This window comes from Echiichthys vipera, assembly GCF_963691815.1.
Source record: "Echiichthys vipera genome assembly, chromosome: 12".
NCBI classification, from domain to species: Eukaryota; Metazoa; Chordata; class Actinopteri; order Perciformes; family Trachinidae; genus Echiichthys; species Echiichthys vipera.
The window spans coordinates 19,840,391-19,984,569 of record NC_139837.1 but is presented as its reverse complement, the minus strand read 5'-3'; the positions used below and the strand labels follow the sequence as shown (position 1 = coordinate 19,984,569).

Sequence of the window (144,179 nt, the reverse complement as noted above, 5' to 3'; positions counted from 1 at the left end):
AGGCTAATTAAGTGGCATTTGCATTTTGGTCATTTAGCTCATCGCTGTTGACAGAGATGTTTTCTGTGGTGGGAAACAAACTTGTGACCCCGTATCAGTACAGTATTAGCCCTGCCGCAGCTATATGAATGAACTTGAGCGTTGTTATTGGTGGTCTGTCTCTATATTATGAGGGGAGAACATGACAAGGACGGGGAGGAAACTGAAGGGAGGCTCACATTCCTTTTCTGCACATCCAGCTCGGCTCATAGGACTCTCTATTTGACACAAGATACACCATCAAAAGCTGATTTGCCACAGTAACCATCACCACACTTTTTCCTTCCCTTTCATTTCTCTGGTGTCAAACTTCTAACACATTTTCCACTTCCTGGAAAGCTGCTCAATTGTCACATGTCATACAGACGTCTCGGAAATCTCTGTACATTATAACACATGTTCAGTAAAGTCAGTTTAAATCTGAGTGTTAGCTATAAGGACCAAAACTGTTTTTCTACCAGGGTTGTGAACATACTTATTATTTTAATTTGAAATGACCAAGGGGTGCGGGGAAAAAAGGGGTTGGGGGATGATGGGGGTCGAAGGGGAAGGATGAGGGATGGTGGGTTCTGTCGTCGTGGGATGGATACGGGTTGAGGTGTGGATGTGCATTAACGGACCCGGGGAGCTCGGCTCAGGGTGGGGTTACGCTGTCATGGTGTGCTGGTCCATTAACCCCTGGGTTCATGTCCAGGAGCTTCTTGCGGTAGTGTGCAGCGTTGAGCCACCATGGCATCTTTATATAAGTTGCACAGGTAGTTATGTTGATGAGATTCAGGTGGTTTGCTTTCTGAGGCGTGGGTGGTGGAATTAGTGGTGGAAGAGGGGTGTGGTCCTGTTCCTGAACCCTTGTTATAAAGCTACATTCAACATGGAGGTCTACGGGGATTGACTCCATTCCAGGCTCTTGGACATTCGAGGAACTGCAGTTTTTGGCACTTCCGCATTGGCTTCATTTTTCAGCCCCAGAGGTTGCTGCTTGAACTCAACAAACATCAGAAACTCCATTGCTTGTGTATGTGATTGATGCATAGCCGCAAAGTGAGTGAGTATGCATAATAAGTACCATCTACACTGCATGAGTCACAAGGTTTGGCCTTTACTGAGAACTAATTATTCATCTTCTACTGTACCATGACAAAGCTAAAGTTTTTTTTTTTTTACTGTAACTCAAATGGAATTCTGAACCACAAGCACAAATGAACAGCTTCATGTTGAGTCTAATAGATAGTCTGTGGGTTTGGAGGCTGAGGTTTGACCTGTGGAAAGTGCTGCGTATGTAGCTAACATCAGCATGTGACTATGCTGCTCTCCAACCCACTGGTTGTGTAACAGCAGGCATCGGAGCTGCGGCTCTAAAGTCTCAGTTTGGAGGGGAATGGAAGCGGTTTCCTCCCAAAGAACGAGGGTGGGTCCAGTCAAGTCTGTACAAACTGGATGCTCGCTTCATTTCAAAACTTTATCCTGGGAACAGAAGAAAAAAATACAGCACAGAAGAAGAAAAAAAACGATTCCACCCAAGAGGAAAGTATTTGCATCATCTAATAACGCAAGCCTGAAACCATAATGCTTGTCAGATGAATAAATGATGCAGCGGAATGTGAAAATCTGTTGTTTTCAGTGAAAATATACATGGGCCATGGAGACTAATCCCACAAAGTTGTTGCCTCTCCAAACTTCCCCAACCCAAGTTTTGAGTTACAACAAAAGCATGTTTCCCCCTGCCAAGACAGCCATCAAGGTTTTCATCTCAAAATTTATGGACCGTCATTAGTGCATCAGGTTCACAGACTAACCGAATATCAAGGGTCATGTTGTCTCTATCCGAAATCTGAATTTCAAATGCCCTGGAATTACATTTACATACGACGAGGAAACTTTTACTGCCTGGATTATACTGGAAAGTTTAACCAGGCCGATATAAGTATATACTTATTCTTTGGCTTTTCAGTGTTCATTTCTAGAAGTTGTTATTAGTAAGTTAGTTTACTAGGAAAGCAGAATTATATCGGTGCAAAACCCAGATAGGAAAGGTCTATCTTAATACCAGATTAAAAATTCACGATATCGGCCGCTTTATCAGCAAACAGGGACTTTTCCGTCTCTCAAATCAGTGTCGGTGCCTTAATGAAGGGCTTTTAGTTGACTATACGACATAAATAATGCTTCAGATGAAAATCAATTAAATATGTTGACAGTGAGCGTTCACCTGACACTTTCAATATAAATAATAATGGATAACTTTGCAGATATGTTCATTGAAAATATCGCTTTGTCCAGGAAGCATTGCATTTCTTTTAGTATTAGTATTATATTATTTATCCTCTCTCTTCTGTCAGTTGTGAAGGCTGTGTTTCCTTGCATTGGTCTTTATTTTTACTACACAAACATACTTTTAAATTAAAACGTTGCAGTTTATTTTGTGAGGGACATTTTGAAGCGTAAGATGATGAAGTTTAGCCATGTTAGCAGTGTAGCTCTACAAAGTCAGTTTGGTTGGGCCACCACTTCGGTCCAGACTCAAAAATCTATTTGATGGAGTAGAATTTGGATGAATTTTAAAAACCTTTGTGATCCCTTAACATTTCTTCTAGCGCCATATGCAGGTTAAATGTTTTATTCATTATATTTGTATTATATTATATTACTATAAAATACATACAACATTAATGACGTTCACATCAGTCTCAGCTGTACTCAGCAAATGTTAGCATGCTAACACACTAAACTATGATGGTAACTATTGTAAACGTTATACCTGCTAAACATTAGCTTGTTAGCATTATGAGCATGTCAGTATTGCTGCGTTCCAGTTGATTGAGTTCAAAGTCTTACCTTTTAAATTGAGCCCCTACTGAAGGCAGAACTTCCAAGTACAAGCAGATATTTATATGCGATCTATTGGAGCCCCAACCTTAAAATGCAACATGGCAGCGCCAAGCATCAACAGTAATTAAAGTTGTAGGAATACGCTGTTTATTCTCACTTCTGTCTGGTTTGTGTCTCATTAAATCACCTCACACACAGTAATGTCCTTCTTTTATCTCTGGACATGTTGGTACAGTGTTTTCAAGCAAAGAATACATCAGCCGGTATACTAACAGTGACTAAACTGGCAAACCCGTTAAATATAATGGTTTTCTGACTGTAACTTGAAAGTGGTCAACATGGGTGTGACGTCATTCCCAGTTTTGAGTTCATCTCATAAATATGCCGGCACCAGTCAAGAAAATATTTTAGACCACAGCTCAGGCCACTTAAAGGCTAAAGCAAGCCCATTACGCACTTCTGCTTAAGTAACAGACCTCGTAGTCACCATGTCACTTCAAAGACACCACTTCATTCGCTCACAGCATTAATGTTCTCTAATGAAATGCATACACTGTAGAATAAAGGGCCTCAGGAGAGGAATAGTTGCTCCTGTGAGGCACAGGAAGAGACCTGTTTTGCTAAGGCCTAAAGCTGGAGCTGGTTTGCCTCCGTGACGCTGAGGATCGGCCCAACCCAGAGCAGGATCACAGCGCTCTCCGGTTCATAGCTGGAAGAACATCTGGTTCTGTTTAGGCACAGTGTTTATTCCACGCGTCGTTCCAGGGGCTGTTTGTAATGCGTTCCTGTGTCTGTAGAGTCAGCAGGTTTAAAGACAGGAGTTCAGCCATGATGAGATAGCAGAGTTAAAGCAGAATTGTCCCTGAGCCTGGGTTGAAATCGATTTAATCTTCCCCTTGACCATCGTATAACATCCTGTGCCTTCCGTACTCAGTCTGCACTTTCTTCTTATTGTCTTGTGGCTGTGTTTAGCAGCATAAAGACAGGTGGTTTAGTTCTGCATTTAGACAGGAAATTTCCTCATCCAGCAAAGCAATTTAAAAGCAGGCTTTTGTTTTAGGAGGAGAAAATTGCACCGTTAAATGCCTGGAATAGAAAGTGGAGGGCATGATACATCCGTTGCTCAAAGCCTATTTGCTGTTGCTCATAACAGTAAAGTTACAGAGCTGTATATTTTATTTTTAAGTGGACAGAGAAACCAGCATCATGGCCACTGCTATTTCCACCAGCTCCACCTCCAGGGTGAAACCATATTCCCAGTTTGACTCCAGCTTCACTCAGCGTTCCCAGTCTACCAGTTTCCTGGCCCAGTTTATCATGACTACCACACCGATCTTCCTGACAATTAGCAGGAAGCGGGTGACCTCAGTCGGCTTCAGATGAGGCATTGCAACCTGCAGGCGGATTATCAGGAGCAACACCGATACAATGAAGTGTGTTTTTCAAAGTAAAAGCTGTAAACATATCTGCAGATGAGGATTGTTTACAGAAACTTGTGGCCTCCACGTTTGGTGCCAGACTGGCTGAAGAAAAAAAACAGGCAGACCTTGACGTGTCACCTGAAGCAAACAAACAATATTCCTTACCATAATGAGTTAAAAGGAACTATTGCAGGCAACAATAGCTAAACTGATTCATTATGTATGATCTGTAATTTTCTAGTAATATTCTGGGAAATTTCCTGAACAGGGTGATAAAATCTGGTAGCCACTTATTTTGGGGGAAAGAGATTGAGTGTTTGAATTAGTGTTTAATTCCAGTTAACTGCTCAGTCTTTTCAGAGCCAATCAGCTCGGGTAGTATTCACAAAACATTTGATCTTAGCACTAAGAGTTCTCCTGAGGAGCACTGAAAGCTCTTAGTTCAGAGTAATTTCTTCAAACCCATTCCCAAAGCCTCTGAGACCAGCTTTTCCTAAGGAGTGTGAGGGACTCCTAAACTAAGACTAGAGGACAGGGTTGACCCTGTTGCTATGGATGATATCATGTTCATCCCTTTTATGCCCACAGTGATTGGCTGAGAGGGAATGAGTCCCTTAGAGTGAATTTATGATAGAAACACTTCACTGGGGAAGTGAATGACCCGCAGCACTATGTGGGGTCGACTTTTTTTAAAAGCTCACCATCATTTAATCTCTCCAAAATGTTGATTGCAGCAGCTACGTTAGGTCACTCCTCATTTAATCTGAGTGACTTTGGAGTCCTCCTACGTTTTTATAGATTTATCAGCTACTTTTAGTGCTAAAATACTTTGGGAATTACACTTTAGGAGTCCTAAAATTAGGCCTGAAACTTGTTTTTATTTTGAACACTTATTTTTAAGAGTTACTCCTAAATCAGCAAGTAAGGACCTACTCTTACCCTTAACATGTTTTGTGAATTCGGCCCCTGATCACACAGAAATGTTTAGAATACATTTCAACATGTATAAAAGAGAAAGTGTCCAGTAATACAGCCTGGTCTCAAGAGACAGAGTATAAAGAATTGCTTTTAATTAACTTGCTTTTTGTGCATCACTTTATGCCATGTAGTTAGTACACCATGCTTTTAAAAACCCATTCGTTCCTCTTTAAACAGACAAAAGACTCAAAAAGAGACTGAAACCTATGAAGGATGCCAAGACCTTGGACAGGAGAGTGAACCAAGACTTTATTTTATATTAAGATAATTTAACTCAAAGATCAAAACAAACAAAAACTGGTTGGAGCTCACAAAACTCGCATTTGATCCCATATCTCACCGACAAAAAGAACTCATTAAATCAAAACAAAAAACAATAAATGTACGACTGGTGAGCTCCAAACTAAAATAACAACAACCCCAACAATCTAAAGTCATGTTGGGGGAAAAAAGGGGAGGAAAAAGTCTCCTCAAAAACCAGAGCTGTTGGGCAGGATGAGGCTCCACAGGCTCCACAGGTCTCTGATGCCACCCTGATTGTTTGCAGGTGCACCTTTAAAGGGGACAGGTGGAGGAGGAGGGAGAGAGCGAGAGACCAAGAACACGCCCACAAGAGGTGTGTGAAAATAAAGCTTTTTTTTAAGCAGACATTTTGTCTTGTCAAGGCAGGAAAAGCGCAGGTGGCATTAATAACAGTAATGATGGCTGCATTCCCTTTAGGAAGACAGTAACAGAGCTGTAGTATTGTTCATGCAAAACACAGGACTTTCATCCAGGGGACCGTTGTTAGTGTCCCGGAAGTAATCGGCCAAACCACAGCCATTTGTTTAATCCTATCCAAGTTGTTCGGATGTCTAATCTTAACCGTCACCTTTTGTTGCCGAAACTTAACCGGTGCAGTCTATTTCAATGTCCTAATTCACAAGATATCACACTCATTTTTGTGCATATCTTTTCATAAGGTATCATGCGAACCTGCTGATGAGAATACACTGACAAGATGACAATTGACAATGTACGGCCACACTAGACACCCTCGATATTACACTTTTAGAGCAACCGCTCCAGAAGTCAGCTTTGTGAAGGCAGAAAGTTCAGTTTAGGTTCCTTTGGTCCAACAAACACTTTGACCCTGACAGCTGTTGGGACCCGTTATTTGTGTTGATTTGTTATTTGTGTTGATAACTTGATTTAAGTAAGTAAGTTAGTTTACCTAACAAACAACGATCCTTATTTTAAACCAAACCACATGTTTCTCCTAAGCTTAACCATCTAGTTTGGTTGAATTCATAAAAATGAGACCGTAGTGAAGCGTCACAGTTTAGCAGCTAAAAGTGAAGTCAAGGCGTCCTGAAAAGGCTCGTAATATGACATGCAAAAAGATTAAAATGCAGTGTAAATGCATGAGAAGTGCCGTGCTATTTATATGCTTTCCCACGTCGAATAATAAATGAAAAACAAAAAACTATTCTGATTAAACGGATCAGTTCTTCTGGAGATCAACTATTAATTCAACAGAACTATTTTCCATATGATTAGTGGAATATTAACCAAAATTTTGGAAATACTTGTCATTTTTATTTCCATCTTTTCTTCCTTCTTTAACTGATCTGAAATCATAAACAAAAAGCTAAATGTCCTATATTTACTTTGATACATTTTACTGCTTAAATGTGTTTGTTTTCTCATTTTAAATGCACGTCTTTTAACTGGAATGGAGTTTACCGCTTGAGTTAAAGGTTAATTAGAAAAGAAATGGAGGTGGATTTAAGGAAACTATTAGCTGCTGTTGAGCAATAATTAAATAGGTAGGTAGCTTGTTTTTGCAGACATCAAAGGCTTTCACTAGTTCACAAAAAAAGTCTGGCAGCCCCTGAGAATCAGTTTTCAGTCGGGACAGACAGACTGGTGGTTGTGTGAAGGGAGGAGCTGGTCTACAGGTGCTTTGAAGCCCACTGGCTGTCTGTTGGGGGGGTTCAGGGTTTGATCACTGAAGTATTATATTGAAGGTGGGAGCACGGGCTAAACTCACAGCACGAGATCACACAGCAAGAGCCGGAGGTGAAGTGGAGGAAACAAGGGCACCAGTCAATCATTACCTAATGATTTTAAGAGGAGAAACTACAGCAGGCCCTTAGAGTTTTTGTGTGTCAGGGACGAGAGGGACCATCACAAGTACATATCGTGGTGACCTCCCATCTAATTACAACGTGTTGTGTAAGTTACTGCAGGTGTTTAGATTCACTTCTGGTTAAATTCAACATGGAAAACTAAAAAAAAACAATAACCACAAATGCCACTGAGGTAATTTACTGTTGGACAAGAAGAATGAATAGTAAAATATAACCAAATTTACAGGGTCAAAAGCATATGACGAATACACAGTGCTAGTTCTTGTGAAATTTGATAATAAAGTTAAACATTATGGCACACAATAACTGCAGAAATAAAGAACATTTTACCAAATTCCTTCCAGGATCAGTAAAGTGACAAAAATGCTACAACTGCTGCTACTTACTTTACTTTATAACGTGAATCAATTAATTTACACATATTATAATGAAGTGCTTTAACTAACATTGCTTATTAGGAAACTTCCTCAAACATGATTAACATTTCATTTTAAAATAAGAAAAAACAAAAAAACATCCATATGAAATAGATATATATTTTTACTCTTAAATATGTGTTATTTGAGTGCCCACTGAAAAAGAAATTAAACACAATAGATACACTTCAAAGGATAAACGTTTCTATATAAAAGTTTCTATTGTATGAACCAAGACTGCAGTGGCAATCTTGCTGCAGCTGCTTCTTATTAAAACTAAGGAACATGTTTACACCCAGATCATCCTTTTCCTACTGGCTGAAAATGTTTTAACTAACTTAACTTACTAACGTCCTCAGTCATGATTTCATGCCATTTCATTTTAAAATTCAAAAACAATTAAAAAAATAAACATCTATATGAAATATATATTTTAGCTCATCACTCATTTTAACCTGTATTTTTAAATTAGTGCTCGCTGAAAAATAAATTAAAAATGACAGCAGACACACTTAAGAAATGTGAAACATTTCTATCTAAAAGTTTCCATCTAAAGTATGGAACAAGACTGCATTGACAATCTTGCTGCAGCTGCTGCTAATTTAAACTAATTTACTTTAAACTAAACCTATTTACTTTTAACTCTTAAATATATCACTTGTAGTGTAATTTGGCTAATTACATTTTTAAATTAGTGCTCACGGAAAATAAGAAATTAAACAGACAGCAGATAGTTGAAAAGTTGAGGAGTAAGTATGAAAGTATGAAACAAGACTGCAGTGACAATCTTGCTGCAGCAGCTGCTAATTAAAACTAATTAACCCATTTACACTCAGAGCATCCTTTTCCTACTGACTGATAATGAAACATGATTCTTCTGGCCGAGCAGTTTGTTCCACGTCATTAACGTGAAAAAAAGAAAAAGAAAATGCCTTTGAACCAGACATCTGAATATAACAACAGGTACGGTTCACAGCTCGGAGCACACATGGTGGGTGGCGCTCCCACGGGTTACTGTTCTCCTTAATTAGCCCATTACTGGATGACAGAGAAACAGCTCGACCTGCAGGGGATTTATAGCCCACAAAATTCCCTTTGTTGATTTTTGTATCCCACCAATAGCCATCCTGCCAGATACCGTAAAGCACATTTACGACGGAGGACAAAGCTGTAAATAACAAAGAAGCCTTTAAAATGAAATAAACAGTTACCAGGACTGTAATTACAGCCTGCCACACATTCATCCTGGAGTCTGTAGTGTTTGCATATGGAGCATGATTGATCAGCTGGCAAGCACAAACAAGAATAAGACAGGTTAACATCCTTATCACTTTGTACTGATTAATCATAAACTTCAGAAGAATAATACACAGGAGTAAGTAATTCACATCAAGTAGAAACAAGAATGTGTTGTCTTCTCCCGTCTTGTCACGTTGACGTAAGCCAAAGGAAGGACACGCAAAGCTGCGTCACTGGGACAAAAAATCGTGGGGGGCCAATCAGAAGCTAGGCTCTCGAGTTCAGTGATGCACACCTGACGAGCCTGCAGCGCTGAGTCAACACCAGGATGCTGTTTATTCACGTACAGGGAATGTACCCTCAGGTATGTTTTTCTATTTTGAAACAGGAACTTTTCTTCAGTCATAACTTCATCATAACTCAGTGGAGTCCCAGGGTTGTCCAAAAGTTTCTTTTAAAGGGGTGGTTTGGCTTTTTTTGAAGTGCGGTTGTCTGAGGTATTGCTGTGGACAGGGGCAGCAGCTGCAGGAAAATGTACTTTGGTCACCTTAACAAGAACCCCACCTATAAACTCAGTTTGAGTGTATGCTTTATTAAGAATATGTCCACTGTTATACCTGGACATCAAACAGGCCTTTCCTTCATTAGCAAGCAAAATTAGCAGCTAGCTGGTGAACACAGTGCAGGGTTTAGTGGCAAAATAGACGGATACTTCTCTCAGGGGTTGGTAGAGACAAAACAGAGCTAAAAGACAGTGAATATTAGATTTACATCTGTCAGCTGGGCATAAACATGTCTTGCTAACGTTACTAATGTGTCTGTGTAGATAGACAACTGTTTCCTAACAACTTTAGAACTTTAAAAAGGTAATAACAGAAACTATAGATAAGAAGACAGACAGTTCAACTCAGTTATTTTCCTGTTTGTGTTTCTTCACGGCCCCGCCTCTTGAGGAGACTAGCGGCAGGTCCAAGCCCAAACCACAGCGACTTCCTGGTTGATCCAACAAGAAAATGGCAAAAATTGCAGTTCTCCGAGTGTCCAATAGGGGCAGGTTTCATAATAGAGCAGTTTCTCATTGACCCCAATGTTAAATAGGCCATTTTCACAGCATATTTAAACCTATTTAAGGTCTGGTACAAAAAAAAAACATTCTAGTCTGTATGTTTAGGTCATATCTCCATGACAACACTGAGTGGGGTGAATTTTGTTGTACCAGGCTAGTTTTTATTTTATTGGAGGTTAAAGTTTATGAATAATGAGGGGCGTGGCCTCTCGAGTGACAGCTAGCCTCTGGCCCTCACTTCTCCTCGGAGGTATACATAGGCCAGATGGACGTATCTCCCTCCCCCCAACGTCATATACATGCCAATTTTTGGTAAGAGGAAATGAGGCGGAGTCAAAGTCTGATAAGATGGCGACTCCCGTAGGAGAATATGATTGCACCAAGTTGAGAGAACGGACCTCAGCCATCTATGTGTTTGGATTTATCTCTACCAGTTTTGTGAACCTAAAGTGGGAAATATTTCCCTGTTCTTCCTGAAGAACTGTTGGAGTTCAGTCAGATTCTATGGTGAGCGCTGATGGACTGCACTCTTCAGGTCCATCCACAGATGTTCTGTAGGATTCAGTTCCGGGCTCTGACTGGGCCACTCTAGGACATTCACCTTCCTGTCCTTTAGCCACTGTGTTGTTTTTATGGAGGTGTGTTTGGGTCGTTGTCATGCTGAAGGTGAACCACCTGCCCATTTTCAAGTGTCTAACAGAGGGACAAGGGTTTTATCTTTTTATATCCTTCTCCTAACTTGTTCCAATCCACAACTTTATCCCGGAGCTCTTTTGAAAGCATCTTTCCAACCATGGTGAGTTATTTGTGTTACCGTGCACTACTAGGAGATGAACCCTCAAGAACAGCTGATTTTATTCTGAAGTAAAATCAAAAACACCACAGTTGATGTCAGGTGGAGGCCAATTAACTGGGTGTGTGATCGGGAAGGTGATCGGTTATACCTGACAATGTTTATAATGGTTTTTCTGAAGGGACTACTCACTTTTCCAATCCTGCTATTCTTGTTTTTCTTTTTTTTTTAATTCATTTTCAGAAATTATGAAAATAAAGTTTCACTTGAATGTTGTAAGTCAAAATGTGTTATCATTTCAGGCTGTAAAATTAAAAGGTGACTATTTCAAAAGGGGATCATGACTTTCTATATATATATATATAAATATATAATACACTGTATTTGTCAAAGAATATGCAATTTATCCTATGAAGGGACTGAGAAACACTTTTACTCTTCAGGAGTTAATAGAAAGTTGGAGCTAATCTGCAGGGCCACAATATGTCTTCCTGATAGATTTTTAAAAGCATAAGCAGTTTGCGGTTGTTGTACAGCGTGTTATAGATGTTGTTTAGACAAAGAGACAAGCAGCTGCTGTGCTGGGAGAGCCTCCTGTTGGATCCACGGAGGGAAGCAGAGTCACAGCATGAGTCATGCAACGCTCATTTCATTCTCTTGGAGAATCATAACTCTTCACTTTGCTCATTACGTCTGACGAGCAGCCAGGAAAGTTCCGCTCATGAGTTTCTTAATTGCGCTCTGTTGTCATGAGCGGCTCCTCTCCGGTCTTCTGAAGCCTGTTGCTCATTTGTATGAAGCACAAACATCTTAGATCAAGTGGATCAATGCAGAGTTCTTCAGATGTGACGCGACATTGCCTTTCTTTCAAATAGGCCTTTTGGGAAAAGTCAGTTCAAATGAGGATAAAATCTCATGCAATGGTAAGGAAAATGAAGTCTGGATTTATTTCTGAGGCACTTTAAACAAACATCAAAAAGTGTTTTTACAAAGAACAAAGGCTGCAAATAAAGATCAAAACCAGCAATAAAACCACAAGACAGGACAGACACAAACTCTCTAGTAGTAGTACTAGTTGTGTGTGTGTGAGACTAACTGAATGAAAAGGCAATCTTTTCCAATCATTAGGTGCAGTTTGTTATACCAACAGAAGCATCCAGTGATGGAAATGCAGATTAAACAGGGATTTCTATTTGTGAGGGTAATGGCAGGTGAAATTACTGACGATAACATCATCCCACGGAGAAACGCAGTCCATCTGGAATGAAGAGATGTGCGCTGTTCCCCTTCCTGTGTCCCCTCAGTGCCTTCTCCATTCCTTTTTTTTCCAAAACTCAAGAGTCTTCTGAAGGCTGACTATGAATAATTTAAAAAGTGATTTCTTGATATCCTAGTAATTTGACATTTACAGCATATGAACACAATTATCTGCCCACACTGAACCGTATAAAACAGATGGATGTAAAAACAGGATGATGAATGGTTTTATTTGCCCAACAAATATCAAGCCAACAAAAACAGTGAATCATTGAGGAAGAAAGTGAAAAAAGGTTATGCCGAATATCAAACGGATGCAGCTCTAAAATATAACGTTGAAAACCCACAAAGCAGTTGACCTGCTCATAGCAGAAAGCAGAACTTTACTCTGCAATCTCACCATTAGCAAGGTTTTTGTTTTGAGCTCCAGTCTGACTCTTTGCATACAAAGTGCTGTTTTTTGTTACGTTCTTTTCCCACAAAAATCCCCATTTTATTGCTCGGTTTGATTAGCTGCATTAGCTGTTTTGACTAAGCAGGAAAAGCCATTAGTTTCTCTAATTAAAGTGAAAAATAATTATAGCTGGAGTGCTACAAACACGTACAGACTCGTCCCTCTTGTTTCACATCCAAGAAATTTATTTTTAGACCACAGGTGAGACAATAAACCTTACAGTATGTCGTGTTAGGCCTGTGAATGTTCTCATTTGTCCAGGTCGTCGTTATCCTCAAAGCAATTTCAGTCGAAAGCAACTGGACTTAATTATTTGTCTAAGAAGACGTTTCACCTCTCATCCAAGAGGCTTCATCAGTTCATGTACGCATCTGACCAGGCTGGGACTGGACCAGGACCAGGACCAGACTGGGACTGGTCCAACTAACTGGTGTGGAGATCCAGGTATTTAACCTCTCACAAGGCCGATGATGTCACAGAAACCCTTTGTGCTCCATGCTGATGAAGCCTCTTGGATGAGAAGTGAAACATCTTCCTAGACAAATAACCAAGTCCAGTTGCTTTTGACTGAAATTGCTTTGAGGATTAGTATGTCATGTTCCCAAACAAACGGAGTCCACCTCTCAATACCTTAATTTAAAAAAAGGCTAAATAGTGTCCTTAAACAGACACTGTGGGATTTAGAAAAGGTGACTCAAACATTAATAAACAGAGGTTTTGTTTAGGACTATTTTCAACTGTGGATTAATACACATTTCGGCCCCTTTCACACACTGCAAACTTGAAAGTATCTAGACATAGTAGGACTGTATGCAAGGACGCAAATGTCCGAATGAGTTGGATTAAATAACAGACAAACTTATTTTCGGGGCACTCAGTAACTCATATACCCATATACTCTCTCCCATTTCCTTCTCTAAAAAAATCTTTAAAACAGGCGTACTTATTTTAACCCAAACCACAATCTTTTCCTAAACCTAACCAAGTAGTTTTGATGCCTAAAGTAACATCAATAGTGTGTTTAAAACTGTGACTGCTGAGCATCAAAAAGTGACGGTATGTAAGCAGAAGGGAATGAGAACAGACAGCAGCGGTTCAGAAACGTTGATATTCAACGTATCTGTGGTTTGCAGAAACGTACAATGCCAACATGTTATTCTGGCGACTGGGTTTGGTTTAATGTATCTGCTAAATATCAGAACAACATTTCCTAAAACAAGTCATCAAAGCAACTTTCAAAACTAACCAGCATGAATAAAAAGCGGCAACATTGATAATGATGTTAGTCACGCTCAGGTGACCGTGCATCGTCGCTTTGGGGAATGATTTGAGCTTATGTAACATCCCACTTTAGGGAGTGAAACCTTACCTGAAGGGTAAAAACCAGGCTGAGACACATTATGAAAGCTGAGCTACTTTGGCCACACTCCTTTTTCATCGCTTCAGTCAATCTTGAGATTACTGTCTGCATTTCAGGCAGCCACCGAGCGACTGAAGCTGTTAACTTTGATTGAACTCTCTTTGCCGTTACGTTGAATTATAACGTGGAGAGTGGGAGATACAAGGACAAGAGAGACAATGACAGAGGGTGAGGTCGCTGCCTTCACAATAGCTCCACAGTTTATCTAACAGCATCTTGGGCTGTGGCATGGACAGGACGCCACCGTAGAGGGCCAATCACAAGGAGACGCTGATATCTCAGCACTCCCAGTGGGAGATGATGTAATCAGATGGTGATGTAATTGACGGGCAGCGGGGTGCAGGGGGGCCAACAGTGTAAACATTAACCCCTACCACCACTCCCTGATGTCAGATACAAATGACCCTGCACTCTGTCAACGTCACGTCTGCCTACAATTACTGACTGTAACAAGCCATCAAGTCTTCACTGAGTGTTTAGTCAGTGAGCACGGAGACAACGACGACCGGGTGCCTGAAACAAGTCGTGGTTGTCCATCCCAGTCGTGTGTGTGTGTGTGTGTGTGTGTGTGTGTGTGTGTGTGTGTGTGTGTGTGTGTCCTTGGGAAAGACAATGAATCCTACTTTATTTCGCTCAGTGTCAGTTATTCCAAATAACCTTCCCAGTGAAATGTGAAATCCACTAAATGACCATGGAAGAGAATTTTTTTTTAATAGTCCTAATTTTGACCTTGAAAAAGCACAGGTGTAATTAATTCGATTATAAGTTGCCCCGTTACATTTAAGTGTAAAGCACCTTAGCAGGTTCACCAGAAACCTGGGACTGGTGAACCTGAACCTCTTCAGGCTCTTCTCATTCACTTATGATATTGTACGAAAGGTAATGCACAAAAGTTTGTGTGTATTTCATGTATTTATAACTAAAAGTTGTAGGGAGGCATGTCTGGATGGTGGATGGTTCCCAAAACACAGAACTTTCACCCAGGGGAACAGTGTTCATGTCCCGGTAGCACTAAGCCAAAACCACAATCTTTTTTCTAATGCTAACCAAGTCGTTTTCTTGCCTAAATCCAACTATTACCTTTTATTTTCTTAAATGTAATGAAATGTAACGGCCGGGATCCACTTCCAGACGTTGCTCTAAATAGAATTTCATATTTCGTAAGATATCATACGAAATAACAGAATAATGTTTACTTTCATGAAGTTTCAGATTTTATTTCATGCAAACTAATGCCTGCCTTAAAGGAAGGAAATCAATTTGTAAATAAATGTATTGGTAGTTAAAGTATGAAAAACCAGCAGGATGATTTGCTTGTTGGCTATACTCATTGTTTTTTATGTCCTACACAGTGTTCCTAACATTATTGCTGTTACATAGAAAAAAACGTTAAACCTTTAAACCTTTAACAGTGAGCACACAGCAGGTCCAGTGTACTTCTCTCGCACGACCCCGAGGGCCTTGAAACATTTCATCCAGGCTGCTATTTTTAGCTTCTCTCTTGACAGTGTGGGACACATTTAGAGGGATGCATAAGATGCAAACATTGAGCCTTTGTGTGAGCACATGATTCAGAAAGGACAGGACGGACCTTTCACTAAATACGTCCCTCTCAGCTCCTGTTCTATTTTTTGTTGTTTTTGTTCCACCAGGGAAACAGAGGTTTACAAATTTCCCCCTCCAATGCTTGAAACAGAGAACAAGAGAGAAGACATGGACATTGGTAATTACATAATCATGTTCATGTTTGCTTTCTTTTATTTATGTCCTGATGTATACAATGATGTGTCAGTTAAGGTCAGTTATGATTTTTATTATCCCACAATATGAAATAATTTTTTATGCATAAAACACAAACAATAAAGCTCCTTTCACACATGTACTGAAAACCTGAAATTATCTAAAGATCCAAAAACACAGGACTCGCCCGGGGGGAACAGTGTTTGTGTGCCAGTGGTGTTTGTGTCACAGAAGCACTACGCCAAACCACAACATTTTTTCTAATCCTTGCCAAGTTGTTTGACGCCTTACCCTAACTGTCACCTTTTGTTGCCGGAACCTAACCATCAAGGACAATGGCACATATCATGGTGTTAAATAAAAGTCGTATTTTAGATAGAATTCAAATTGTTGTTTTGAACGTGTTGATGATTATACGTTGAAATCAAGCTCCCACCGCAGCGACTTCCTGGTTGATCCAATACAGAAGTGGTAAAAACTGCAGTTCACAGAGTGTCCCCTAGGAGTAGTTTGCACAATAGAGCAGTTTCTCATTGACCCCCATGTTTAAAAGGCCGTTTTTCACAGCATAACTAAACCTGTTTAAGTCCAGGTACAATAAAAACATTCTAGTCTGTATATTTAGGTCATATCTCCATGACAACACTTAGGGGGGTACATTTTTTTGTACCAGGCAAGTTTTTATTTTATTGGAGGTTAAAGTTTATGAATAATTAGGGGCGCGGCCTCTTGAGTGACAGCTAGACGCTGGCCCTCACTTCTCCTCAGAGGTATACCTCAACGGAGAGGCTACATCCAATTTTTTATACAGTCTATGATTGGAACTGACTTTACCCATCCAGCTCCCTACTACAAAGTCTGCATGATGTCCTGTTGAGCCCATGTGTGAATAAAGCAGGTCATTGTGCAAAGAATGCCTAGCAAGCGAGCTTGGTGTTTCTGTCATGCTATTTGCTTGCAAGCCGGGAGAAAACAAACATCTGAGGGTGAAGAAGAAGGGTGATGTACAAATAAATGAAAAATTTCTAAATGGGGAGACGACGAGATTCAAGAACTTCTGAATTATCAGATGAATTCAAGAACCGTCAAAAGACTCAGTTTTATGAACCAGATACGTAACCACAGCATGTTGTGACTCCTGCATGCTCTAAACAGAGTTTTTACAGTAAGCAAGAACGCGTGACATGAACAATCTTCTATTGTGTGCTACATATGTGAAAGGGGACTTCCATTCATTGGACATTGTCTGGAGTTCAGATGAGAAAACAGCTGAAAACAATTGACCATTTGCTTAAAGCTTAGCAAAGGGCTCAAGTAAGAGTGATACATGGTGTATTTAAGTGTTAAGAGTGTGTCTTGCTCAGGCAATTCATTAGAATAAAAGGTTTGAGTTGTGAATCCAGTATCTCTAAGAATAGCACAAAGTTAAAAGCACAGATATTTCCACTTAGGTGTCATATAAACATGACAAGTAGAGCTGTTATATAAATATAGCATGGTAGTATTAACATTAAGACTTAAGAGTTGTCTCTTATCAGTAATTGTGCTGATTCACTGTCTAATCCTTGAAAACTTCACACATCCACCCACCAACCCCATCACAGTAAATTTAATCCATCTGGCACTGCCGCTATCTCTGCCTGTGGAGACACAACACACAGGGAGTCAAACATGTGGGAGGACAGTGAGTCTGCCTATATCAGTGTGTGTAGTATTTCTGACAGGGAACGGTGGAGCAGCTTTCCCAGCCTTGACGACAAGCGTCAACAGGATTTATAATCCTGCGTTCAGACACTACGGGCATCATATCTTTCTTCATTCTAGCAACAAAAATGACACGCTTGTAGGAATCCAAGGTCAAACAACACCTGTGGGGTCAGACTTCTCACTTGGGATTTATGTTTGCACTCTCTGCTGTTGCCTGTTTCGGTTTCGAAAAGAGTTTGGAGAAGTGAAGTTTTAAGTTTCTGGACTTTGGACGAGGTGCCTGAAACCCAAACACCTCTCCAGTGAGGGTAAATATTTGCCTTTGCCTCTTTCCTTTTTCCTCTACACAGCACAATATTCTCCTTAGCCTGCTTTACCAAAGCAACATGTCCTCTGTTTTATCCTGTTTTGTCCTATAGATTGTGATATACTAAAGGATACAGTCAAGGACTCTGATTGAGACTCAGCAAAGATGATAAAAACTGGGCTGCTCAAGGATATTGTGCCATATTGCGCCCTTAGGGCGCGCTCACACTATCCTCCCGGACCGAGACCCGGACTTTAGGGTACTTGTCCCCCCTTCCTCTCCCCCCCGCGCCCCAGCCCCGTTTGTACTCACACTACCAGGGCCTCGGCCAATACTTCTTGCTGTCCACACGCCTTCAAGCCGTAACACGTCACGCATTGATCGCGTGTGTGGCTTTGTTTACAAATCTTTCCATAGACCTCTGAGTTTTTGTGCGTCTTGTCGACTGTTTTTGAATATTTTCATCCGACCAAATCTGCAGTAAACACAACGTGAACCTTTCACCACCATTGTTGTTGTTGTTAAATGTCCGCGCATGGTCCGTCCTTCTATTCACATGTCCGAACAGGCGGACATAACGCTACTGCCGTAGGGCTCGTGCGCGTGCGCGTGCATGCGCGCACGCTCGTGCTCGTGCATGTGCAAACGGCTCCGCTAAAGCCCACCTCTTTCAAGCGGGCCGTGGCGGCCCAGCTGGCCCCAGTTGAGCGCGGAGCGGGTGCGCTCACACTACTTAAAGGTACTAGACTTTAGCTGAAAAACCGGTTTTGGCCGCGGCCAAAAGGATAGTGTGAGCACGCTCTAAGTTGCCCGTATCATGTCAGCTTCTCTAGATGGTCTCAACAGGACAGATGGAAGCAAAAGGAAACAGAAAGAGATTCACACCAGAGCTAGAGGTGTCAGATCTGATCTGATGGTTGTTTTCATAACCTGAAATACCTGCATATTACACATATTTTACACTACTACACTACAAACTACTACACGTATAGCAGTTATAGAGAGGCAAAGCCAAGGGACCTTATTTCGGAACATACATACATAACAGAGCGGGGAAAGACACATCATTTTTTGATCCTGTATAAATTTTGCCTTTAATTACACATATGATGTTTATCATTTTAAAAGATACATTTTGGATTAACCAGTCACCTTTAAAATAGTCTTGTCTTGATCATCTGATAACCCAAACAAATGCCCACTGAAACCCGCCAGACGGTTATGAGCTATGTACAATTTCTGCACAGCGTGTGCAAATTTTTTACCCAAAATGCTAGAGATAATCGGTTTATTTCAGTCAGTGTGTTTGCATGCAGTTTAAAAACCTGATTATATTCGGATTAAGGGCATACTCTGGTTTCTCAAACGCCATGTAAACACCATACCCCGGGTAAATTCAGGGTTCTCCTACCCCTGTTAACTCCTTCAGTACCCCGATTATTCGTACATGTAAACAGCCTTCCCGGATTAATATCGGGTTACGCGTCTGCACATGCCACTGGCCGTGGCTTTTGACCCAGAAATAGAATAAACCAGGAAGCAACAGCGCTGTAAACAACATGAAAAAAACAACAACAATAGAGTGTTACCTTTAAACGGTGGGAGGACTTCACCACGGCAAGCAACATCACTACCAATAAGACCCATTTCTGTCGTAATTCTGTCCAATAGTCGGCCATTTTCCCCCTGCTTGTGATTTTGACAAAGGCTAACCGGAAATAAAGCTGTATTCAGACCAGCTGTATATTGGCGGAGCGTCACCTACTTTAACTGAGGTCGAGTTACTCCGACATTTTTCCATTCAACCCCCTCTCATGTAAACGAGGGGAACTTCAATAATCTGATTATTCCCTTAACCGGTGTAAGACCATTTTCTGGTTACTGATGTGCATGTTAACGCACTGACTGAGGTCTTTCTCTCAGGACTCTTACTTTGCAGTCAACCCCCAACTCACATATTCAGAGAATGTTTTTATTGCAGTCGTATACGGAGGGGAGGGGGGGTCACGCTTCAATGTCCTCCAGATACCACAAAGCCAAACTGACCTGCCCATGTTCAGCATGCAGGCTGTGTGTCCAAACATGCGTTGACATTTGGGACGATACATTAGTTAGTACAACATTTGTGCTGCAGATACTGAGAGTTAACAACGGGAGACCGGAGCAAACATACAATCACATTCCATGCAGTGGGGGTGGGGAGGAGATGAAGGAGGAGGGTTGGTTGGTTTTTGTTGTCTTTCCACAGCCTCAGGCTTTGTGACCTCTATGGCCGGGAAGGATCAGCGATTACAATCAACACTAATCCCTGTAAGTCACAAACAACAGATATTCTAATCCATGCTGTGACAATCCGCCGTAAAACCTGATGCGAGATGTTGGACAAGGTGATTTATGACTCAGGAACAACCGGTGACCTGTGTTGGGAATGACAATAACCCGCTGAGTGAGAGCTGCTGATTTCACCAGAAGGTAAACATCTTAATTCATGCTAATGGACTCCGGATGCACTGCTCAGTTGAGGGAGTAACAATAAACTCTAGTCTTTCAGAGTGCAGCTAATCGCCCGTATCTTGGCGAAACAGTAGCCGATGGACTCGGGCAGGAAATAGGATTTTCAAGGTGTCCCTGGGTTTGTGCACTCAGCATCAGTCACAAGGCAACTGCTTGCTCAGAAGCTTTTTACTGACACACTTTAACCTTGACTGCCAGACAACACATTATATTAATATATGGTAGTTATTAATAGCACAAGTCATGACCTGTACGCCATCCCCAGGTGTGGTGAGTGATCTCATAGCTCAGTTGTTTGCTATTTTTATTCCTCTATTCAATACATATAGCAATAACTACATGCTGCAGGGACTCATATTGGCATGGAAGAGATTTATTGTCAACCCAAGCAGAAGAGGAAATCTGGTTGTGACAATAAAGGACAAAGCCTCAGTTAAACTCAGCTTGAATATAGCCGGAGGACAGCCAACCATCCATCCGTTCCTTTTCACTGACCTTGCTCAAAGGCACAAAGACCAGCTGTAACTTACCAGCATCAAGTCACACTGAGTCCCTGATCTCTGGAGGTGGCCGATCACAGCAAAGTTGAACCAGCACTGACAGACGGAGAAAATCAATAACTGTTTACGATTGTTATAAAAAGGTCCATTAGCCATCCATCACTACTTCAATACTCTCCAGGCCTGATCTTTTAGTGGTCTGAGAGGCCTCACATGGGCAAAGCACATATAAATTTTACATCACACAATACTCAGAATTGCATTCAGTACCGGCAATTAATAATTTAGCACATATACCCGTCAGTGATCTTTATATCGGTGCATGCAGTTCCAATCAGTGTTTGATTGTTTGAAAGTAATGACACCAGTAGTGACACCTACTGAGTACAAAATAAGGCGGTTGGATGACTAATCTACGCAAATTGTAAATGTATCCGTGAATACAGTTGTGATTTAAAGGTACTTTTTTGAATGCGATGTACTGGAGGCCACGCCCACGTCCCACGCCCTTGTCCTGAACTTCACCCCTTCTCATTCAGTCACACTAAGAACGTGTATACAAACTTTAAATAATTGTTAAGTAGGTGTTTATTAAAATTCATTTAGTTTTCAAAATGTAATATAATTTACAAACATCATTTTATTGTTTTGTCACCGCCTGTTCTCAAACTGACGTCCGTTCTGGTCCAAACACATCACAAAACAATTCCCTTGGTATTTGTGTGCATTCACGTTCAATAGCTGCTCTCAATTCAGCCACTGTTGCAGGTCTCAAAACGTAAACTTTGTCTTTTAGGTATCGCCATTAAAAAAAAAAAATTGTAAAAAATAAAATATATATACAGTATATATAGATATAAATTGAGTTATCAGCTGCTATAGTGGTTATACATTTTTTGGGACACCCTGTAGATGGAAAGAAATGTATTTGTAAATGTATCATAAGAATAGAAATGCATTGAAAGTTGTTATTCTCCGAGGATACACACAATTGTTTCTGGGAAATGTAGTGCAAGAACAACGACATGTGCTTTGGGGCGGCGTAGCTGTCTGTGGAGACTTAGCTTGGGAACTGGAGGGTTGCCAGTTGAAATACGGACCACGTATGGAGTGTGGACTGACAGTAAATCTTGTCAGTAATGAAATGAAGAGCAGGCGCTGATAGTGATCTTTTTCTAAATGACTATATGAGAAATTCAGTGTCCACAGCAGAGCGGAGAGTGCCAGGTGGGTCAAGGCCAGGTATGACAGCTGGTGCTTGGATCTGCCCTATATTGACTCACAGCTCCTAGCACGACCCCGTGTTGCTACATTAGCCCTGTGGATGCTATTTGATAACAAAACAACAGGCATATGCACCCCAGACATACTATATATCCTGGCTCATAATGAGATGAAACATAATAAGATGAAACATTCAGATGATTCTCAGAAATGATAGTTTACAAGAGAGTAAAACGTGATGCTAAATTAATACGAGGTAGGAACGAGTAGGCCACATGAAAACCCCGCTCATCTGTGTGTCTCTCCTGTATCAATGGGTTGTAACAAGATAATGGTTGTTTTATCTTAATGTATTAAGATTTATTTTTCATGATTAGTCATCATTTCTTTCAATTACAGTACGACATAGTTCTCACTTAGTTAAGATATGTTGAGATATGGCATCATGGCGGCATAAATTCTACAATCACAAGTGGTCAGATTATTTTACAGTTTGTCAATAAAGATCCAAGTTGGCCAAATGTTATTGGATGTGACAATGAAGATGCATGCTAAATTTATAACCCAGTTTCTGTTGCAAACGTCCATCAAAGTTTACAGATCGACCTCCTGGGTCAACTCTACACACCGTACGTATTGTAGTTGGGCTCACGCATGTTTTTTTTCCCCTGTGCAATAACAGATTATAACTGACTGCTCACTCTCACTTTTACCTCTAAATAAATTGATTGTTGGATTGTTAACATCTTATCTGGTCATGTGACTGCTCCAGTTTCTTGCCCCATCAGACTTAATTTGCAATTCAAACTGTAGCATTTACTTTGATGAGTGCAATTTCATTATGACCAATAGAATTAATGGAAAAGGCAACAATTATTTTCTGCAGTATATTGGATTAATAAAAATATTCCCTAAATGTTTTCGCCTTGGGATTTGAAAGTATGCCACAATACTTTCTCTGTGTACCTTTCAATAAAATACTGTCTTTTAAACATCAATGGGGTGTTTTTTTCAGACGATGTCCCAAGTCAGTGATGCCAGCGTAATGCTACATTCTGCATGTGAGCTGCGCATACTATTGCGGTATAGGCTTACATAAGCGCAGTGAATGAAGCCAGTGTAGTGTTACCATTGTGTATTCTTTTCACTGTACCATCTGGTGACTTGCACTCCTCAACCCCCTTTCCATTACTCTCTCACTTTCTTCCTTTGTTTATATTTTCCTCCCTCTCTCTCTCTCTCTCTCTCTCTCTCTCTCTCTCTCTCTCTCTCTCTCTCTCTGTTGCTGCCTGTGCATTGAGAGACTAGCTGGTGACTGTGCAGATGTGGCGTGAACATTCTAGCGGCAAATGCGTGGCCCTTTTGTATCAGCAGATACAGCAGCAATTGTTTCTGCTAAACAATGAAGAATGAAAAACAACAGGAAATCTAGGAAATTCTGAGGGAGTTGCTGATATTTGCCCTCAAAACCTGCACTACAAGTTTTGTGTGTATAATAATTAGACAATACAACAAGCTGTCTAATCTGTGCTCCGTTATTTCTGCTTACTGTGCCATTACTGGTGCCACAGAGAAATTAATGGATTCTCAGACAGTATCTGAAGAGGGCTTTGGCACAATAACTCGGATCAATGCCCTCATCTATCTGCCTGTCTGCAGGGATCTCAGTCGGCTTCTAGTACTGTTTTTCATTCAGCTAACTTTATAGCGCATCATGAAATACGTCTTCGCTTTCCTTACGATATTGCAAGATGAGGAAGTTCCTTCTCAAAACTTTCAAGTGATCTGGTATAATATTGATCTCCAATATTATTACTGTACTCTGGAGTGCACCTCATAGCCTTCCTTTCACGATAACATGTTGTAATTTATCTTCCGAGGAGTTACCCCTCCCCTACACCCCTGATATTTCCCTGAGGGGTGAAAATATTGAATCAAGGGTCCCATGCTACAAGCCATCAGTCTCATGCCTCATAATGGATATGCATTTAAACTCATTAAAAAAAGTACATAAAATGAAGACGATTGCCAATATCATAAAGATATGTATTTGATCCGGCACTCAAAAATGGGACGCTTCCACTTCTTTTGACCCAACATTGCTCGGTAAGACTGGTATGTATTCTTACATAACAGAGCACCAAATGCCCACGAGTAGACAACATCTGCTGCGCTTTGACTGGATGCACGGCATCTTAGATTTCATGTCCAAGCTCCAAGAAGTACACTTCAGCAATTTACAAGCATTCTTTTGAAGGCAAAGAGAAGATACAATTAATAAATAAAGGGGCCATCAAGTTCAGTTCAAATGTGCTGAATTGTTGCTGAAATGTGCAGGCAAAATAAAGTTTCCAGTAAATCTTAAGGAAGGCATTACTTCTAACAATACCACAACACAACTCAAATGCAATTATTGTAACCATACCACAATTAAGTCTGAACTAGATGACGGCGTAAAGCAAGGTCACAGTCACCTATGTAACATTTGGATGTATTTGTATATTATGACCACGGCCTTGTTTCAGATCTTAAATAGCAATGTTGGTAAATATGGAGAGGTTTCTTCTAGGGGGCCACATTCTTTCAGCCTGTATTTTCTGCAATTTTTTTTCTTTTTGGTTTCACTTTGCTTTGGGGGTTTGTGTAGCTGCATGTGTCAAATTAAGCTAAGAGACAGGCTGATGGCAAGGACTCTCCATGATGAGTGATGTCTGGTGAGGGAGGGGGCTACTCATCTTCCCCAGGGGAGACAGAAACACAGAGGGAGTTATTTCAATTAGTCAGATACTAGCACAAAAGCCCAACCTGCTCCCCGCTGCACCTCCACTCCGTTCCAGAGACAGCTAATCAAGTCAAGACTGGGGCGAAGAAGACAAAGACTGTAAGCACTCTGTGGTTTTAAAGAGAGGAAGAAGGGGGGATACGAGCCGTACATGTCAGATGGGTCATATTTGGATTGGCATGCAGTGGTTTTGGATTGTGTTTAGAAAAGGTTTTTGTGCGTTTTAGAGGACAAAGAGCCTTTATATGAGAAGTCCACAAGGAACTGATGGGCAGAGTGAGAGAGAAAACAGAAATCTGCTCGAGTAACCAAAATTATGAATGAAATAGTTTGAAATGTGTTGCATCACTGAAGAGGTACTGCCAGCGTTAACAGGTGTCACACATGATACTGTATGCCACCAACGATCAACCCCCAAATTTACATTTACATTTTGACTCTTTGTATATAGCTTCAAACATGACAGTAACCTGATCAGTTTGGTGTCCGGTGCAGGGATTGGGGATTTGTGGTCTGCAGTTTTTTCCTGAAGATAATGGTCTCTTGGTAGCTTTGTTGTTCACAAGTCCCTCTGATGTCACTTCAAAGCTGCGTGCAATCTGGACTAGAGGGGGTTTAGCTTGGCTTGACCAGGCACACTTCCGCGCCCCTTTTTATGTTTGACACTCCATTTTTTCTCTCTCTCACAAGCAGTTTTGAGCTGAGTCTGGGCCCCCAAGCACTAATTACAGGTCACCATGTCAACTAAAGGGGCGCTCTCCACTTTAAACCAGAGGCTGACATCATGAGGGGGAGGACAGGGCTTTAGGGGAAACATAAGGGCCCAGTATAAAGGGAATTCATCACAATAAACATGGAGATGAAGCATGTGTACATTTGTTATCATGGCACAGCTGGTGTCCACTCAGAGCCTTTCATTGCCCTGCTTATGTAAGGTTGGTTTAATATCATAGCATCCTCTTGACTTCCCACATTTCCGTACTTGCTGGCTCAGGTTTTAATTAGAAGTTTGAACAGACAAAATATGGCAGGCTACAAAGGAGTTCTTGTTTATTACTTGTTTATTCTTGGCCATCAATGATTCATAAAACCTTGATGTTGTAACATGCAACAAAACGGCTAACTTGTTTTGTGTTTCTCATATTTTTCTATTTTATTTTTAGGATTCTAACTTTTGTAGCACTGGCTTATTATTATTTAATTTTTTTTACGTGTTTATTGTTATGCATCATGATACCAGGGCAAATTCCATGTAGGCTATATGTGACAACTTGGCCAAAACCAAAAGTTCCTGAACCTGAATCCGACATAAGCCAAGTATCATCTCATTATAGGGAATTTGACTCTTCCAGTAAAACTCATTAACCCTGATTATAATATTTATTTATAGGCAGTTAAAATCTGACTTCTGGCTCAAAGGCATCTTATGGTAGGCCGCATTATGATAATTTTGTGTCCTTCATAAAATTGGGTATCTTTATAATGGGGTCTAGGTATCCTTGCTTTATCCTTGTGACAGGGGTTACAGCATTTTTCATCATGGCCCTGGTCAAAAAGGTTATAAAGGAAGCCCAGCTGCAGAGTGTTGGTGATGCAGACGTAAAAATAAACTGCCCTACATCACAAAACTTTTTTTTTTTTATATCTGGGCATGCTTTTAATACATACGGGCGACGCTGTTACTATTTTTCCACACCGACCGACATGAATGCGGCAGAGCTCCAGTCCATCACAGTCAGGAGGAATGGAATGAGAGGCAGCCGTGGGCGAAACCAAATGTGGATTCCATTAGGGGGGAGGTAGGGGCCAACTCTCGTGATGAGAGAGTCATAAATGCACACAAACTAATAAACACACAGTATCTGACTGAATACATTTTGATTCAGATTAAATTATCTGTTTTGCTTGCGACTATTTGTGTTTGCGTCTATGCTCCAACCTAATTGTGTTCATCCCGCCCCCTCTTCCCCGCTCCCACCCACCGCACATGTTTTCCTAACTGGTTGCCTCTGCTCCGGCGGGGACAGAATGTGGCTCCACTCGAAGGCGGCGAGGATACGACTCTTCCCCGAAACTTACTCAAGTCTTTTCCAGCGTGTGGATGTCTGTTCCTTCTGTGTTTTTTGTTTGTAAGAACGGCAAATTAACCGGGTCGGATTAACACTTTTGTTTTTCAAAGGAATAACTTGTTTTCTCATTAAAAAAGGTGAGTTTTGCAAATACTGGCAGTCCTTTAAAGTCGCTACAAAGTTGCTTTACCAGCGGGGATGCTGCTGCTGCTACAGGGAATGTTGCCGTGAATTATGAGTAACACAGTAACCAAGCTTTTTCCTTTTTAGTTTTTATTTCGTCTTAACTTTATATCACACGAAACAAGCTCCACGGGAGGATATAGAATAGGTAAATTATGGGAATTTATAACTTTAAATGTTTGCCCACGTTTCTTTCTTCTTTCTTTTTTACCCACACTAACTTCCTCACGTAGTCTTTTCGAGCTAGCTTTGCCCGAAAACATTCCTGGTGAGCTCATGTATATATGTGAAGATGTCCCCTAAAGTAAAGTTAAAATTATGAAACGTGCCTTCTTTAAATTCCTGCCGTGTTGTTGTGCAATTTCGGTAATTGCCATGCCCAACAAAGCCCCACACACGTCCACGACGTCACCTCCAACTGTACGTTACTGCACAGTAATGTACAGGATCTCTTTTTGACTGGCACTACATATATATATATATATATATATATATTGTTGGCATTGCATGTATACAAGAAAACACTGTTGGAGCAAGCCAATTTGCAACATTAAATAATAAAAAAAAGGATATTAAATACACACACACACACACGCACGCACTAGACCAAGCACATCTCACCTATACTCCACCACATGCACATTCATGCACAATCATACACAAACATGACAGTTAAAACGATGTGTAACCCATGCTAATTAATCCCGGTTCTAGCCCCCCCCCCCCCCCCCTTTTTTCCCTGCTAAACAAACTGCAAAGTTGTTTTCTTAGCACTCAGGAATGTCAACAATTTCCTCCTGTGTTTAATATTAGACTGGAGAGCAATCAGGGGGGAAAGTGAATGGGAAGTCTCATGTTTTCTTACAAAGTTTGAACGTATTTTTCCAGGCTGTGACCCTTGTTTGTGTCTACCGCATTTTTATAGATTGGGTGATCCATACTGTGCATTATCGGACTGTTCCCAGATATGTCAGAGGTCAGATTTTGAGAACTCCCTGGAACTACCCAAGGGCACTTCAGCAGAGGTTGCTTTGCTGCCCTAACTTCTGTCCCTTGGTTGCTTGTTGGAGCTACCTTTGTCACGCGTATGTCCTTTGCCAAGGCATACAGATGTTATTAATGTAATATAATTAACATTGCACACTACATAGATAATGCACAATGATGTTTGTTACAATTTACAAATAAAGAGTAATGACCAGCGCAGTCAGTCGGGGATCCCCCTGTAATTATTGCTCACGCTTGAAACATATCCAGTACACATGGTAGGCTAATCAGCTACCTTGTGTGCCTCATTCCCCAGCAGCAGGCAGAGTGTGACATGCTAACCAGGTCTCTGCTCCAGCTGTGTGGGGAAAACAGGAGAAAAACAACTTGTGTTTTGTGACACTGGCTTTGCTCGGTGTTGAAACAAAGTGAATGGGAGAGAGAGGGAGAGATGGTGCAGGTGTTGTCTGGACAGGAAGAGCACTGCCAGAGTAGGAAACAAAAAGGAAACGTGTGAACAAAGGTGGTTGCTGTGTTTGTGTCGGTGACTCATTCAGATGAATCTGTGTTGGAATGTGTGATAGGATAACCCGAGATTTCACAAAGCGGTCCCCCCTCCTACTCCCAACAGCTATGGTCATTTCATATTTAATTCTGGAGCTTTTAACCTTCATTTAACGGTACTCATGAAACCACATATGACATTACATGTTACTTACATGTTTCAGTGCATGCTGGACCTTTTGTTTTTCTGAATTCATCAGTGATTTCCTCAGTATTCAACTCAGCATTGAACACTCAACTGAATCCTTAGCCTTGGGGCTGGCTTTTTACTAATCTTAAACCTATGCTATGAATACAAGGACACAGTACCTGAGCTGAAGAAGAAAGCATCTGGGGTGCTATACATAGGTAACTGGAGAGTGGAGATAACCTGTTAGATGCTTTTTACATAATCGTCTCCAAGCAAATTCTCCCAGGGAAGCCTGATACACGCCAGGAGGTGATGTTTCAGAAGCTTGATTATAAGATGCTCTCCCCTGAATTTATCACTCAATCTGCCTTTGGCCTTGTTGCTAGAAGATAAGGTGTTATAGGAACAATATCTTCGGTATCAGGGAGATGTAACCGTGGAATGGGGGTGGATGAGAATACTGTTATTGCCATAAAGAAGGAAGAAATTCTATCTTTTACCGTCCTATTTGCTTGTTATCTCCACTGTGTCTACTGTGTGCACGCAGTCAAATGTGTAAGTTATACAGGTGACTGAAATCTCTCTACACTATCTAGTCTGTGTAGATGCTTTTGGATGCAAATTTCTCTGGAAAGTCAGCATTTCAATAGTTGAGAAAAACAGGCAGATTTCCAGAGATATTGTATTTCTATGAGTGGATCAGCGGTACATGCTTTTGCTTCAACCACAGGGGTGTTGCATGACTCCTCACATCCATGTCTCAAGTGCACCAAAGGGGACAGAAGAAAGAAAATGGGTCAGTCCTTCCTGCATTTGTCTCCCTTACTCCCCTTTCCTTGGATTGTGCCCCCCCTCTGCTTACTTGGCCTTCTTAGGGAAGCTTGAGTCCTTTCAAGGAAGTGGACCAGAGAGATTTAACCTGCCAGCATCCCCCCTGAGTATATTATCAGCTTATCGCACACGCTTCTTACTACAGCTCTCAGCGCTTCCTGTAGGATATTTTGTTGTTTTTGGTAGGATTCTTCACAGGTAGACGTGTTACTGAGGCCTGAGTACTGCGTTTAGGAATTCTAGTGAGATTCTAAGTCCTGTTTGGGTTTTAGTGTATGGTGCAGGCCAAATTATGAATTTACATTATGTTGACATTGCCTTTCCATTGAGGTCATTTTAGGTAGTGGTGAAAAGAAAAGGTGGCACAATACCAAATAACTGGGAGAGGCCAATTCATGCAGCTGTATATTGTTACACAAATGTATTATATTTACAGGTTGTTTTTTTGTATGGAAGGCTGCAGTTAACTTTCTGCACAGTGAAAACCTTTTTCCACATTTCCGTCTTGTTACTGTTCCCAGGTGTGTAAATAGCAGACAACCCTGTTACAAAAGCAGCACAGAGGCAAAGCGATCGAATCGCCTGCAACAACCTTTTCATTCTGTCAAAACGGAAGACGCAGAACAACAGGGTTTGGTTGGGGTTTCTGTAATTGCATCTCATTGTTTAACCCTCTCCCTTAAGGCTGCTCGCTCTATTTCGAGTATACGTAATGGTTGGGTTGACGTCCCCGCGGTGTGTTGCACTGTGATTGCTAGTTCTGTGGGTTACTCATGCTGGGTCCAAGCCTGAATGCTGGGCGGGGAGGGAAGGGAGCGACTGCTGAGTCTGTTCTAACATGTCTGGCTGTGCCGGCAGTTTGAGGTGTGTGTGTGCGTGTGTGTGTGTTGTGTGTTCACTCCACATGGAAGGCAGATGTAATGAATGTTGAAATAATTTCTCCATAAAGGTATCCGAGCTTGAGTTCTACTACTACTACGTTCTACTGATCATTCCGTACATATTAAAGAATGTGATTACTGGAAAAAGTAGATTCACATAAAAATCGCATGACATATTGATTCACAGACTTCAATGATGGGTTTTCGTTAATAATGTATGTTGACAGAGTCGAAAGAAACACAATTGTGCACCCACTTACGTCTCATTAAGTGGTTCTTCTTCAAACAAGCCAAGTGTTTGTGAACAATTTGGAAATAACCTAATAATCTAGAATTCATGAAGTATTTTGAGAATACGTCATATGCCATCATCCATGAATGTCCATGAGTGCTGCTGAACTACAGCCAATGCACACATCACAAACTTTACAAAACTCCAGTTAACTGTGATCGGATCGAACATAACTCGGTCCAAACTCTGTTGTATTTCAGAAGAACACCTGGAGCTGGACAGCGCTGTGGATAACATTTAGCCAGTGTTTATTATCAGTATTGCCATACAGACTGGAGACTAACTTGCTTCCAAGTAATTGCGGCTAACTTTTTTTTTAGTAAAAAAACAGAAAACAAACCTCAGCTTTTTTCTGTTTGCAGGCAGTGATCACATCAAGACTGGTTATCTCAACTGCCTGTTGTGGTTTATATACAATTCATCAGACTAAAGACACAGTAAATGTTTTTGAGCATGAAAATAGTGCCCCCTTTCTTAACTACTGAGCCGAAAAATGATATTTGAATCTAGAACTGATTCAACTGAACTAATCGTGGGATTCCCAAAGATTCCCACCCCGAAGTTTCACCTTTATTTGTCCATAAAGCCTTTGCCCAGAATGAGCAGATATTTTTTTCCGCATCATACCTCTTTTACACGGATAGCTGGTGCCACAAGTATTAAACAAACGTCTCAACTAGGGCAGTTGGCAGAGAAGCTGATGTGTTGCCTTGTTACTGGAGGCAGCCGTTGAGAAAGACTTCCACTGTCACTTTTTATAATTTCATCAGCATCAAGAAGGAGAATGATTCATTAAACAGGAAGGCGTTCCAGCGTCTTAATCCGGAGTAATTCCTGGTCAAAAGCATGATTGAATGTCAAAATTGAAATGATGTGAAAAGTCTTTAAAATTCCTTTCCAGTGAGATAGCCTATCCAGTGATAATATATGGTAAATATGCAGCCACATTTAGTGTGTGAGTTGTGGTTCAGCCTCAGGCCACCCACCATCCAATTCCTCGACTTCTCTTTGTGAATTATATAACAGCGTTACAGTGCCATGCTGTGTACAGGCTTGACCTTCAGCGGTTAATGAGCGTGACATTTGATGAAGGAGGATATGCAGGCATTTACTTTTCATTGGATGAGCGAACATATATATTCTACTGAACATGAGAGAATATTGTATTTACTGTGTCTGTGTTGTAGATAATTAACACAATTCGGATCCTACATTTTATCATCTTTAGATTAAGAAATTAAAATCTGGTTTAGCTTCTCAGAAATTTACTTTGACTCTGAGCCAGAAACATATTGTTTATCCTTCCTGCCAGCTCAGTGGATATAGATGGAAATCTCTTACATGATCTTATGGGCATGGGATCCTGGAAATTAAGGGATTAGACCAGGCATCTCCAATCCTGCTCCTGGAGGACCGCTGCCCTGCATATTTAGGTTTCTCCCTGCGCCAACACACCTGAATCTAATGCTCTGCTCATCTTCAAGCAGCTGAAGCTTGTCAGAGATTTGATAATCATTAGATTAGACTTCCAGGAGCAGGATTGGAGATGCCTGGCATGAACAGTGTGTTTTCCCTATTCCCCTCAGATTATTCTAAAACCACACACAGCATCCAGGTATTTATGAGAGAGCTGCTAAACATGCCTCATGGCTCTCTAGCTATCAGCAAGTGTCTCGGTTATTTGTTTACCGTCTGTAGTCTGTTGACGGCAGAGAAAGTCACATACGAGACGACATTATCAGAGTCAGAACAGCTTTATTTATATTTATAATACACACAAGCATGTTTCCGTTACATAACAACAGCCACTTCCCAACATCATGACAAGCCAGAATCCAAAGTAGATGTTTAGACAATCCAGTATTTATTGGTCTGGGTGGTCAAGCATGTCACCCATTAGCATGCTTTTTCCTGGTTATTTTTGATCTCTCGACTCCTCCTTTTAGTGTATCAGTAGGTTGAATAGAGAAGAGGAGGGAAGTCTAACTGAAGGCTATGCTGTGGTGTGACTGTTGTGATTTAGAGCCACTCATCAGCTCAGCAACATTTCTCATCAGCTGAATAAACACATCTCTTGGCAGCGAACGGAGGGGAAAAAACTTCCCGCTCGGATCCAGTCGTGGGCACTATTTATAAAAGTCGTGCCCTTTGAAAGGGAGCCCTTTAAATATTTCAGCAGGCCAGAGTGTGTCAGCATCTGCAGCCCATGAAACAGGCTTCCTCTCATGTGATTGGTTGCATACAATTAGGATTTGCTTTATCTTAGTGCTGAATACACCCAGCTGCTGATTGTAATGTTTCTTTTTAGCTCCTACATGATGATTCATTATCAGTGTATAACATCTTAGCTTGATTTTAATGTGTGGTATTCTATCTTAAGGTCAGATGGAAGTTTTAGATGCTTACAGGTGTTGTTTTAGAGCATGGGTGTCAAAGTGATCCAGTAAAGGGCCGTGTGGCTGCAGGTTTTCATTCCAACCAAGCAAGAACACACCTGACTCAACTTACTCCATCACCTGAACTGTCTTCACACAGTTGATTTGTTGGACCAGGTGTGTTTTAGATTGGTTGGAATGAAAACATGCAGCCACACGGCCCTTTACTGGATCACTTTGACACCCATGTTTTAGAGGTTTGTGGGATATTTTAGTTGCCAACGGTTTTTCATTACTTGGCCAAACGGTTTTTGCAATAGCCTTTTCTTTAAAAGATCTACATGTATTGTTAGGTTAGCTTTTAGTTCAGTCTATCACCAGGTTATTTTCATTTTTCACTTAATCTGCTACTTAGTTTCTTGGTTAATGACTTGATTTACACTTTGCAACTATTATATTGTCTCAATCAGTCCTTTGGTGTATAGAATGTAAAAAGTGCCCATCACAATTTCTTTTAAGGGGCAGTGCTCGAAATGGTGACAAAAAGTTGCCTCCTCACGGTTCTCAACAACCGTTCTTCAACACGTCAGATACCAGCGTTTTGGGACGCCTTGCGGTGTCTGGTATTGCGACCCCGCCCTGGCCGGACTGGCTATCAAACAAACAGAGAAACTCTCACACGAAGGAGAGGAACATTACCTGCACAGTACGCCATTATACCACTATATCTTTACAGAGCAGATATTTGTTTGCTGCTATATTAATGCTCTGAATATAGAGTACAGCCCCTTAAGTTCCACATTGATATCTTCAGGGGGCATTTTCACAAAGATAGACTTTGATTTTGGATTAGATCCAACTGCTAATCATACTTTAGATAGACGTCTAAATTCATCCATAGACATGGCTCTTAGTCCACATTAGACAGGGGCATGGTGGCTAACTTTTTAGACACCTTTTGTCCAACAGTCAGAAACCCAAAGACATTCGGTTTATTGTCACAAAAGATGAAGATTCACAATAGAGAAGCTTGAACTAAGTAGGGTTCGGCATTTTTGCTAGCTAAATTGGCTTAAACAATTATCAAAATAGTTGCAGTCGTATAGGAACTTTATTGTAATAGTCCTCTGTGTCAATATTCGTACACCGTATTCAGACACATCCGGTCTGAAGCAGGTACCAGGTTTTTGCAAGTAAGTAAGTGGTTAAAATGATATTTGGTTAGAAAAAGTAACACGTTAGACTTTGGTTTCCCACCATTAAATTACCTCAAAATATTACACCATCATTTATATTTGTAGGTTAAATGTTGACTTTACTGTACTGTCCAACTGGTGACACAATAACTTTAGTTCTCAAATCAGCTGAAACCAAACAAAGTCAGTTACTGAATGAGACCTGTGTCCAACTCCAGATCAGGGATTACAGTGCATGCATGCAGCCCCAGGTTTTAAGGTGCTGTCAGAGGATGCATGTTTGTGGGAACATGGAGACGATGGCGGTGCTGCTCGTTGTGTGCATCAGGAATCAAAGGCCGCCATTGTGTGAATGAGAAGCAGATGTTAGTAAGGAATTCTCCTGACTGCAGCAGTTTTTTCTTTTTTCATGCCTAAGCTTCGAGCGTTGCCTCTCTCTCCATCTCCCTCCCTCCTGCTCTCTCTCTCTCTCTCTCTCTCTCTCTCTCTGCTGTACATACCCAGCCTGTACTCTCTCCCTTATTCTTCCTTAGCTTTGACACATGCTGCATCTGAAGCTATTCTTAAATCAGCACGGTGACCGCCTCCTTCATTTCCTTCACCTCTTAGCAGAGGAACTTTTTCTTTGACTCCACCATCCAACAGTTTGACATAGAGACTCTCTCCGTCCCTCTTTTGTCAATGGAGAAGGGAAAGAGAGAGGTGTAGTTGTGACAGAGGCCCTTTCTCTGTATCCCAGCGTGGTATTTGGTGACTGAGGTTTGCCACGTTGACAGAATCACTGTTTGAAAGGCAGGAGGAAGCTCAGTTGGCTGCGCTTTGTGTGTGTGCTGCTTTAGATGGACTTTAGTATTGCGTCACACTTTGCACGGCAGCAAAAGGGGGGGATGGAAAGCAGCAGTAATTTCATTATCCAGCACTCTCTTCCCTCACAGTGAGTCCACCCTTTAATTTCACAGTGGACATTCCCTCTGTGGTGATGTCTCGTGTTTAGACCAGACATGACACGATACACCTTTAAACCCATCAATAATGACTGTACTCAGTCATGCCTGAGTTACCCCCGTCTCCAAAGACCAACATAGTCATTTGCTTTCACCATTCAACAGCATAATAAATGAGTTGTAAGTTGGATCTGTCTGTGGAAGTCAGGAATCATATTTCTGGCTGAAAACGCAATATGATATGACTTCAACTGAGCCCACTTCAAGGGCCATTAACTTTTCTACAGTGAGATTAAAACTGGAAGTGTGAATGTTTCTACCTTGTACGCAGATTTCAAACCCTGGCAAAGAAACACCCATGACAAATGGTTCTTAAACAGCTTTTTCAATTATTATTTTTTTTAAACATTTGGGTAGATGAGTGGTAGATACAGTAGCATGGTAGCATCAGCTGAATATTTCCAGCAAAGAAAACTAAAATCATTTCTATGATAAATTCCATGTTGAAGACAACATTTAGCAAGTTCAAATGAAATACACCTGTGTGCTTTCTTGTCAAGAGATACCAGTTTCATGTCAGTATCATTGATACAAAGCTAAAACCAGCATCAGGTTAGCTTAGATTTGTGCAAAGACTGAAAATAGGATCTGTTCAAAGGTAAGGTAGGGTAAATAGTAAATTGCTCATTTGTTTAATGTGTACAAAAAACAAAGTTTTATAAAATGACAGGTTGTGGTTTTATGGGGGAGTTTTGTGCAGAACTAATTCTTAGTAGAAAGAGTAGACTATTTAAAGACTCGTGCAATAAGGAATTTTCACATATGCACTACAAACCTGAATTAATGAGACATCCCCACGCAGGTAAAACGTACTTCTGGATTTGGACATGGTCTAAATTTTCCAGTACTCCTTATTATTTTTCTTGTGTCTGACAACTTACTGGCAAACAAAGCCATTCATTTTCTGCAACTACTATATCCATCCTAGCTTACTGGCATCACTCTCGACCTCTGGAGGGGAAGTGAGTGATCCAATTAGATGGATCTCACTTCTAATTAACCCTGCTGCCATCACGCAGCTGTTCTGTAGTAGCTCCTGACATATGGTCATAGAAAAAGAGCAGGAACACACCCATTGTGTGTGTGTGTGTGTGTGTGTGTGTGTGTATGGATGGGGCTATATATGCATCTGATGTAAATGTACGTCTATTTTTGTCATATATGTGCATGTTTATATGTGTGTGCAGTGCAGTGCAGAAGTGCTGTGTTTAGTCGAGGTCAGCAGCAGTGCGGGCAGCCGTCCCAGTCATGGCAGACTTTGCTGAGTGGCTGGTTGCCCGCCACACTGCACATCCAATGACCGGCGTTAATGAGAACTGATGCTGTATGTCAACAGTATGTGTATTTATGGCTGCTCTGCCCACAATGCTCCCCGTCTCATCTGCAACAGAGCAGTGTTATTTGTCGACATCAGGCTTATTGAATGGGTACTTAGCCTGAAAAGCACTTTCTGACTTTGCAGCAGAGGTCCAAACCAACAGTTAAAGCTGTTGTTTATTGGTATCAGTTCAGTCCGTCATTGTGGTGATGTTTCCTGTGCTGCTTGCTCAGTTAAAGTAAAAATTTAAAGGGTTTGAAGGCAGATTTTTCACTTTTATGTTCATTGTCCCAATTTATAAAGACAGAACAAACTGTGTGACTCACAAACTGGGTGCACTCACACTGTCCTTCCGCACCGCGCCAAAACCGTTTTTTCGGGTCAAGCCTAGTGCGTTTGACCAGTGTGAGTGCACCCGCTCCGCGCATAACTGCGGCCTGCGGGCCGTCCACGGCCTGCCTGAGAGAGGTGGCGTGTAAACATCAAGCAACGGCACCTAATACAATGTGACAAAAACAATAAATAATAAACAACAACAATAGAGCCCTTTAAACTGAGGGAGGCCTTTGCAACGGCACATAACTTTACTACAAAGAAGACCCGTTTCGGTCGTAATTCTGTCTAAAAGTCGGCCGTTTGGGATTTTGACAAAGGTGAACTGGAAAAAAGCTGTATTCAGACCAGCTGTATGTTGGGAGTGCCACCTACTGTACTGGAGGTCGAGTTACTCTGTCATTTTCCCATCAAACCCCCTTTCATGTATACGAGGGGAACTTCAATAATCCGGTCATTCCCTTAACCGGGCCATTCTCTGGTTACTGCTGATGTGCATACACTGTATGATGGTTTGCAAAACTTGAACTCCTCAACTTTTCTGGGCTGTAAATAAACCTTCAGTTCTCTGATTGCATCTTTTTAAATGCTAATTGTTTGTCACTTTGTAATGTGATCCGTCCTATCTGTTTTTAATGACAACATGGCTTAAAGGTGAGTGACATTCAACAGGAAGGAGTGATAATCTGGAATGATAGTTCTTTTGCATTCTTTTGTCTGGTCTGAGACTTTTCACACCCTCTGAAGGCCTCACACTTCCTCAGGCTCAATTCATGCTGTGAGCTACTTGCTGCTCACAGGACAACTGTTACAGCGTGCTCACACTGTCCTTTTGGCCGCGGCCAAAACCGGTTTTTCAGCTAAAGTCTAGTACCTTTAAGTAGTGTGAGCGCACCCGCTCCGCGCTCACCTGGGGCCAGCGGACCGTCCACGGCCCGCTTGAAAGAGGTGGGCTTTAGCGGAGCCGTTTGCACATGTACGAGCACAAGCGTGCGCACGTGCACGCGCACGCGCACGAGCCCTACGGCAGTAGCGTTATGTCCGCCTGTTCGGACATGTAAATAGAAGGACGGACCATGCTCGGACATTTAACAACAACAACAATGGCGGTGAAAGGTTCACGTTGGTGTGGTGCGGAGGTGGAGTGTTTACTGCAGATTTGGTCGGATGAAAATATTCAAAAACAGTCGACAAGACGCACAAAAACTCAGAGGTCTATGGAAAGATTTGTAAACAAAGCCACACACACGCGATCAATGCGTGTGACGTGTTACGGCTTGAAGGCGTATGGACAGCAAGAAGTATTGGCCGAGGCCCTGGTAGTGTGAGTACAAACGGGGCTGGGGCGCGGGGGGGAGAGGGAGGGGGGACAAGTACCCTAAAGTCCGGGTCGTGGTCCGGGAGGACAGTGTGATCACGCCCTTAATGTCAGAGGTGAGGTACTCTCTCTCTCTCATATGTGTGTGTGAAAGAGATATAAAGTTGGTAAAGAACAAGGGAACACAATGCTGTCATTATATAGAAGCAGACGTGTGAATATTCACCTGGTTTCAGGTGCAGGATAAAGTCAAAATTCACAAACACGTCGAAATACTGCAACTTTAAATTCAGTGTGCAGATATTCTTTCACATTCTTTAAGCACTTTGCCCTTTGATAACAAGTAAGCATTTCCTTCAAAACAATACCACTGCAAAAGAGAAAATACAATTTGTATATGGACATTTTAAATACTTGTATTTCTTAAGGACAAAGCTACAGTCTGCCTCTTGCCAGCAGACGGTGAAAAATTCAAGTTAAACAGCCGAGGGCATGTCAACAGAACTGAATGAGTTGACAAAAACGATGCCAGGAGGAAAATGTGGAGCTGTTTGGCTTACAGAGCCAACAAAGTCATACCCGAGTCTACATCAAAAACCCTGTGCATAAGTTTCTCAACAGCTGTTAAAGTAAAGCACGGTAATTCATTGCTATTTTTGCCGCAGTGTTGCATTTCTGATTTGTTAAAGTGCCCTGAAGTTTATGTTCCACACTTGTTTTGTTGTATTTTAAGTAAGAAATCAATTGATTGAGGTATGAGTCACCCAGTCTCCGTTTCCTTTATGCCATTTTTACATCTCATCAGTTCCTCTCCAGACAGATGTGCAGATGTTCCTCGGGAGTCGCTGACATTCCCCTAAAATGATGTCACATATTAACAGACACAAACAGGAATGCTGCCATCTTTTTTGGTCCGTCTGTCTTTTATTTCTCCGATCATGTCGGACTCTTGTAGTGGGAACATTTTCTTCTGCATATTTGCTATTTTTAAATGCTAATTTTGATCTTAAACCAATTCAATTTTATTTTCTAGTCAACCAGGCATTGTTTGCCTCTGCCTCATACTGCAGAACACCTCTCCACCTTTATCTTCTCTTATGTGTCTCCACAGTGACTGACTCAGGTCCCCATGCTCTGCCTCGTGAGTGCTGCTTGGCCTGCTGAGCCCATAGGTGCTGCTGTGTCTGTTCTGGGCTGCAGCTGAAGCAGGGATACATTGACTGGTGGTGGTGGTGGTGTCGGTGCCTGCGGTGTGGTGGAGGCGGGTCGTCAGAGGGCCCGCGGCTCTGGTAGCAGGCGGAAGGGCCTGTCCTATCTCAGCCACACGAAGATGAACAAACTGCACTTCCACAACAACAAAACCATGCAGGACCGCCGCTGCGTCTGTGTTTTTTTGCCCAATGATGACACACTAAATGTCATAGTCAATGTGAGTACAAATGTAAACAATATTTTTGTCATCTATAGCAATGCTGCTCTCAAACTATAAAAGAAGAACAGCATAACTTAGCATTGAAGGTGCAGAATTTTCTACTTAAACTTTATTTTCAGCTATGAAAAAACCCATTATTTTTTTGTACAGATAAATCAAACTCCTTGGAGTTGGTTGTAGGCAACTGTGTCTTTATGCTAAGCCAAACAAGGGAGTGTGCCTATGTTCCTCCGCTTTTCACAGAAAGGGTCCTATGTTCCTGGTCTGTTATTTTTTCCACAATCAGTGCCGAATTCCACGGCAAATAGGCCGATGTAGACCCTAACACTACCCCCTAACCCCTAACCCTAACAAAATGCTTAATTAAATCAGCAGAGGCCTAGGCTTATGCGAACAGGGAACATAGCGATGACCCTGCTAAACTATCATACAGACATAGTATCGATCTCCTCTTCAACTCGGATGAAGAAAAGGAATAAGCTTGTTATAATATTCCTTTAAGTGCATACACTAAGAGGTTTTTAATTTCATAACAAATTGTGGTCAGTATTTCTTGGCAGCTGTTTTTTGTGGTGCAGAAATCTCAGAAATGTATTATATCTCTGTAACAACGGCTCTATGTACACGTTTTCATTTTTGGTTGCCAAAAACAAGGGTTAATTGAAATACTTTTTGTATATATATGATGCATACCAGACATAAGCGTTGGGATAGCTTATGTGTGAGTATTTATTTTAAGGCTAACAGAGGAGCTTACAAAGCCAAAAGTGACCCTCCTCCTCCACCTCTCTCCTCCTCCTCAGGTGAAGACCTTGTGCCAGGAGCTGTTGGTCCAGGTGTGTGACCTCCTGAGGCTGAAGGATTGTCACCTCTTTGGACTCAGCGTTATTCAGAGTAAGACTTCACATTTCAGGGATTCATTTGGAGGAAATAAACAAATCATACCTCTGTTTGTGTATATGTTGTGGTAGTCTTAATTTCTGTCCACTTTCATATCTCCTTATCTAAACTAGTGGACTGACTGACTGTCAAGAAAAGGCCTTTAAGTTTATTTTAAAATACTCACATGGTTACGTCATGTAAATTGTGGAGTAAATGCAGGCACAAAGAGTAAGAGAGCCTCATAAAAACAGTGTAACCAGGCAGTTTCTTTCCTTAGACCAATAACCGCTGAGAAACAGGAATCTACCCTAAACGTAGCATGTCTCACCTACATGTCATGGCAGTCTCCCAGGAACCGGGGCCTCCTCGTCCTGACTGGCTCCCATTGTGCAGCAATGCTAAAAAAATTTTTTATGGTGACAGCACAGTGAGAGCCGTACGTATAGATTGAGTCACTGCGTCTGCATTATGGCGAGGCAGACAGCAGGTGACAGTTGTGGGCAACTGCAAAGGGAGAGTAAATTGCAAAGGCAGTGTTTTCAGACAGCTGGCCTCTAGATGAGCCAATGGCAGCCCAGCAGGTCAGTTGAGCAGGAGCCAACGGGTCTGTTTGTGGGACATTCCTAAAGTGCTTGTCTGAACAGCGTGAAATCCCCAAGGCAAACAGAGGCCACCCACTCCCTGTTTGTCACCCGCTGTCCCCCTGTCCACTCTAGACAGGTTCAAATATGTCTTTGTTTGCTTGTTTTATTGAGGATTTACTTCACAATATAAAGTATATCCAGCATTGATGATTGATAATTATTAGTGTGTAAAGTGTACATTTCTGGGACAGTTTAAATGGCGAGTGGAAGCAGTTAAAAGTGAAATGATCAGTTGATAAGTTTGTCAACAGAAGTAATTTTTAAACTCAAATCAGCAACTTTTCACTGGTTTCAAGGAAGTTGAAGATGAAGTTCAAGGTTTGGTTCCCTCAAATCTTAAAAAGCACATATCTCCACCCACCCTCGATGTACAACCCCAAATAGTTCTCAATGAAACCTTTTCACGGTCTGTGGATTTACCCGAGCAGCAGGGATATTGTTTCTGGAAACAGACATTGCTGTGTAGTTTTTAAATGTAGCCAAATATTTGGATTTTTTAAGCACCACAAACCAAATGTCATTGACCGCAATTGTATGAGGACGGCCGCAGAAGTCTCTGTGGTAGAGATCTCAAATCATTCCCAAATAACAAACCCAAACTATTTTCATGAGAAAAAATTAACACGAAGAAAACAAGCCGCTAACCTGGATCTGAATATTCATAGTTGTGTGTTGTTACTCAGAATTTAAGATTGAGTCATAATTATTCTCATCTAGTCTCCATTACAGTTTATCAATTTGATAAGAAATCATCATTGATGTTCTGCCAGAAAGCCTCTGATTTTCTATACAATGAAAAGGAGCAGAGTTATCACATCAGCAGGCCTGAAGCTTATGAAAGGTGTCACTTCAGGAGCAGATAATGCACGGCAGAGCGAGGTGAAGAAATTAAAAGAAACACCAGAGTACAAAGGGAAGTGCATAGGCTGTCTGATGTGAAGGCTCTGAGGCTTGAGTCTTTGAAAAGGGCGCATTCAGGGGGGATTTCTCTGTGCGTATGCATACATGAAGGCACCTATACATCCATGTTCACTGACAAAAGTGTGGGTTTGAGTGCTAAACCTGTGCCTCTGCTCCCCTGACAGATAATGAACACATCTATATGGAGCTGGATCAGAAACTCTCCAAATACTGCCCCAAAGAATGGAAGAGAGAAGCCAGCAAGGTGAGAAATGATTGTTGACTTTCAGGAGTTTAACTGACAGGGTTTCTGTGCTGCAGGGCTGAAGATTTTATTCAATTCTTTCAAAGTCTTCCCTACATATATTATGCCCGTTTGTCAGACATAATGTATATTTTTGGATGTAAACGGCAACTTAACTGGTTAACAGATGCATACAACCGCAAGGCAGTAATTCTAGTTTGTGTATGCATAAACAAACAAATAACTAAACACTAAACAAATAATGTTTAGTCAGCTTAAAGGTGCTGGAAGGAATATTTCTGAACTGTAGTGGCTTTGAGCTATTATTTTGAGCAAGCAAGGCAAGCTGTTTCCATCTGCTTCCAGTCTTTATGCTAAGCTAGGCTAATTGCCTCAGGGCTCCAGTTCCATACGTAAAGAGTTGTATTAAGCTTCTCATCCTGATTGGCTTGTTTATTTTGTTTATGAGCATTACTGATATAAATAAACCTTGGACAGCATCAGGAAACACAAATAACTTCATATAGTTGTTGCTTTAGCTGTTGTCTTGTATTATTCTGAATAACGAAAGAGCATTCATTTGTATTTATGTGGTGATACTACCTTTTTGTCAATGTTGGGATCACAGATTGTACCTTTTTTATAACAGCATATGATAATCAAAGAAACTAAACTCACCAACATGACATATTTTTGCTCCTTCTGACTTCTATAGTTTTGGCTGTAAACGGATGCCGAGTTTCCTAGCAGCTGATATAAACGTTAGAAAATAAACAAAGATTTCCATGTGTTTCTTTTCCAGGGCATTGACCAGTTTGGGCCCCCGATGATCATTCACTTCAGAGCTCAGTATTACGTCGAGAACGGGAGATTGATCAGGCAAGTAGAGCTCCACCACACCACCTGCTTTAGTATCACTCGGTTTAACACCAGTTAACCTATAATTAACCTTGTAATTTGGCTTTTTGTCTTCCCTGCAGTGACCGGGCAGCCAGGTACTACTACTACTGGCACCTGAGGAAACAGGTGCTGCTATCACAGTGTATCCAAAGGGAGGAGGCCTACTTCCTCCTGGCTGCCTTCGCCCTGCAGGCTGACCTCGGCAACTTCAAGCGTAACAAGCACTTTGGGAAGTACTTTGAACCTGAAGCTTACTTCCCCCCATGGGTGAGTATGTCCAACAAGTACCGTATGTGGGCTGAACCCTCGCATATCGAACTTAGCAGAGAACAAGAGATGATTTATGATGACTGACCATCATCGTGCAAACCTAACTTTTATGTTCACACCAAACCACATTTTGCTTTTCCTTGTCCCTCTGCACCTGCGCCTGATTACATCTTATATTACTCACAAACAAAACTGGACATATTTTCTCTCTGGCTTTTATTTAAATTACTGGCACTTGTTTATTATATGTAATGAAGGGGACCATTTACTTTGGCTTTTGAGTGCTGTGTCGTGTACTCTCCTTGCTTTCGGTTTTTACTTTTATATGCAGGATTTTTTTTTTTTTCAATTAATCTGCTGATTATTTTCCCCATTAATGAATTCCTTTTTGTTAATATAATGTAAGATAATGGGGAAAATTCCCATCACAGTTCCTTAAAGTCCAAGTCTTTAAATGTCTTGTTTTGTCAGGCCAACATTCAAGTTAATTCATTTATAACGATATATAAACGCAGCAGGAACAAACTATTGGCAATTTTTTGCAGGAAACGTGGGGGTTTAGAGGGGGCTATGACATGCAATAAAGCTCCCTGGTCATGTGGCTGTTGTACTACATTTTAATTGCTCTCTTTTGCAGCATATACAAGGGGCTTAAAAGTAATATTAAGTGTGCATGATAAAGTAAACATCACTGTACTAGACTGGTAAATCCTTCTGTGGTGAGTCTGTCTGAGTATCCAGTGAGTCACAGCAAATGTCCTTGTAAAACATCAGTGTCTTAAATAGGTCTCAGCTGAAAAAGAGCAACAAAAAAAAAACTGCTGTATCACTGAGGAGCTGAAAACTACAGTAAGGTGTGTTTCAGGCTGTCATCCTGCAGTGTGTACAGTATGTGGGTCTGCAGCTATCTTCCATTAATCACGCTGACCAAACACTTAGCGACAGCTCCACATCTGAGCACGAGGGATAATGAGAACTGGGACACTAAGTTTATTTTTGTCTTTGGAAGTGGCACACACACTGTTCTTTTTTTTTTTTTTTAATCTTGAGAAATGCACCAGCATGGCTATTCTAGGCCACACTGGCACCACCTCCACCACCATCCTCCACCTCTCTGGCTTTAACTGCCACACCCGTCTGATTGCCCTTCACTTCCTGTAATTAGCCTCCTGCCTTCGTATCGCTACTTGAAACCAGCAGTGACAGGAAATTGTTTGATGATGAGCTTTAGCCTACAGTAAATCTCTCCACAGATTTAGGTGCTTAGGGAGCTTTCTCACAAAATCTTCAAAAGCCACACGCAAAGCTTAGCAAGTGTGTTTCCGGTCCGTGCCTCTGGCTCTTGTTCAGTCTCTCCAGGTTGACATCTGTTTGCCCTGTGGCAGGAAGCTTCATTACCCTCATTGGCAACCTGCGCGGCCAATATGAGCCTGTACAACTTCAGGGCAGCCAAAGCCTGACGCTTCACTCTTTTTATCCCCACTCAGGTGATAGCCAAGCGAGGCCGCGAGTACATCCTGAGGCATATCCCGAACATGCACAAAGACCAGTTTGCCCTCACGGCTTCAGAGGCGCACCTCAAATACATTAAGGAGTGCGCCCAGCTTGATGATGTCACTGTCCACTACTACAGACTCTACAAGGTGAGAGGACAGGATCAGATGTACAGTCGCTACAGTTACAATACACATTATTATTTCCATCCAAGGCATTGACTCTCTACTGTAGATATCAATGCTTGCATACAAATGGTGTTGCTTTGATCGTTTTGTATTTAGCTAAGGGGAGTATTTGCATCTCTTTAGATTTCAGGATATTCTACTGTATCACATTTGACTTTATTTTTGCCTGATATATTGTATATTTGATCTTCTCTCTTTCAACAGGACAAGAAGGAAGTAGAGGCATCTCTTACATTGGGACTGACTTTACGTGGTATCCAAATATTTCAGGTACTCCACGTTTCTTAACAATTAAGATTGTCTAATGTGGTTTTTAAGATTATTTTTAAAGATATTTATTCCTGCTTTCTCATCCAGTTTCCTGCTTTATGTATTCATAATTTCTTAAAAATAAGTGCTGAAAACATCTCTTATCTCATCAAGTATTTAATGTTGAATGTATTAAGTCCTTAAAATTGTATTCTCTTAAAATGTGAAACAATTGGGGTCAGCATTGTTATAAAACATTACATTGTAAATTGAATATCGTCATATATCTAAGAATATATATATATATATACAAAAGAGCATTTTTAAGATGTCAACATTGTCTTGGGGCTATTTTATATTATGCCCCAAAGTCGTTAATTGATTAAGCGAGAAATAATTGACACATGAATCAACAATGAAGATAATCCAAAGAATACTAAGCCATGTTACTGCACTCTTGTGTCTTGGTTTGAGAAAATGACTGAAACAAGTTGATAGATGAAATAAAGTATAAAATATTTCTGCATTGACAGATTTATTACTTCTTTTAAACAGAGAAACACTACTTTCACAGCTGAATAAAAGACACGTTACTCATAAAGTGGAGATTTTTCAGTGTGTTGCAGCGGTGTCATCATTTTTTATTTGTTGAATTTTAAATCAGTTGAAAAGTATTTCTGTATCTGATTTTTGCCTTTTATTGAAACTCAGTGCTTTTGTGTTGCAGAATGTCGGGTCTGTGAGGCAACTGTTGTATGACTTCCCCTGGACCAACGTGGGAAAACTGGTATTTGTGGTGAGTCAGATGCACCATTTTCAACACATTTTTCATAGGTACTTTTTTTTTCTTTACTCATTCCAGCAATGACGAAACCCAAGCATCCCCTGGCTTATGGCGATGTTTTGAAAGCCCAGCTCTTGCTCAGGGTCGTGGAAATTCTTACGCAAGGCTTCTTTTCTCAACACCGCTGTTTTATCTTAGCCCCGCAAGTCCTCTGGAACTAATCAGGGATTTAGGAAGACTTTCCTTACATGCACACACACACACACACACACACACACACACACACACACACACACACACACACACACACACACACACACACACACACACACATAGTATGCTGTATACATATTTCCATGTAATCAGCAGCAGTATTTTCTCGTTTCTATACGTGCCTCTGGATTTATTCATTTTATCAATTATCACCGGTGTCCCTGTATCTTTTTAAAGGAAAGCCTGTTAAATATTCTTGAATCTGTGCTCTGAGTCAGCCTGTTGTTAAGCTGAGCACAGCAGTCGGTTAATTTGCTTCCATAGGGTTTCTGTTATCGCAATAAGGCAGAGAAGCTCACTATATATCTGTTTCACTCCGACAGCTTCATTTTTACTGCCAGTCGGCTATTAATCACAATCCAGAGAGGTCATTATTGCTTATCACTGCACAAAAACAAGCCCTTGAGACTCAGAATTTTTGCTACATCTTTAGTTGTATATAATTGAAGGGGCTTTATAAGCAGGTTGCATGACTGTAAGGCCCCTGACTGACAAACTTGCTTTGTCCCGGAAGGTTTTGTGGTGAGTTTGGCTTCAGTCTAATTTTGGTACAAATGACCATCGCATCTGCCACACAGTTCACAGTAAAGACATCCTGTTTTCCTCATTCTTGTTTTTTCCGTGGTTTCCTCGCGTCTGCTGTCTGCAGCGTCGTGAGAGTGAACCGCTGTGGTTTCACTGTGGATGTTAAGGGCATCTCGTGGCCCCGTCCCACCCTTCTTCTGAATAACAGGCTTTCTCCTCCACCCCACCCACGAGTCACGTCATCCAACACCGCTGGCACCACGGCTGCAGCTACGGCCGAACGAGTGCGGAGCAGGGCGGAGGGACGTGTGGGTCAATAAACACCAGATGTTGCAATGGTTTCAGGGGGATTTTAAATTCAGGATATTTGTCTGGGGTTGACTTTTGTAAGGGGAACTCTTTCTGTTCAATGTTAGAAAAGGTGTGTCAGTGTTTCTGACGCAATAAGAGAAGTTACTGTGAGAGTTTCATCTACTCCCCATGGAAGCTGAAAAGAAGTAATCACCCTCATATGATGTTGGATCTAAACTCTGCCTCCACCGTGCCAGTGGCCTCTAGTTGATGCTGATCTTCTGTTGAGGGATTGTTGGATAAAAACAGCACTGTGGGTGATGTGGGGAGTTTTCGATGTGTGTGGCCTGTTGGGGAGGTCTGGTTGGAAAGGAGGAGAACTTTGTCCAGCTGTCCTAAGCAGAGAGCTTAGATGGACTGACCATGTGTACTGCATGAAACAAGAAACTTTTCTAAGTGGCGCCTGAGCACCTTTTAATAACTCACCACTTGACGCCAGTCTGCTGCTTAGTGAACTTGGTCTGGAATAGAGTTACACCAGCAGGGGAGCCATTCATTTAGTTTGTGTGGATTTTAAATGATCTTTATCTATTTTAACCCCAAAAGCCTGAAATGTGGTGTTCTCAGCATCTTAAATCAGTCAATCCAGAAAACACAAACTTCAAACAGGTTCATTGTTACAGTGCGGACAGGGGCTTCAAGTAGCTAGCACATCATGATTTTCCACGGTGAGAATTGGCAAAATGAAGCAAGCGAAACAGGAAGCAAAAATAAAGATTCCAGTGTATGTCCAATTCATGTCATGTGGGATGTAAAGGAAAGATTCCCATGTTTGGGGCTCGTGATTGTTTATGTCATCAGACAAATTAAGGAGGTTATGTGACTGACATTGGCACGGCAGAAAGACACAGTTAACTGACAAAAGGTTGGTGGCAAGACCATGGAAATAAACTTTTTTTCAAAATCTTGCACCATCTGTCAGGGAGGGACATTAGCGTACATATTGACAGTGGATGGAAAAAATTCAGGTAACCTGCTCCCAGGGCAGATAGGTTTTCCTTACGTTAAGAATTTTATTTATAGCGACAAATCATTACCAAATACAATGGAGTAGGACTAGGCCGCACTATATGAATCATTTATGATTTACAGAGATGCAACAATTCCTCCATGAGCAAACAGTAACTGCAACAGTGGCAGTAGTTAATTTTGACATATGACATTGTTCTTTTCTATTCCAGGAACACAGACGCTCTCCTCTATCCTTTTATAAACAAACGTTTGTGTGTCAAAAACACGCAAAAACTATTTAAAAATGCATAAAACCTACATAGAAATGTCCTGAAGCTTATAAAGTACCCCCCAAATTATCGCATTTGCTAGTAATTCATCCTGAAAGAACCAGGGAGAAAACCGATTTAATGCAGGAGTAACCTGCTTTTCCTCACTCACTTTGCTTCATTCACACTTAGTCGCTGCCCAGTATGATTTCAGTGTTTTACTGGCGGCCACTAGGAGCTGCAGAGGGGAAGCTTGAGGTTAAAGACAAATACTCAACTTCTTTTTCCCACCCAGAGTTTTTCCAGCAGGTCTTACAGGAAGTCTTTCAGCCTCAAGGACACCTCAGCACCCAAAGAAAATCATGTTTTATAGGAAAGCTGCTGTCAATGAGCCAATGTCAGTTGGTTTTTATGACTTTATTTCCTGATAGTAAAAAGCTAAATACCTATAATGTGCTTTCCTCACCTATGCACCTTTGATTAAGCTGCAAACAAACGTCTGGTTAAATAAAGGCTCAGTCTTGTGGTCAGAAATGTGCAGCTCTTTGCATTTTCCAGGGTTTTAAACCCACCCCGTCGCCTTTGAAAGTCCAAACCCTCGCAGAAATGTTTATTGGTCTGTATTGAAAACAACCCGCTGACACTAAAGACAGCTGTTATTGTGTCGAGCCTTTGCCAAAAAGCGCGGGAGAAAGCACAAAACCACCATTTTAGTTTTTCCCGAGCATTCAGCCAACATGTCCTCTCCCTGGAAAATCATCATTCTCAGTGTCTGTACAAAGAAATGAAGAACAGATACAAGGAATGATTGTTGCATTGTGTTTGGCTACAGAATAGTTGGCCCTCCTCCTGAGGTTTTGCCTTCGGGACTTTCTGGCACTCAATCATAATTTGAAATCCACATTCCTACTTCATAATCTTATTTCATTCACTGCTTTAAAACAAAGAGTCCTGTAATCAACATTCTCCAATTCTCTCTCTCTCCTCTCACTCTCTCAGGGGAAGAAGTTTGAAATCCTTCCTGATGGTCTGCCCTCGGCACGTAAACTCATCTACTACACAGGCTGTCCCCTGCGCTCTCGACACCTCCTGCAGCTGCTCAGCAACAGTCACCGTCTCTACATGAACCTGCAGCCTGTTCTCAAACAAGTCCGCCGGTTGGAGGAAAACGAAGGTATTTTACAGCAATTTGATATTGTTCTTTCATTTCTTGTCTTACAGTGTGTGGCTGTCATCACTCTTAAAGTTGTAAACCTCAGGAACCTCAGAAAAAAAACTTGAGCAGCTACTTTGTCAGAAATACAACAGAGGATGGAAAAGTAACTTCCTGGGGTCTTAGAGCTGGTCGCTGCTCAGAGTGTCCAAAAACAGTCTGACACATAGCCTTCTGTAAAATGACAAATTGTCATTTTTACACTTTGGTTTTTCGTACAGATTAAATAAGAGACGCGGAGATGGTTTTTCAGACACAGATTAAGCCTAATCCTAGATTAAACTCAATTTTAAATGCAGAGTCTTCATACAGAAGTCAGTTTAGTCCTGGACTGGGCTTAATCTGTGTCTGGGAAACTGGCACATAATGTTTTTATAAGTAATGAGTCTTAGAGAGACTGGTAGGTGGATTTTGTTCCATTATGACAGAGCCAGGCTAGCTGTTCCCTGTTTCCAGTCCTTATGCTAAGCAAACAAACTGGCTCTAGCTTTATATTTCGTAGACAGACAAGAGAGTCGTATCAATCCTTTCATCTAATGCACCAGAAAATGTTGAACATTTGCTTTTAAGGGTTACAATTTAATTGTATTTCAAGTTTTTGTACATGGAAATCACATTTGAACTATATCCAATTGGCTATATACAGTATACTAACATGTATGTGTGTTTGTCTGACTTCAGAGAAGAAGCAGTACAGAGAGTCGTACATCAGCGATGCTCTCGAACTGGATATGGATCAGCTGGACAAACGTTCCCGTGCCAGTGGCAGCAGCGCAGGAAGCATGTCTCATCACAAACGCCTGTCCCGCCACTCCACGACCAGCCACGGGAGCTCACATACCTCTGGCATTGAGACAGACAGCTTCAGGGCCCCGGGTCAGGCCCCGCACCGACCCCTACGGACCTGCAGCTTGTCCACAACCAGCCACGGGAGCTCACACACCTCCGGCATCGAGAGCAGCGGCAAGGAGCGCATACTAGATGATGACGGTAAGAGTCAATGTTTCATCCAAAGTAATGCAAAGTGGGAAAGAAAGTAGGATAAGAACTATAAAACATTAGAGGGATACCAGAAATACAGATGTGTTGGATATTTTTTAAATTTCCCACATAAATAATACAAGCTTGCATCTGTTTTCATGGAATATTTGTCTAAAGAAGAATTCACATAATGTATTTGACGTTTGTGCCAGGAGCTTCAGCAGTTTCTTTAAAATAAACATTTGCTAATTAGCATCTGTAACAATTACCACAATAGGGGTGGAACGGTTTATTGAAAAAATCTGTCCTGTTCGGTACGCTTGTCACGGTTTGGTTCACGTGTTTACCGGTTCGGTTTATGAAGTGTGTAAAGTGTGTAAAGAGGATAAGTTGATTAGGTATTTACAGAAAAATCATGCTACTCTGCATTTATGTTATGTTCATTTTTGTCTTTACAGGTCTTTATTAATAAACTAATGTTGTGTGCTTGTGAGCCTGGTAAAGTAACTAGTAACTGAAGTAATCAGATAAATGTAGTGCAGTAAAAAGTAGAATATTTCCACTGATTTATAGTGGAGGAGAAGTATAAAGAAGCATGTGAATAAAATACTCAAGTAAAGGAGAGGAGCCTCAAACTTGTACTTCAGTCCAATAATTAAGTGTAAACCTCTGGTTCACAGGTTTGTTCATTTAACAAGGATTGTTTTTTGACAAGCTTGTTGCACTTTTAGGTCATGACTACTATTTACATTGATAAAATAAAGACAATATATGTACTATATTGGATTATGTACAATATCCATTAATGTGATGCTCATGTTTTTTCTGGCCCCTCATTTTGGATCATTTTCGCCTCAATTCCACATTAATTGAACAACCCTGATGTAGCCAGTTCAGTGATTGCTGTTTGTGTGTATTTTAGTGAAAGAAAAACTATTTTTTTATTTTTTTCTAAGATTTGATAATGTAAAAGTGTTTATATTCTTACCTAGAAGGCAAACAATCGTTTACCTTTTTGCCAAATAAATATATAAACACGTAAATGCAGCAATGTGTCTCCTACTGTTTCAAAATCTCACTTCACTTTAATTTAAGATTGTTACAGTAATCCCTAAACAAGCTGCCTCATTATTTCAGTTTTTGCATGATTGCATGACATGTCCTTAAGAATATCTGATTAAAAAATAATCTAATTATTAGGCTCTAGATCTGATACATGGTGTTTTTAGAATATAAAAGACAAAAAACAACCGAACCGAGCCGAAAACCGTGGCCCCAAAACCGTGATGTGAACCGAACAGTGGATTTTGTGAACCGTTCCACCCCTAATAGCTAATCAAAGATAGGCACCTAAAGAAACCTAAATGTCATCATCAGAAAAAGACTACACACCCTGAGTGATTTCTACAACAATTACCTACAACTAATGTTGCTGCAAAAACGCAGATTACCGGTTGAAAGTTCTAGTTATTTCAGGGATTTTGCTGAGAGTTGAGTTGTAGGTATTCAGACAACATTTGTTCCCTCAGAGATTGAGATGCTTGTGGACGACCCCAAAGACTATGAGGAGCTTCATGAGATGGCTCTGGACCAGGAGCTGTGTATCCACATCACCGAGGACATGTTGACCATGTCGCCCGATCAGACCAACGGATACTCAGGTACAGACGCCGTCTCACTTGATCACTGCTTTACTTTTACTTATGAAGCCCAGGGTTAATTATTATCTCTGAAATTATCTTTAATGGCTAACACAAAGCAAGTCCACGCTGAGCCGAGGGAAGCTGATGAAGTGTTGTTTCATTGTGTAGCTAATTGTAAGCATGTCTTCATCACCTCCCCAGGACTGATAGTAAAAGACGTCAGCTCCTCCACTTCCAGCTCCTCTGAGACTGTCGTCAAGATGAGAGGACAGAGCATCGAGTCTCTGCCACAGGTAATTCAGCTTGAATTCATGGCTGTCACAGCATCGTGTGCACTTGTATTAACGCAATACACAATACTCAGCAACATCCAAAGACTTCAATTAACTTAATTTTATTTTGCATCCTATTTTGTTTGGTCATATTGATAACTGGTCTGACGGTAAATGACAGCACGTCACATAAGGACATTTACTGTGTAGCTGATTCAACGGCTTTTTGAATGTTTTTGCGACGAAATATCAAGTTCTTGGTGTCTACAGAGTCCGGTTGTGGTGATGTTCAACTATCATACAGGGAACTGCTTTTTCAGCAGATCAGACTGTAAATGATCTTTTTATATATTTTTTTTTCATTTTAATTACCTCTTCGAAAGATGAAGGCAGATAATAATGACATTAAATATGAAGCAAAATTCAATCATACTCCAAACCTTAACTAAAAAGGAATCATGTTTGAATTTGAATCAAACACTATTACTAAGCTTGTTTATACAACCCCAATTCACAGAAACACAAAAATAACAATTAAATTTATCAGTTTGAACATTAAATATCTTGTCTTTGTAGTGTATTCAATTGAATAAAGGTTGAAGATGAATTGGAAATCATTTTATTTTGGTTTTACATCTTACACAACGTCCCAACTTCATGTGAATTGGGGTTGTAAATATTTAGTCAATTCTGGGAACAGAGTTAAGCAAGATTCTTAATGACATGAGGGGTTTAAGGTGCTACAGATATTTACCGCAAATATATTTACCGCATATAAATGAGAACATTCACAAGCTTATTTACCGCATACGTTCTGATTTATAGTTCAGCATCAGATTGATCTCACCACCACAACACTATCATATGTGATCCAGCCAATGCACAATTTAACTAGCATCCCCACTGTAACTGTGTCTATATTCTTTGCTTATCTCAAGTGGGACGCTCCGCCTTGTTTCATAACTTAAATATGAATTTTCTTCAGTCGCAGTATTACATTGTACTGTAGCTGCCGTAGTCACAACGTGTTGTTACATTTTGGAGGAGGCCCAAGTCAGCTAACACCTTTAACGCAGAGCTTTAAATCAAGCTTAAAGCACTGTCAGTACAAGAGGAGGGGAAGTTACTTAGAGTATGACTACAAAGTGAAGAGTGTAAATGTTTTTGACTTTTCCTTTAAGTCGTCCTTTCATAATATTTGATTTGTTGCTTTCCACCTGCAGACATCTGCTTGCAGGAAGCCTCAGTCTTCGACCGACCGACACAGCCAGTCTCTAGACGACGTGCGGCTCTACCAGAAGGACTGCCTGCAGTGGGCAGAGCTCTGCCAGGACACCGCTCACAGCTACACGTTCGGCTGCGCCCAGGAGCTGAGCGACGGCGGCGGCGGCGGCTATCAGGGCCTCGCCGATCAACGTGCTGGCTTGCTCGGTGAGCAGCACCCGTTTCCCATAAAGAGAACCAACAAGTACTTCTCTCTGGACCTGACCAGCGAGGAGGTCCCCGAGTTTGTGGTGTGACAGAGGCTGAAACAAGGCGACCTTTTTGCTCCTGTGTAGAGATGTTTCAGCCCTCAGGGAACGGGACGAGAAAGGAGTGTTGGAGAGGTGAACAAGTTGGCAGCAACTTCGCTTACATTTCAGACTAATAACACATAATTAACAAACAAACATGGAGGCTGAAAAGGGAACTTAAAGAGCGGACACTTGGTTTTAAGAGAAACCTGCGTCTTTAAAACGTAACCTGAGCTGCTCCCCTGTGTGACAAGGAAACAAAAGGGATCGTGTAATCTTCTTTAAAAAAAGACAGGAAACTTTTTATTCAAATCTGTGTCCTCTGGGGTTTCAAGAACCACACATTGTGTTTGCCTGCTTTATAAAGTTATGAACAGACTGTGTGTGCAGCAGACAGAGACTCATGCACAGACATGAAGAGCATATCAAGGAAATTCTCTGGAGGACACAAAGGACAAAATCACTCTGAGCTACGAACCAAAGACAACAAATGGAAACAAACTATGTCCAACTTTTTCTCAGTGTGCAGCCATGATATAAAAACATTTCAAAGGAGGGGAGGGAAGATTAACCCATAATCCTTGGAGAGGAAGTAGGTGCAGATTCTTCTTCTACACCACTTCATTTGACCTCAACAGGAAGTGCAGTGTGCCAACTCCCCCCTCTCAGAGTGGATTCTTAATCATGTGAACACACACCCGATGTGCCTTCATCACACTATGCAGGTGTCAAACTCTCGCCTTGACAATCACACACTCACCTTAGTCATTTTTAAGCCATCAGAATTCAAAGATGAACATTATTTTTTGTACACACCAAGCCAGTTCTTCAGCATCTTAAATGTCCAAAAGACCTAATTTCTATCTGACAAATGTCCCGTGAACCCCGGCAGAGTTCCCTGGGAGGAATGAGGTCGAGTAAGTTCCTACATGTCCTGACTTGCGTTGAGTTTGCCGCCACAAAAGCTCCTCTGTAATCTAGTCTCAAAATGGAGCCTGGTTGGCTGTCGGCCCAAACAAACAATATATTTTGATGCGTACATGTCAGTCTTCCTTTCTGCTCCATTGTCTTTCACTCTTAACGTCTTCTGTTTTTATTTCAGCAGTCATTTTGAACTGGAATTTGTTACATTTTTTATTCTCCATCCTCTCCTTTAACATGAAATCTCTGTACATGTATTTTTTTAACTGAACTGTCCAGACTTGTGTATGTTGGACAGTTATTCAGAGTGCAGTTGATGTCATTCAGTATTACAAGCAAATGTATGTGACAGTATTAAGGACATGTGATGTTTGTGGCTCTGAACAAGACAGACTGGTTTTTAAATCTCTCAGTAAGAATCAAGAGAAATGACAGGATGTGTCACAAGCTGTTATTTCTTATTAATCACAACTCAAATTTCAGCTACAACTGGTGTGAATGATGACAGGAAGCTGTTAAAACAACAAATGCGGGGTTTTTTCACTCATAAATCATGCAGCTCTAATTCAAAGTGCCACAGTTGCAGCTTTGGTTGATAATATCATGCTTTTAAAAAAAATACAAGTGCTTAAAATGATACTTTAAGTTATTGAAAAACACTAATCGGAAAAGACTGGATTCTGCCCATATGTGATGTTAAAGGGATAGTTTGTCATTTTGGGAATACATTTTTTACTCCTTGGAGAGAGTTAGATGAGAAGACCGATACCACTCATGTCAGTACAATAACATGAAGCTACAGCAGAGGATGCTTAGCTTAGCATAGCATGAAGACTGGAAACAGCTAGCCTGGCTTTAACTAAATCTGCGTAATTACCACCTGATAGCTTTGGTTTTTGTACGGATCATGGATTTACAAAACTCTGGATCTAACTCTTTACGGTAACGTGATTATTTTCTAAAATGTAAAACTTTTTCCTTACATGTTAAGTGTTCACTGTGTTACATGTGTCATCTGCAGACGGGACGTTTTGTTTTTCAAATGTAAAAGTTTTTTGGTTGGGTGACATCTTGAGACATGAGTTGTTTTACAAGTGTGTGAGCAAAAACAAACAACCTGACGTCATGAAATGTACAGACAAAAGCTACTTTTTATTTACTTTGTGTGACGTGAAACTCATGCAGAACTTATTTACAGTCATTTTAAATCCATGTTTTTTTTGTCGTCCCAGTTCACCCCATGTCTTAAAACCAGATACAGCAGCCGAACAAGGTGTTATAAAACACATTTGTAACACAAAACATGAATTTGAAAACTGCTGTGTAATTAAAAACAACTTCTATATTTCTTACGTTTTTTTTATTTCACTGTTTTAAACGTATAATTATTTCTACTCATTAATGGAAAATTTCTAAAGTCATATTTTGATGGACAATGATGTTTCGTATAGTAAAACAGTATGTATTAAGGTACACAGCCATACAGTCATAACCCATGTCCTTAAAGTCCTCATGATTTGTTCTAGCTTCCTTTTCTGACTTCCATATATGGTCATACTTACACTAAGTAAGAGTCTGTATGTCTGTGTCCATAATCCTTTCTGTGAAAGGATCTCCCTTCAGGAAAAAATGAAAGTTTGTCACCCTGTAGTTAAAAAGAAAAAAAAAAGATTTGTTATTATGAAGTCTGGTCCGTGCCTTCTTGGTACTAATGCTCTCAATATCCAATAAAAAGGTACATTTATTTGCCAAAAGCTCTGCTGTTTTGTGTTGATTTGAAAGTGGTGCTGAGTTGCAGTTTATAACTTTTTTTAAAAAGGCAATATTACAGAAAAAGGACTTTTCCATTCAGTTTTATTTGTGCCATTTAAACCTACCCACAGTTTTCTCTCTAGTAACAAACATGCATATTCTGTACGTTGCACACACAATATTAGTTGAGCTACCATTACATATAATTAATGTGGCTATCAGATAATATTTTTATGATGGTCCCGGGTGGAGGCATCACATCCCTGAAATGTTTCCTTAGTGTTTGCTGCCCTCTAGTGTTCTCACACGTTCATGTAAGTATCAGCTGGGCCTGAGGGTGGCAGTGCTGTTCTTGTGCCACCTGTCCACTTCAGATTTGATGCATCAGCTCAGTGTCACATAAATACATACCGTATAGCTTTAAACTTAGGTCCGGAGGAAGTGGCTACCAGGACGACAGAAACATTTGTGCTTAAAATTCTGCTTTTTGACAATAACACATACAAACATGTTAATCAAGGGAGCTTTTATTTAAATATGGAATAAAATTATCATAACAGCATATCGCTGGGTGCCGGATATTTTGCTACAACGTAATGCAGATGGAAAAGAAGTGATCTGTTTCCTTGCTGGCCTTGTCCCTACAGTAAAGTGGCCCATAGCCTTGGTTACTCATGTGTTTAATATACCTCATGAATCTTTTTGACACTATTGACCTGACATTGACTCTTGAACAGCATGTGAAACACTGGATTTGTTCTGTAGCTCCTCAAGTAGAGGCACACCCTGTGTCAAACTGAAATGGACAGTATTATTTGTGCTTTTATTTCATCCAGTCCTGACGGTTTTTAGGCATTTTATGCTTTATTTAGATAGCAACAGAGAGGTTAAGAGACCCGGAAAGACCTGCAGCAAAGGGCCCAGGGCCGGACTCGAACAGCGCTGTGTTAAGGTGCCCCCTGATTGTTTCTTATTGAGAAGGCCTAATTGGAGACTGATTGGAGCGGGCAGGCACTTTCAAAACATATCTGGAAGGTGATAGAATGAACCATCAAACTCTCGCCAAAATCTTTTCCATTATATAAGCCATCAGTGCCGTTCTCTTCTCTCAATGAAGAAAAAGTCGCCGGTTCTGATATAACTGATGCTATTGCAACATCTAAAATAACCTCTTTCAGAGCCCCCATTGTTGTTTGGAAAGAGCAGTGGCCTCTTGTGCATGCTCTAGTGTAGGGGTCTTCTATTTTTTTTAGGCCAAGGACCCCTTAGCTGAAAGAGAGACAAAGCAGGGACCCCCTACTACAAATATTTCATCAAATTGAGTTGCATATTAAATTGAGTTAATTGAGTTAACAGTAAGGGCGGCCTAAAGCCTATACACAGCTTTTTAAGGTGCATACAATACTACGATATTACAATGATCATTATTAACATATTCATTATTTATACATCATATGTTAATGTTAAACATACATTTGGAGGGCACACTAATTGTGTCTGTGCATGGCTCCCTCAGTGGCTACCTCGCATAAGACAGTAAGCCTCTCATCAGGGTTGTGTAAATTGATTTTGTTTTGTCACAAATGTATCTTTGCTAACAATACGTTGCATTCATGTTGATCTATATTTTCAGACATATTTTTGGAGAAAAAACCCGTGCAGTATCCCTGTTGAAGATATCTGCTCTTGTGTCGTCGCCCCCCCCCCCCAATTACCAGTTTTTCCTCACAGGACGCTGATTGGCCGGATGGTTTCCAGGTTGAACGAGGTGTTGCCTGGAAACAGTGAGCAACAGGCGTGAATGTAACTGTGGTATTAAAAAGGCAATGGTTTGTTTACACAGCAGGGTGTCCGAGGCACCATGGTTCAGTTTGAATCTTTGGTTTGAATAAACGCTTTGGTACGTTTTGTCCGGCTGAACCCTAGGCTGCAGTCTATGGGCTGAACTCACCCTGACAAGATGGAACTCTCGCGTGATTTCGCGTTATCGGCTGCTGTTCAAGGTAAAGACCATGGTAAAGACACAGTGCCACTCAATTTACCTTTGCTTAGTTTTAGACATTTTCAGCCACTTACTCTATGTTTAGGCGAAAATATAAAGCAAACCTTGTGATAAGACTGACTCTTTAGCGTCTATTTGCCAAAACAAAAGACATGAACATGTCATTTTAGGCATGAGTTGAAAGTGTGCAATAACTACAAAGTTAGCTTTAGCCAGAGCAAAAGCTAAAACATAATTTAACGTTAGTTATTGTTTCCCCCTTGCTATTATCTGCCATTGAACAGTATCCATTGTAATGAACCCATCTGTCCGCTAGTTATTCAACATAACTTAATAAGTCTGTAGCGAATGATATAGGGAAAAACATCTAGCTGGTCAGTTTTAATCTCCTGCTAAAGCTAACTAGCTTAGCACTAACTGCTGCCTTTGTTTCTGAGTCAAGTGTAATTCATGCGATTTGTGGAAAAGATATCTTGAATCTACAATTAATATGCAATTTAGTTTTATGTTTACGTCTATTCAATTGTAGATTAATTTATTTATTTCAGTATAAATCTTAATAGAGGCTAATAGAGACACAGCTAACTGTGTATGAACCTAAGAACTGTAAATAATCAAATAATATATATATATATTTAAACAAAGAAGTTCAAAATGACAAGATGCTTTTATTGCTTGATGGTGAATTTTCTTTCATAGTATCTGAAGAATACCAAAGGCAGAGATTCTGATTTTTATGTTTGGTCTATAATCAGCCTAAAAGGTGTAATACATTTGTAAATGTTGTATCACACAGTTTGCTGGCCAGCCTGAAAACCTGGTTCCTGTCTTTCAATTTCCCTTCTGCATTACTGACCTCCATCTGCTGAGGAAGCCAAGTGTTAGGCTTCTTGAGGTACAAAAGTATTATCAACAAAATGTATAGTATTATTGAATAGTATTACTTAATGTTGCAATTTACTTTTATATTACTGGTTAGTTTCATAATAAATTAAACTGCATCATATTTTATACGCTGCAAAATCTTACTCTGAAAAGTAATTACAGTTGTCAGATAAATGCAGTAGAGTAGAAGTCTAAAGCAGCATAAAATGAAAATAAATTAAAATTGTACTTAATTACAGTACTTTTAATTAAATGTAGCATACTTAGTTACTTTCCACCACTGTTTCTGGCTGCAGAATGTGTGGGCTCCTGACTTTATTAAAGAAAACCCTAAATCAAATAAAGAGTGAATGTTTAAATAAATCAGAAAAGAGAGAGAGAGAGAGACTTTAAGAGAAAACATGGATGCTTTCCTCAGTGAGCCCCACCTCCTTTCTCCGACATAGATAACTCTCTCTCTCTCTCTCTCTCTCTCTCTCCCTCTCCCTCTCCCTCTCCCTCTCCCTCTCCCTCTCCCTCTCTCTCTCTCTCTCCCTCTCTCTCTCTCTCTCTCTCTCATCTCTCTCTCTCTCTCTCTCTCTCTCTCTCTCTCTCTCCCTCTCCCTCTCCCTCTCCCTCTCTCTCTCTCTCCCTCTCTCTCTCTCTCTCCCTCTCTCTCTCTCTCTCTCTCTCTCTCTCTCTCTCTCTCTCTCTCTCTCTCTCTCTCTCTCCCTCTCCCCTCCGAGCTCCACAGCTGTACAGGAAATCAGTCATCCACTATCCACTGCTGTCGCCATGGCAACACAGAGGGGGGAAAATCCATTCTGTGTCTCCATCACCTCCCCCTTTTCTCCCCTCTCCTCTCCTTTCTTTTGTCTTGCTGAATTAGGTGTTCAGACTATGTTCATGTGTTGTTAGATTTAAAACAAGTGTGTTGACCTTAATGATTTGTTCCATTAGCACCTGTTTTTATTTTTACACTCCCCATCTCACAGTCTTCTTTCTAGAGCCTTCTCCAATTTGCAACCTTCCTGATACCTCCATGCACCTTATCTTCTCATCTGTGAGCGCATGTGTGTGTGTGGGCGATCATTTGAGCTGATTGTTTGAGAGTATTAGGTGACAGTGTGTCTCCAGCAGCAGTGGTGGTGACCTCTCTGTAAATCCCACGGGGCATTGGCTCGGCTCGGGCCAGCAGCTGCCTGGAGGAGCCAGATGGTCTCAAATCAGAAATGAAATCCAGGCCCCTCCCCCCCGCCAGTCGTGATAGCCCCACCCCTCGTGCACACAAACACACACTCATATAAACACTGCTCGTACAGGATCATTCAAGCATCCTTGATCCTCCTCCTCCTAACCCCAAATCACCATTTTTGTCTGAAAATCTTGTTAAATGTGGTCATATTTTAACCTTAACTGAAGGGTAGGTTAAAATTGTACGCCACAATAGGCTCATAAAACCCTCAAACATGATTAATCTGAATCAAAAGCAGTTCATCAAGGTTCCCGAAAAGCTGAAATGTATTTCAACACCACCCTTATACATGAAACAGCACTATTTATTGCAGTAGAAAAGGCAATTAGTGATAACAATTCTGCCACATCTGCCTGCGTCCTCTTAAAGGTGGATTAACGGCACTTAATAAACCAGCCTATTAACCAAAACAGCTGCACTGACACCACAAGGTTCAGAGATGATCCCTCGAGCCGATAATAAAACATAGTAATCAGATTACAAATAAACAAATCTCTGGATTTATCTCTTCTCCAGTGATGGAGGGAGGGAGGGAGGGGGCTCACTGATACGGTCTCTGCTGATGCTCAACATGGCCATGACATATTGTCGTTCCCAACCAGGGGTACTTGTACGTCGGGAGGGGGAGCTTAAAGCTAAAAGAGGGCTAATCGAAAAACAGCTGAAATAGTTAGCTTAAAGTAATGGATACGCAATTGAAAACGTTAGCTTAAAGTAGGCTAATGGGTAAACAGTTAATAATGTGCTAAAACTACCAGATAGTTGGTTGAGTAGCTAACTGTGGCTAATGAATAAACTGTGTAAATCCGTAGTTTAAAGTAATGGATAATTGGCTGAAATAGCTAACCGTAGGCTGAAACACGAGTGGGTTTATACTTGGTGTGAATATCTAAAAGTAACAGTTGAAATATAAAAAGTAATGGATAAATGGTTGAAAAGTTTCTGTCACTCCACATAGTATGAGTGCAAACTTGACTAAAGAAACCTAAACAACAATAACTGCTTTAAGAATAAAGGCTAATTAATAGTGTTAAATTACATCCAGTTTACATATTTGGAACATGACAGGTGGTGTTGATGAAGAGCACATCTGATAGGCCTGTGGGGGTCGTCAGGCTCAAGAGGTTGAAAACCGTTGGCTTATGGGACCCAAGAAGGGCTATCGCAGATCAATTTGGTGTGCTGATGACAGAGGCTTCCTGTGTTCGCCTCCACAGGAACCATGACTCACTTATTCTCCATCTTCCTCCTCCTCTCTCTCTGTCTCTCCTCGGATGTGAACGGTTACTGTAAGTCTCACAGAGAATAACATCTGCATGAATGAAGCTGAGGAAAATGTGATTCACAGAAAACGTGACGTTCAGTTCAGACAGTAGGGTGAAGATGAGTAAACGGTAGCTGTGTTTACCTGCAGGCAAAGCACACACATGCATGAAAACAGATGTACGGTATGCTCTTGCAAACACGAATATGTGCATACATTTTAACACGTGCATACAGTCAGAAATATACAAGAAAACCTCACACACTATGAAGCTCTTAAATAGATAACACAACATTTTTTTAGAGAACTTCCAAATCATGTCCACGACTGCTAGGGGTTGGAAAAAGGAACTCTTCCAAATCTATATCAAATGCAGACGGACACCCTTTGAGTGACAGGCTTTCAAATTGAACATGTTCCTGTAGCATCACTTATGCTTAGTCTGTACATTTAGCAGTATTTCTTGGTTTAGATTTGCAAATCGTCTATTGAATTTGTTTGCAATTACACAATGTCTTCAAGAGTTACATCCTGTAGTTTTTGAGATATTTTATTAAAAACAAGACACATGAACATACATATACAAACCTATGAAACATAACCTCCTCAGTTAAGGTATTAACACCCCTTCTCATATGCACACTAGCTGCATGTACTGTATATACACTCAAAAGCTGATCTTGCTGGTCTTGCCTTAATTAAGTGTATCCTGTACATGCAGAAAATCCAGTACGTAAACACTCAGAGCAACTCTGTCTGTTTATGCGTGTTGGTGCACAGTTGCTGGGACTGTCTTTCTTTTTTTGTTTTAATCTTTGATGGTTTCACTGTAGTATACAAGTGGTTAAACGATTAAAAGCCTCAATTCTGCCAGGGCACTTGTCATGTGTGCAATGCAGGATGTTGTTGTTGAGGGTTGAATTATTTTCGTTGTTGTCATGCAATGCCTGGAGACATACACAGTTGCCTTTATTTGCCAAGCAAACAACTTAAATGTGAGTTACTGTAAGAGGAGGGAAAATGAGCAGCAGAAACGTAGGCAGGGACCAGTATGAATATTTAACAAGACTGAAATCCAGCTAGTTCAGACTGTCAGCTGTTCTGGTATGCATTTGTTTACTGTAGGTGTTTAGAGAGACAGTCAAGGCTTATCCTGTGGATCTTTGAGAGACGGAGGGAGTGTGTCCTGATAGCAGAAAGGAGAAGGAGGGAGGAGGGGGAAGAGTAGGGTAGCTTCTTGCAGCCTGAGCGTTTGGCTGAAGGGTGGAGACTCAGAGCAGCAGTGAGGAGGGAGGCAGGGAGGATCTCAGCTGGAGCAGAGAGAGAGAGAGAGAGAGAGAGAGAGAGAGAGAGTCAGAGGCATACAGAGAGAGGAGTGTGTGTGAATGTACTCGCCTGCCTCGCTGACTGACTGACTGACTGACTGTGTTTGTGTGTGACAGAAACAGGGGAGGACGCGTGGATACTACTCCACAGGACTGGATGTGTTTGGCGTCACGGAAAGAGACCACACGTACAACAAAAACGGTAGGATCTTTTTCATTTTTTTGTGTGGCGGGTATTATTTATTTTTTCTGTTTTGGTGGCATCTGGGTTAATCACATCCAAAACAGGGTGTGTTCCAGAGGAGGAGGAGGGGGGGTTCATATCCATGCTGTTGTTCTGTCAGCGCTCGACGGGTAAGATTGATGCCGCTGGCTGGTTTACATCATGGAATCCCCTCCTCCCTCTAAAATCTCTTAAAAGCTCCTTGTTGTCAGGTGAGATGGTGCTTTATGTCCCCCCCATCTTGCAAATCCTTTCATACATGTGTATATGTGAGGGGAATAGGAGAATAGACCCCCTTTTCTTCTTCCTCCCTCTGTCTTCTTCCCACAGGATTGGGCAGATCTTATAATGTGGAGCCAGAGGAATTAGGGGCATCTGTTTCAAATGTTTCAGGGGAATATTTGCACAAGCAGAGGAGATGAAAAAGGGACAGAGAGGGAAGGATGAAAAATGGGTGATGCAGAAAAGGGGAGGCAGCAGAAAACCAAAGAGGAATCCCACCAGCCTCCTGTCAGATTTTCGTCCAAATCTCTAGCCCTCCATACCATGAGGAGAAAGCAGTCGACCACACACAAGCTCCATGTAGTGGTTGTATCAGGCAGATGGCCGAGAGAGGAGGAGGAGGAGGAGGAGGAGGAGGAGGTGGAGGAGGCGGAGGAGGTGGAGGAGGTGGAGGAGAGGAAGGGGGAGGGTTTGATGTTTTTATGTTGCTCATAGACAGACAGATACAATCGCTGACAGCAACATGCAATCACAGGGAAACCGAGAAAACAAACACAGACGTGCTGTTTTTCCCACTCTTAGCTCATCACACGAAGGCATCGTCACGTACAACTCGCATTAATTCATCAAATCATGTGTTACATATCCAGGCCTGTTAAAAACGTGCACAGCGAGCCAGAATTACGCAAGAGCTCAACGTCTCGTACTGTATCTCGAGGGCAAGCTACTCCAAGGCCACAGATTGTTACACACACACACACACACACACACACACACACACACGCACACGCACACGCACACGCACACACACACATCGATGTTGAGACTAGAAGAGCAGCTTAAGTATCTAACGATAAACAAGAAACATCAAAAACCTTGAGAGCCCAATGGCAGACGTGGAGTGTTACAGTTAGAGAGCAGAGACAGAGTACGGGAGGAATGATGGAAGAAGGAGCAGCCATCCACGCCTTATTGACCACTTTGACCTCTCCACTCTCATCACTTCCTTCTATCAACAAAAAAAACCTCTATTCAACCCTGGGCTGAGCTTCCAAAAGCGTCATTCTTACTGAAGTCATCTCTATATAAACCTGCCTTCTTGTACTTTAAAACAACTTGTTTTTTCAAAGACGTAAACAGCTTCAGAGGGAAGATAACATGTGGTGTAAAGGATGTTGTTGAACTGAACGCTTCGACCTTTGTACGCGCTGCACTTGTTTGCTTCTCACAGTGTTGATTTTGGGTATTAAGCATATTAAAACATGCTGTCGATAAAAGCACCACGAGCTGTCTTTTGTTTTTTGGGGGAAAGCCCAAGTCAAGTCTTAAATCTGGTCCAACCAAGTGTCATCTAAAGTCTCTAGTTCTTGAAAGGGAAACATGTCTCATTTTAACTGGTAAACACCAAAAGTCTTACAGCTGTCATGTCCAAATGTTCAAAGTCCTAATTTTTGTGTGATTTAAGTCTTACTCGAATCCAAGTCTACAGAGACGTCTTTTATTCTTTTGAGGCAGGACATCCCAAGTCAGGTTTCAAGTCCCAGGTTGCAAAATGTTTTTCCCTTTAAAGTCAAGTCTTTTGGTAGTCTAGTCTTTCAACACTTCCAAGTCCCAACTCCTTTTTGTGACTAAAGTCTACCAGAGCTTCTGCCACAAGTTTTGTCCAAACAAGTCTTGGGTTTTTGAGGATAAAACATGAGATGTTGTTTTGGTTGTTGTTGTTGTGGTTTTTAAAGGTCAAGTCAGCCCAAACCTCAAGTTTTGTCTCAAGTCAAACAAATCTCACAGCAGTCAAGACCAAGTAACGTGAAGCTTGTCTCAAATGTGAGTCAAGTCCCAAGTCTTGTCTAACCAAGTCTTTAGTCAAACCACAGCTTCCTGATATCAAAACACGACATTTTAATGTTTTTGCTGTCATGTCCCATACCATGTCTTTAGGAGTCAAGTATCACAACTGTAAGTCCAAGTTAAGTTCTGAGAAACATGAGACTTAAGTCTTTTCACTTTCAAGTCTCTAATTCTCACAGCACTCAAGTCTGAAGTGCTCTTTTTTTGTAACGTAACTATGACTCAAGAGCAATTCTCGTCTCGTCGATCGTAAGTGTTTTAAATCTTTTGGGACTAAAGACAGACTTGAGACATGATAGTCAAAGACCTAGTCATGTCAGCATTTTTGTGATCTATATCTGACTTGAGTCCAGGTCTCAAGTCACCTCTGGAAGCATCGACTACAAATGTTTCTGAGTGCTTCGATGGAATCTAATATAAGCAGAAAGCTCCCCAAAGCTGATACATTTTCATGACTTTTCAGCCAAACCTACAGTTGGGCAAACGGTCCGAGCTGCACACTCAAACTCCCAGCAGAATCTAAACAAGCCCGGATGTTTGTAATATTGTTAACAGCCCAGGAGTCTGGCCGTGTTATTCTTGGCATGCTGATTGATTCCAGAGGAAAAGTATGTTTATGCCTCTTCACTCAGGGCAAATGCAAAAATCCTGCTGATTCCTCACAGTTGAAGCACGGAGAAGAGAGCTTTAATGTCCTCAAACGTTTGGTAAAACTATCATTTGCTACACACAGAGCAGGAAGTTAACCATTTCAATTTGGCGACCACTTCCAAATATGATTTCCAGAGTGGAAAAGAAGCTCCACATGATGGCTGGTTTCCTTCCAAAAGCGGACAGGGGAATTTAGAACAGCCCTCTCACTCACAGCCAAAAATTCACCAGCATTATTTGGCAGGTGACTGGTGTTAATTTTCCACACTGGTCACACAAAAAACATGTTTTTTTATCTGTTCCTGTGACATCGGTGTCTGACATTGTTTCTAGCCCACTAACCACAATGCTGTTACATAACACACATATCAAACGTTTAAAGACTCGCATTTAAAACCTTTGAGGAAAAGAGAACCACTTGCTTACTGCTTTAATCCAACAAAAAAGAAACATGCCGAGCCTTTATCGTTTGATTTAATAAACATAATAGACCACATTTGTGCTCCCTGGAGCAATAAGCCTCCTCCCTGCTGCCTCCTTGACTCCCAGGGGATGCATCATTTCCTGGGCCACTGCCCCCCCCCCCCCCCCCCCCTTCTGGGACCTAGATTAAACCCCAACCCACACACATATATATACACACACATAGACCACAATCTCTCAAATGGTACGATGGGCAGGGCATGCTGGGGGTGGCACAGATGTCCGGGCTAATCGAATATTCACGGGTGGTGGTGGTCTGACCGAGAGGCAATGGCATGAGGAAGGAGAGAGGAAGAGGGTTAGGGTTAGTGTACAATTTGATAGAGGCAAATACATCAAGAATTGAATGTCAAATGTCCAATTTACTTAAGGACAATTACAAAACACACTATGAATGTTATATTAGCAGCATGGTCCTACACAAACTACAAAGCTACACATGTCAAAAGTAGAGAGATACAATTCACAAGAGAGATTCCGTATTTGTGTTTTTCCTCTCACTGGTTTGAAGTGGGCGAGCTCTGTTGGAAAAAAACGCCCTGATAGTTTGGCTGAATTGACATTTAATTTAGCTTCATTCATTCAGCCTGACACCGTGCTCAAGTTAGCCTCTTTCTTGTTGGGAGACAGGGTTATCTTGGTTTGTTTTGTCCTGAGCAGTCAGTAGTGAGTGACAACTCTGCCCCACTGAGGTCATGTTCATGTTTCATGGCATCAAAGAAAATGCTGATTTAAAAATGGTTATTTCTTTAAGTCAATGAGCACAACGCCAGATCTATTTGTAATGCCACCCCAGACTAGGAAAAAAACTAACCGCAGGTATTTTCCATGCACCTGTACAGATTTTTTCAATAGTTCATCATAATAATAATAATGAATAATGGTGAGAGAAATCAATTCATTTATAAGTGAATATGTGTTTTTTAAACTTCAATTGTTGCATAATTAGTTACACATATGCAGTATTACATAGACATACTTTGATCATTTGAAATGAGCTTTGAAGTGGCTAATAATGTAAATAACAGTACAAAGTTTTATTTTTTGAAATCATGAATGAAACAAAACCACAAGCCTCCCTCCCACATACAGTATGGGCCCAAAGCACTGAGGTGCTATAACGGTAAAAAAAACAGGTAGTCGGTGCACCACAAATAGATGAACCTGCTGTAAATACTAAATGTGAGGCGATGATGAGCTTTTCTTCAGATGTACATACATATAGCACAAGTATAATTTGTTCCTAGGATATGGATCATGATACAAGTTGGCAGACACTGGAAAATGTTAGTTTCACCACACGACATACATTAAAAACTAAAAAATCCAATCAATCCAATAAATAGTGGGCCAACTTCTAGAACAGACATAAGAGAATAAGAAGATGATGAAGAAACAACCTCTATGTCTTCTGTTACTAGCATACCTTTAATAAAATACATTTGTCACTTATATTGTACAGCATAAAACAAAGCCAATGTTACAGAGATATAAGTTCGTACTGTAGTTCTCTGGAAATAGCCTTATTTTATTAGTTAACACAGTGAAAAGTATACTTTACAGTGCAAATACTCAGAGTTTTTAGTGTCTGGTCTTCTCATGTGTTTTCAGTACTATTGATCACATTTAAGAATGGAGTAAACCTCTTGGACATACTATTTTGGGACTAAAGTGTTCGATATTCCTGTATAATGAGTGTTAGTTCGAGGCAGTTGTGATGTGAGCCTGGAGGTCGGCTCCAGGTCTCGAACAGAAATAGTGATGGAAGAGGATGCTCAGCTGTCACACTCGGCGTCATCTCCCCAGACAATCACTGCCTGACAGCTCTGCTCTCTGTGTCCCATCTCTTTAGCTGTGTGTGCAAAGGGAGGGGGTGTCCTTTCTCCTATTCAAGGACAGGGATTTGTGCTATATTACATTCAATAGTCAATATCCATCTTGATCGTGTTCATTAATAACTCCGGAGGTCAGTTTTGCATTACTCCGCCTTAAAAGCCACTGGAAGAAGATACCACCGTCACATCTTGGCCACTTTTATCTCTCTGATAAACTCCTATTCCTATTTATTTATAATCATTCTGCGAACCGTCCTATCAATTCACAACTCTGTTTGTTTAGTTCAGTGTGCCCTTCACTGTGTCTTGTTTCACGTGACATCGCAGCCTGCACCTCATTGTCCTGTGACTCACTGAGGATGGTACAGTCACTCAGTCGCACTGTGATGACTGAACTTTCTGCATGCGTGCGAAAGCTTTTGCATGCTCATGCACTGCTGCTGCCTTGTCTTTTAAGAAATAATTAAAGAAACAGGGCTTGCACTTTTCAAAATCCGCAGTGGGGCTTTAGTTTTGTAGTAAAACACACAAAAGGGAAATGACTCAGTCAGCACAGAAATGTATCGTGTCAGCTTTTACAGTAACAAAATTGGAGTCAAGAGGTTTTTTTGTGTGATAAACAAAGTAGCATCCCAGTTTTTTCTTACACAGGTCATACATCAGCCTTATTTAAAGGGTCAGTCCACCTATATTACAAGAAAACATCTTTTCATACTTTCAGCTATTACTTTATTAGAAGACCTGTGATAAAGCTGCCAAAATGTCAAGACATAATTCATCATCCGCTAATGACTGTCCAACCACAGCCTAGCAACCGTAACCAGGTACAGCAGGTCTGTCAGGCATTGGATTTCGCCACATGTTGACGTGTGACTGGGGCCGTCGTGAGAGTGATAATTGTGTTAACGTAGGCTACAATCATAAGCTTGTACGGCTAACTAGCTTACTGCCTACAGTAGTGACAGAGCGTTATTTATTGCATGTTATTAGCAACTACTGTATATTTCAGGGTGTTGTTGTCCTGCACATCCACTGTGTAGTATTCCCTCACTGTGTGGAAGCCGATCCTTGATGCGATTAGAGTTTAAGCTAACATTAGCTGCTCTTTATTCTCCAGCAACATCAGCCATTACCAGAGATAGCGTCACATCTACCAAAGACACAGGTTCCTTATCCAAAACACAATTTCTCTTGTATCATTGTATCATTTTCATTGTAACAAAATATATTGTTCACAAGTTACTGAATAGCATTGAAATCTTGACATGCACAACAACGGTGACGAAGAAGGTATTGCTGCCCTCAAAACTTCGGCTGGGTTCTATCCTCCATCCTGCCTCCCCGCGTCCCTGCAGTCCTTTGCAGGTTAATCACAGGCTCTCCGGGGTCCACATGGCTGAGCAGGGGACAGAATTTTAATTACAGCGCTCTGATTTCACACCCTAGCCATCACAGACCACAAAACACTCCTTCCCTGACCGCTTTAATTTATCTCTTTGAATGGTATAAAAAAAAAGATAAGGTGTGCACTCCAGAAAGAGAGGGGGGGACACCGAGCTAAGAGTCAGCATGTGTGGGACTTGGTGAGAGATGATCACTCTCAACAGGCCAGGACTTATATTTTCCCACCAGGATGTGTCCTGCAGCGCCTAATCACCCTTTAAGTCAGCGACACCCAGAGTCGAGCATCAGCTATAATCAAATCTGTGGAGGGCCTCGTCATGAACACAGTACCCCCCCGAAAACCCAGAGGAAGGGGTTTCAAACAGCTCCAAATGGCAGGGGAAGGATGGCGGAGGGGGTCAGATTGATTCGGTGGTGTTAGCAGCAGGACGGAGCGTGCTGGGGGTGTTTCATTCCCGTCATTGAACACCTGTCGGCCACAGAGGGAGGGATGGGAAGCAGAAGGCTAGAACACAGGAGAGAAATGGATCACCAGTCAAGTCCCATAATGCACCTTTTCGGTCTTTTACACCTACAGTGCAGATCCATTCAAGATGCTTTACTGGCATAAAGATAGACATTAAAAGAAGTTTGAACACTCTCTGTCTATCGCTGCTGCTCTGCATTATAAATACGATAACACAAACAGTTCACAGGGAAATCAAATTCAGCAATGTTTTTTTTATTTTTTAAGAACAGTCTGCTTTCTTGCCCTTTTTGTTGTTGTTGCAGCATACAGTAAACTGTCACAGCTGACAGTAAAAGATGTAAAAGTGCAGTCAGGACACTTTGGTGCTGTTTCAGTACATGACTCTTCAAATATCACAATACTATTCTTTTCATCGTCTCGGATCAACTGCAGTTATAAAAAGAAAATATATATCATAACACAGTAAATATAAGCCCCATTGTTACAAATCTTTAACCTGTGGAAACACAAGCACTCCTTTTTTATAAAACTTTAAGCCTTCACAACCAGCAGCACACAAACAGCAGATGAGTGACGAGCCGGATGCTCAGAGCAAATACAACTCATTATGACACAGTCACAAGTTACAGATCATTTGACTCTGACTGTTTGCCATCTTTCAGCAGGATCGGTAATGTCAATAATGTTTGGTTGTTTGTACTGTGTTTTACATATTAACCGTCTACAAGACTGAAACACCTCCAGTGTCTCTCTTGTAAACCTTTGAAAAGCAGATGCTTTCATTTCTTTTCCAGTTGGGACATGAAACGTTATATATTAAGTACTCACAACATGATTGATGGAGGAATTATTCTCTAGGTTCTCTGGCAAAAGTCAACTTTTTCAGCCTGAACTCAGGGTATGAATCCTCAGTAGAGACGCTGCAAGCATCTGGTCGGATTCACAAACTTCTGTACTTCATTTTTTCAACTATAAACTATTTTATGCACTGAAAGTTGCTTGATTTTAGACATTTAACATTTGATAACTTTGGCATATTTTGTAAAATAAAGAAAGATATTGTTACCAAAACCTTTTCAGGATTTTAATTTATAAAAGTAGATACTTTGTCCAATCCTGCGGCACATTGAAACCAAAAAGATGAATCACTGTGCTCATAAACATGATTAAACAGCTTGCACAGTAGTGTTGAGTATCATTGGCTCCAGTAGATCAGGAGACGTGACAGAACAGTGCAGTAAGATCTCCTGCTCTCCTTATGTTTGTTTTTAAAACTCTATACAGTTTCAAAGTTGCTAAAATACTCTGTCTCAGGGGTTTCAGCCGCTGTTGGCAAGGCTTTTGTTAATGGATTCCTTACTGAAACGTTGCTTTATCGTTTGCGCGCTGCCGTGATTTACGATGGTTGGAATTCCCTTCCTCTGCAGATCTGCTCGTGCAGTGTAATTGGCCCATTTATCAGAAGCAGCAGAAAACCGAGCTGCAGAGTCACAGATGCATTAAGAATGAATCTGCTGGACCAGAGAAAGAGAGAAAAAGGGGGAAGATAGTGAGGAAGAGGAGGAGAGATGAATGGGTCAGCACCATAGTTGTATATAAAGATGGACGGCTTGATGGCTCCCCAGAAGTGAAGCCAAAACATGTCGATCAGCCCCTGTTAGCTGGCTGCAGTATAGGGACATGAGCCAAACAAAACAAAAAATAAAGTCAAATAAATGATTCTCGAAGATGTTTTCTCTCTGTCCTGTTTCCTTATGCTTCACTTGTACAGTGTGAGGAGACCTATCGTCCATCTTTATATATGGTCTATAGTAGGGATGTCCGATAATATCGGCCCACCGATATTATCGGCCGATATTGAGTTAAAAATGTAATATCGGGAATTATCGGTATCGGGTTTTTACATCCGATGTTAGTTCTGTAGGCTTCAGCATTTCCGAGTGTACCTGAATGCAACACGGGCCGTTCACAGGCGCGTGCTTGATGACGTATAACAACAACAACACGCTTCCCTCGTAGGTTGCTAACCGTGGCTAACAAGCTTCAGCTCTCCCGGTGCATGAGATGTCCGTGGTTTGGAAGTATTTGCAAGTGTCATCTACTAACAGTATATGTGCGCTTTGCAATGACTGCAAGGCGTTGGTTATGAGAGGAGGAAACAAGGCGTCTTCCTTTAATACATCAAATTTAATCAACCACCTCAAGAAGATTCATGGGGAGTGATAAGCTACATCTGTGCAGCAAAGTGATGGAAAGAAGCAACAGCCGACACCGAGAAACAAACCTTTTTCTATCGTTCAGGATGCCGGATTCACCAAACGTGTGGAGTTCCTCGAGCCCCGTTATGTCTGTATAACGCCCAGGCGCAAGTATTTCTCAGACCAGTGTTTACCCGAATTGCACAGCATTGTTTACTGTCACGTCGAGAAGCTAATTTCTGGTGCTGTATCCATTAGATCCAATACAGGTTAGCATGTTGAGCTTAACTGCTAATTTATTGATTGTATTATTTGCAGAGTTACGGCTCAGGCGTTACTCAGTCTGGAAAAAGAGAACTATGTTTGTTTACTACTCTGGACTGAAGCTATGCATCTTCCTTGTTGTGATGTTGTCTGTAGTGTTGTTTGAGGCAAAATATTCTCTCTAAAAACACAAACAATTAAATGAATGGCACTTTTTTCAATAACTTATTTTGTACAGACTGTGTTTACATTTGAAAAGCCGTGTTGCATCCAGTGGGGCATCACATAAAATTAGGCATAATGTGTTAATTTCATAATAGGTGATATGTGATGAATTTTGGTGTAAAAAGGCTGCATATATCGGTATCGGGTGATATCGGTATCGGAAATTAAGGGTTGGACAATATCGGAATATCGGATATCGGCAGAAAAGCCAATATCGAGCATCCCTAGTCTATAGTCAGGATCATGATTTGACATTTTTGGAAATACAATCCTTTGCTTGGGAGTTAGATTGAGACCACTCTCCTGTTTGTCTGTTGGATATGAACATGGAGCTAGTAGATGGTGAGTTTAGCTTAGCATAAAGACTGGAAACGGGGAAACAGCTAGCCTAGCTCTGTCCAAAGCTAACCTACAAGGACCTCTAAAGCTCATTAATTAACACGTTATATCTCCTTAGTTTAATCCATACAAAAACCAAAAGTGTACAATGTGTAACTATGACAAGTTGTGGTTTTTAAATGCCAGACTATTTCTCGACGGAGAGAAGTGACTTTCTGTAGCTTCATATAAAGCATATGAATCTTCTCCTCTAACTCTTGGCAACAAGGCACATTTCTAAAATGGTTGAACTTTTCCCAATGTGTCCCCTTAATTATGTTTGCTTTGCATCTTTTTGTTGGGGTGCTTCTCCTCCTGGAGTTTGATCGAGCTGTGACACTCAGTGATCAGAGGAACACAAGATTCAACGTATTCTATCGGGAATGCACCAATCTTGATTCAGCCTCTCTTTAGCTGTTATTTTCTCTATTTGCAGAGAGTTGGGCGGACTCAAAGTGCTGACTGAACTGCAGGCAGACACCAGGGCAGAGTGCGGAGGAGTAAGCAGACAAGGTAAGTCATGGCAAGCAAGAGGAGGAGGCACTGTGTCATGTTAGCATGAGCCAGTCTCGTAATATTACAGCATAAGTGATATTACAGCTTTCTACAAAGTTGTCGACAGCCAACACATGTTCATCTGAATGTATTATTTATCAGCGCCTGTTTGGATGTCACCGTTATCAGCATGTGAACACCATGTGCAACATCTCAGGATGGTATTTTGGGCCACTGACCGATAGGAAGGAAGGAAGCACAAGAGGTTTCATGATACGCAGATGAGCAGAGCAGAAGCAGTGAAATTATGTCCTAAAACAGAACACACTACAAAACAAGGGAGGAAACAATCTACTATTCTATTGTTTGTTAAACCCTTTTAGTTGCCTTTAAGATAGCAGGGGTCGGCACATGCATGGGCATCCTCTACGTGCTGCCATCTCCTCACCCCTCCCTCTCTGGATACGAAAATGTCATGGTGGCATTTTCACATGCTCCACTGACAATAACCAGGAAAATGACTTTTTAGATACAATGACAGCTCTGCTTAGTGGCTTATAACGCCTTTTGTGCTAGCAGCTCTGTGGTTGGCAATCTCAGTGGGTAAGCATTGTCCCTGTGAGCATGTTAGCGTGTTGACGTTAGCATTTAGCTCTGTGCCAAAGTATAGCCTAACAGAGCTGCTAGAGCAGCTGTAGAGTCTTATTTGGCTTCAAGCTGTGTGTGGAAATGAAGTACTCTTGATCACGAGGAGTTTAGCTGGTACTGGAAATTGTTTTATTTGCTCATGTACTGGGCAAACTTTCCAAACTCATGTAACATGATCAAAATTGGGTGTTTATCTCCTTCATCTTCCCTTGGGACACATCTGCTTTCATGGTATTTATTTGGAACATCTTCCTTTCCTGTCAGTTTCGCTCAAACTAGGCTATTGTGTCGCTGATTATTTTCTGTAAAGAACACAGCCCTACTTTTCCATAGACATCCCAGAAACCTTAAAGAGTGACATCTCTCCCTATCAATAGTCTGGTGATATACGCTGGCCTGTTTTGATGTCTCTCTTGAGTGTTGAAACACTATTATGGCCTCGATATAAAAGGCCCTAAAGACTGATTTCTACTTATCAGTCACACTTTTGTAGTAAGTTTCTGGCCTATTTTTATTTTGGCAAGGGACAAAAGTGCAGTATTTGGGCAAGAGTACATAATTCTCACTCTGAAAAGTACATAATTCGTTATTAACCTGACATATACTAGAAAGTATATGGGACAACTCTGTCTTTGAATCCAAGATATTGCAGGAAAGTTGACACCTGACTTCTACAGAGGCACATCAGATTTTAGTACCATACAAAAATACTCCCAAAGAACTGGAACAGATTATTTCACATTTCAAATGTCTTAAAATATTAGTAAAATATACAGAAAACATTACCAAATAATATTTGCAAAAAGGTCGAAAAACGTTCCAAAAAATATTAGAAGCATGTCTGAAAGATATGAGTAAATATTATACATGTATTAGCCAAAATATATTTAAAAAATGTCTGAAAAATGTTTTTAAGAATATGAGTAAAATTGTGTATAACTACAAATAACTGGTTTCCTTTAACTACTGGCACTAGAAACAATATAATAGTTTTGCTAATGGACTTCCACCTGAGTTTATACTAAAACACCACGACCCTAAAAGGTGAAACCCTCCTCAAAGTGAGAACATCCAGGATCCCTCGGCTGCAGTGACTATAAAACATAATGTTTATGTTACACTGTTAATACTGTGCAGTCTGCTGCAGGTTGTGCTCATAAATCCTGCACTGACAGTGAAGAGTCGAGATGTTCCTGCCCTGTTTGGAGGAAAGGGCTTAGTCCTAAAATGTGTGAATTGAGTAAATATTGTGATTTTCACTTGAACTTGTGTTTTAAAACTTTTCCACTAAGTCTTAAAATTAAAATGAATAATATACAAGTTTATTAACTCTCCACATCTATATTTCCGTATTGTCTTTTAGTACAGGATGAACAAAATCTCTTACTTTAAATATAGCCTACCTCAAGTGCTTTATCAGGTGCAACAGTCCTGAAGGGTTTCATTTATTAATCGATCACTAAAAAAAAGAATTTCTGATGATCCATCCTTAAGATTAGATAAGATTGCACACTGTAAGTATGAAAAATACAGTTAAGCATCCAAACAGGTTGTGCAAACAGTAACAAACTGCCAAGAAGATGTATACAAATAATACATGTACAGATAGAACAACAGACCAGTCGGGTAATGGTAATGAGCAGGGATTTAACTGTGATATATACCAAAAAATACAGGCCATTAAAGACATTTATCAAGTTGTTTAATCATGTTAACCCCAAGCTGCTATTCTGGTAGTTTAAGTGTAGTAAGAAATAAACAGGTTGCATAATTGCATCTGGAAAGTGATGTAAGGATACTATGAGAGAAAACAGAGGAATAAAAATTGAAAACCAGATATATTATCACATTTTGTCGGATAGATTTTTGCTGAGGTATTTTTTTACAGACACTCTGGCAAGCAGTCAAGCACTAATAAATCAAATTATCATGTGCAACGCCTGTAACAGGTGACCCTGTGCCTGTTTTAATTGAAGATCAGGACGTCAGCCTGATGAGCAGGTGCACCACCGTGGACCATCAATATTCATGCTGAGCTCCAGCACCTCGCCGAGATCAGTCTTAACCCCACACTGAGTCATACTACAGTGCATAGACGAAGAACGAAGGTGGAAATTGATCACACACCAAGAGAGGCGCTGTTCTAGAGCGCCCACAGCTTGATCCATTTAATCAAAGAGTTCACAAAAGACACAGGAGCATCTGAGGACACAGGACTAAAACTGTGTACAGATACAGACAGGTGACAATATAAAGGAAAACATGAATAAATTGGTAAAAAAATAAAAATATAACGTTGACACTTCCATAAAGGAAAGAGGAACTACTGAACGCTAGGATGAAGACAGTTATTAGCAACAGGTGTAACTTTTATACTTAATCTTTCAAAAGTGCTAATGCTGCAGAATGGCTCATTTAAAAATAGGTATATGTATATTTTAATGTTGCAGCTGGAAAACCTACTTTATACACTGCAGGGTAGTTTAACGTTTGATATGACATCATCATTTATTAGATGATTATATTTTTTATTGATATAATGAATCTGCAAAGTAACTAAAGGTTACAGTATGGTGTGGTAAAAAGTATATATTATTATATATTAAGTATAAAGTAGCAGAAAATAGAATCAGTCAAGTAAAGTACAAGTATCTTAAAATGGAGCTTGTACTTGGTTACTTTCCACCACAGAACTGCAGATAAAACGTTGGACATCTGCTGCCTGCGAGGTGACCTGTCTTACCTCGGGGTCAAAGACAAACTCCATCATTATATCGATTTGTTGTCCTTCACATGAAGCAGACGGAGGACATGTGTTCATGTGTGACACGGTGACTAAGAAGTGTTGGAGAGCATGTGTGGGCTTTCATAAAACAACCAGTGCAAATTTATAGTTTTTTAACTTCTGAAACCACTTATGTTAGTTGCTGATGTTAGTTATCAGTTTATCTGTTTTATATATGGTGCTGGACAAAGCACTGCCCCCTCACTCTCCTCCCACCTTCCCCTCCTCACTGTCATGGGCTGCCTAGCAACTGACACCATAAATTGTGTGTGTGTGTGTGTGTGTGTGTGTGTGTGTGTGTGTGTGTGTGTGTGTGTGTGTGTGTGTGTGTGTGTGTGTGTGTGTGTGTGTGTGTGTGTGTGTGTGTGTGTGTGTGTGTGTGTGTGTGTGTGTGTGTGTGTGTGTGTGTGTGTGTGTGTGTGTGTGTGTGTGTGTGTGTGTGTGTGTGTGTGTGTGTGTGTGTGTGTGTGTGTGTGTGTGTGTGTGTGTGTGTGTGTGTGTGTGTGTGTGTGTGTGTGTGTGTGTGTGTGTGTTCAAAGGCATGTGATAATCAACAGGGTATCCGTTATTAGCTCTCCTCTTTGCATGCCCGCTATATTATAGTGCTGGTCTTCGTCAGTGGCACACTGTGTGGTGAACTGCAATGTTCGGGATGTTTAAAATCTCTTTCACGTCACACAGAGCACACGAGACTTGACTGATAGCGCCCATGGCGAGCAATAACACCGCCAGCATCGCACAAGCCAGGAAGCTGGTGGAGCAGCTGAAGATGGAGGCCAACATCGACAGGATAAAGGTGAGCAGAGACGTACCCACAGTGACATTTACTTTAGGGACCCTGCTGGTGGTTGTGCAGGTTTTTACTCCATTAACTGTCATTTGCATGCATTTCATACAATTTCCAGGCAGCCATTGGTTCGTGTTCAAGTCAGTTGCAACTTGCATAGAATTCAAACTTTACTTAAGATACTACAGGTAATCAATAACGGTGAACATTTCGCCTTTAATTTACTTACCTTGTCAAATGCTCATTATTATTACATAATGCAGAAGAGAGAAAGCATATTTTTACTTTACTTTGCATATTTACTTGTGAGTGGCTTCAGCTGCTTTTTCCACAGCAGACATTTTGACTGATTAAGGTCATTTAGGTGTTTGGAAGATTAATACCACTCTCATGTTTGTGTGATAAGTATGCAGCCAGTGCCAGGAGATGATTAGCTTAGAATTAAAAACTGGAAGCAGAGAGCTAGCTTGTCTAAAGTTCAAAAATACACCTACCACTGTAATCTGAAGCTCACTAATTAATATATTTCTATCTTGTCTGTTTAATATGTAAACAAACAGAAATGTCAAAGCGTCACAACTGTTCCCTCCTGCTTTCAGTCTATATGCTAAGCTAGGCTAATCAACACCCCCCCCCCCCCCCACACACACACACACACACACACACCTTAGTTTAGCTTGGTGTGCAGATTGGAAATGGTCGAAACCGCTAGCCTGACTGATGGTAAAAAATCTGCCTGCAAAAATCTCACTAAAATCAATCAATCACATGTTATGTCTTGTTTCGTTAATCTGTATAAAAGCAGATGCATAAAACCAATTATTAGCTGTTTTAAAGGGTGCTATATACTTCTGTTTAGCCCTTTTTATAGTCTGTGCTAAGCTAGGCAGGTGTATATTTACCCTACAGACATTAGAATGGTATAAATCTTCTTAAATAACTCAGGGAAAGAAAGCGAGCAAGTGTAATTCCCAAAATGTCAACCTACTCTTCCACTTTATCTCAGCATACACTGACATCCTACATGTATGCATCTGTTTAATTCCAGGTGTCAAAAGCTGCGGCAGACTTGATGTCATACTGTGAAGCCCATGCCAAAGAGGACCCTCTGTTATCGCCAGTGCCCGCGTCAGAGAACCCGTTCAGGGAGAAGAAGTTCTTCTGTGCCATCCTGTAAACTCGGCATGGCCCTTCAGCAGTCTGCTCAGTGTGGGACTTTGAACGTTGGACGTTCAAAATACGTAGAAATCTTCTAGTAGGAGGGCACAGAGATTATTGCCCCTCCCTGTTCTTGAACGGCACCTAAAGAGTGCAAAAATTAAAAACCCACAGAGTTTACGTGTAACCATTAAAGGGGGTTGTGATTGTGATTTTTTGAGGGGTGTTGCAGCATGTTGAAGGGGTGCTGTGCTTTTAGATGACACAAAAGGGGATGGTGATAATGATGATGGTGGTGATGAGTGTGATGGTAACCCAGAGACGTGACGGACAGCCAGTCAACCTACCAAGTCTTCAGGTTGTGATGTGTAAAAAAACAAACAAAAAAATAGATAAAATGAGAATAAAAAATATTTTGTGGTTCTTTTTGGGACTTCCAAATGTTCTGTCGAGCGTCGAGGATAGCAAACTAAAAAATACGCCTACCACTAGACGCCTCCTGATTATTAGAATGTTTTTTTTTAAGTTATTTCAACTTTACCTATCACCTAGATATCTTTCTATAACTATATGTGATTACTGAAACGGCTCTTTTTTTGTTTTTACACCAACAGGTTAGTGAAAGCTTTTTTAATGGGATGTTTGAAACATTCCACTCCGTGATTCTTCTTTTCAAATACCTGTCTGAAAAATCAGTCTCTGTGTAACAACATCTATCTGGCAAATGTGATGCAGTTTGTCTCCTTCACATACAAAAGAACCCTCTTTCTACTGTTTGTATAAAATGACTAGCAAGTAAACTGTGCTGTGCTGTGAGTTCTGAATGTTTGTGGTTGTATCATTAACTATTGCATGAAATGGACAAACCGTCTTCTCTATTTCCTTTCATGTGGAGATTGTATGAAACAGAGGTGGCCTCCATCTGGCCAAAAACATATTAAAAACAAGAATGATTCAATACGGACTCAACAGGGACGTCTCTCACGTATAAATAATACTGGTGATTTCAAGCACGTTCACAATCTTCAGATTTGATAAACTGCAGAAGGCATGGAATGTCTGGACCTTTTCGGTGACTTATTTACATATAAACTAAAATCCTTTGAAACATATGACATTACATCATTATTCTGTTTAAATTCTTACTTGAAGCTCTGTCAGTAAAAGTATCACTAAGAGAATTATATAAACCTAGGACACCGTGGTTGATGGTTACAATCTTTCCCTAAATAGAAATATAACTTTATAACTCTTGTATTTCACCCTAACATACAGTATTTGCATTCTTGAAAACTTTGCACTCTCCCATATAATTAAAATAATAGTACGGCTTTAACTAGTATAATAGAGCCCAGCAAAGGCTCTGGCAGTAGAGCGGTTTGGCCATGTCACCTTCTAGAAAGAGCATTTAGAGAGCATTTTGTTGCCGGATAGACTATGCCCTCTGCTGGTGTTTTGATAGAAACTGCATGGATGGTACATTTGTCTGACATCACTGGTCATTTCAGTTTGACAGTTAAGCAAAAGAAATATTAAATACACAGCTTCAAATTTGCAAAATGAGAGCCTTTTCCATAAAGACTCTGAGAGCCAATTAGTGCATTAGCTGATTGACATCTATTTTTGATTCTACAAACTATAAACACGCAATCACACAGTGATTAATCATAAGCACAATAAAACATCAGGATCATGGAAACCACGACACAACATTTATGCACTGTAGAAAAAAAGAGAAAAGGTTGTTGTCACAAATGGGAGTCGAACCCGTGTTCCCGTTGGAGACTGCAAGTTCGACACATGGATGTAAGAGAACGTCAGAACTTATGTTCAACATTCTGGAACGCTGAAGAATCTCGACCAATCATATTCGCGCCTTCAGCATTCTGCGACCAATCATCATCCGCAATCTCCAGCTAGCTAGCTACAATCTGTTGCGCGTCCACGTCAGAGTAAACGGTAAAAGGCACTGACGGGGACTTCATGATGCATTCAGGTCACCTCGTTATTTCTGAAATCTATATTCGAATGGCTACGAATCGATATCCACGATATAGACTATCTATGGTTCAAATACATACCGCTGTCATTAATCTATCAGTCTTTCAATGCAGCATTTGTAATGATCATATGCTAAAACCATGACAACATACCAGGGATTTCTACAGAAAAAAATCGATAGCTTTTATCAAACTTATCAGCAAATTCCACAATATTCTTGTTCAACAGGCACCCAGATACCTCTGTGATGGTTTTCAAGTTGCTTTACTGAAACATGTTTTCTTAAATAATAATGTGCTTAGGTCATAGGCCTACCTCATGCACCCATGGATTACTATAGATGCTTATTTTAAGAAACCTATTTCAATATTAAATCAAATTGTCAGCAAACTCCTGATTAGTTACAAGTTGTGTCACAGCAGAGTGTATTTTTTTATTTGAAATAAGCATGTTTAACAATACGACAAACGACACAAAAATCATCACAGATGTACCTGGAGACATCTGTAACAATCAATATGTCCATATGAGGTATGACTTTAGCACCTTATTGTTAGAGATTGTACTGTAAAACAACATGAAAATCATCACAGAGGTACATTTTGAACAAGAATATTGTAAAATTCACTGATAACTCAAGGTCTTTACCTACTCTGTAAAGTGTCCTGAGATAACGTTTGTTATGATTTAGCACTATAAATAAAATTGAATTGAATGCATACGTTTTTAATGGAATTATTGGGATATTGTCATAGTTTTAGCATATGATTACAATTACAAATGATGCATTGAAAGAATAAGAAAGTAATGACAGGGGTATGCATTTCAACAAAGCAACATAATAATAATAATAATAGTAATAATAATAATAATAATAATAATAATAATAGTAATAATAATAATAGTAATAATAATAATAATAATAATAGTAATAATAATAATAATAATAATAATAATAATAATAATAATAATAATAATAATAATAATAAGAAGAAGAAGAAGAAGAAGAAGAGGAAGAAGAAGAAGAAAAAAGTTACCGTTTTAAAAATATAAATTTCAGAATTAACGAGATAACTTGAATGCATCATCAACTGGAGCTTTTACCGTACACGCTGATGTGGACGCGCAACACATTTTGAGTTGTAGCCCACGGCTCTCCGAAGTGTAGATGGCAGTACTGTTGCAGTTAAACAGCTGAACGATCCGAAAGGTATTGTGAACTCTGTGGCCTTTCTATTCCTTTGAAACGTGACAAATGCCTAATAGTTCATGAACGCGTCAATATAATATCTGCTATGCAATGAAGCCCGATTATTCATCTGGTTTATGTTACACTGAAAAAACTGCTGAGGTATGTACTATGCTTCATATAAGGCATATATTAAAAAATTAGCTTATCAGGTATACAACTAGGTATAGCTTTCTAATCCATGTCAATTCCCACCACACACTGCAAGAATACATATTTAAAATGGAAATCAGGTTAATTTAGCTGTTACGGTAATAATCATGAGCATAACAGAAATATATTTATTATTGTCAGAAGTGGGACTCGATCCCACGCCTCCACGCGAAACTTACCTTAATGTGTTGCACAGACACATGTTTGCCAAACCTACTTCGACGCCTCGTTAAAACACAGTACCACTGCCAAAGATAACACGATAAAACTAGTTTACACCGTGGCTAACCTCGCCAAACACGAACGGCGTGTGATTAAGGTGTCTACTATAAACCACAGTGTGCACATCCAGGTACGGTACACACTTCTGTCCACTAGAGGGAGCCAGAGACCAGCTCATAAAAGGAGCTAGTTTAAGCATCTGATAATGAATTGACAATTTAACTGAGTCTAACTCTGGCATCCGATGACCACATGTCAAATATGTTAACATAATGAATTAATAATTACATAAGAAATCCTATTATGACACTTAACGCTCCACACACAAGCCACTGATTGGATTGAAAGGCTTATCACATACACAAGTAATATGTGTCGCGGAAGGCAATGTGGAAATATGCTCCTATTGTAATGAAAGACTTTATAATAAATACTCATACTAACATCAACATTGGTGTAAGATGTGACCTTAGAACGAGCATGAATCAAGAACGACTCAGCCTCATGTTTACTAACGTTCGTTGTATTTTAGCACCTTATCTGTGCCTATTGGAGCTCATGAATAATACTGTTTTAATATCTTCTGCCATTTTAATATGTAGGCTGAAAGATATAAAGCTTGTTTATACCTTATTCATCTAAATCATGGTTCATTTGAATGAAATTTCAAATGAGACAGTATGCTCTTTAATTCATTTTCAAAGGTATTCGATGCCACTGGCCGCACAAGACTTCTGGATAAATACTGCATATGTATATTAAATTATTGGTGTTATTATTAAAGGGTCTTATTATTGGGTCTCTGTAGATCCTTATTCAGTCATAGAGTGGTCTGACCTCTATATGTAAAGTGCCTTGAGATTTGGATGATTTGGCTCTATAAATGAAACTGTATTGATTATAACTGATGTGTTTTGTGTATGCATGCTGTAGACTAGTTTAGAAAACAGTGTCAGCTTCCTGAGGTGTAGAATCACAAGGCGAGACACAGACAGAGGGGATCGAACATTTATTTACCCTTATTAAAAGTTACAATAAAACCATTAACATCTTCAAACGATAGCAAAATAAAGAGAACCAAAAAATATCGGCCAAAACATATTTACAGAGACAGTTTGCAGATAAAAAGCTCACATTTTTGTACACAATCCCAACCCCTGCATGGTCATAAACTCTGAAATGTGAACACTGCAATACTCAAGAAACTTGAATGTGGTTTTAGCCAGAAAAAGAATCTAAATGCACAAACAAAGACATTGCTCTTTTCCACCTCCCCTCCTCGATTTTCACTTTTCTATACATGACAAAATACTTGAAATTTGGGGGTAAAACATAGGAATGTAGAATTCTAAAAATGAATAAGATCTTTTTGAAAAGGTTTATGTGTCCGTATAACAGTCATTTGGTGTGAAGGAGATGGTCTGCCCCGCTCTGCAGCGGTGGCCATTTTTAGATCCCAAAAATGATGAGAAAGAAAAATAAAATGTTATAGGGCTGCCACGCTGTTAAAAAAGGATGCTTCTCCATGAATTGGGAAAATAAGTCAGTATTCCTGATTCGCTCCACATCCAATCCATTACCTTCGCCACACGCCAGTTCCTGTGTGCGCCATGAGGGGGCGACACGCACGCCGACACTTTCGTCATGAGAGGGCCCGGTGAGTTTCCGTCTGTCGTAGAACTAATAAAAAGGCAGTGAACTGGTGGTTGAATCAGCAAACGTGATATATCCTTTTTCTTCTTTCCTAGTTTTGTTTATAACTTTAAGAATGTGGCACGAGTCTCTCATATATATATTTATATACTTTAATCTTGGAAAATCAGTTCAGGTGCCGTGGCGGGTGGGGGGTGGGCGCAGTCACTCTGCCATGGCCTCGCCCTCAGAGGCTGCAGGTGTCGTGTCCTCAGCAGGGGCGGCGGCAGCGGCCTCCTCGGCTGGGGCAGCCTCTGTGGGTGGGGCCTCCTCCGCCGCTTTGGTCTCTCCCTCGGGTGCAGCAGCAGCAGCAGCGGGTTCGTCCTCTTTGGCCTCAGCGGCCGGCGTCTCCTCTTTGGTTTCCTTGGCTGCGTGGCCGTTCTCCTCGGGCTTGTCCTCGGCCGTGGGGGAGGCGGCCTCCTCCTTGCCCTCCTCGCTGCCCTTCTTGGTCTTTTTCAGTGAGATGCCCTTGAACTTGAAGGAGTTCTTCAGGGAGAACTTCTTCTTCTTCTTGCCCTCCTTGGCGGCCTCACCCTCTGCTTTGGCTGCCTCACCTTCAGGCGCGGGGGCGGGTTCGATGGCATCCCCGGTGCCATTTTCGCCCTCTTTGGCTGGCTCGGCTGTTCCGTTTCCATCTGCGGCGGCCACTTCCCCATCGGGCTTGGCTGACACATCGCCGTTAGTCTTGACGTGGCCGTTCTCCTGCAAAGAAGAAGAAGAACTCATTAGTCGTGGATTAAAATAATCAAACTGGGTCAAAATAAACACATGGCTCTGGAATGGAATATCAGTGGAATACACAGATGGATAAACTGTAGATGAAATGTGTACAACATCCCAAATAAATCTAAAGAGCTCTGGCATATGACAGATTAGCATTAGCCCCATTTACTCCAATAGTTAATCCATGTTATACTTGAGGAAAGCTGCTTGCCCTGACAGAGGTTCAGGAGGGTTCAACAGCTGTTTGCATGACTCCAAGCAGACACAGGGGGGCAGTAGTGCTGCATCTAAACGTCAACACAGACAGCAAGTTGGGGAACAAAGGAATCCCCACCAAACCTGCTTTCTGCTCTCATCCAAGAGCTGCGGCTCACATCCACCGCTGCTCTCTGCTCGAGCTCAATGGTGGCCACAATACAGCCGGCACACACCAGCCAGGACACTGATAAGGCCGATGTCACATTCAATTAATCGACTGCACCCTTAATGAGGGAGAGGGGGTCAACTCCAACGACCCGGGATCATCATATTGTGTCACATAATGCATCTTCTGATCTGGGGTCAGACTCGAGCAAGCGCCTCCTTCAACTCCCAACAATCTGCAATAATCACTAATCTGTCACTTTATCCGCGTCCGTGTTGAATCTAGTCGAACTACACGAAACTAAACGCGGAACAGTTGTACCGGCGGGGGCTTGAATTGGCGCCTGTTCGCGCTTTTGTTTGCAACTCCGCAAAATGCGCCTCCAGCAGAGCGCATTTGCATCCTTTTCACCGTTTCCTTTCGTGTCTTTTGTTCGACGTGAGAGCGATACTTTCCCCGACTACAGCCAACTCATGAGAGAGAACACGGTCCAAACACACATTTCGACCCAAATCCGTCGTCCCTGCGAACAAATATCGGGTAAAAAAGCCCCCTCTGGGACCACCGGACGGGGATTAACAAAAAGGCAGATCTGATGCGCGCCGAGCGGGGACGAGCATGGCCGCTCGACGGCTGCTCTGCTGGAGGTCCCCTGGATTTAGACAACCTGTTAATTTCATTCAAACTCGTGTTGCTCCATGGCCATGTGGCTTACAGAGGGACTGATCTGACATCAGTGCACGAGTGTGGAAGAGCAACAGCTAGACTCCCCATCGCAGCCCTGAGCCCCGCCGTGGCACCGGTGCCAGTGGGCGTTGGGTGCCATGTGGCTCCCCGCGGATGCTCGGGCATGTCCGGCCTCTTTACTCACCTGGCCGTTGGCCTTGGCAGCAGCAGGGTCGGCGGCAGCGGCGGCTTTGCCCTCAACAGCTACTCCACCCTTGGACAACTGGGCTCCCATTTTTTTCTTGTGTGTTCTGAGCAAAAAAATCGAAAAAGAAAAACCTCGAGGAGTTTTTTGAGATTTAAAAATCCAGCTCTGGGATGGCTAAGATCTTGCCAAAAGAGGTTTAAAAAAAGTCCGATCTCCTTCTCTCCCTGTAGTAGGTTTGGAAAAACGAGAAAAGATCCCTCGTTCAGTGAGTGCGGACCCCACGGCGGCTGAGCTCAAATTAAAGGATGTCGGTGATGAGGCTGTGAGTATTTCAACCGCGCCTCAAAATCGACCCGAGTGGGCGTGGCAGCCGGGGAATTGTCCAATCTGCAGCCGGGGGGCGGGCCTCCCTCAGCCCGCTGTCACTGCAACAGTCTGCCGCTCAACTGGATGATCGGCAGGACTTTCCCCCACTGTTTCCCATGTCTGGAAGATTTTTAACTTTTTAAACTTTGTTCGCTTGTTGCAAGAAACTGAGATCATACAGGTCAAACACAACTTTATTCTAACAAAGTATCATAATCGTAAAGCAGTATATAATGTTGTAAAAGAGTGTTAATTCGATGGACAAACAATAGCCCCCATCAAGTGTTATAAATAATTATAGAAATGCACAGACCAGGGATTCCCAACCTACTTTTTTGGAGTCCATAAGGGAAATAAAACGGTCTTCGTCTCCTCTTCAGTTGACTATGACTATGCAAATCAGGGAAGGGAACATCAGTTTTTTTTAAGTGCTAACTATAGATATGTATAGTCACATGGACCTGTGATAAAGTGTTGCAAATAAACATTTTTTAGCCATAAAGTGTCAGAAAGACTAGGGGCCAGTGCAGTGTTTACTTCAAGCTCATGATTTCCAGACTCCCATTCCCTTTTTATGAAGATAACATTGACTTCTTTCCAGGTTTAACATGATCTATCTCACAGTTTCAGTGACTTAAACCCCCTGATGAGGAGGGTTTTTTTCTGCACGATTTTGAACGAGCGCTGAAGAATTCATTAATGGGCCTCAGATTTTGAGTGACAGGCCCCGGCTCTCCAAGAGTAAAGTGGTTACATAACACGCGGCGAGGCTTTGCACTCGGCGGAGACCTTGCGATGGCACTGGGGCTGCTTTGTCACCGACTCAGACAGGGAGACAGTGAATCAGCCTGTCAGCCAGTAATGAGGTCTCTTGGCCGGACGAGCGAATCCCACGATCGCAGCAATGACGATGCAGTATTTTGGGATCCCCGAAGCTGATGGGTTCCTCTTGTGAGGTCAGGGGTCATGTGTATTAAAATGAGTTATGAAAGCCAGTGGACTGCTTCTACAGTCTTTGAAACAGACTCATACATTCATTTATATGTGCCAGCTGCTGGTTTTTAAGCCGTTACTTATAAATGTGGCAACCTTAACCAAATTATCCCTTCTTTCCCATCAACAAGGCCCTCATTTATCCCGCAGATGAACCCATGTTAACAATATGGCGCTCTGTTTGAGTGTCAGCATTATGGGACTTCATTAAGTGGAATTTATGATTTCCTCTTATTATTAAAGTCCCGTATTCTCTTGGGGCATCCCTTTATAGCTCCATATGTCTCTCTCTCTTTTCGCCTTTCTGTACACACACTGGCACAAACATGTCACAGCCGTGGTATGCGAGGCATGCATACACCACCCAGAGAATGGTCTCCATCCATTCAGTAGGCTGAGCTTCCCACAGTGGGCTTCACCCTCAGGGGTTCACAATCTGCACCCCCCTCTCGCCCTCTTAACAAACCGCCCACGCTCCGTACATTCCCCTAAACTGAGTCAAGAAGGAAAGATGTGTTTTAACTTTTACCCCTCCTCCCGCATCGCACCATCCAGGCTTTGCTCTCTGATGTGGGACGTCTCAATCATTCTCATGAGGTTTATACATTAAGGTTGTCAGATTTCAAAGGGAGGTTTCTGGTTTGATCAGACCAAGAAACATGTTTTCTCTATAGAGAAAGATTGTTAACCTCGGGTTTGTCAGATCACAATCAGATCACAATCAGAAATACTTTAATAATCTCAGGGGGAAATTGTTTTCGTTTCAAACCCCAGCTATACAAACAACAACAGAAATATAAAACAGTATATATATATATATATATATATATATATATATATATATATATATATATATATATATGTACAAATGTGCAAAGAACACATTTGTCACTCATACGTTTCAAACATAAGTGATATGTTCATAGACGTAGATTATTTTCGATATAGCAGTTGGAATTTCCGATTACAAGTGAACGCAGCATAACCATTGAGCTGGGCGCTGTCAGCAGCCTCACTAACATGGCTGCTTATTTACATCTAGTGCAAATGTCGCCACAGACACATTGGATTACTGGGCAAAAAAGGCAAGAAGAAGTGTTTTCATTAGTGGGTCATATGATCAATAACAATTGTTTTAACTCACTTTTATAGATAGTAACTCAAAAGAAAATGAAATAGATGAAAATCTTATGGAGTATGTAACAAATGAAGAGCACTGAGTCTTGTCTTATTAAGAACTTCAGTGCTAAACATAAACTGACATCAGATTTTGAGTTAGTATGTGCTTGTTATTATCAGTTTAGATGACATAATTGTGCAACACGATATATGATTTGATCATGATACAATTCCATTTAAATGATAAATGATCATATCGAGTTATTGCCCAGTCCTATGTTAGATGTTCTCCATTTTGACTTTAAAGTAGTATGTCTGACCAGTAAAATATATTTAAAATTCTTTCTTCAAATTAAATCAAACTGAGAGATGCAGGTCTTGCGTTGCTTGGGAAGACTTAAAAAAAAAAAAAGATTGACGTCAGGATTTGTAATTAATTTGCTTGGACCCACAGCACTTGTGAATTTTGTAAACCAAGAACTTAAAAACTAGGCCTGTAAAAGAGGTCCCCGTAACATAACTTTCCTCAAAGTAACAACAACTAAACAGGGTGTTAACTGAACAAACACGAGGGAACATACATAGTGCCCCCCATAACATTGCAGCACATGGTTCGGCCCAATGATCTGGCTTCAGGATTTAAGGGCGCACTCACACTGTCCATCCGCACCGGGCCCAAGCCGGTTTCACGGCTAAAGTCTAGTTCGTCTGACCAGTGTGAGAACGGCCACGACCCATTTGGGAGAGGTGGGCTTTTGTAAAGCACGTTTGTAAAGCACGAGCATGAGTGTGCGCACGTGTACGAGCACGAGCAAGAGGCCTACAGCAGTTCTGACGTCATTTTATGTGTGTCTGTTCGGACATAGAAAAAAGGACGGACAATGCGCAGACATTTAAAACAATGGCGGCGAAAGGTTCACGTCGGTGTGATGCGGAGGTGGAGTGTTTACTGCAGATTTGGTCAGATGGAAATATTCAAAAACAGTTGGACAAGGCACACAAAAACTCTGAGGTCTATGGAAAAACTTGTAAACAAAGAGAAGCATCGCGGTGAGGTCAATCAATGCATGTGACGTGTTACGGCGTGATGACGTATAGGCAGCAAGAAGCATTCGCCGAGGCCCAGGTAGTGTGATTACAAACGGGCCTGGGCCGCGGGGGAGAGGGAGGGGGGGACAAGTACCCTAAATCACGGGGCACGGTACGGACGGACAGTGTGAGTGCGCCCTTAGGGTCCTCCACCCTTGGCACCACCTTTTGCTCCACCAGGGAGGAACTGCCCCAACAAGCATGGTAACTCAAAGAAAAGAAGTATATTCTTAATATTGCAAACAAACAGCAACATGAGAGTGGTGTGCATTTTCTCATTTAACTTTCATCAATAAGGTGAAAAACTTGTCATGTACCGCTTTTCCACCACACATTATTTGCAGTGTTTTTTTTTAAACGTGGAGAAAACACCCTAAACATAGTCAATCGACTCCCTTCCCATTGCTAGTGGATGAGTATGCCTTCTTTTCTGGTGTGTCAGAAAGCACCATGGAGGCCAGTGAAAATGTTACCATGGTTACTTCTTTTTGTATAGCCTATGTTAGCCACTTATTCAGTCTCTCTTTCAAACTCAGACTGCAGACTAATTTGGAGCGACATCCATCTGCTTGGATGGAGATGGATTGAATATGTGGCCGAGATGACAAAGAGTCGCAGAAGTTACAGACGGATGCAACAAGTGTCAAAGCATCGCGTTGGAAAAGGTTAGTGGGGCTTTTTGTCCAGCAGAAAAACAGGCTTTACATACAGTACTTATTCTTCATTAGTGCAGCCACAGGCTTAATTATGTCATTATTTATTTATTCATTAAAAATTCCTAAGACTTCCTCTGGACTCGACTTGCCTACTTATTTCTGTCACGTTCAACATGGTGCTGCTTCTCCTCCTCTTCACACACTTTTCCCCCTCTGAGCTAGTCAATGCCCCTGTTTGTGTTGTTGCCCATTTTTCATGAGCTGACACAGGATGAGCTCTCAAATCTCGCTAAAAGCCTCCATTGTATGTCTCTCTCTCTCTCTCTCTACAAGCCAACTGATGAGCATCACAAGAAGAAAGAGAGGAGAAAAAAGAAAAACAGAGAAAGAGAGAGAGAGGAGGAGGACTGGAGCAAAGGAGAAGAATCAGAAACATGTCTCTGGGGTTCCTTTTGCTTGAGGGAGGAGAAAAGTTATCTTTGTGACAGTCACCTTGGACAGATAACTTGAGCATACGAGCGTGATGAATGTGTAATTTCCCAGGGTTCTTCATCTTGTCAGCAGTTCATGCATGCACAATCACAAAAACAAGAGCACAGGCTGTTTCCTTCGTGTTTGCTATGTGACACATTGATGGGTATTAATTTGTCTAAATAAAGGAATAAAGGAATAAAGGATAGTATCGATCAAGTCAGCCATTATTTTATTATGAATAATGAACGGCTCACTCTACATCAACCCACTTATCACACGGCTACTTACAAAATAGTTTAACACAAAATCTGGATTTCAACCGAAAGTTAACTTCTTTTTTTGTTGTTGCCACAGCTGATGTTGAATTTACTGGACCTCTTGATGGACGCTGTCTTCCAGATTATAACTGTATCCATAGCAACGGCCTGTTATACAGAAATAACATGCTGAAGAATGCTGTGATTGACCAATCAGAATCGAGTATTCAACAAAGCTGTGTTAGTCCCAGTCCCAGCCTGGTCAGATGTGTACATGAACTGATGAAGCCTCTTGGATGAGAGGTGAAACGTCTTCCTAGACAAACAACCAGTCCAGTTGTTTTTGACTGAAATTGCTTTGAGGATAACGATGACCTGGACGAATGAGAACATTCACAGGCTCAAAGCTGTGTAATAATTTAAAAGTTAGCGAAAAAGTGGTTTATACTTTTATATAGTATTATATTATATGGCCAAGACACAATCAAAAAATTCCATTTCAATGCATCGCAAATGCTCAGAAGTGGTATCCAAGCAAAGATGTAAATGAGGTATTATATGTCTGTGGTATAAACAGAACATTTGCATCGCCAAGCACCTAATTACAAGGAGTATCAGGTACAAAGCCCTCTTTACTGTCATGAATAGGGGAGCGTTCACTTAAAAGAAAGCCCTTTTGTGATGTTAATTCATTCGATCAACTGGCTTATTGACTGCTAAAAGGCCCTCACCAGCAGGCAACCACAAAGCTGCACATGGCAGCCATCTTGGCCGGGGGCTTGTGCAGATGTATCGGTCTGAGACTCTGGCAGCGGCTCTCAGAGGAGGAGGAGGAGGAGGAAGGAGTAGTAGCTGGATGTCCGATGTTCAGCCGAGCTTGCACCTCATTGATAAAACAGTCGTTCACATCACGGCGGAGCCTCTAAAAACCAACAGTAATCATGTTGATGTGAAGATTTCACTCACACCCCCCTTGTCTTTCTGTCTCTCTGTGCCTAAGGTGGCCGACATGATGCTACACAGCCCTCCCTTACATTCGTGCGTGCGTGCAGACATGCCACAGAGCCAGTTACCATGGCAACTGCTTCTATCGACGTCTCCGGCTGATGTTGCCGGGGGGGTGGCGACGGACGTGGTTTGGTGGGAACCCAGTCAAGAGGAGAATGGAAGAGGATATGGCTTTGGCGTTGTTTTTGTTTGCCTTATCATCTCTGGCTTGTTTATTTGAGACGACTTTGACTCCCACAATTTATGCAGCAGACTCTCAACCTCTGTGACCGCAGGGAAATGAAGCGTGGTTTCCTTTTAACCTTTAACCTCACCAGTTCCCCGTCAGACTCTATTTTTCCTTCTTCATCATAAATTCTTTCTCGCAGTTTTCCCTCTCTGTGTGTTTGTCTCAAGGCTTGGGCCATTATAGTCAAATTCATTCAGGATTGCTTTGTTTCCATGTGTTGTCATAACATGCGGGCCAGGTAAGAAGGCAGCGAGGTATAAAGCAGATGTTGAGACAAGTACAAGTAGAGGGTGAGGGGGTTAAGAAGTACCCAAAGGAATGATGAGTGAAGCAGAGGGAGAGGATAGGGGCTGGGCAGTCCATGTGTGTGTGCATGTGTCAGACGGGGGCGTACAGTAGTAAGGCAGCTCACCCCCACTGCCAACGACACTGCGTGGTTTCTAGGTCAGTGTGCCATCATCTCATTCATCATTATCCCAGCCTGCTCTTCCTCCTCTCTCCCTCTTCATCCCTCCCACGCTTTCTTACTTTCTTGGGAGAGACCGAGATTCAGAGACAGAAGGGAAAGTGAAACCAGACAGACTCATGTGGCTGTAGACTCTTGTTAAAACATAACTTCCATCCCTGTCCACACTTACACGCTAGAGAATTAGAAAAATCCTCTTCCTCTTATTAGAACAACAGAATTGTGCATCACAGTGTATGCTGAGAATACCATTCTCATGTCTTTATACTGAGCTTGGGCCAGGAGGTGGTTAACTTAGCTTAACATAAAGACAGGAGAAAACCAACCACATACCAACTCATCCCCTACATTTGCTGCTACTTGGTTTTGTTAAAGCAACAAAACTACTTGGATAGGATTAGGAAAAGATTGAGGGTGTGGTTAAAATAAGTATGTTTATAACTTAAATAATGTGACACAGTCTCTGGGTGAAATTCCAGAGCTTGTCCTATCATTCTTACTTCTGCAGCATTTGTTCTGAGCGTATAAGGGTCAAGGGGGCCCCGTGTGGCGGTATCAAACACCAAGGAAACGTGACATAGAGTAGCAACCGTATTTAATGCCCTGGGAATGGGAACGATCTGGAGAAAACAGCTCACTGTCTTGTTTGTTTTATTTAAACCAAACTGCGTTTTAACAGCAATTTGTGTTTTTTTGTGCTGCACAGTTTTTTGCCCAGGTCAGGACCAGTGACTTCCTGATTTGGTTTCTTATCAACAACTTTTGTCTTGGAACAGGACTGATACCTATAACCCTTTGTCACTGACTTTATTAACATTACTGTGATATCGGCAGATGGTTTATTGGAAAAGTGGACCCTTTACGCTTTACTGAAGACTAATTAATGCTTCCACAGCTGCGTATAGTATAAGCTGAATAAACCGCTAATATCAAAAAGTGAAGAAAGCCGTTATCAAATACATGTCGGTCAAAAATTGCAATGTTAGGGCCTGATCACACTATCCTTTTGGCCGCGGCCAAAACCGGTTTTTCAGCTAAAGTCTAGTACCTTTAAGTAGTGTGAGCGCACCCGCTCCGCGCTCAACTGGGGCCAGCTGGGCCGCCACGGCCCGCTTGAAAGAGGTGGGCTTTAGCGGAGCCGTTTGCACATGTACGAGCACGAGCGTGCGCACGTGCACGCGCACGCGCACGAGCCCTACGGCAGTAGCGTTATGTCCGCCTGTTCGGACATGTAAATAGAAGGACGGACCATGCGCGGACATTTAACAACAACAACAATGGTGGGGAAAGGTTCACGTTGTGTTTACTGCAGATTTGGTCGGATGAAAATATTCAAAAACAGTCGACAAGACGCACAAAAACTCCGAAGTCTGTGGAAAGATTTGTAAACAAAGCCACACACGCGATCAATGCGTGTGACGTGTCACGGCTTGAAGGCGTATGGACAGCAAGAAGCATTGGCCGAGGCCCTGGTAGTGTGAGTACAAACGGGGCTGGGGCGCGGGGGGGAGAGGGAGGGGGGACAAGTACCCTAAAGTCCGGGTCTCGGTCCGGGAGGATAGTGTGAGCGCGCCCTCAGATGACCCTGTGACAGACACAAATCAATTATCCCTGGTGAATTCAGTTTAATGATCCAGAAATAGAAGCACAGATAGCACGACACACTCCAGACCAATAAAACATAATAGGCTATTATTCACGACAGCTTTGCAGTCCTGCTTATTAAAAAAAGGGCGTGAGTGATATCAGGCTGCACAGACTCTCCCCTGCTACCCACAAATAGCTGGCAGCATAAGTGTTTTTTGTTTGGTATACACAAAGATATATTTTCGACAACAACCACTTGCGGGGGACCACATGCAAATATATATACCCCCCATCACTAATACACACAGACACACACACACACACAGACACACACACACACACACACACACACACACACACACACACACACACACACACACACACACACACACACACACACACTCACTCATTAGATCAGTAGTTCTAGGTTGTCTGTTCTCTTTTTGTTGGCCAATCTGTAAAATCTCTGAGCCTCTGTCCGATATTTCCTCTCCCATGGCTCCTCAAACACCCCCTCCCACTCCTCCTCCTCTAACCATCTCTATTGTAATGCAGATTTAAGGTTCGAGCGGGGGATGGGAACAGGGGGTGGGGGGATGGGGAGAGAAGAGGTTTGTGGAGAGGCTGTGGTTGGTGTTAAGTATGACCTGGCAGCCCTGCTGTGCCTCAGCGGGCGGTCCAGCGTGGGCTGGGGGGTGGAGGGTTAGCCTAAGGGAAGGGGGGAGCGAGAGAAAGAGAAAGAGAGAGCTTTGAGGGTTATCCCCCAGCCGGTATACATGACTCAGACATCAGATATCAACATCCCGGCCTCTTGGAAAATCAGAAGAAAAAGATGGCAGGCACGCCACTTCCAGGAGTGGAACAGAGAAAAATAGGATGTTTCAATGGCGTTTTTCTGTCTAGACATAATGAGCTTAAAGCCGTATACCGTCATATACCACGTCGAACTAACTGGAAAATTATCAGTGATCATTATATGCAGATGGACACGTATTAATCTGTGTATTTATCAGTGTGGAAGCTGTTCTGTAACCCACACAGATTTTTCAGCTGTTGTGCCGTCTGAGGTGCTGTGGTATGGTTTGGGGTTTTTCTGCAAGTGTGTCAGGACGCGTGTGTGTGTGTGTGTGTGTTCGTGTTCGCGTTAGTGCGTGTGCACATTTGAGGTCTGTCTAGTTCTTATGTCTGCAGCTTGAACTACAGGCACGCTCGTCCCAGCTGTCAGAGAAGTCAAACCTTGACTATTTACAGAGCGCCTGCCCTCCCGTCACATCACAATGCACCCCACCCCAACCCACCGCTCCCACCAAACACACACACACACACACACACACACACACACACACACACACACACACACACACACACACACACACACACACACGCCAGAATGGAGGGCAGAGACAGAGCCTAGAGTCGATGCTCGACCATTGTGTTTTAATGAGCCATGTATGGGATTGATTCATTGACTCTGCACCTCTTTTTGCGCTGAAAAAAAGGCTGCCAGCTCACTTTTGTTGTTAACTTCGCATTCCCCATTTGCTTACACTGAACTGCTAAACACATAAAAACAAAGTGGAGCACAGTCACATGCCTGTTTCAATTAGGATGAGAGCACCCGCTAACATGCTCCAGACATTTATGACAGTAACAACTATCATTGTTGTGGTTCCTCCACAGGGATGGATGAGTGCAGGTTCAGATACCGAGGCACAGAGGCGGCACATAAGGAAAGTGAATGCTTGTCAGAAAGATGCAGGTCCTCCAGCTGAGGGGTGGCCTTCCCACCCAACCCAACTCAGTCAGTTCTGTGCAGTTCACTCAGCTTTGGCGTGATTCATTATTCGGTTGTCATTTTGCTCCAGTTTTTCCAGTTTCTCCATCTGCCATTGCAGCTGTGTTGTCATGGAGCATCATTGCAGTGTGTTGCACTTGTTTGTGAGTGACCTATTTATAACCCACCCTTCAATCTCTTGCCCCCAATTCCTTCTCTTGTCCTCCTCCAGTTTATCAAAACATGGTTACGTAAAAAAAGGGGAAAAAAACAGCTCCCTTTTGAACCAACGCTGGGTCGTCACTGTTGCATGAACATCTTTTTGAGTTGTTAAATAATTCAGGTGTTGAGTCTGTGGTGTTTAAATTGTTGAGATTGTTGAATTGAGATATTCTTTGCTCAAAAGTGGCCTAACGGAGACTTTTGTATCACATTTATTTGACACATTGACATTTATACGTTAGTTGAGTTGAGATCATAGACTGTATAAAAATGACCCCGGTTCAGGGGATGATCAGATTATTGAAGTTCCCCCAGTATACATGAACAGGGGTTGAATGAGAAAATGATGTAACTTGACCTCCGGTACAATAGGTGGCGCTCCGCCAACATACAGCTGTACTGAATACAGCTTTTTTTTCTGGTTCCCCCTTGTCAAAATCACAAACGGACGACTTTTGGACAGAATTACGACCGAAACGGGTCTTCTTGGTAGTGATGTTACTTGCCGTTGAGAAGTCCTCCCTTGGTTTAAAGGTAGTGCTCTATTATTGTTGTTTTTTCACATTGCTTTCTGGTTTGTTCTATTTCCGGGCCAAATGCCACTGCAGTGGAGTGGGGAGCATGCGCAGTCAAGAAACCCGATAATAATCAGAGAACGCTGTTTACATGCGCAAAAATAATCAGGGAACTGAAGGAGTTAGGCCTGTTTCCCGGTGTTTAAAACACCGGGGTATGCCCTTAACCCGAATATAATCAGGTTTTTAAACTGCATGGACTGAGTGTCTCTGTACCGTCATGACAATGACTGTATGACAATGACTCTTTCTACCTCTATACAGTACAGTGCCAATTAAAAGTTTGGACACGCTTTCTCATTCACTTGAAAGAGAAAGTATGTCCAAACTTTTGACTGGTTCTGTGTATTATAGTTCTGACATCACAAACATACAGAAGTCCTAACTGCTCGTATAAAGGCAGAGTTTCTGAATACTGACTCTCTTTCATTTTTCTTTAACACAAGATAATAACTGTTTTTGGTTGTATCTCTACATGTCTGCTGTATCTGTGGGTTTGGGTTATTGTGTGGAGACCTTAGATGTCAGTCATGCAAATGATACTTTATTACACACAGATGCAAACACATGCATTGAAGGGAGAGATGTCAGAGTGAGGGGGCTGCCCATGAACAGGCACCCTGAGCAGCTAGGGGGTCCATGCCTTGCTCAAGGTGTACAGTTCCCTCTCTTCTATAGTTTAAGGACTCTAGAGCTGGAAAAAAACAAACAATGGCTGTTGTTCATCAAAATCCCACCCAGCCTGCTAACATTGACCTCCGGCCAGCCCTCAGCACTTCATCATCACAGTCATTACTTCATCATCACACTGTCAGTAGCATTGCACTTACCAGCTTGCCTTGTCTCTCCCTGAGCCAGTGTCCCCTCCCTCTTATCAGTGCTTTAATTGATCTAGAACTGTCCGACTGTGTTTGCGGTGCAGCACGGACCTCATCTCCACAGGTCTGCTGAGACAGCTATAGCATTGATCTGCGCTAACTTGACCAACCGGCCCTGTTGAGACTGCATTTAGCTCCCGCTAGCTCTGGTTTGGTTACCCCATAACACTCTGGCTGCGGTCTGGCGGTGATTGCAAGTGATTGATTAGGGATTGATTGGTTGAAACAGGGGATAGGGATGGAGGTGGAGTGAGCTAAGGATGTGGGTACTGCGGGGTAGTTATTTATGTTTGTGTCTCATTAGGAAATGGGTGCAGTCACGTTGGGGCCAAGATTTACTATTACTGCCCGTATTATTCTCTCATACATTCACTCATTCAGGCTGAGATACTGCCCTGACATAGAGATACATTAAAAACAAAACGGGGTGAATATATCTCCTGCTGACAGCTACAATATGAAAGACACCTGCTCCAACGAGGGAAAAGAGAGCCATTTGTCAGTCCCAGTGGGAGACACTTCCTTTTGTGTGTCTTTCCCCTCTGGGCTTACTAACAAGGTTATCACGGGTCAGTGATGAGCTGGGACTGGAGATCAATTGTTGCAGTTAGAAGAGTCTCTGTATCTGTCCACGACGGAGCCATCACCATCAGTAAGGGACAGGAGCGACAGCAGATGTGGTATTGGGGCCAAGGTCATCGGTTGATGCAGGTCGCAGGAGGTGTTGCGCCGTTTGATCAGGTGCTCTTGTGGACTTCCATAACCTCCTCAAATACCTCACATGTAAGCCGATCAGGCACCATTCAGCTCCGTGTGGGAGATAATCTGCTTGAACCCAATGACAATGGTTTTGATATATATATATATATATATATATATATATATATATATATATATATATATATATATATATATATATATATAGGCCACAATTTGATGAGACTGTCAGTTATTTATTGATGTCATTCAGGATTTAAAGCCTATGGATGTGTAACATAAGCACATTACCTGTGTCACAGGGAGATGACCAGCACGCACACACAACAGGAGCAATTTGATCACCGTCCATTGTGGCCTGATTTCTGTCGCCTGCTGGTGTGGAGGAGTGCCCTCGGGGATAGCGGCTAGAGGCTTCATTATGGTAAGCAAAGACTGTTGAACTATCAAGGCTATTTGGTGTCATGATTTTGTCCCTGCAGCGTATGATGGATGTTGATGTGGCTGTGGTTACTCTGGCAGCTCCTTTTTCATATGCTTAAGAATTTGCCCAAAAGGGGTTTCATTCCTGAAACATTCCAGGGTGTCCGGTTTTCTCCCCGAATTCAGAAGTATGGGGATAACCAAAACCATCATTCTCTTCCATACGTACATATATGCCCCTGGATCAAGAGTGATGTTACCTTATATGTTTATTTTAAGGCGATATATTATCACACATAGATGGATATATGACAGTACAAGTTGCAACCATACTGTATATGTGAACTATATAAATACATTTTATTTATACATGCAAGTTTATAAACATATTTAACATATATAGTAGTACATGTTTCCTTTTAATTTGTAACATGTCTATCTTTTATATTTATATAAAACCAATATATATATATATATTGGTTTTGGGATGGAAATATATATATGTTTTAAGCATATATTATACATCTACTAAAACATCTTTATGATTATTTTTTATATGGCATTATAGTGTACAGTGTTGTGTAGAGTGTATATATATATATATATATATATATATATATATATATTTAATCTATATATGCAAGTTTATGAAAACGTACACAATTCTGTATGCTTATATAAGTTTTTTATTCATTTATTATTCATTTTAAGCTCCAACTAAGTCATATATTACATTTTCGATTCTGTCAAAGTGTTTACAGAATTAGCAGAATGTTTTACCCCAGGTTGACAGATTTCCCAGATGTGCAGGTAATAAACTGAGCATTTAAAGTGCTGCCTGGTTTGACGCTCTGTGCAGAACATTCAGAGGATTCTTTGAGGGAGATTTATGAAGGTGTCATGGGAAAGATGCCTGGGTGGAGGCAAGTTGTCCCTCCTAATGGACCAAGTGATCCCAGTCTCCTCAAGGTCAGGGTGATCCGGAGTAATTAACGACCAGCCACTTTAAGTGGCTTTATCTCGGCTCCTCTGTTATCATCAAACACTTCAAACCTTCAGAGGGTCCTGCTCAGCGCCGAGTTAACACAACAATGCACTGCACACCTGTGCATGTGTCTCTCACATCCCTGCACTCACACAGACACTGAAGGTTGTCCAAGGACGCAGCCAGATCGATGAGCATGTTGAGCGAGTGTGTGTGTGTGTGTGTGTGTGTGTTCCCAGAGTGCTGCGTCACAGTATAACAAGAGGTGGTTTCAGGGCAGTAATGGCTTCAGGAATAAAGCTTAATGAACTGAATGCTTCGGTATTCACCGCTGAACATAAATGTGACACAAAGAAGCTGCAGCTCTCACCAGTGGGCGTGTAGTTAATGACCCAATGTATAGACCCATCTCCTTCTTCCCTTGTCCAACCACAGACTGAATCACCTAATAAGGGCCGAAAGACTTTGGAGCCTCAAGTAGTTTGGCAGCGAGTGGGTGTCTGTTGGGTCTGATGTATGGCCTTGTTATTCCAAATAGAGAAGAGGTAAACAGCTGATTATTGATATCTGTTAAGTGTCCAGGATGAGTAATGTGACTGTCTAACCAAGCAGCTGTTCACCAAGCTTTTGGCAGGTGGAGAAAATCAATAGCGAGACGCACCTTTCAGATGAGGATAACGGATGAGAGGGGGCACTGTAATGGAAAGATACCCATCTTTTTCTTTGGCTTGGGCCTCTCTCACCAAATCGCACAGGCAGCGAAGACAGTAATGACAGAGCGGTGATGAAAGCCAGTCCGAGGGTTGTTTCAAACGGACTGCATGTTTGACCGCCGGTGTCTGTAATTCTGTTGAGGTTTGCAAACAGACACAGAAGCTTTCCAAGTTCCCTTAATCAATTCACTGTCAGAGGTAGTAGAGCCATTATCGCTCTCAAAATGAAATCAGCCAGAGTAAGTCTTCGGCCAATTGTTTTAACACCTCGTGGGCTCAGTTGCATCCTCGTATAGATTAAGACAGTTCTCATCAGCCTTGCTCCCTGCAGACATGAAGCACATTTCCCTTGCTGAACCCCCTTTCACTTTTTCATCAGCTTGCATCATTGCACGTCACAGATCATCCCCTGATAGGATAAAGAATGTACCTCAACACGCACACAAACAAGTGACGATATCTTGTTTTCAGTTCGCGTAATCTATTATTCCACATCCCTGTATTCTTCACATTGTTTGTCGAGAAGCGCTGTGTGTTGGGAGAATGTGAATCAGTGAATCAGCTTGTCATTTTGGATGATGACACTTGCATGTATGGTGGCTGTTGCTTGGTTAAACAACTCTCTTAGGCACTGATCACACCAGGATGCATTGCTAGAAATGTGTTTTCCTGTGGTACAGTGCACCTGGCATGCGCTGCGTTACATTTTTCTATCAGATGTGCATTAAAGTTAAAATATTCACAACCTGCTCATGCAAATCAAGTAAGAGGGGGGCTTTGTTGTTGGATTGTAAGAGTTATGGAGATTGTTAGAGGGACGGGGTTTCATATGGGTTAGAGAGAGAGAGAGAGAGGGAGAGGGAGAGCGTTTAAGGGGTTGCAAGGGGTAAATGACAGGAGATTAGTTTGTGTATGTGTTCTTTTCCGTTAATCACATTGATTGCACGGTTGCACATGGAGCTCCACTCCACAGGTGCACCACGCTGTTTTACCTGTAACGCTTTGCGTTTTTTAAGCAACCCTTCTTAACGTGACACAGCTTAAAGGCTTTTAACGGATGCAAAAAAACACCAGAAAATCAAATCTGTTACCAAGAAAGTTTCTCAGTTGGTGTGTAAAAGTGATTGACACAAAGTGGGGTCGTTTTATGTTAATGTGACAAACAATACAGACGTGGTGTGTAAAATGTAAAAAATACATTTAGATCTGTCAAATTACAGCGGACGCCACTTGACTCTTTCTCTACCCTCTTCCATTCTCTTTCTCCTCATGTTGGTCCCTCCGGTCCCTCCTCTCTCCCTTCTGCTGCCTTGCAAATGGATTAATCTTGTAGCTCCCAGTCTGAAGGGAGGGTAGAGTGGTGCGCTTGTGTCAGGGCACAGTGAAATATGTATGTGTGTGTGTGTATCCACATTATGTGTGTGTGTGTGTGCGTGTGTGGTGTGTGTGTGGTGTGTGTGTGTGTGTGTGTGTGTGTGTGTGTGTGTGTGTGTGTGTGTGTGTGTGTGTGTGTGTGTGTGTGTGTGTGTGTGTGTGTGTGTGTGTGTGTGTGTGTGTGTGTGTGTGTGTGTGTGTGTGTGTGTGTGTGTGTGTGTGTGTGTGTGTGTGTGTGTGTGTGTTAGAGAGTGAAACAAAAACAAGACAGAAAGAGGAAAACAGATGGAGGAAGAAGAATTTAGAGTATGTTTGATTGTGAGACGGTGTGGGTAAGGTTGCGGAGACAGAGTCAGAGAAATTAAACTCAACATGTGGTATGAGATGATGAAATCTGCACCTACTCTGCATATTTATACTTCTATATCATGACGCAGATGAAAAAGGAGAACGGCCTATATGCCCTCAGCTTTGTAAAGATCAAGTGTGATCTGTATGTATATTGCCCTTTCAGGCAAGATTTCCTCACACGTGGTCCCAAAATAGTCATATCCATTAATAAAGCATGTACCTGCTGTGCATCCCAGCTCTTTCCCAGTATCCCTGCAGGAGAGAGGAAGGGGCAGTCAGTGGGTCTGCCTGATAACAGAACTGGATCTCTGTAAACCCCTCAGTCACTAGTAACACTCATTTCAGACAGCAGCTTCTCTCCATTATTAAATACGTTTTAATGGTAAAATCACATGAAATATTAACTCTCGTCTTGTCATTCTGTGTAAGTATCCCCCCCGTCATTTCTGACTCCACATCTTCCCCCTTCGACGACCCGCTGACCCTCATATTGCTTTTTCTCTCACTCTCTGTCTCACTCTCACTCCCTGTTGACTGAGCAGCGGTATCAATGACAGGTTTCTTAGTGGTTGCCATGACAATGCCATGACTACAGCGATGGAACTCATTTGGCATGGCGGGGATCACATGAATGGATGAGTTTGAACCTGAGGAACCTCACGTCTGGTATCTGTCTGTAGACGACCCCCTCCAACCCCACACCCCCTGCAAACACAGATACAATGCATATAATATCTCCATTCTGAAAGCTCCCCAAAGTTGAGGTTGAAGTCGGTTTGACTTATGGAACTCATGCTCATACATATTGACAGTGAGCGATGGAGTCAGCATGTTGCCATTTTAACTTGCTGCGCTCTGTCACATAAATAATAGCAAGACTAGACTTTGAGTCTTTTTTATTCCATGCATTCTAGTTCCTTGTCAAGACCAGGTGCCTGCATTACCCACAATGCAACTTGACCCCCAACAGTTCGGTCAGAGGTTGGAGTTACTATTTATCCGAGAGGTCTGGTGAACTCACTTCTTCCTCTGCAACACCAGTTTTTTTCATTTTCAAACTTGTAGTCTTCAGCCATAACAGATGCTGACTCAAGTGACATCTACTCTGGAGCCACAAAAAGGCTTTTAGAACTTCCCAAGACCTGTAAACAGACTTTTAATGTTTAAAATCTTCCCCTTTGAGGCAACTAAAACATTTAGTTAAGGTTGAAGACAGATCATTAGGACTGAACATAAATCCAGAGGTTCATGATTGTTCCCTTTGGACGTTACTGAGCTGGTTTAAACAAAGACATTGAGAGAATTGAAGGCAGGGCCGAGGCTTAGATATATTTAGGACATATATGATTAACTGAAGCAAACGGACATGAGTCTTCACATGACAGCTATGCTCTTCTCCGGGGGGAAAAAAAGGTCGGTTTCACAGTGGACGATCTAAGCGCAACACAGCACTCAGCACTCATTCTGCCACACTAACCACTTTCCTGGAGCCCCGAGCAGATGAGGAATCATGGGAGGTCAGGGTGGGCGGGTAGTTGCGATATGACATCACATCCATCATGGCTGCCACAGGCCCCAGCTGCCACCAGCTGTTGTACATTAAGCAAAGTGCAGCAGGCGGATTTGGCTGAGCCAGTTATGGGATAACTCAATAACATTACTCTGTTAGGGGCTGCCTTGAGCTCTTTATTTCATAATGCATCGTGGTTTTACTGCCCCGGCCCGCCACCTAACCCGTAGGAGCTGTCGCGAACTTCTAAGCTGATTACAGCGCCCCTTTGCTAAGTTTACGGATCATTACGATTGGCCTCTGCTCATCAGTCTTACCACACCTTATCGTCTCTATCTATGAAAACAGTGTTGACATTATGTTATTGTACAGATGGAAGTGCTGAATTTCATCAAACAAAGCCATCAAATCAAATGCTTGATGTTTTCCTGGCCCTTGGCTTACAATCTCAACATGACTGGGTCTTAATGCTTTTATGAAAGTAGGTTAAGTGCCTTGTGCCAACGCAGAGTGCCACACAGCATGGCTGCATTAATCTGACCCACCACAAGTGCCACACAAGAGTTCCTTGCTGAATTCTGGGAGCTTACAGAAATTCTCCCAGACTACCAAGGAAGAAAGTTGGTAAAGTCTGCAGTTTAAAAAAGGTGACTGATGATCGATTTCTAAGAAATGCGAACATTAGTTTGACCCCCTGCTGGTTTGCTGTTGGGTCTGGGTGTGTGTGTGTGATGTGTGACTTAGAGAAAGAGAGAGAGTGTGTGTGTTCTAATATGTTGCAGGGCCTTTTGATGCTAATTGTTTGGGATGGAGTCGGCAGCTTTGGGAGAACTCAGAGGGAAGAAAGGTGGTAGTTTGACCCTACCCACCCTCTGGCTCCACTCAAGCCATGTCCACACTAATGGAGTTAAACTTGAAACAGCATCTTTTTCTTGCCATTATGGCCCTCATCTGTACTACATGGGCCTTTGCCACCATCAAAAACAGAGACTCTCTGGAGAGAACCCATTAAGAAAGCTTTGAAGAAGATCTTTTGAAAACAGTTACTTGATTTAGGGCGCACTCAAACTTGGCCAAGATGATCTGTACCGGGCTTTAGCGTGTTTGTCCCCCTCTCCCGCAACCCAGGCCTGCACTCACATTGAATGCTTCTTGCCTATACGTCATTACCCTCCAGAGATTTAGTTTTGTCGGTTTTGGAATATTTGTATGACCACATCTGCAGTAAACGCTCCACCTCAGCATCAAACCACCGCAAACCATTCGGCTGCATCTTTTTAAACGTCTGTTCTGGGAAACAGCGGTATAAACCTGTAGATAGAAATCAGGACCCCTGTCAATGCTCATGCTCGTATGTCTGCATCCGGGCTTTACAAAAGCCTACCTTTCTCAACCGGGCGGTGGCTGGCACGCGTGCCATGCCTAGGCGGGGAACAGTTATACTCTGTTGTACACTGGTCAAACTTAGTAGACTTTAGCTGTGATGCGTGCTTGTGCATGGTACAAATGGACAATGTGAGTAGACCCTTAGGGCGTGATCACACTGTCCTTTTGGCCGCGGCCAAAACCTTTTTTTCAGCTAAAGTCTAGTACCTTTAAGCCATGTGAGTGCACACGCTCCGCGCTCAACTGCGGCCAACGGACCGTCCACGGCCCGCTTGAAAGAGGTGGGCTTTAGCGGAGCCGTTTGCACATGTACGAGCACGAGCGTGCGCACGTGTGCGAGCACGAGCACGAGCACGAGCCCTACGGCAGTAGAGTTATGTCCGCCTGTTCGGACATGTAAATAGAAGGACGGACCATGCGCGGACATTTAACAACAACAACAATGGCGGTGAAAGGTTCATGTTGGTGTGGTGCGGAGGTGGAGTGTTTACTGCAGATTTGGTCGGATGAAAATATTCAAAAACAGTCGACAAGACGCACAAAAACTCAGAGGTCTATGGAAAGATTTGTAAACAAAGCCACACACACGCGATCAATGCGTGTGACGTGTTACGGCGTGATGGCATATGGACAGCAAGAAGCATTGGCCGGCCAAGTTTTGCAAAATCTTGGATTTTCATGTAGACGCGATGGGTGTTTATGTTGTTGTTGTTGTTTAATATATGGTGCCATTCAGGTTATTTAAGAAATATATTTTCCACTTGTACTGTCCTTTTAAAAATAAGCCATTTACAATACCTTGCTGCCAACCTAAGGCATGTAATCATAGATTTTAGTCAGTATTCGGTCCACAAATCAGGAATTACATCAGTAATAGACAGGCTTGTCCTTAAGCAAAGATGATTGAAGCAAAGCAGTTTAACAGAACCAATAAAATTTACCATAATACTAATGAAATGTATGATAAAGATTGGAAAGAAGGGAGTGATTTCATAGGAATCTGGGATGTTGCACTCTCTCAAAATAACAGCTCCCTCTGTTAACAATGACCTCCTCCTTCCAGACTGTATCAGACAGCCTTTACCTGCTCTTTGCTGGCAGCAGCTGTTACATGTCTGGCTTTCGTTCACATCACAAAGGCTTCCTCAGCTATCTAAAAATGTCACCCTTGGATTTCCCATCTTCACTTTTGATTGCATTCCGTCTGGTTCAGCCACCTGTTTTTTTTCCCTCTGCCTCTATATTAGCCATACGCTTGTTAGTCTGCCTCCTTGTCTGTCCTTTAGCGGGTTCAATAGGAGGGTATAAATACCTTTTACAAGCTTCCCTCCAGTATCTTTCTTTACCTCATCCTGTCCTTCACATCCTTCCCTCGGCTTGATTCTTCTTTCGTCTGCCTTCCTTCCTTTCTAGTCTGTTTTTTTCTGTATTGGGAAAAACATGTTGGAGGTGAGACAAAACATAATAAACATTCTATATATTTATACACATTATATTTGTGTGTGTATGTGAAAACACAGAGTAAAAACAGACTGCACGGTTGACATTTTTACATTACGTTGAGCCTGCAAGCACAGCATTCTGCAGCAGCATGTGTGAATGTCATCAGTGGTTATGGTCACTCGTGAACAGTGTGCAGTGGTGTTTAGTGACAGTTTCACAATTATAAACCCAGTGGGCATGAGTGGGGAGAGAAGAGTGTGTGGCTCACATGGCCTGGGGGCCACGCTCTGTCCATGGGTGTTGGTGTGTGTGTGTGGTTGGGGGGGGGGGGGGGGGGGGGTCAGACCAAAATCTGCTTTGGCCGTTACAGCAATCTGGGTCAGTCAAAGGCTTGTAGAGACAGAAAGAGAAAGAGTGACCTCATTGCTCCTGCATTATCATTAGTTTCCCAGTCAGTCACTACGCTGGAACTTAGGGAGACCCTGCACCAGGAAATACGTCTGATTCCCCCATGTGCGTACACACACATGCGCATATACACACTTACCCAGGGGAGAGGAAACGTAGTAACGACAGTCCCAAACTGAGAGGTCAAATGTTACCATTACAAATGGCTCACTCTCACGTTCAGCCATTCAACACGCGCACTAATCACACACACAACAGAATGACCCTGAACCCGTCCCTCCTGCAGCATGATCACTCACGGGTTGAAATTTCATTTGCGGCCATGAAGTGGGCCCCATTTTCTCACCACCTCCTTTCCTCCCTAATCTCTCAGGCTCTTTGCATGAGGAAAAACAGTTTGATGAAACACCACAGCCATTGGTGAAAGAAAAAAAAAATAAAGAATGTGCTACTTCTTTACCAGCACATCTATTCAGATTTCGAGGACACAAACCAGTAACCTTTTCCTCTTCCATTGCCTCTCTCTCCCCTTTCTTTTTGCTCCATTTCTTCCAAGCCCATCTCTCCCTCACGAGCCCCTGAACTTCTGCCAAAGACTGCTAGAGGAATCTGATTTGCGTTGATTACATTAACATTCTCCAGATGTTCATATTCAAAGATCTGACACCTCTGTCCCACTACTGTCTCGTCTCGAGATGCAAGGCTAAGACTTGTCAGTGCTGCGAGGGAGCGCTGTATCTTACCAGAACACAAGCCGACGTATGAGAACGACTTGGATTGAGTTCAAAGGAAATGAGGTGTGAGCTTTAAAGAAAAATATAGGTGAAGGTGTGTGGGGAGAGAAGAAAGCAAAGACAGAGGGAGCAGAAAGCAAGTGGCAGAAAATAAATGAGCCCTGTGAAAAGCAGAGAAAGAAGCTAAACAAAAGTGTGTGCAAGAATAAATAAAAAAATAAAATAAAACAAAGTTACCTTGATACATGGAGGTGAGTCTGCAGAAGAGAAGCAGAAGAGCTTCAGTTAATACTCAATTCCCTTGGCTCTCCCTAATCCATCTGTTTGGTGCTTGCCACATGGCTACAGGAAGTAGCCAGCCCCCCCTGGGTCTTCAGAAGGTAACGCGATCCTTTAAATAAGGGCTGACACGGTCCTCTACCACTGCCCTCCTCTTCAAAAGTCCCTTCAGGCTCCGTTGTAAGCCTTACTTTGGCCTTTGAGAAGGCTCGACAGTCAACATGACCCAGGGATCAACGCAGAGGCCAAACCCGGCCTCGTAAACAAAGCCAACATTTTTAGAAAAACAGAATTACGAGCTGCAAAGCGTGTTCGATGATTGGTTGGGGGTCATAAGTTTAGTAGATTGTGCATGAACCTGTTACACCGCCAGACAGAATGTAGAAATCGGACTATTACACCACTAGAAAAAATACTTTTATATACTAATTTGGTGTTTTGCCAAGTGTTGAGTAGAAACATCGGCCTAATTGCTGCCTGAATCATGTTCCCTGGTAATGCAGGACTTTCATAGAGTTACTACTACAGTAATAACTGCTTTGAAGTTGCCATGCCAGTGTTTTACTCCTTTCGAAGCATTTATATAGAAATTTGAAGAAAAACAAATGAAACGTGATATACCCTTACTGCATGCTTTGGTTTATAATGTGATATTTCCTACATGCTGTTAGATTGGATTGTTGTGTGTGTGTGTGTGTGTGTGTGTGTGTGTGTGTGTGTGTGTGTGTGTGTGTGTGTGTGTGTGTGTGTGTGTGTGTGTGTGTGTGTGTGTGTGTGTGTGTGTGTGTGTGTGTGTGTGTGTGTGTCTGTGTGTGTGTGTGTGTGTGTGTGTGTTAGGCATGGACTGTAGTCTCCATTCATTGTTGAATGGTCCAAGACTGAAAATAGTTTGGACATTTTTGCTGACACTACAGATCAAATGTGTGCGTTTGTGTGGGATCATGTTTCCAACCATATTTTCCTCTTAGCACATTCCAGATCGTTCTCCATGTGTCGTGCATGTATGCGTGCCATTTGAAGCCATGAATCACTGCAATGCATCCTGTCGTGACACTCACAATCCTAAAGAATCTGTGAGAAACTTCATGTGAAGTGGGGAGGATTAAATTCAAAGTTATAGATTTGATGAATTTGATTAAAACATTCCAGCCACATTTATGAGTATTCTGACAAACATCAATGACTTTCTTTTATATCCACTCTTTTCTTCTTATTTTCTTCACTCTAGTCCCTGACTGGGATGGAGAGCAGCCCATCAGATGCTGCCAGGGAACTGAGTTTCATATTTGAAGTTTCTGTATATGTTGGACAGTGAACATACAGTAGGCCTACATGTGCATGGCTTTCTGTGGAGTCTTTTGTTGTTGTTATGTGCTTTATCTGAGCCTCAGGAGATCCAGCTCAAACACTATCATCCTCCTTTGAGGTGGTTTAAAAGTGCAGGAAGACTCTAAGATGGGTTCAGAGAATGTGCAAGAGAGGGAGCTTAACCAAAAAAACGGCAGAAGAATGTTACTTGCTTGGCATCCATGAAAACATAAACTAAATCAAGTTGTATCTCTTTACTTCTTTACTATCTAAACCCCAACAATCTTTCAGCTTCATTTCAAGAGTCATTGTGTTTACATGCACAGCAGTAACCAGACAATGGTCCTTCCCTGGTTAAGGGAATATCATATCATTGAAGTTATCCATCTCCAGTACAGTAGGTGGCGCTCCACCAACATACAGCTGGTTGAAATACAACTTTTTCTTCCGATTCTCCTTTGTGAAAATCACAACAGCTTGGAAAGTGGAGGTAAAATGGCCGACTTTTGGACAGAATTACGACAGAAATGGGTCTTATTGGTAGTGGTGTTACCTGCTATGGGAAGTCCTCTGTCAGTTTAAAGGTAACGCTTGTGTTGTTGTTGTTTTCGGCGCCATTGCTTCCTGGTTTATTCTATTTCCGGGTCAAAAGCCACTGCCGCGGAGTGGCTAGGGGGAGTTATAACCGACGTAGCACACGCAGACGTGAAAACCGATATTACTCTGGGCAAGCTGTTTACATGCATGAGAACTGGTTAGGTCTGTAAACCGGGTTTGGAAACTCTGATTATAACCGGGTACAGTGTTTACATGGCGTTTGAGAAACGGGAGTATTGCCTTAATCCGATCTGGTTTTTAAACTGCATGTAAACGCACTCAGTGAGAAATACAACCAGAGGAGAACTGTTAGAGGAATCTGAGCTATGAAAGCTACAGGTTAGGTACTGTTTACACATGCATGCAAACACACACAAACACCACACCGTATACACACACTGATAACAACATAGTGCAAACAATCCGTCACTTTTGGGGTGCCAATTTTCAAACTGGGCAAGTGCGTGCCTGACCGCATTCTTTCTTACATCTGTGTCAGAATAAGTGTAATTTTTGTGGTATTTCCTTCACAGAGACTGTAAATCAGTAATCTTGACTTGCGCTCGTTGGAGAATACTTGTTCACTCTATGTAGTAATTATACTGCTCTGCTGTGAGTGCATTCTTTCTTTGTTTTCGATATCCAGTCAACAGGGCCTGAGAAAAACAATAGAAACAGCACTCATGGTTGTGCTGACTTTGAACAGCTTGTTAAAGGTGTGAAGTCAGCTGCTCTTTTAGGAAAACATAGTGTGTTTACATGCAGTTCAAAACCTGATTTTATTCAGGTTCAGGCAATAGTCTGGTTTGTCAAACACCATGTTAACACCGTACCCCGGGTAAAATCGTACTCCGGCTAACAGACATGGATAACTCCTTCAGTACCCCGATTCTTACATTGTGACAGGGTTACGCATCTGGGCATGCTACGTCGGTTATAACTCCCCCTCCCCACTCAGCGGCAGTGGCTTTTGACCCGGAAGTATAATAAATCAGGAAGCAACGGTGCTGAAACAACGTGAAAAAAACAACAACACAAGCTTTACCCTTAAACCAAGGGAGGACTTCTCTATGGCAAGTAACATCACTACAATCACCAAAAAGACCCTTTTCTTTCTTAATTCTGTCAGAAACGTGAACACTTTCCCCCGCTTTCCAAGTTATTGGGATTTTGACAAAGGTCAACCGGAAGAAAAAGCTGTATTGCGACCAGCTGTATAGTGTAGCAACACTACCTACTGTACCAGAGGAAGAGTTACTCCGACATTTTCACATTCAGCCCCCTCTCATGTAAACGGGGGGAACTTCAATAATATGATTATTCCCTTAACCAGGGTAAGGCCATTTTCGGGTACTGCTGTGCGTGTAAACGCATATCATCACAGTGTTAGGTTAACCGTGCATCATTTTTTGTATTATTACACTTTGGAATTAAATGTATAATTTTTTATACTGCAATGGAGTTCACTAGTTAGTTAAATATCACAAACCTATGAAATAACTTATACTGTAAATATTTAAGTAGACTTATGATTCATTATAAGTCTGTAATGTTTTATGATTATTGATATAGTGAATCAGAAAGCATTGTGTGCTTTCATCAGTGTAGTCATTATGATTGCATTATAACAATCATAATTAACATTATGATTGCATTATAATTCACTAATGTCCTCATAATGCTGCCCTACCAAACCTGCAAAAGTGCAGAGACTACAAAAATCACTAATAACATGAGTTCTGCTCAGTTTTGCGCCTGAAAGTAAGTGGAGGTTAGGATTGATTTGGATAAGAATCATACCGTGGGAAACCGGTAAATCATAAAATATCATAAATGTGCCAACTATTCCTTTGGTGGGACAGACTTTAAAGCATTTTTTATTGTTTAAATTATTTTGTATTTACTGCACTTGGCTTTGTAGGGCACTAGATGTAGGCGTCATACAAAGCCTAACATATAGGTCTACCTCTCAGAGCCCACAATAACCCCAAATTCTGTTTTGCTCTTTTTTAACCACCATGACATTTTTGTTCCAGTGTGTTCCAGTTGTTGAATACATTTCTCTCTGAAAGTTGCGAAATTGAAAGTGTCAACCGTTAGCCTTAAGAAATTAAGCAATTTAGGATATCATCTTCAAATCCTCAGTTAAACTTATTATTATGTCTCCCGTTGTCAAACACAACTATCGGGTTATATGACATTAGTGAATAGTTAGTAGAAGCCATGTATTTCCTTCAGCTGAAACCATTTAGATTAAGTTTTAAAATAGCTTTATGGCAGCTACAAAGTGGGGCAAAAGCTGCTAAATGAAAATTAACTGACTAATGACTTGCATGTATGTGAATGAGGAGGCACTGCAAGCTCATTAATTACAGTCTTGGCGTCTCTGGGGCTCTCTAAAAGATCCCTTCATCATGTCATAATGAAGATCTATATTCAGGCTCACACAGCACCTGGGATGCTGCTCACACTTCACAGTCATGATTTTGTTTTAACCTCATAGCCACTTTCGGTTCCTCCTCCAACCCCTTCTCCCCCAGGTCATACAGGAAGTGACAGTACCCTGCTGGGCAGCAGAGCATAATGCAGGATGTTGGACCAATCATCCCCACAGGAAGAGGAAGAGCTTTTACATGTTTTCCTCAGAGATATGAAGGGATGACACATGTGGGAAGGATTGTCAGAGAGAGAGAGAAATATTTGAAGAGTTGGAGTGTCAGTCTTCAAAGAATTTACAGCGTCTGCCAGGGCCTGGACCAGACGATGTTGGGTAATAGTGGATGCGCTGGTGTTGAGTCACAGACTGCTGAGACCAAATACTGATTGCAGGCCATTCATTCCCAGATACAAAAGGAATGAACCATCCAGATAAGTGGAGTTAAAGAATTAGCAGATATGAAAAATAGGGATATGCAGTTCAGGTTGGACAGAATGCTTCCGGCCTTGGCTCCTGGGAGGAAAGAGGAAATCCTTTCATAACCAATGAGCCTCCACTTGTGACTAACTACGCTGTCTAATACCTGGATGGCACATTAATCAGCACTCTTCATCGTTCCCTGACTGCTGTTTCAGGAGCTGCCTTAAATATATAACCTCTAAGGGGCATAACTCCTCAAGTCAGCTGCTCGCTTGTGCATTTTCATTGTCACAGTTTAGAGATGTGTCGTCCCACTAGGTTTGACACTTCATATAAACCGGCCAAGTGTTAATGGCCTTGTGACACACTCGTCCTAGGGGCTAACTGGCTGACCAGTCAGCCTTGTTTGCCCCATTAACCGACCCCCAAGAGAGATCACAAGAGTGAGTTTCTTGAATGTGGCCCCATCCTGGCTGCCTCCTGAAGGCAGCCCTCCACCAATTAGGAGGTCATAAAACAGAGGGTATGTTTAGAATGATAAGAAATAAGGGAGTGGGATTGTAAGGTGGTCAGGAATGGGGTGTGTTAGGTTAGATCAAAATTAATCTAGACTTTGTGTCAAACTGAATGACATCCACCACCAGTAAAACACATAAAATACATTTCTTAAGTAGTGCAAGATATTAATCTAATCTTTCTTTTCATTTTATTCATGTGTCGAGTGTCCCAGCTATCTGGGATCTTGAAAATGACAGGGCTACATTCTTTTCACAATGAAAATGCCATGACTATCACAGTCATCTAACAAGCACACAAACACACCCCCACCTGGCTGGAGATGAATGCTTGGATATTTTTTTTATCTGATTCCTCTCAAAGTTTTCCTGCATGTTTCCTAAGGATAAAACTCTGAAGAATGAGATAAGGGTCAGTTTAGATTTACGCCCGACTAACTTCATCATCAACAGCCAAAAACCGCATACCTTTTATTCAGTTACAAGCCAGTAACAACAGCTGTTTGAGAATTGATACTGACACAAGAGAGGCAAGACAATGCTTTTGTGGTTTCATTAGACTCTGAATTGAAATGTTGTTTAAGACTGTCTCCATTGTTCATCTTGTGTCTCTCCCCTTCGGTCTTTCTTTACATTCCTGAAATGCTTGAGTAGTATGATGACACATGCCCATAAGAATGCCGGCTGTGAGTCTGAAGGACTCCTGTATGTCTCACTCCTAGTGTACCTCCGGGCCTTTAATCAGCTTGAGGAAAAACCAAAGACGGGTCTCAACATTCATGACATAAATGAGGAACTTTTAATGCTAAGTGCATTCAATGGGTTATATTTCAATGGGTTATATTTCCTTTCATACTAATAATGAGACGATAACTCAATAAGAATGAAAATGCCTCATTTTACATGTAATATTAGCACCTAATAATCGTGTTTGACTCTGGTGGAGTAAATACAATTTTGTTGTGCATGTTTGCCTCACATGGTGGTAACATCAGCTGACTTCCAGGAGGGACAGAAACATTGCAGTAGCAAACAAAACTGGTCTGTGGTCGCTGTAACTTTTTCGTTACTTACAAGATGATTGTTGAATGCTTCGATGGACAAGTGTTTGAAAAGATGAAGTCAGAATCCACATGACCAAATAAAATAAAACCCTTCTTCTGTTATATTCCTTGCCCCGTCAACCTATCTTCACCTTAACCATTCGAGGTCATTCCCTAACCTTAACCATCAATGCCAAATCTTAGCCATAGCCATTCATGTTCAGTGCCAACCATCCTGCACAATCCCCTCTATCTGGACACAAGTCGTCACATCGGGCAAAAGTCAAAAGGCTTTATTCTAATTGAATGCTTTGAGTGTGGATCAAACGTTTTGAAATTGGAATCTCAAAATCAGAATGATTTCAGTTGGGTTGAAGAACTGTTGTCCATGTAACTGCATTTAATGGTTCTCTAAAGTCCCTAAACTCAATCATATTGTACTGTATTTATGGAATATTTAGCTCACAGTGGTCTTCTGTATTCCCCAGAGCAAAGGGTGTTTTTCCCAGAGTGCTAAACAGCCCAGCTGTGTGTGCACGGGAAATCACACATCTTTTGACGGGAAGTTCCATCGACACACACACACACACACACACACACACACACACACACACACACCAGCGAGTCAGGAAGCTCTGCCAGTGCAGCCCGCCGGTTCATTCATAAATCTTGACACACAAGTGCAGAGCATAACCAGTGAGGCGAGCAGACGAAGCTTTGTGTTTCAGTCAGAGATGCAGCAACGTCTGACAGGATATGAACAGGTCAGAGGTCAGCAGGGAGCTGGGTTTAAGTTGGGATCTGTGTGGGTGGTTTTAGGGGTTTACAAATATAGCAACTGGATCATCCTTTTTACTTTGGATGTATCCTCTTCATCTCCAGATGGAGCTGAGATAGGCCATAAAGTGGAGAGGAGTTTCCTGGAAAGATGCAGATCACATGTGATGATAGCTCAGCTCGCAGCTTGATTTGTCCCATTCTCTCTCACGCACAGAGAAAGTAAATGTTTAAGGTGACCCCGGAGATTAAATAGATTTTACTGCACCCGGAGCAGTAGATCATAATAATAAAATGATACCTATCGCAAGGGCCCTTTCAAAGTTATAGCGTGTTCAGGAAGTTCTCAGCAATTTCTTAACTGGAGTCTGACCAGCTATTAAAGGAGACTATAAAGGAAAGATATTACAAAATAACCTCCGTCAGAGGTGAAGAAATATCTTCCTGAACCCTGTGAAGCTACAGCCTTGCACATCAACACTCACATACAGGTCGTCTTTCAAAGGTGACAACACAAAAATGTTTTCCACAAGAGCCATAATTTTAACAGAAGGTGAGAATAGTAAGGCAGACAGTGAGAAGTGTAGCGGACATGTCAGAAGAAAGACTTATCTGCCTGGACTTGCCCTTCACATGGCCCGTGGTCGTGAGTAATGAATGGGCCCGTGTGTGTGTGTGTGTGTGTGTCAGGGCTTACAATATGTGCGACTACATGTGAGCTTACATGTGTAACATCTGTCATGTGCTGCCTGTGGGTGACAGTGATTTCCAAGGTGTGAAGGGAAGTTTTTTGTCAGTTAGTGGAAATATGATTCAGGAAAAAAACAAGAGCTACATCATCACCATGACCTTTGACCTTTAATCATCGCAGTCAAGGTTAGACACCATCACTACTATGGTGCCAAAGCACACTTCTCATTTCTGCCTATAAAAAGAGTACTCCACCACTATAGCATTGCAATTTTATAACATTGTTGAACTTCTCTTCGCTGATGCAGCGAACCAGAGATTCTGTATAGTTTTTTTTATATTTCACCCATTCTTTACCAGCCGTGACGGCGACGCTGGTATTGTTTTTGCCTTGTGTGTCTGTGTGGAGATGCCTATTGTAGCGGGAACCGTCACAGAAGACGTTTTGAGCATTTTGCTTACTGTCTGTCAGCAACCAGATCATGTCACAGGTGTAGTATAGCTCAAAATGAAAGTTGGGTTTGAAACTATTGCCGCCTGACCTGATTTGGTTGGTGTGATCTAGATGGTCTCAAGTCATCCTTGTCAAAACCTGGTGTCTATGTAATGGTGTGATGTTGTTGCGTCATATTATGAACAAGGCAGTGAAGCGTTGACTTTTATTTTGAAGGGTAGCGTTTTTTTGCCTTCCTGTTTTTCTTTATTCCTTTGAGTTTTGTTACTATGTGGGGTAATTGTGTAATTTTCAATGTTCGTATTAATGTTTTGAGTACATATGCCAGGGAAAGTATATACCGGAAGTATAGCAAGTGTTTTATTTTCTAAATCTGCACTTACTGTGTTGTGTTGGGTTTCTACTTCCTCTTTTTATCGTGACTTTTCCCCGAAAGGTAAACATTTCTTCTGCTTTTCATATTTTCATTTTTTTTGTAAAAGCGAATGTAGGTCACTTAAAAGTACTCTTAAAACTGGCGTAGTCATCGTGTTTACTTGTAGAACTGTTGTGTTATTTCATTTCATGCATAAACTTGCTAATTAGAGGTGAAGTTGTCGCAGCATGTGTGCGCTGCAAGGCTGCTACTTAGCTTGTCGCGCTAGAGTGTACTGTTGAGGTTGGTTAATAGGATACATGTAGTGACTTTTCTCATGGGGTTACAGAGCACAGAGAGCATGCATGAGAGAACCTGTAAACATCTGTGAATGTTTCTTCACCATAATGCAGATATGCCAGGGAATAAACCGAGTTAAGACCATGCAGGAGTGTGTCTTTGCCTACTAAATAACACAACGCAGAATTAGACCCACTACACCTACATTACTCACGATGCAACTCAGCCTCCGACAGTTTGGTCAGCGATTCCGGTGTGTTATGTTGGTTAGGGGGAGTGGGCTTCTGAGGTTTTTCTCACTCCAACCAGATTTAGTTTCATTTTCAGATTTGTAGTTTCATCCCCAAAGTTACATCAGTTGAGGCAATTCATCAGGCTTCTCACAGGTCTCTCTGGAGACACACTTGTTTTTTACATGCGCAGTACTCCCCAGGTCCTGTAAACAGACTTTGATGTGTAAAATCAGAACTGTTCCCCTTTCAGGGGGGCAGTAGGAGTTGGATAAAAGAATGTATAGAGTTTAAAGCTTAAGAAGTGAGTCTCTAAGTGTCTTAGGTCTCTACACTAAATATGAAGATACATTTAGGATAGGATTAGCTTAGCTTAGCACGAACACTAAAACAGGCTGTGGTTTCTACAGCGGGTTATGTGCTATTTCTTTGAAGAGAGCAGTGACTTCCGAAAGACTTTTCAACACACTCATTTTTTTACGGATTAAATAAGTGACACACAAGAGTTTTAGAAGTGTTGGCAGGTGGATTTTCTGATCTCCGGACGGACTGTTTCCCCGTTTCCAGTCCTTATTTTAAGCTAAGCTAAACTATTCAGTTGCTGACTGTAGACTTATATACTGTAAAACAAACTCAATGTTGACCTATGGCTTCATGATGTATTGTACAGTCATCCTGTGACCTTCATATTAAGGTGAATGGTGGGTTCAAAATGAAGATGAACTTCAGACAAGTCATTATGGGATTTCCCTTAAAACTCCCCCATAAATATAAAAGAGTGTAATAACTGTCTACTGTGGGCGCCTATTTTTTTTTAAAATAAAAAAACCCATCACTAACTACTCTCGACGAGGTAAACAAGCGTCCGTGGTCCTCTCCTCTATTTCCAGGGTCATCACCTCTTCCTTCCACCTCTCCCAGCCCTTTCTGACCCCTCCTGCCCTGGGATGCTCATCCTGTTTCCTATAGTTTCCTCTTCCCTGCGGACAGGAAATGGCTGGAGCCAACGGATACTCACTCAGGGGGGAGCCGGCAGGAAGTGATCTCACTGCAGCACCTGCAACCAGGAAATAGAACAGCCCCAGCAGGGAGTTGGAAGAACGAGCCATGTATGCTCACACACATACACAAACAAGTGCCTAACCCACAAACACCCTCTTACTTCCCCTACAGCTGTCGGCACTGGAGCCACAACACAGGAAACAGAGTGTGAGCAAATTCTCAGATGCACAAGTGCAGCTCCTCTTTGCACACATTTTGTTTAATTTACACGTCTTAGACACCAACTGGTGCATATAGGTTAAAGAAAACATCTGTGTTGAGTCTTTATTTCTACTAGACCAGGGGTTTCTTTGCCCTCTTGCTCAGTCTGAGGTAAATAACGTCTTCATTAAAGCTCTAATTCAATTTGGACATGGGGGTTGCTGGGGTAGAGAGATTGTGCATATAATTGTGTTTGTGCCAGGAGGATATTCCCCCAAGTGCTGTTGATAATCTAAAAAGTTTTGAATTCAATTACCTATTCAGGAGATGCATTCAATGGTCTTATTGATCGTGCAGACGGTGGAATAATTTGAGGTAACAAGGAGCAGCGTTCCGCCTGAATCCATGCTACTGTGGGATGAAGGCAGGGTGAATGTCCCCTCTTGACTCCAGTTTCCGTGTTACACAAGATACAAACAGCTCATCTGCGTGTTCGCTTTCTTTCTTTCTGCCAGGTAAATAAAGAAATGATTTACCCAGTCTGGCGTGGAAGAACTATCATGTTTGGGATGGAGTGGAACAGGCCTTATCAACCGACATCAATGCCCAACCTCACGAACGCACTTCTGGTTGAATAAGAGAAAATCTCTGCAGCCAGGTTTCTAGTGCTCAGTGAAAGCACTTCCACAAGGGAAGAAACTGTTGAAGCAATCTGCTAAAGGTCCCTTATGCTCATTTTCAGGTTCATACTTGTATTTTGGGTTTCTAATGGCACATGTTTACACACTTTAATGTTTAAAAACACATTGTTTTTCTCAACTTCCTGTCTGAATATACCTGTATTCAGCTTCTGTCTGAAACGCTCTGTTTTAGCGCCTGTGCCTTTAAGTCCCACTCCTGAAAAAGCCAAATCTGCTCTGATTGGTTGCACAATCATTACAGCTGGGGAATGACTGTAATGGCTATGTCACAGCACTTTCTACTTTCTCTTCTCCCTATATACTGTATTGTGACATCACAACCGCACAGGAAGTCCTGGCGTCTTGTTTAAAGACACAGTCTCTGAAATCCTCTGTGTGCATTTCTCTGTGGATTGAGCATTCTGATACTTTCACAATATCTAAAAAAAACACCCCAATCTGCTTTATAATAAATAAATAAAAAACGACATGGAAATCTCACTTTATACAATATGTGACCTTTAATGCTCATGATTTACTTATTACGCAACCCCCTCACTGAGTATATGAAATAAGATTTTACAGTAGAGTGACTATGACTTAATGAAGCAAATATGTGCTGCCCAGATAGTCTTCTTCCATTCGTCCATTAGCCAATCAATGGGAGTGTGCAGAGTGCAGAGTACGTACCCTGAATATGAATTGGCTCCGTTGGCAACAGATTACTGTTCTTTACTGCACTGAATCAGTCCCACTCACAAAGGTTGAGAAAGTGTAAGAGAGAGAGAGATGTGGGCCAGGCAGATAGTACAGCCCACTGACATACATTCTCCAGATGGAAAAATGGAGATTTACTCCTTTTCTCTTTCAGTCTCTCTCTCTCTCTCTGCCCACCTCCCCCACCATTTAATCAGACTTACTACAGCCAGCTCATTCCTAAGTGTGAGCGAACCGTTTTGTATTCTGCAGGAAAAGCTTAATTTCTCTTGAGTGTTATTTGCTTATCGTGTATGTTGGAAGACCAGGGTGGAAACGGATTTCTCATTTTCCTTCTCCACACCGATCTGCCGTTATCGTTTTCAATAAATCTCCTCCAGTCTCTCCGGCAGCACATTTATTTTCATTGTAACACATTCTGTCATCACACGGTCTAAAAAGTGCAACAACAATGCTTCTTCTTCTTCACCAGAGTGCTGCATTTTTAGTTCCCTCCCTCACCCCCTTAAGTCCCCTCTGCAGTCCTCTTCTCTGTTGTCATAGTAGGACCCTTGTGATTCCTGAGATTCCAGACTCCGAAATACAGAAATATTTTTCCACTAAAGCTCTTGTATATCAGTATGTATGTATTGTAAACATGCCACTGTTGTTTTTACACTGCAGGCAGAGGAGTGAAAGAATACTGTTGTGCTGCCAAATAAACACACAGCAGATATTTATAAGATAGGTCACCAAGTGTTTTCCCTTGACATCCCATGCAGGATTAAACACTAACACAAGAATGATGCAGCATCATGAGAGCGGGTGATTTACTAATCTGTTTGGCATGCTGGGCCTCTACTTCACAACACTGCAAGTTTGCTTGGATTTAATACTAAGTTTCTCTTTGCAATATTCGCTCATGTAAACATAATATAGCTCAGCATCATCAAAGCCTTGTTACTTTCAAATTGTGTTCAAGCTGATAGTTTTGTTCAGACCACCCGACAGTGTTGGGAGCCCACCCTGGCCTGCTGCAGTCTGTCTTTCGGCAGGATGTTGAAAGAAGCAATGCATCCTGGGACGACCAGCCTCTCCTATCCGCCCCTCTGCCATTCCACAAAGCCCCCTTGTACCCTCAAGAAAAACTGTCTAATGTCTGTTTCATGCTTCTCGTGGTCAGCGCGGTGCAGACGGCACACACGTTCCCCACGAACACCTGGTTATTCACACTGATGGCGGTCAGGGTGGAGCGAAGAACGGACCTCTCAACCACGGATGTATGATCTCAGCCAACAGAAATTCACGGTCCTGTAGATAGCCTTTCTAGTTTTGTCATTGCAATGTAGTCTGTGTGACTCTGTCCATGTTAATAATAATGATAATAGTCTTTAGATTATAATTCCCCACACTGCTATTGTAAAACATGCACATATTTATGTTTTCTACACTTATAGGTGTAATGTCATTATTACATTTTGAGTAATGTTGATTTCGACAGCACTGTGTGATATTATCTTGAAAACAAACTGTTGACAAATAAAAATGCTAACAAATAGGCAAAATAAAATAATACCAACCCTAAAATGTCACTTACAGAAACACTGGAGCACATACTACTTGAAAAGTCCTCCGAGTAAATGCACAGCAAGCCTTATTTGTCCGATAATGGCATGAACCACCGGTACAGTTGTCATAAACGATAAAATCAGCTGTAGAGACCAAAACCGTTGTTTTGTACCTGGCTGTAAACATGTTTATTTCTGCTGTTGGCATTTTAACATGGGGCTGTACGGGCTTGCTCTTTTTTCCAGCCAGCCTCCGGTGATCACTTGATGAACTGCAATTTATCGCACTTCCTTGTTAACTTCATTTCTCAGACCCAAAGGTTGCCCCATAGCTCACACCCCCAGTGCACTGTCCAGGCCACAAAAGCACAATATTGCCGTCCGCACTATCCTGACCACACGGACCACATTAACCAAATAGTTATTTCAACCCAAACCAACATATCCACCCTGCCAGGTTGCTTTGTGTGTAAATAAAACCCAACAATGAAGCCATACTATGTAACTTAAACCAAATAGCAGCCACTTTGGCCACAAATTGTCATGATGTAAAAAGCGTTGTAACAGTAGCGTCGATAAAGCAGAGTTATAATGTCAGTGAACTAATCAAGTAATGGCAGTTCCACAGCAATATCTAAAATTAGCTAACATTAGCCACAATAAGCTACTGGTCATATAAGTACAAGTAAGGCTGTGGCAGTAAAACCTGAATATATTTAACTGAGACAGGGGGCATTTTATTGCTTGTGAATTCTTCTTTGACGATTCAGAAGTAATTTCTTCTGTTGAGGTGGCCCAGAGACACTTTAACCACAGTAGCGTCGGATCAGAATACGGCTTAAAAGGAGAGCCCTGACAAATGTTGTCACCAGATCAAAAACGGCTTGAGTCTTGTTTTGGAGGGCAGTTATAAACAATGTATTTTGTCACTTGTTTTGGTGATAATGGGCTAAATTTCAACATTAAGTATCTTTTTCTGCAGCCTCTCAACATGACACAAAATCCATCTGCTCGTTATTTATTTCCTCCTGTAAACAAACAAAGGTCGATGAAATTATGCACTCAGAGCTCTCTTCTCAAGTGGACCCCCCGTCATGAACCATGGCGGCCTGCCTGAAAGAGAAACAAGGGACCCACAACGTCTTCAAACCACTCATCAAGTTGCACTGTCACCTGCTTCCCCATGCAGGTTTTTGTTGTTGTATCACTTATTCATGTTGTTTATTTGTCACACTAGTATCGATTTCCTTTCGGCAATGTGTAGTCAGAAAGGAGATATTGGAATTTTTTGTCTGGTGTTGATATTTATCGACCGCCCTCCATCCCTCACCCCTTCTCCTTTCTCTTTGCCCTCTCTCCTCTGCCGTTTATTTTTCTATCTTTCTCTCTTTGCCAGCTGTCAGCTTTGGCAGCGTGCCACACGGGCGCTTGCCGCTCGGCTAGTGACAGATGCAGCAGCAGTCAGGCAAATAGGAGAAAAGGAAACAGAGGTAAAACAGAGAGCGGTCAAAAGAGAAGAGGGAAAGAGCAAGGGAGAGACAGAGAAGAAAATGGGTAAAAGAAGAAAAGGGACGAGTGAGACAACAGACAGTTGGCCCTCCCTGTTGTGTCAAAAGGGACACAGCGTTGGATTAGACCACGGCCAATAATCACAGCCAGATGGGCTGTGGAGGGGCGTGGACAGAGAGGGAGATTGAAAAACAAGATAACCAGGGTTAGGTTACGGCACAACTTTATTCTGACATTTCTATTTACAACCTTCTGCACAGTCCGTACATGAAGTTAACAGCCCTCCAACACAATACTGAGGCCGAAAGCGCTACAACTCATTTCCTTGCTAGATTGCATCACTGATAGGCCACATCTGTGTGGCATTTAAGTCATGTTGCCCTTTTTTCTCTCTCCCTTATTAACATTCCAGAGCCCATTCCTGAACCACGGACACTGTGAGATTACCTCGACCATAACATGGTTGTTTCCCTCCAGCTCCAACGCAAATTGCAGCCGTCATTTCTGTTTTTGAAAGAGCGACTTGGCATCCGTATAATGTGTACATATCAAGTGTCGGGGCTCCACATTCACTCTGAGAGTCTAAAGAAACCTCATAGGACAAGAAAGTTACTGGAAGAAAGAGGGAGCAAAGAGGAAAATATTAGAAACAGGTTAAGGAATACTGTCATTACCACTGTCATTATTATTTTTTGGAGAAAACAGGATTCAGTTTCTTACTGTTGTCGTTTCAGCACTTGAGGCACCCTCTCTCTCAGTTTTTGCCAGCGATACCTCCACCTTTTCAACCAGTAAAAAACACACAAATGAGCATGTTTGCTTTGCACAACACATGTTCAATTATCATGAAAATGAGAAGTGTTACACATGAGATCTGGCCTATTATTGAGTCAATGAATGGGTGTAATCACTGTAGACAGGCACCATGAACTTGGCCGAGGCTCGCATTGGACCAACAAAGACACAAACACACAAGCAAACAAACAAATGAGCACATACAAAGCCCGCCCCCCTGCACAACACCCACTCTGCACCTTGGTTGCTGTGCCTTTATGTCATTGTTTTTCTCCCCCAGTTTCTTTGTCTCTTCTTCTCCCCCATCTGGTGTGTGTGGACACGGCCTCACGGTGCTAATTCACTTCCTTGGACACCATCTGCTGTGTGACTTTCTTCAGTAAACTGAGCCTGGCTGGCGGTCTCGAGGAGGGACGGGGCTGTGTTGTCACCTGTTCAGCACGCCGCCTTCTGCCGCTCGGCATCATCTTTCACCGGAGGCTCCACACATCGGCGGGAGAGGGTGTGACGGCAAGGGTGTTTGTCAAGCATTAGCACTTCACTTATCTGATTTTCAGCCCTTAATGACTAACTCATGTCTCGGAGCACCCAGGCAGAATAATTTGTTCAGTCTACACTTGTATCTACTCTACACCACGAGCAAACGTGTTGAAATGTCCCTGCATGGACTTTTTAACATGTTTTTTTTTCAAAGCAGCTCTTAATCAGCCTTAAGGTAGATAAATGAACACTACCTCATTTCTATTTAATGAGTTTGCATTTGCTTCAGTGTGATTACTTTTTTCAGTAACAAGTTAGGAGTTCAATTTGACAAAAACTCATTACAATAAAGTTATTAATCCCAGTAACATGACTTAGACTTGTGTGCTTTTTTGCTGTGTTAATTGGAGCTTAATGGAGAGTGTAAATCAGTTTGGTCTGACATGTGAAACTGACATGTTAGCTTGGTGCATATTGGGGTTTTTCTAGCCAAAAGAGGAAAAAGTCATAGTGATTCCAAAAATTACAAGATGGCAGCAGGATTTATATATTGACTTCACTTTGTTTATTGTTTTGATGGCCAGTTATGTGAAAAACACACGTTGTAACATGTTGGTGGGAAGGTTTTGTGTTGTCAAAGTTAATGGTGCTGAGAAGTTGAAAGTAATGTAACTAATTTTTTGGATTATTTATGTCATGAGTAATGTGATTATATTTTCAAGTAACTTGCCCAATATTGAGGGCCATAAAGAGGAGATTTTCCTTTCCTGTAAGACCGAAAAAAGGGCTAACAATAAAACAGAGACACTCATGACTATCCCCTACAATTTTAATTATGTATCAGCTCCCTAATCAGCTAACTTAATGACAAAAGACTTCATTATTGAGCATGTCAGCCTCTCAGAGGTGAACCGGGATAATAATAGCTGAGCAGCGCCATTCAATTACCTAGCTCAGCAGGTGATTTCTCACAGCACCAAGAGGCCAGGCTTTGCTTTTCAAAATGTCAGTGGATTAGAAGCTTCTTTTTCTCAAAGGTGCTATTCACAGCCAGGAAAGACACATGGGAGCGTTTGTGATCTTACCAGCATACACCACTGCTAAGTTGACAATGTTAAAACCGAACTCTGGAAATCATATATAGGTGTGAAAATGAATATGCTTTGAAAGAATACCTCGTAATCTGTAAAGCAACATGGTTTCCGACTTAATCCAAATATGTGTGTGTGTGTGTGTGTGTGTGTGTGTGTGTGTGTGTGTGTGTGTGTTTGTGTGTGTGTGTGTGTGTGTGTGTGTGTGTGTGTGTGTGTGTGTGTGTGTGTGTGTGTGTGTGTGTGTGTGTGTGTGTGTGTGTGTGTGTGTGTGTGTGTGTGATGTGGAAACAAACGGCCTGTTTCTGCTCAGTTTCCTCCCTCGTTTCCAGCCAGAGATCCATTTCTTTTTCCCCTCTCTCTGCCTTTTCGACCTCCTAGCTCTCCAAACCTGAGCAGAGTTGGATTTCTCCAAATCTTGGCGCGGGTTCTGCCATCTGTGGCTTGTGTTTTGACCCTTTTCCGTAGCTCAGGAAGTGGGGGATCTAAACCCCAGTGGAATAGAGGGGAAGAATTGCATTGCTGCCTGACTGAATGTCTTACTGACTGACTGTTGACATGACAGCTGGGTGAGGAAAACGGAGCCGTTCCCTTGCAAGAGGATTGGACAGAACAGACAACGAGCTGGATTGCATAAAGCGCAAACAAAGAAAACATGTGAGTGACACGCGCATGTGTGCACAGATGATCGCACATGCAGAGGCAAACAAACGCAACAGTGGCAACTGGAGTCTTGCAGCTGTTGACACTGCAGCATAAGAGGCTTGTGTGTCTGCGAGCATGACCCAGTGGAAGCAACCCTGCTGATCGTGAGAGCAGAAAGCGACTGTTTACTGAATATATATCAGTGGAGACCTCAGCGCTGTCCTCCTCCTCCTCCCTCCTGCTGTCCTTTAGGAGCTGATGGCAGTCGTCCATCCACCCCCTGCCCAGGCAGCCTGTCACTGGATTGCACTTTAATCTTTTTTTAACAGGGCCGGTAGAGTGCAATTTATGACACTGCTGTCTTGTTTGGTTTCAAGATTGTAAACAACCTGTAATGTCGGGACTATACTGGCGATGCTGTGGGTGAAATAGAAATATGACATTGTTAGTTGTGTGGTAAAGTGCTGTGTCCCTACAGTGACACTGTTGCTACAGGGGTAGTTGCTTCATCGTGGATTGCAGCATGAAAACATTTTTTTCAGTATTTTTAAAAAGTATCATTTCACCTCCACAAACCCTGTGTGTTCAGTAAGAACTACACCATCTCAAGAGTCTTTAACATCTATTTTCCCTTTTTTTCCATTCATTACGCTCTTGTCCATTTCTGTCCACACGCTGTGGGTTTGTGCAGTGATGTGGAAAATGTGTGTCTGTCTTGCTGTGGTGGAACATCGCTGATTTGCACAGTAAGCTTGTATAAATGGAACGGTTTCTCTTCTCTCTACTCTCCGAGGACAAGTGTACAAAAGTACCACGCGGACGCCTGAGGAGTAAGTCATTCACCCTCCACCCCTCCTATCTCCAGCCATCGATCCCAGTGCTCATTTAGTCCAATCAATCCTTATGGAGAATCAATCTACAACTGATGCTGCACTTATTCAAACCCATCCATGTCAGGAATAACAGTGTGGACCCCTGATATGGCCATTTCTCACATGATAAATGTATTGGCAGATGTGACAGACCCCGGCTGGGCCGAGTATGTCTCCATATGTGTGTCGAATGTACACAATGTCAGGTGCCCTCTGGGGGGGATCGGCGGAGTGGATGCTGATGTGTTCCTGCACGGTGAGTTAGGAGCTGGGGAGTCAGGGGAGAGCTAAAGCAGAGGGATGGTCTCCATCTGTCAGCCCGGCCCAATCTAAAGTGGCCATCACTCAGGATTGATTAGCCACGAGCCCATTAGCCCCCTGGCTTTGTCTCTCTTTCCACTTCTTTCCTTTTTTTTTGCACTCTCTTTTTTCCCTTCACCATCAATCTTTTCCCCTGTCGCTCAAAACCATCTCTTCCCATTTTAAGTGTCTCATTTTATCTTTCTGCTCAGCTTCCTGAACTCTCCTTTTTTTACTTTCACTCAAACTTTCTCTTTCTCATGTACTTCTCTTCTTCTTATTATCTCTCTCTCTCTCTCTCTCTCTCTCTCTCTCTCTCTCTCTCTCTCTCTCTCTCTCTCTCGCTCTCTCGTTTACTCTTTCTTTCTGTTCACCTCACTTTGTCTCAAATCCCACCAGTCATAACACCTCTGCATCCCCCACACCTACTCTGCTTTTAAACCAATCACCTCAATCGACAGAGCAGTAAAAACCAGATCAGCGCGAGGGAACACCCAGACGTGCACAACCATTCTGCTGTCATGACAACAAGATGTTCTGGGGCGTGGAGAACATTACTCTGCCCATCCATTTAGGTCAGTGTCCTCTGGGTTATCAGCCTCCTGAGGGGGGATGTGGGTGTGATGTGGAGTAGCTGGAGGATATTTATATTACGGTGTATTAGGTTGGCGATAGAGGGGGAGGGCTGGGCAATAGAGCTTTTAGTGACAGATAAAAAGGTATGGTCAGTGTAGATACTGTGATGTGATGGATTTAGGATTTTCTCTTTTTTTTGCCACACTAGTCGGCTCTATAAGGTTAACATTGTGCTTTTTAATGAAATGTCTCGACCTTTATTGAATGGATTGTCATGGGATTTGGTACAGATATCCATGGTGTCCAGAGGATAAATTGTAATAACTTTTTTTTTTTATCTAGGTCATAATTTAGACCATAGATCCGCCTTTAGTCACATGGAAACCCTGATCGGAAAAACTACAGACTATAACTCAAATAAATGTGAGTATGATAGTAAACTGAAAAACTCAAGTAAGGTATAAATATCTAATTGTGAGTACAGTATTTTCTACTAAGGCCCACAGTATAAAAGCATCATGTTTCTCTTCACATCACTAGACTCCTGTCTGGCAAATATTACAGGTTAGTGACGACCACAGCATTGACAGGAGGTGGACAGAATTCTCTCAGATGAGGAGGTGACCCTGTACGTGTACATGCTTTCTGACAGGCCTTATGACCCCTGTGTGAAGATGTGGCCTTGGTGACATACAAGCAGGGGGACAGCGTGAGGAGAGCTCCTGACTGTGGCTCCACGCCTGGTCTCTGATAAGCCAGCGGAGTGCTGATTGAGAACTTACCGTTCTGTCGTCTGTTTCTGCCAGAGTGCTGACAACCAACTTACTTAAGAAGAGGCTCGTCAAAAGCAGAACACCAGAGCACAATGCTAACAGACACAAACACACACACACACACATGCAGGGAGGTATGCTGGTTTAAACCCCAACAGCCAGTGGCTTTTGCATTCCACTTACGCCAGGGTGGGGTGGATGTGGCAGTAGCCTGCGTTCAGAGTCGAGGGCACATCTGAGAATCCAGTGTTTCCAGGAAAGACCACTCGGCGTCGGTGTGTGTCCCTCCATGTAGACCCCACCTCCTGGTACCTCTGGGGACTTGACCAGTACCCACCCTTCCCCTGGTGAGGGGTGGAGAAGCTGGGCAGCTCCGGCCTCCAGTAGCGCCTCACATACAGGGGCTCGTACAGGCTCAGACGAGGCTTCCTTCAAGGGTGGGAAGGGATGGTGGAGGAGAGAGAGGCAGAGACAGAAAATCAATACATCCACAGCATTACTCTGTGTACCTGTTTCCGAGCTGTGTGGCTCTTTTTAATCACAGCCATAAAAGCAAGGGCATGCACACTGAAAGGCCTTTACATATTTGCAGTCTAGTTTTAGTAGATAGAGGATGTTGAGGCCTGTGTTTGTGAACATTAATGCAGCTACAGGAAGCAACAAAGCTTCCCAGCGTGACTCATGTGCCAACAAAAGCAAATGAACTCCCCTTTTTCTCTTTCACCCTCTTCCTTTTCTCTTTTTATTTCAGTGACTTTCTCTTGAAGCACATACAATGGCCACCATTAGCAATGTTGTCACAGTGCCAGCTCGTATAGGGAAAAGTGATTTACCTCGTTAAACCACAGCAGACCCGTAATAAAGCGGCCTGTACTGTGGTATTGGAGAAGAGGATTAGAGGTGGTAAAAGCGGCTGAAAGAGAAGAGGTGAGAGGAATACATGGATAGGACCTGTGAGTATGTGTATGAGTGTGTGTTCTTGGCTCAGTGACCACATACATGCCGACCAAAATATGATGGTGATGTGGGTCCACTTAAGGCTATCTGGTTACAGCAGTGCTTTAATGAACGTGGTGATGTGAGCCCCGCTGTCCGCAGCCACAGACAGTGGGTAACTTTAGAGGCACGCCTTGGGATATGATGGCATGAAAGGGGCCCCCAGACCCACACCACCCCCACCCCCGAGGCTCGTTTGGCTTGAATGCACTCTCTCTCCACACACACATCCTTCCTTCCCTCCATCTCCTCCCGATGAGAGAGTCTCGGTCCATCCACATCCACCCGATGCAAAGCAGAAAGCTACAATAAAACCACAAAAAAAAGAAGAGCCCCTTGCATGGTATAGAATATGCATTGAGTTTTAAGCATGAGAAAGTCAAGAGTGTCTCAGCTCGTATTGTCCCACGAGGCACGGAATCCATAACATCAAAACATTTTACTGTGAAAGCGCAAACATACACACGTCTGCGTTGAGTTCTTTTGTGGATGTTTTAGCACATCCTGTATGACTCTTGGTGACCATGTCTCAGCTATGATGCTGACGAGGGTCCAGGTATCTGATTTCAGCAGGCCTCTAATGAACTCAGCAGTGTGTGTGCGTGTGTGTGTTTGTGAGAGAAAGTCTGTATGCGACCTGCCAGGAGAAGCTGTAATCAGACAGCAATCAAATGCACTCTGAACAGCATCCGTCTTTCATTCTCGATCCTTGCTACCTGCTCCTCTTCCAGCTCACCCGGGGTGAAAATAACAGACGCTTTTACAGTCGACATGATGAGATGAATCTTTCATTTCAGACATGGGAAAAACAACACATTGACAACCTTTTTTTTTTTTACATATAGATAGAAAAAGAAACATCGGGGGTTTATGTTACAGCGCTGGTTTCCAGTCATCATTAAATTTCGAGCAGGGATGCAAAAAGAAACAGATATTGAAGCAGATGGTGACATTATTGAGCTAAAAAAAAATCATAATTAAATATAGTATAGTATAGTTTCTATTTTTCAAACAGGTCTGCCTTTAAAAAATGCTTGTTTGTTTTTAAAACCAATGTCACCCTGACCACAAAGTCTCACTATGTTTCCCTGCAGTAAGAATGTAGACAAACAAACTCTTACTGACGCATATTCAGCACTCACCAGGTCAGTAAAACACAGTGACCCTGTCGAAAAACAACTCATGTCTTCAATTATAGACACAATATCTCTGTGTAACAATCTGCTGTGAACGGTAAACAAGGTCTTATGAGGGAGCAGAGACCTACCTCAAGATGTAATTAGCCACATATTCTGCTGTTTCTGGATACATGGCAGCCCGTTTTGTCTTGATTCTGTGCTGAGGCTGGGCGCAAACCGCTTCTTAAGTATGTGCACTTGTTGTGAAGTACTTACACGTGTGCTTGTTTGTTTATGGGTGTGTTCTGTAGCCATACCAAACACTCACACCGTCCCTCATGAGTGTGTGCCCCTGTTTTAGCAACCAGAATCCCCCCAGGTAAATTAAGGCACATTGAGCACATCTCTACTAAAATAGAGCTCTGGGGTTTGATCAGAGAAAGCCATGTAGGGACTCGTACCATGAATCCTGAGGCTGGTTTTGCCCTTAGGCCATCATCTGAAAACTTCTTCTTTTGTTGTTATGCTAATTGCAGAAGATTTCCTCCTTTCTTTAAGCATTTTTCCCCCCTTGGAGATCCCAAATATGAGGAGAAATCTTGACTTAATGATGTCTGAATAATTGTCCCCCAACATTGCATTGTGACTTAACCTAATACACGTCGGAAATGAAAAGGGGTTTGAGATTTAATGCACTGTAAGCCCACTCAATGGGATTACATTCTAAAAACGATCAAACGTGATTACGCCGACATGCAGTCGATGGGAGTCATCTCTGGCCTCCATCCTGTCGTTAAGTATCCACAGAAATCCACAACTGAAAGAAAAATCGTACCAGAGATGGCCTCAATAATGCTGTGGCTGTATATGTCAGAAGAGAATGGAGGCTGTCTTTTGAAGAGAGTATCTCTGCTGGAGGAGAAAACATAAGCTTGTCATACAGCGCTTTTTTTTTTTTTTTTGCCTCATTAAATCTGCAGACGTGCCCTACTTTCCTCTTCGTCCTCCTCCATTGGACTCCCCGTGCTAGTGAGCAGATTTGGTGGAGGATGAGAGTGGGGGGTGTTTCATTAAATATCTATACACCCTGAGCCTCTCTGCAGTGTTACTCGACATAATGTGAGCATGTGTGTGTAAGAGAGACAGGAGGTACAGTACATATTCTACGTGTGTGTCTCTCTCTTGTCTTTGGATTACTTCTCCATCCTGTTGTGGTTCATTCAGCCTGCCCGCTCTCAGCTATCTTCACAAACACACTGATAAGCTTGTCCTTCTAACCTCCCCCATCCCCTTTTATTTTCCCCCGCAGTCCTCCCTAGTGTGACATTGAGCAGCCCAGGATTCCTTCTCTGCCACACCCACCTCCCCCCACTCCCTTTTCCTCTCCAGTCTCTCTCCCTTTGCCCTCTTTTTTCTCTCTCTCCATTACAGTCTGAAAGCTGTCAAAACACAATGCTGCCTTCTCGATATCAAAGCGCGCTGAAAACACAGGCGCATGTACAGCAGCTTAGACTGAATTCCAGTGCGATACAGAAACACACAGTTATGTTTTGACTCCGCCAACTAGTGTTAAAATAAAATATTCACAATACAACCACACCAATAGGCTGTCACTCTCCCACAGCCATACTCCCTATAGAGCTTGTTTATGGCCTTGTGGCATCGACTACAGTGGAACTGTTGTAAGAGTCTCACCGAGAGTAGGAAAGGAAAGCATGTGTATTGAATCCTCTTAGCTGTGTATAAAGCCACAGACAGACGTAACTTAACAGCTGGCTCGGTCTGTTAAAAAGTTGATGGAAACCCCACAGGTCTTTCTCCCTGTTCTCTCTCGGGTGCAGAACAATTAAAAAATGCAAATATTCCCCGGACTTTTCTGAAGTGAAACAGAGGAACAGAGCAGAACTGTTGAGGAACTACTGAGGTCAGTTTCGTTCTGTATTTCGAAAATGGGAGAAAACCACAAAAATGCTCGTAATGTCTCAATGTGATGGAGAGCAAAGTGTTGTGCTACTGTTTTCTTCCGGTTGTGTTTTGGACGACACTGACTGTGATGGTCTGTGGTTTGGTCAGACCACCACTTTAGTCCAGACTGAAATATCTCAACTTAACAGAAGGATTGTCATGAAGTTTGGTGAAGACACACATTCCCTGACAGTGACTTTATTGATCTCTTAAGTTTCCTCTAGAGCCAACACAGGTTGTAGTTTTGAGTAAAATGTCTCAATTGTTATTGGATGGATTGTTATAAAAATGTGATATACGCTCATGTTCGATTCAGGATGAACTGTCATGGTGATCCCTTAACTTTTCATGCGCAAATTTCTCCATTACTTTATTTTATGACCAAATGACTGCAAAACATATTTCCATGTTCCTAGCAAGCAGCAACCTGCAGGGCTGGAAAATTAAGCTGCTGTTCCTCAAATGGCCACTTGAAGCTGGCTCCAAAAACTAGTCAATCCCCCGTAAAGCCCCGTGATAAAAGGCCAAACTTTACAGCAGAAATAAACAGGTTTACAGCCTGGTACAAAAAATGGTTTTAGTCAGTGGAGGCGTCCCGAACTATCCACTGAACTTCACAAAGGCTCTTCGGAAAACCCGAGTGATGTCACAGAGACAACATCCATGTTTTATACTGTCTCTGATTCCCATCAGCCTCAGCTGTACTTTGTGTTTAGTGGTAATTAGCGAATACTCATATACTAACATACAAAAAAGTGGTGTACATGGTAAACACTGCTAAACATTAGCATGTGGGCACTGTCGTTGTAAGCATATCAACATGCTGATATCAGCACCTAAGCCAGGTGTCTACGAACAGTCTGACAGAGTTGTTAGCATGAACCCGGCTCAACTTTTACCAGACTGCAAGTCAAGGTGCAAATACGCGCAACACACATTCTTGGTAGATTACTTTGTAACGTGAGTGCCATATTTCTGCTTTTTACTGTATCTCACAATCGTCACAATGAAAGATTAATTAATTGCTGCTGGGGTAAGTTTCCAGTGTTATAAAATTATTCAGTCATTAAATCCATGGATCCTTTACAAGCTGGACTTTTTGGATCAACACACTACACACTCTCACCACAAGAACCATATATCCATCCTATTGTCTAAAAATGCAATACCTCTAAACCATTGGGGATAGCACAGCTGACTGCAAATGAGATATTTAAGGTATTCATGTTTTTTTTTTTTATGGTGGGATTTTGAAAGCCAACTTTATCCCAGATCAGTTACTACTGCCGACTTCGGAGCTGCAAGCCTTTTTCTCGCTGGAAACATTCATCACTCTTATGACTTAGAGAACGTTTGAGGTGAGCGATGACTGCAGTGTGTTTTAGTAAATATTTTACAGAGCAGCTCGAGCACATACTTAATCACAGCGGATAAAATCGTATTGAGGGAGAGATTTTTATCACCAAAGAGATAAAAAAGTTTACTGTAATGCTGCCAAAAACATCAGGTGCTCCAACCAGTTATGATATACAGTATATACTATATATATATAGGGTGTGTGTATGGCCAGTTTCCAGGTTTTCCAAGGCTTGTCTAACTGTAGAAAAAAAGAAGTTTTAAGAAACGCCACAATCCCGCGAAAAAGTTGTACAGGTAATTTTATCTAAAACTTACTGTTTTCTTGTCAGAAACTACCAACTACTGTCTTTTCTTCAACTTTGTTTGGAATTTTTGGAAATTAAGCTTTCTTTTTTTAAAAGTCCCGTTAAAAACAGCTGACAGAGACACAGTGCTGTACTAGCAGACGCCGTCCATCACCTTAAATGAGACAACTTGTAATTTCTCACAACGCCACTTCACCAACCCGCTAATTATCACACTTAATAGAACTATTTTTTCATTTTCAGTTAGGGCCTACTGGTAAATTTACTTTTTGTTTGGCAGTGAACAGCCACCATGATGAGACAGACGCGATTCATTTCTGGCAGAATGAAACTGAAGTTGACAAGATTATAACTGCAATCAATGTTATGAAGTCATGTTGGGGTAAAAAATATGAGGAACAAATTGAGTTGTCTCATTTACAATGATGGATTATGTTCATCACTGCAGCAGTATAGCTCTGCAAGCTATTTTAATTGATTTTTTGAAAAAAATGGGGGCCTATGGTTTTCCCAAGATAAGGTAAACTTGAAATAGAATTGACAGTGTGAGTTTATGAGTTTGGCAAACAGCAATGGGTTTAGACTCTTTGTAATGTATGTCTCCATTCCTTCTGCTTCTCCGCACATTTTCAATTTGCAGATAACAAAACTTGTTTTCATGTTGGTAAACCAAAACAAGAGAAGATGTGATAAAGGTAGATTTATTTGAATAGACCTTGATCTCAGGGGTTCTTATAGCTTGCCACCTACCTCTTCATCTCCATAGTTGCTGATAAAAACACCACAAGGAAACACGTCAGAGGAGACAAATTCGGTCGTTAAAGAAACACAATCACATCTCAGAAGAAGCAATGAGATGCCACTATGTTTTCATGGTATTTGTGCCCGTTTAATATCGTTATGTCTTTTTACATCCTTGAATATTTGCACAAAGGTGATAGAACCATGCACACATCAGCTTCAGACATGTGCAACGTTTTAACAGTGCAGCACAAAGAATGCACTGGTGTGATCTGGAAACAACGAAAACAAAGATCTGAAAGATGTTAAAACTCTTTGTAGAATTGGGTCATGCAGGGCACTTTAGGGCGCCCTTAAAATCAAGAAAACTCACCTTCCATACAGGCTTCCCCACATGCTAGATAACTTTATGTGTGCTGGTGCGGCATTACACATTTTCTCTATTGTTATTAGAAAAATATCGGTCACAGCAGCTTTAACTTTGAGCCATGGCCGTGCAGACCACTGAGGACAAAGGTGGTGTCCTCTGAATTCAGGGGGTTTAATAACATGAAGAGGATCTTACATTCTAGGATTAAACACGTATTACGCATGTTGGGTTTTGTCATGGCCGGTGATATATTTTTAGACAAAATACTTTTTTTTTTTTTGTCAAATCACCAAATGGAACTACGTGGAATTACATTTTATCCTGCTAGTATTAATACAATTCCCACTGCCCTTTGAGCTGTCAGAAGAGCTTCACCCACTGCCAGCTTCAGTGCCAGAGAGCTGAGTCAAAGCCTTCTCGCCAGGCAGACAAGAGGGCATGCAATCTCCTCCCCCAGTGGCTGCTAACCAAACCATCTATCACCAGGGCAGGAGATTGACATGTATGACACGATTGTGTTTGTCTATGAGTGTGTGAGACATGATTGTACCATCTTACGGGATTTTACGCTCTTTCTTGTGCAATGGCATTGCTGCCAGGCAGTCAGACATGTTAAGGGAAATGTACAATGACTAGCAAAGCCGATTCTAAAGCCCTGTCACTCACCCGTCCCTCACTTACCACACACTGTGTTTCCCTCAGCCCCCAACAATGGCCACTCTTGTGAAATGTGGGCTGAAATGTCTGTCACCATCTAATGAGCAAAGTCTCTCTCTGTTTTAAGGTTTGTATTGCTTTTGCTCACTGGATACAAAAATACAGGAAACTGAAAAGCAAAAAGAGGAAGTGTATTTTTTGGCCATCTTTACAGTGGCATTTCGAGTTTTGTACAGGGGTAGGTGCAAGAAAAACTCCCCTACTTTCCTAGCCTCCATTTTGACAAAGACTTTGGGTAAATATCCAGCTACGACTAAGAGTAAAAAGTCCCTGAACTAACAGAGCTTTAAACCAATAGACAATTGAATCCTTCTTTGTTGTATCAGAGGAGGGCACAGACATGGACAGAAAGCCCACACTGGCTTACCAAAATCCCCAAATCCCAAAACGTTTCGATGGCAAAAAAAGAGAAGAAAAAAAAGCAAGTGTTAGAAGAACCTATGGATTTCATCACTTTCAGGTCACTTATGTCATGATTTTAAAATGGAAAGATTCTTAGCATGAGAAAAATGATGATCTTCTCTTTGTATTCAGTTCTCAGCCTCATATGGCGAAAAGGAGATTACAGACTTAAAGAAGCTACATTGCTCAACGGTTAGTAAAACAGTATGGCTGAGTAGCATCTAGGTATTTTGTTCCTAACAAAGTCAAGTTTAGAGAAGGCGTAACCCCAAGAGTCTTGCAGAGGTCTCTGGGATAGGATTTTATCCACATCTCTAAAGCAGCCAACGTGGCCTCCTGCTGTGCTCTCTGGGAGTTTTTGTGGGAAGCTCTCCAGGAGTCTGGTTAGTCAAAGTTTGTTAACCACCGTTTCAAAGACAAATGATTCATCAATGTCATGTTCATGGGGGGTGGTTGAGTTTTTCTTTCCCTGATGAGAAATCAAACAGATCTGAATGGAAAACAGACCCACTTTAAGCAAATAAAGACTTTTTCTTCCAGTAACTGGCAAAGTAATAAGAAGCGCTGCCCATCGAGAGGTGACTCACTCATAATGCTCACTCTTGATGGTTTAGACTTAATTCACTCAGCTGAACTACAACATTGCAATGTGCACACACACACACACACACACACACACACACACACACACACCCGCACGCACGCATGCACGCACACACACACACACACACACACACACACACATACACACACACACGCACACACACACACACACACACACACACATTCAGTGTATTCCCCTCACACCCCACAATGTAGATTTATGCTTAAAAAGTGTGTGTTTTTTATGCGGCTTAAACAAAATGAGATATAATTACTTAAAGGGCCAGTGTGTAGGATTTAGAATGGAATAAAATATTCATTATGTTTTCATTAGTTTATGTTATGTTATGTTTAAGAACATTTAAAAAGAAAAAGTTAACTTTGCATCACTGTTGTTGTTTTAAAATTTCATTTTAGAGGTAAGGCCCATAATAAGAAGGGTCAAAGAAGGGTATTTGCTGGTTGGCTTGCTTCCTAAATGTCAAAAAAGGTGAAGTAGTAAAACAAAAGGTGTTTTGGGGAAATACACTTATGTGATGTGTGATATGAAATGTGGGCGGATAATCTGCCTGCTTTTAAAAAGTATTCTTTGGCAAAGCAATCAAAACAGTCATACACAAACTATACACATGTGTTAAAGGGGTGAAAACACACCCCTCATACTGTCAAGTCATCATAAACAGTGGAAGTAAGAGTCAATAAGAAACAGAGACCCAAAGCTCAACCACAGCACATTTTTTATTTATGACTCAACTCTCAGCTGCTTCACATCCTCTTCTACACATGAGCTGGATGGAGTGAAGGGCCACATCGCACGTCGCATTCGCGGAAAGCTGCTTTGTGTGTTTGTGTGTGTGTGTGTGTGTGTGTGTGTGTGTGTGTGTGTGTGTGTGTGTGTGCGTGTGTGTAAATAGGATGTTGCTTTAGAGTCATCCAGGCATCTCTCAGCCATTGGTTAAGCTCCACACGCTGATGTCACCTCTTGGCACAACTTTGTGATCTTTGGACCTGATCAGCAATTCCGCCACAGCCAGCCAATCGGCTCGCTGTGTTTTGACCCCTGGGCGGTGATGTCATGCAGCAGGGAATGCAAACAAGTGAACTGGTGGGGTGCATGAGTGTGTCAGTGTGAGTTGTAGGGCAGCGGCTGTACTGCAGCATTGTTTGTAGAGCTTGACTGTTGTCAGGGCAGTACAAACAGCCTGCCAGCTGTTGCCACACTGTTGATTTTTCACTGGACAAGTTGAATATTTAGTGCACTCACTGGTGGCTGTGTGTGAAGTTACTGTGCTAATGTTTGTTATGGTTACTTACTGTCCACTGCAACCATTTCAGACTCCCCAGTATTGATTTCAATTTAATTTTTATGCTCATTTATGACTTTTTATTTGACTTTAACATCCTGGTTGGACAACTGATAAACATCTCCATAGTAACCATACCAATGAACTTTATCCTCCCAAAGTCACTGCTGTGTGGGCCACTTCCTGTCTCGAGATTGTTGCACAAATGTGACTCAGTTGCTCAGCAGCAATGCAAAGCAGCATTTAATGACAGTCTTTAGTTGAATGTGTGAAACTCCCCCAGTGTCAGAGGGGGCTGTAGATGAAAGGTGTTGGAACTGAGGTATGTTTGAGATTAAAATGGTTGATATCGTAAACGTGGCAGAGCAAAATACTTCTCAAGTTCCACTGTTTAATTTACGGCTGCTTTACGCTTGGCACATTGTGTGTGTTATGGCTGAACACGTTGGTTTTGTGGTGGGGAAACTGATGTAACCAGAAAACTGAGAAAGGCTTATAGAGATACTTAAACAAAGTAGTAGAACCACGTGTTATTTGTGGCAAATACACACAGAAACCACCACACTTTCTTCCCTCTGCCGGCCTCGGGTTACTTGAGGTTGAGTTCAAACAAAAAATGAAAAATGCTTCCTGACAAAGCCTGCCGTCCCTCCTCGCACTTCTCAAAAAGAATAATTAGCTCTTTGACTGATCACTTTTGTTATGCATCATAAAAAACAAGCTACAGTATCCATCACTGTTTGTACAGCGCTTGCTCTAAGCTTTCTGGAGACAGGGGAGACATGCAGGGTGGGGTCGAGCAGAAGGATCGCGCTGTTACTGAGTCCTGAGGAGACAGAGGAGAACCACAGTCTTTTGGTTCAAGTTTGAGACTGCCTGTACCCTGTCCTTATTTGTGGCTATTCCATATTAGTGGTGTTCTGCTTTGGAAAGTCCTGCCGCCTGCACTTTTTGATTCTTGGAAGGATTAGTTAACCAGAATCATGTGACCCAGAGTTTGTGTTGGTTGGCAGTTGCAGCATGCTATCTGTGGTGTTAAAAGTACAGCTTTACGGGATGTGCTGTATTTAACTGAATGCCCTTAAAGAGACGTAGCTTACTATAAACAGTACCAGATTCATTTTAATACATTTCACTAGCTGCATTTTAAAACATTTTTTTTTTAGATTCTAGATTCTAATAACAAAATAGAAAAAAATCAAGTTTCCTTTTTACTGCAGTGACAGGGCCCCTTACATCTATGTTCTCCAGGAGGTGGAGGTGTGAATCTTTAGTTCTGACTGCATTTTGAATGGTGCAATATCTCAGCATACCAAGCAGCAGGTGAAGTGCGGCCTGCAGCAAGCTCCCATGCAATGTCTAGGGAAGCTTCAGCAGCCGCTCCGAGCACAGTGAGCTGCAGCCATGTGATTCTGTGGCCAGAGAACACCTGCAGATGAGTCCTGTGACATGTTAGTAGTACATCGGTGGTATATAATTGTAGCACACATAATGACAGAAATGAAAGTTGGCTTCTCTAATCTAAAGTCACACATTGGGGCAGTGTTGTGTTGGTGTTTGGTTAAGTGTAAAAAAAGAAAAGTATTGCAGAATGTGTTAAAGGGAAATGATGAGTGCAAAAAGTGAGGCACATTCAGTCTTCAATTCAACATTAGCAACAGTAGCCTCTTTTATCAGTTGGCAAATGCAGTTTTGGATTTTGCTATTTGTCATTAGCAGGGTAGTTAGGTAGAAGAAAGTGCAATTTTATGGCTCAAAATGTAACTTTCAGAACATTTTTTAGAGAGAGAGAATGAAACAGAGGAATTGGAATACATTTTATTCATCCAGAGGGATGAAACATAATCTGATCCTCTGATGTAACTAATTTAAAAAGCTGGTTAAATTGTAAGATGTAGTGATTTAAGAGATGTAAAGACTTAAAAGCATGTGAAAGGTTACCATTAAATGCTTTGTTGAATATCTCTACAAAGCCTTATTAATTCATTATTTCTCAAGGTCTAACATGTTATTAGTTAGCGGCCTGCCAGAAACCAAGTCTTTTTAATCAGATTGCGCACAATAACACTCAGTGACCTTGCAATTATCCCTCCACGACTAATTACACAAAGCAGTCATGTCTATATAGGCATTGTTTAAGCCTGATTTAATGGGCATGTAAACCACTACAAGGTTAGTGAATGGCTTCTCACTGGCTTCTCCCACAGCATTCAACAGAGGCCAATAGAGGATAGGTCCAGGCAAGCCAAGGGGGAAATGCATGCCAGAGTAGGCAGCACCGGGGAATCCAAATATTAAAAAGACCATTAAGGTTTTATTTTGCCTTATAAAGACAGCGGCTTCCTGTTTTTCCTCCCTTGCCAACCATACGATTGCATGCTGAGGATTGCTTCTTTTGCTCCCGTCTTCTCTGTATGTTAAAATGTCTTGAATCATTAGGATGAGTAAAGTGGCAGTAAAGACATCTGCTTTTACAGCATGTCTTTAAAAGCAGCAGGGATTTAGCTCTTTTTGTCACTTTTATGGACTCTCTTACCTCATAGACCAGGCGGTTCATATGAGGAGAAAGCACTGACTAGTGGAACATTTTGACCGATCAATCAAAAGAACAGGGTACAAGCATCGCCAGGGACTGTCCACAAGTTGCCTAAAAATTAGTTTTATATACCAATTACATGCAATAGCAAATACTTTTTGAAAAATGTTTTTCATCAACATAATGAGGGAATATTCTAATTAACTCAACCACAAAGACGTCTGCAAAAAGTATAAAAGTCATAAAGGCTGGGGCATACTTGAAACAAACCATTTTGTACGAGATGCCCTCCAAAAATGTCTGAAAGAAGTTGTTCTAAACAGCCGCATTTTAAGGTGCGGTAAAAAGCTTTCCATCATAGAGAGGAGCAAGGGTGCTCCTCAAAGGCAAGCATGGCGTTGCACTTGGTTGTACACACTGAAAAGTGAAGGACACAGTGAAGAAAAGAAAGCAGGCAGTTCCAGCATGCAGCAGCCACATACTGAAATGGTTGGACCACTACTATGTGTCTTAATAGCTTAAATCTAAGAGCGTAAGGGATGTAGGACGGAAAACAGTCTCCGACATTAAAAGGCCCACCATCCACCCTGTCAACCTCCCTATGACCTCTGTGTGGTACAAGTACATAACTTCAACTTTAAGTGCACCACTATTTACCAGTAAAGTGATTTTTTCTAATCTGCTACATGCCTTTAATGTATCATGGCACAGATATTCATCCTTAACCAACAAAGACAAAGACTGTGCATTTACCCAACTTGTCAAATAAAGTTTTTTTTTTATAAAGTAATTTAGGATATTCATTTCTTGGTCAGGTTCTTTCTTTTCTCTTTACACCAGAAGAGGAAATGGTAGTTTTAGGAATGAAGAACCAATTCAAAAACACTTGCCCCATGAGTTCAGTGCCTGAGATTAAACTCTCATTATTCAGGGGGAGCTGTGCAGGGGACAAGGGACTTCCCAAGACTCAAAACCATGTTGCAAACCCCATGTGGAGTGATGGAGAGTGGAAGGAAAAGCAAGGTATAGTAGTAGTGGAGGCCCGCAAACCCAATCACAACTCAAACAGCAGGACGTGTCAGTATCATTGCTCCCCTCTTTTATATTGTCTCCCCCTCTCTCTCCGTGTGCACGGCTCAAAGAGGTGCCAGCTTGCAAAAGTGACACAAAGAAGAAGAACGGAGGTTTCTGCAAGGTCTAATCCTATGGAGCAGGAAAAAAAGGGTTGGCTGAGGCTTCTCTCGCTCTCTTTGTGCCTGTCCAACAGCCCTGTTTCTTGATGAAAATGTCCCGCTGGATGAGGGCATTAGACGGCCGCTCTAATCCCGTGTAATTTCCCACAATCCCCTTTGCCTGCATCCTGCCAAGGAGGCCTTCGGCGCCCCACTGAGCCCATTGCTGTTGGCTTTGGCGTTCCCACACCCCTGCTCAAGCAGTATTTCCTCTGCTGGCGGGGAGGAAACAAGACACTCTCCTTCCCCCTTCCTTTCATCTCTCTTTTCATCAGAGCCAAAACAGCCGCTGAAACTAGCAGCCTACTGATGAGTGCGTCCTCAGACTGTGACCTCTGGCAGAACGGAGCCATGGTAAAGGCCACAGAAGAGCCGGACAAGTTTTAGTCATTAGCAGAATTAAAACCTTGGTCTACTACTGGTTGACACAAATCACATCTGTGCGTGAGGCCTTGTTGCATTGTTTTCCTCCACTGCTAACAGTGTGTTTATGTGCAAGGCTATGTAAATATGCCACCGACATAATCCTGTACAATCTCCTTCTTACGTAAAATGTTTTATTATGATCTTTTTTTCATCTCTAGGCTCATCAGAGGGTCAGCTAGGAAATAAGCAGAGTGACACACTGTCTGCCCTCTTGTCCAAATGTCTATTTCAAAAGCATCCATCTCAAGTGATAAATCTATTATACATGCTAGGGTGTTCTCAATAGTCGTGTAAGCTGGTGCTGAAAGGGGCTTTGGATAAAACGCATGGTTGCGTAAAAGCACATTGGATGCTAATCAGTAACCAATTCAGAGGACGTTATCCATGCACACTAAGGAGACTTCTACTGAAGTCATAGATTAAAGTCAGCTCTTCTAAACTCGTCCACGACTTGTGCTTCATTGTGATGCTGAATTGGTGGAGATAAAAACAAAGAGACTTAAACATTTTAAGATACTTCTGCTTCTCCCTGTGTTCAATCTCTAGGTAGGTCAATTGAAGAAAGTAATTAGCATAGTTAGTAAAACTTCTCTAACTTGGTAAAATAACATTTTTATGTGAAACATGAACCATTGTCAAGGGTTAAAATACAGCACAGTGACTAGTTTAGTCAAAAGTAACAGACACATAGACAGACATACAGACAAATGAACATACTGATGTCAAGCTAGTATCATTTTTACTTTTACCATTTAGCATAATA

General features: G+C 41.8%; 3 protein-coding genes and 1 long non-coding RNA gene across 4 annotated transcripts; 2 read left to right on the top strand and 2 right to left on the bottom strand.

Annotated features, from left to right (window-relative positions):
• Positions 1-26,864: 26,864 nt before the first annotated feature.
• Positions 26,865-56,912, top strand: frmd6 (FERM domain containing 6). The gene is made up of 14 exons (XM_083923991.1): positions 26,865-27,024; positions 39,411-39,728; positions 40,535-40,625; positions 42,343-42,422; positions 43,204-43,280; positions 43,382-43,568; positions 45,059-45,214; positions 45,458-45,523; positions 46,230-46,298; positions 49,655-49,829; positions 50,550-50,858; positions 52,379-52,510; positions 52,694-52,785; positions 53,988-56,912. The coding sequence occupies exons 2-14, from the start codon at positions 39,630-39,632 to the stop codon at positions 54,282-54,284; spliced, it is 1,830 nt and encodes a 609-aa protein (XP_083780117.1). The 5' UTR covers positions 26,865-27,024; positions 39,411-39,629; the 3' UTR covers positions 54,285-56,912.
• A 6,760-nt stretch (positions 56,913-63,672) lies between these two features.
• Positions 63,673-80,550, top strand: gng2 (guanine nucleotide binding protein (G protein), gamma 2). Its single transcript, XM_083924740.1, has 4 exons — positions 63,673-63,863; positions 74,298-74,374; positions 78,471-78,585; positions 79,625-80,550. The coding sequence occupies exons 3-4, from the start codon at positions 78,499-78,501 to the stop codon at positions 79,751-79,753; spliced, it is 216 nt and encodes a 71-aa protein (XP_083780866.1). The 5' UTR covers positions 63,673-63,863; positions 74,298-74,374; positions 78,471-78,498; the 3' UTR covers positions 79,754-80,550.
• Positions 80,551-85,210: 4,660 nt separating this feature from the next.
• Positions 85,211-87,294, bottom strand: marcksl1a (MARCKS-like 1a). Its single transcript, XM_083924865.1, has 2 exons — positions 87,010-87,294; positions 85,211-85,753 (listed from the first exon to the last, which is right to left on the bottom strand). The coding sequence occupies exons 1-2, from the start codon at positions 87,097-87,099 to the stop codon at positions 85,217-85,219; spliced, it is 627 nt and encodes a 208-aa protein (XP_083780991.1). The 5' UTR covers positions 87,100-87,294; the 3' UTR covers positions 85,211-85,216.
• Positions 87,295-124,076: 36,782 nt separating this feature from the next.
• On the bottom strand, positions 124,077-124,982 carry LOC310955133. The gene is made up of 3 exons (XR_014593436.1): positions 124,845-124,982; positions 124,531-124,590; positions 124,077-124,422 (listed from the first exon to the last, which is right to left on the bottom strand). It is a non-coding gene; the product is annotated as an uncharacterized lncRNA (long non-coding RNA).
• Between the last annotated feature and the right edge of the window lie 19,197 nt (positions 124,983-144,179).

Coding starts and splice junctions, on each gene's coding strand:
- frmd6 (XM_083923991.1), top strand. CDS start 39,630: ATGAACAAACTGCACTTCCACAACAACAAAACCATGCAGGACCGCCGC. Junction 43,569..45,058: donor AAGCTTACTTCCCCCCATGG/GTGAGTATGTCC, acceptor ATCCCCACTCAG/GTGATAGCCAAGCGAGGCCG. Junction 50,859..52,378: donor GCGCATACTAGATGATGACG/GTAAGAGTCAAT, acceptor TTGTTCCCTCAG/AGATTGAGATGCTTGTGGAC.
- marcksl1a (XM_083924865.1), bottom strand. CDS start 87,099: ATGGGAGCCCAGTTGTCCAAGGGTGGAGTAGCTGTTGAGGGCAAAGCC. Junction 85,754..87,009: donor CTGCCAAGGCCAACGGCCAG/GTGAGTAAAGAG, acceptor TCTTCTTTGCAG/GAGAACGGCCACGTCAAGAC.
- gng2 (XM_083924740.1), top strand. CDS start 78,499: ATGGCGAGCAATAACACCGCCAGCATCGCACAAGCCAGGAAGCTGGTG. Junction 78,586..79,624: donor CCAACATCGACAGGATAAAG/GTGAGCAGAGAC, acceptor GTTTAATTCCAG/GTGTCAAAAGCTGCGGCAGA.